The 141,285-nt window shown below is 35.7% G+C and overlaps 18 protein-coding genes, 1 long non-coding RNA gene and 1 other non-coding gene across 28 annotated transcripts in view; 9 read left to right on the plus strand and 11 right to left on the minus strand.

Moving 5' to 3' along the window:
- LOC122301454 (17.5 kDa class I heat shock protein-like) overlaps positions 1-81 on the minus strand; it is an 854-nt gene extending 773 nt beyond the window's left edge. The window contains exon 1 of the mRNA XM_043112824.1: positions 1-81. This exon is cut by the window's left edge and continues 773 nt beyond it. The gene's annotated coding sequence lies outside the window, so the exon portion shown is untranslated.
- A 967-nt stretch (positions 82-1,048) lies between these two features.
- On the minus strand, positions 1,049-4,126 carry LOC122301455. The gene is made up of 3 exons (XM_043112825.1): positions 3,590-4,126; positions 2,981-3,346; positions 1,049-1,989 (listed from the first exon to the last, which is right to left on the minus strand). Exons 1-3 carry the CDS (start codon positions 3,881-3,883, stop codon positions 1,363-1,365), a joined length of 1,287 nt encoding a protein of 428 aa, XP_042968759.1. The 5' UTR covers positions 3,884-4,126; the 3' UTR covers positions 1,049-1,362.
- Positions 4,127-9,086: 4,960 nt separating this feature from the next.
- Positions 9,087-12,100, minus strand: LOC122301456. Its single transcript, XM_043112826.1, has 2 exons — positions 11,372-12,100; positions 9,087-9,583 (listed from the first exon to the last, which is right to left on the minus strand). The coding sequence occupies exons 1-2, from the start codon at positions 11,770-11,772 to the stop codon at positions 9,358-9,360; spliced, it is 627 nt and encodes a 208-aa protein (XP_042968760.1). The 5' UTR covers positions 11,773-12,100; the 3' UTR covers positions 9,087-9,357.
- A 3,710-nt stretch (positions 12,101-15,810) lies between these two features.
- Positions 15,811-17,523, plus strand: LOC122295547. The gene is made up of 2 exons (XR_006238155.1): positions 15,811-16,258; positions 16,712-17,523. It is a non-coding gene; the product is annotated as an uncharacterized LOC122295547 (long non-coding RNA).
- A 10,740-nt stretch (positions 17,524-28,263) lies between these two features.
- Positions 28,264-29,328, plus strand: LOC122301928 (lectin-like protein LEC). The gene has a single exon (XM_043113277.1). It carries the CDS (start codon positions 28,264-28,266, stop codon positions 29,326-29,328), a length of 1,065 nt encoding a protein of 354 aa, XP_042969211.1.
- A 1,216-nt stretch (positions 29,329-30,544) lies between these two features.
- Positions 30,545-36,430, minus strand: LOC122301457 (immediate early response 3-interacting protein 1-like). Its single transcript, XM_043112827.1, has 2 exons — positions 36,224-36,430; positions 30,545-30,934 (listed from the first exon to the last, which is right to left on the minus strand). Exon 2 carries the CDS (start codon positions 30,928-30,930, stop codon positions 30,697-30,699), a length of 234 nt encoding a protein of 77 aa, XP_042968761.1. The 5' UTR covers positions 30,931-30,934; positions 36,224-36,430; the 3' UTR covers positions 30,545-30,696.
- Positions 36,431-36,972: 542 nt separating this feature from the next.
- LOC122301459 (60S ribosomal protein L35a-1-like) lies at positions 36,973-38,784 on the plus strand. Its single transcript, XM_043112830.1, has 5 exons — positions 36,973-37,173; positions 37,307-37,342; positions 37,833-38,061; positions 38,140-38,182; positions 38,506-38,784. Exons 1-4 carry the CDS (start codon positions 37,142-37,144, stop codon positions 38,179-38,181), a joined length of 339 nt encoding a protein of 112 aa, XP_042968764.1. The 5' UTR covers positions 36,973-37,141; the 3' UTR covers position 38,182; positions 38,506-38,784.
- Positions 38,785-43,450: 4,666 nt separating this feature from the next.
- Positions 43,451-48,937, plus strand: LOC122301458 (probable sugar phosphate/phosphate translocator At3g11320). Of its 2 annotated transcripts, XM_043112828.1 has the most exons (6): positions 43,451-43,649; positions 43,769-43,983; positions 46,062-46,529; positions 47,138-47,241; positions 47,353-47,581; positions 48,399-48,937. In XM_043112828.1, exons 1-6 carry the CDS (start codon positions 43,595-43,597, stop codon positions 48,543-48,545), a joined length of 1,218 nt encoding a protein of 405 aa, XP_042968762.1. In that variant the 5' UTR covers positions 43,451-43,594; the 3' UTR covers positions 48,546-48,937. The 2 variants fall into 2 exon arrangements, with proteins under 2 accessions (XP_042968762.1, XP_042968763.1); XM_043112829.1 differs by lacking the exons at positions 43,451-43,649; positions 43,769-43,983 and adding an exon at positions 45,473-45,773.
- A 1,617-nt stretch (positions 48,938-50,554) lies between these two features.
- On the minus strand, positions 50,555-54,051 carry LOC122301461 (LIM domain-containing protein WLIM2b-like). 5 transcript variants are annotated; one of them, XM_043112834.1, is made up of 6 exons: positions 53,886-54,051; positions 53,147-53,366; positions 52,752-52,851; positions 52,624-52,658; positions 52,406-52,495; positions 50,555-51,029 (listed from the first exon to the last, which is right to left on the minus strand). In XM_043112834.1, the coding sequence occupies exons 2-6, from the start codon at positions 53,279-53,281 to the stop codon at positions 50,820-50,822; spliced, it is 570 nt and encodes a 189-aa protein (XP_042968768.1). In that variant the 5' UTR covers positions 53,282-53,366; positions 53,886-54,051; the 3' UTR covers positions 50,555-50,819. The 5 variants fall into 5 exon arrangements, with proteins under 5 accessions (XP_042968768.1, XP_042968769.1, XP_042968767.1 ...); XM_043112835.1 differs by having other exon boundaries at positions 53,147-53,395; XM_043112833.1 differs by having other exon boundaries at positions 53,147-53,420.
- A 1,846-nt stretch (positions 54,052-55,897) lies between these two features.
- Positions 55,898-58,850, plus strand: LOC122301464 (L10-interacting MYB domain-containing protein). 2 transcript variants are annotated; one of them, XM_043112839.1, is made up of 4 exons: positions 55,898-56,111; positions 56,884-57,231; positions 57,334-57,930; positions 58,068-58,850. In XM_043112839.1, exons 2-4 carry the CDS (start codon positions 56,914-56,916, stop codon positions 58,536-58,538), a joined length of 1,386 nt encoding a protein of 461 aa, XP_042968773.1. In that variant the 5' UTR covers positions 55,898-56,111; positions 56,884-56,913; the 3' UTR covers positions 58,539-58,850. The 2 variants fall into 2 exon arrangements, with proteins under 2 accessions (XP_042968773.1, XP_042968772.1); XM_043112838.1 differs by having other exon boundaries at positions 56,892-57,231.
- Positions 58,851-59,972: 1,122 nt separating this feature from the next.
- LOC122301929 lies at positions 59,973-60,510 on the plus strand. Its single transcript, XM_043113278.1, has 2 exons — positions 59,973-59,981; positions 60,136-60,510. Exons 1-2 carry the CDS (start codon positions 59,973-59,975, stop codon positions 60,508-60,510), a joined length of 384 nt encoding a protein of 127 aa, XP_042969212.1.
- A 1,767-nt stretch (positions 60,511-62,277) lies between these two features.
- LOC122301463 (laccase-4-like) lies at positions 62,278-66,181 on the plus strand. The gene is made up of 6 exons (XM_043112837.1): positions 62,278-62,438; positions 62,997-63,148; positions 63,788-64,032; positions 64,173-64,301; positions 64,474-65,394; positions 65,854-66,181. Exons 1-6 carry the CDS (start codon positions 62,349-62,351, stop codon positions 65,982-65,984), a joined length of 1,668 nt encoding a protein of 555 aa, XP_042968771.1. The 5' UTR covers positions 62,278-62,348; the 3' UTR covers positions 65,985-66,181.
- A 77-nt stretch (positions 66,182-66,258) lies between these two features.
- On the minus strand, positions 66,259-66,331 carry TRNAR-CCU. The gene has a single exon. It is a non-coding gene; the product is annotated as a tRNA-Arg (tRNA).
- A 1-nt stretch (position 66,332) lies between these two features.
- Positions 66,333-69,114, plus strand: LOC122301466 (transcription factor DIVARICATA-like). Of its 2 annotated transcripts, XM_043112841.1 has the most exons (3): positions 66,333-67,367; positions 67,525-67,882; positions 68,431-69,114. In XM_043112841.1, the coding sequence occupies exons 2-3, from the start codon at positions 67,650-67,652 to the stop codon at positions 68,894-68,896; spliced, it is 699 nt and encodes a 232-aa protein (XP_042968775.1). In that variant the 5' UTR covers positions 66,333-67,367; positions 67,525-67,649; the 3' UTR covers positions 68,897-69,114. The 2 variants fall into 2 exon arrangements, with proteins under 2 accessions (XP_042968775.1, XP_042968774.1); XM_043112840.1 differs by having other exon boundaries at positions 66,333-67,882.
- Positions 69,115-72,632: 3,518 nt separating this feature from the next.
- On the minus strand, positions 72,633-81,507 carry LOC122301462 (coronatine-insensitive protein 1-like). The gene is made up of 3 exons (XM_043112836.1): positions 80,561-81,507; positions 74,115-74,586; positions 72,633-73,743 (listed from the first exon to the last, which is right to left on the minus strand). The coding sequence occupies exons 1-3, from the start codon at positions 81,040-81,042 to the stop codon at positions 72,928-72,930; spliced, it is 1,770 nt and encodes a 589-aa protein (XP_042968770.1). The 5' UTR covers positions 81,043-81,507; the 3' UTR covers positions 72,633-72,927.
- A 6,406-nt stretch (positions 81,508-87,913) lies between these two features.
- LOC122301467 lies at positions 87,914-92,939 on the minus strand. Its single transcript, XM_043112842.1, has 4 exons — positions 92,297-92,939; positions 91,837-91,952; positions 89,638-89,878; positions 87,914-89,466 (listed from the first exon to the last, which is right to left on the minus strand). The coding sequence occupies exons 1-4, from the start codon at positions 92,696-92,698 to the stop codon at positions 88,126-88,128; spliced, it is 2,100 nt and encodes a 699-aa protein (XP_042968776.1). The 5' UTR covers positions 92,699-92,939; the 3' UTR covers positions 87,914-88,125.
- Positions 92,940-95,706: 2,767 nt separating this feature from the next.
- Positions 95,707-99,972, minus strand: LOC122301469 (probable signal peptidase complex subunit 2). Its single transcript, XM_043112846.1, has 5 exons — positions 99,716-99,972; positions 99,455-99,606; positions 98,056-98,137; positions 96,173-96,315; positions 95,707-96,066 (listed from the first exon to the last, which is right to left on the minus strand). Exons 1-5 carry the CDS (start codon positions 99,815-99,817, stop codon positions 95,970-95,972), a joined length of 576 nt encoding a protein of 191 aa, XP_042968780.1. The 5' UTR covers positions 99,818-99,972; the 3' UTR covers positions 95,707-95,969.
- Positions 99,973-100,366: 394 nt separating this feature from the next.
- Positions 100,367-105,772, minus strand: LOC122301468 (peroxisomal nicotinamide adenine dinucleotide carrier). 2 transcript variants are annotated; one of them, XM_043112844.1, is made up of 11 exons: positions 105,489-105,772; positions 105,296-105,373; positions 105,075-105,149; positions 103,870-104,000; positions 103,574-103,628; positions 102,856-102,966; positions 102,024-102,092; positions 101,856-101,957; positions 101,645-101,713; positions 101,054-101,108; positions 100,367-100,755 (listed from the first exon to the last, which is right to left on the minus strand). In XM_043112844.1, the coding sequence occupies exons 1-11, from the start codon at positions 105,567-105,569 to the stop codon at positions 100,562-100,564; spliced, it is 1,020 nt and encodes a 339-aa protein (XP_042968778.1). In that variant the 5' UTR covers positions 105,570-105,772; the 3' UTR covers positions 100,367-100,561. The 2 variants fall into 2 exon arrangements, with proteins under 2 accessions (XP_042968778.1, XP_042968779.1); XM_043112845.1 differs by lacking the exons at positions 105,296-105,373; positions 105,489-105,772 and adding an exon at positions 104,780-104,964 and having other exon boundaries at positions 103,870-103,968; positions 105,075-105,146.
- Positions 105,773-108,530: 2,758 nt separating this feature from the next.
- On the plus strand, positions 108,531-109,286 carry LOC122301930 (extensin-2-like). The gene is made up of 3 exons (XM_043113279.1): positions 108,531-108,644; positions 108,756-108,906; positions 108,967-109,286. Exons 1-3 carry the CDS (start codon positions 108,531-108,533, stop codon positions 109,284-109,286), a joined length of 585 nt encoding a protein of 194 aa, XP_042969213.1.
- Positions 109,287-112,543: 3,257 nt separating this feature from the next.
- LOC122301931 lies at positions 112,544-115,492 on the minus strand. The gene is made up of 2 exons (XM_043113280.1): positions 115,147-115,492; positions 112,544-115,065 (listed from the first exon to the last, which is right to left on the minus strand). Exons 1-2 carry the CDS (start codon positions 115,490-115,492, stop codon positions 112,544-112,546), a joined length of 2,868 nt encoding a protein of 955 aa, XP_042969214.1.
- Positions 115,493-141,285: the final 25,793 nt, after the last annotated feature.

Raw genomic sequence — 141,285 nt, forward strand, 5'->3', positions numbered from 1 at the left:
TCCAGACCATTCTCTGGACTCATGGAGCACGTCCTAGAAGGTTCGAGAATCCAGTCCCAGGGATGCTCTCACCCAAAAGCTCGTACGGAAATATGCTGGTACAAGTATGATCATTACAAATGGATAATGATACACTTACTATTAATTTATCATTATTTTATTATTTATAATATATTTATTTTTTTATTATTTTATTTTAAATATTTTTAACATTTTTAATTATTAAGAAAAAATTTTAAAAATATATAATTTTATTGATAGTCATTTACTTAATTATTAATTAAAAAATTAAAAAATTAAAAAAAATAATAAAAAAATAATAAAAAAATAGTGAAGTTATCATTATTCATCACAAATATCAAAATATGAGGGTTGAGATTCGGTATTAAATTAGTTTACCACAAGAACCCAATTCAACAATGAAAAACACTTAATTGATAGTACATAGTAAGACTGGATTTCGTGGTTGATAATTCTACAAGAGTCATTATACCCAAGTCTAACAAAAGCCGCCACCAATGATAGATCAATTAGAGGACCTAAAGATATCACAACAATTAAAAGGACTTGGATTGCCTTTGCATATAAATGCCATCAATATTTAACTTAAATGTCCTAAAATGAAAGAGAAACCACTTCACCAAGGTTGGCCTCTTAGCTAAGTTGGTGATTCGAGAAAAAGGAAACGAGGCTTAAAAGGAATGTTGAGATTTCTAAGCCAATTAATGATGTTATAAATGATGATATCATACTTGATGAGAATGTCCTTGAATCTGGTTGTATTCCCACGTGATCTAATATTTTTTAATATATTGTTTCTATAATAAATTTCAGCAATGTCGATTTCACATAAATAATTGATGTTTCCGATTGACAATATTAAAGAATATTTGTAACTCAATTTGGGATTTATTCTCGTAATAGAAATTTTATTTTTATCATTTATAATTATTTAAACTACTCTTATCATATTTGTAGGCACTTTATATGAGAATACATTTTATTTGTCATAAAATCTATATGACTAAAAATAATAAGATTAAACATATGAAGAGGAAAAAAAACAAAAAAAAACCCTCTCAAGCGCAGCTATAATATTGTGCTAGAATTTTTGAGTGCACAAGACAAATGTATCACATAGGATTCTTTCTTCCATATAGCCCGCGACTTGGATTCGTACGTATCACATTTGATGGGTTTTTGTTCAATTCGTTTTTTCCCTTTCTTTTAAACAAGACTTAGATTAGATATTGTGCTAATCATGCACGTTAAATCCTTAACAACTTACCTATGTGTATAACAAACTAATAAATCATGCATGTCTAATGTAATCGTACGTATATGTACAAAATGGAAACAGATTCACGGTTCTTCATCACTCTCAGTGTTCTCGCAGTCTTCGACATCGATGGCAGCTACCTTACAGGAACTAATCCTAGATGAAGCCGATCTAATCCTGAATGGTAACTTCGTGTTGCTTTCTAGTACACCGGTACACCCAGATTCTTCCTCTTTCTTCAGGTCAGCAGGTGGCAGGAAGCAATCCATGGACAACCCTTTTATGTTAAAATCGACTTCTTCGATTGTCCAAAACTCTTCCATGCGAGTCCTAGAATGATTTTCCGAGTTCTCACCGAACCTGAACAGGGACACCGAGGTCTTGCCGGCATGTGCAATGTTTATGCCGTCTATGGTTCGGTAGTCTTGGATCAATGACTCCATGGTTGTCTCCCAAAAGATGCTTTCGTTTCCGGATGCTTTGATTCTGAGGAGGTGAGAGTCTTCAAGCTGCACTAGGAGGCCTGTTCTTTGGCTGAAGTAGCCCCACACTGTGTGCCTCATTATTTCTACGTTGTTGCTGCTTCTTGCTCTTAGCGTCGAGGATTCAGCTTCGAGTTTTAGTATGAAACAGTCTTCATCGTTGATTGCCTTCTCGCCAATACAGACAGAATTGGAGAACAAGTGTGCCGTGGACATTGGATCGAGACCCTGTTGAATGTCACACATATGAGTGGGTTGTATACTGTGAAATCATTTTGGTCTACTTCAATATCATATTTTTTTGGGTAACATTTCTCTTTTAACAATATCGCACATAAAAGGCATGCGGGACAAGAATGATGGAGCTTTGAAGTATGAACTCAACCCGGGCCGAATTGTTGGGACCTTGCAGGCCTGATATTGAAGCAGCCTGCCTAAGTGGGTCAAGCAGAACCTTTGGATTATTTAAATGCATAGCGAGCCAGCCAGCCCATATATATATATGATCCAGATGAGCTACCTAATTCATCAGTGGGAATGCAAACCCTTCAACACGACTTAACCGGAATGATAGACCAACCAAAGTGGACTTTTTTGGTTCTTGCTTTTCTTTTTTCCTCAGCCAAAGAAAAACTATTGTGTTGAGCCATTTACTTTTTGGCTAACAATTGATTAAGATTGTTGACTCTTCTGGATTCATATTAAAATTTAGAATTTCTGCTAAGAATACAATTGGAGGAAGGTTTAAGGAAAAGAGCACACGTAGATGGTGATGATTAACAACCTTAAAGTATTTGGTGGGCTAGGCCCCACATTTAAGTGGGCCATAGAGCTTTGAAAAGATAATCAGTTGTGGTGAACCATGAACATGGAACTCTGACCCAATAAGAAGAACTAAGAAGTGAAAAGTCGGGGGGGATAAAAAAGGCCACATGGAATTTCGGTCCCAGCTCCTATCTTGGGAAAGTGAAAAAAAAGTGATAAAAAAAAAAAAAAAAAAAAAAAAAAAAAAAAAAAAAAAGGTACCCTTAAAAGATAAACTCGATCAACTTTAAGCTAATGGAGATCCCCTAAAAGACCACGACTCCATGAGAAGCTAGTCCTGACTCCAAACAAATCACTCTCATGATCACATGACTTTAAACAAACGGTAAGAAATTAGGAACAGCGTAGCGCCAAGAGAGAGAGGGAGAGGGAGAGGGAGAGGTGGGTGGTTTACCTGCAAGAAACGTCTAAGGGGCCTAGGTGGGCCACGGGAAGCGTGAGAGTGGTGCCAAGGGGTCTGCCTCCAAGCCACCTTTCCATCGCTCCCGGCACTGATTTTGCACCCAGAGACAACGAGCTCCAAGCACCACAGCTCTGGCCTCTTCTGCCATAGAACAAATCCTCCCATCTCTCCACCCCTATGTCTCATGCTCTTCACCTTCACCACCTTGTTGTTCAAGCTCCCTTCTCCTGCGGAGAACTCCGACGCCGCCATTCTCACCTTGCCCATCGCATACATGCTGTCTATGGAACTCATAGCCTTCTCTCCCCCAACTGCTGCTATGTATTGTTGCACTATATATTTCGCCATCGAAGCCTCCTACATATCACAAGTTGACCCTGAATTAAACCCCATATTCGGTTTGCAAAGTGTTTAATGCATAAAAAATCGATGAGGGAACAAAAAAAGGATTATAAACTGCATATAGAAGAACGGCATAGCAACTAATTCTGAAGTGACGTATTTTCTCCGAAATATGAGCCAAAAGTAGCATGTTAATTGGGATATATCCATCTTTGGGCATGCTTGACGTTGTTAAAGAAGAAGATGGTAGCTACTTACGATAGGATGGTCTTTGATGTTGCGGTTAATGGGTTGCTGAACGCACTGGATAGGGAGAGGGATTAACGGGGCTCCAACGACGCCGAGCAAGAGCTGTATCTCCGCGTTACGGCTTCCAAAGACGGTTGTCATGGACTGCTGTGATTTCTCAGTTGTTGGTTTCATCCACGACTTCATGTTTTGCCACGACCTGTTGGCACCGTTCCTGTTGGAGAACATTTCTTCTGGGATTGGGACCTCGAGGACTGTATCGAGCCCATCTTCTCGATCATAGTTTGGACAGAGCTTCCTCATCAGAGAGTTTGAGATCGGGTCTTAGCAATATTGGCGGTGAGGGTTTGGAAGATGATGGGGGTTTTGCTTAGTTTGAGGTAGCAGTACTGGTGAATGCTAAAGAGGGTGAGAGTCTTAGATTGAAAGGGAGGGAGAGAGAGGCCAACAACCGACCATGGCCTCCATGTAAACGTGGTCCGCTTTGTCTATGTCGTGTTTGCACGCTCTCTCGTTCTCCCTCTCTCTCATTAGAAATTAGTTTGCTCGTCGTATATAATACAACAAATCGATAGTGACTGGCATTAGATTTTATTCCTAAGACTTCATACATATTTAATTTTCTATATATAATTCATCTATCGCTGAAGCATTTTTCTATCTATTATTAATATTGTTATAATACGACCAACAAATTAAGGAGAAATAGCTAGGCAAGTTGTTGGATTAAGCAATAAAGCAAAAAATAGCAGACTAGCAACAGAAAAATAGAGAAAATAGAAGAAATATAAGGTATTTTCTAAGAAACCTCAATCTTACTGTTCACAGATTGATTCTAAAGGTTCTGCCATTCATCTTCCATTAATCATATTTATAAAGACTTATATAGAGACTTATAAAATACATTAATATAGAAATACAACTTCTAAAACAGAACAATAAAAGGAAACCTATTAAAGCATAAATAGGAACATGAAAAGTCCCTTTGGAAATAACATCACACTTTAATTCTCATTCTTGATGTGATTTCCAATCACACCAAGCTGTGATCTAAGAAATTGAAACTTGTCTCTTGAAAGTGCATTTGTGAATATATCAGCTAGTTTTTCCTCTGACTTGCAAAACTTCAAAACAATTTCCCCACTTGATTCTACTTCATGCAAAAAATGATATTTAATTGTTATGTGCTTAGTTCTGCTATGCTGAATGGGATTCTTGGCAATTGCAATGACTGATTGGTTCTCACAGAAAATTTCAGTAGATTCCTCATGTTTCTCCCCCATATCTTCAAGTATTCTTCTCAACCAAAGAGCTTGATTTGCACAACCTTTAGCTGCCACATATTTGACTTCTGCAGTGGATTGTACCACATTGTTTTGCTTCCTCGAGCTCCATGAAAACATAGTTGAACCCAAACTAAAACAATAAGCTGAAGTACTCCTCATGTCATCAGTTGAGCCTACCCAATCACTATCAATGAATCCAACCAGCTTTGTTCTTGTAGCTTTCTCATACCAAATGCCAAAATTGATTGTTCCTTGCAAATACCTCAAAGTTCTCTTAGTAGTACAAAAATGAATTTGATTAGGACTTTGCATAAACCTTGAAAGCACTAGCATATAGTATGTTAGGTCTGGTGTTGCATAAGTATAGTAAACTTCCCACTAAACTTCTATATGTTGATACATCCACCTTCTTCCTATCATCATTTTTTCTCAATTGTTCATTTGGAATTAATGGTGTTGCTACTGATTTATAGCCAACCATATTAAATTTTTTCAACAAATCTTCAGTGTATTTCTTTTGAGAACAAAAAATCTCATCATTTCCTTGACTCACTTCCATGTCAAGAAAATAATTCATCTTTCCTAAATCACTCATTTCAAAGCTGGCCATCATGTCTTCTTTAAAATTTTTAAGCATTTCAGCATTACTTCCTGTAAAAATTAGATCATCCACATAAAGTGATACAATAATCAAATCATTGCTGTTTTGAGACTTTGTATACAATGTAGGTTCACTTTTACTCCTCCCGAAACCTTGTTCAATGAAGTATTGATCAATTTTTTCATACCAAACTCTTGGAGCCTGTTTTAATCCATACAAGGTATTTTTCAGTTTATAAACTTTACCTTCTTTTTCAAACCCCTCGGGTTGATCCACATTGACATCTTCTTCCAACACCCCATTTAGAAAAGCTGACTTCACATCTAATTACAACACTTTCTAGCCCTTTTGAGCAGTTAGTGAAACCAAAGCTCTAATGATATCCATCCGAGCAACAGGAGCAAAAGTTTCATTATAGTCTATTCCATATTGTTGCACATATCCTTTAACAACTAGCCTTACTTTGTGCTTCAATATGGAACCATCCGGATTTAATTTTGTCTTATAAATCCATTTTACTCCAATAATATCCTTATTTGCATGTTGAGGAACCAACTCCCATGTGTTATTCTTCTTGATCATCTTAATTTCTTCTTCCATAGCTTTTTGCCAAACTCTTTCTTTTGATGCAACAACAAAGCTCACGGGGTTCAAGAGTATCATAGTTGCATTGCTCATACACTTCACTCAGTAACCTTGTCATTCTTATGGGAGATTCAGGAGATGATTTTTCATCACTATCATCAGAAGACAATTGAGAATCCATATGGCTTCTATTTTCAGGTTGCTGAAAAACACTTTCTTCAACTCTTTCTTCTTCTCTTATCTCAGTTAAAGACTCGAACGGTACTTCAACATTCTTTTGAATTACTTAGGCTTCTCAATCCCAAGAGGCATGTTCATTGAATTTAACATCTTTACTGCTTGTTTCCAAGTTAAAAACTCGAAAACCCTTTGAAACTGTGCTATAACCCACAAAGACTCATCTTTCAGCCTTCTCTTTCAGCTTAGTTCTTTTTTTAAATGATACATGGACATAACACACACAACCAAGCACCCTTAAGAAATTTGTAGCGGGTTTTATTCCACTCTAGGCTTCATAAGGAGTCTGATACCAATTCTTGTATTCAGTGGTGAAGGATACTAGTATTGGAGCATTAAAATGAAGACCTACTTCATCTCTCAAGATTTGTGCGATGTAGTTGAGAAGGGGGTGTCTGAATCAATCTTTCCAAGATTGATGAGGGTTGAAACTTCAAAGGCAACATGGGATATTCTTCAGTTAGAGTTTCAAGGAAATACTAAGGTAAAAATCATCAAACTTCAAGGCTTTAGAAGGGAGTTTGAAAACTTGAAGATGAAGGAATCTAAAGTAGTAAAAGAGTATGGTTCCAGATTAATTGATCTAGTAAATCAGATGCGTGCTCTAGGTAAAGAAGTGACTGATCAAAAGATAATTCAAAAGATTTTAATTAGTCTACTCGAGAAGTATGATCATGTAGTAGCAGCCATTAAAGAGTCAAAAGACCTGCAAACACTTTTAGTTATTGAATTAATGGGATCTCTCCAAGCCAATGAACAAAGGTTGGCTAGAAGGAATGATGATATTTTAGAGCATGCATTTCAATCCAAAGTGAATATGAAGAACAAGAAAGTAAAAGATTATAAAAGAAAACTTAATAAAGCATAAATAGGAACATGAAAAGTCCCTTTGGAAATAACATCACACTTTAATACTCCTCCTTGATGTGATTTCCAATTACACCAAGCTCTGATACCAATTGTTGGATTAAGCAATAAAGCAAAAAACAGCAGACTAGTAGCAGAAAAACAGAGAAAACAAAGGAAATATAAGGTATTTTCTGAGAAACCTCAATCCTACTGTTCACGGATTGATTCTAAAGGTTATGTCATTCATCATGCTTATAAAGACTTACATAGAGCCTTACGAAATACATTAATGCAAAAATATAACTTCCAAAACAGAACAATAAAAGGAAACTTCATAAAGCATAAATAAGGCATAAATAGGAATATGAAAAGTCCCTTTGAAAATAACGTCACACTTTAATACAAGTATGTAATAATGAAAAGTGAAAAAGGGATCAGCTCCAGATACAGAGGGGCGTATGTTATAATGTTCCCCGGTATCTTTTTTCCTGAGCAAGTATATATCCCCTATATTGTTGGTACCGCTTTGATACCTTTGACAGTAGCATATCTAACGCAAAGTTTAACGCATTCAACGGATAAGTTGAACATAACACGACTTCGATTTGATTAACACTGAAAATGTCGGCGATACAAGGCCAATGCAGGAGCACGCGACCGACATTTTTGATTGAGATTGCGAGAGCATATATGGTGGGTAGGAAGACACTCTTTATCTGTTTATATCGCCATTGCTGTACCGCATTAGCTGGGTTCTCAATTAATTAATTTAATTTTGCATAGTTTAATTGAAAGGGTGGCGAATGAAGCCAACAGGAGGGATCACACACACAACGTCCTTGCTGCTTAAAACATCTGCATGTTTCCAATCATGCTAAGCACGTTCTGATGGGAGTAGCTAGCTTTTATCCATTAAATTCTTGGGCTAATGCTATCTTTGCCACTCTTGCAAATCTCTCTCTCTCTCTCTCTCTCTCTCTCTCTCTCTCTCTATATATATATATATATATATATATGTATATATTATTGTTGCAGACAGAGGTATAGGGTATCCCGAATAATACATTTCTCACCATAAATAATCACTAAAGCTCGCTTTTATGAATTATCATTATATATACCCAAAAATCTTTATGAATGTTTGTCGGGATTCATCACACCCTCTCTGTTTAGCTTATTACTCAAAAAATAGTTTCTACTTTATAGTCAAAATATACGAAAAAAACAAAATAGCGTACTAAGAATCCCATGAAAGGCCGAATGCCTACCACGAGCTGTGTCTCCCTCCGGAGTCTGGGAGATCAACATTGTGGCCGCGAATCACGGCATGTTCATCTAGGCGCACAACTCGCGCATCCATCTATCGAAGAAGACCACAACCATATTAATAACACCACCGAGTCTGACACTGATACTACAACGGTAGTGTTTGTCATTTATATCACCCAATCTCAACATCATGTGACTGCTGCTCGTATTAAGTATAATGTTTCTGTAATTTATGTCAGACTGGATCCAGTGATGGTAATTTTTTTTTTTTTTTCCCTCTCCTTTTCCGATCACCTCAGGCTTTTAAGTTCGAAGTTGTGCCCTTTCTCTTTCTCTCGGCCTGGCATTGGCAAGTAGCAATTTTTTCACAGCACCTAAGTGAAGCTGCATCGTTGATCCTAACATTCATTGCGCCAATTCCTATCAGAGATTCAGAGCAATACTACTTTTTCTTCTGATCTGAACTACAAGGGGCTTTCTCAAAATTCAATGAATAAATGACCTTGGTTTAGATGCACGTACTGATGATATTTGCTTCCGGGCCTCTTTTAACCCGAGCATATCTATCGATTACCAAGGATTCGGTAGTCGTAGATAGGTCCGATTTAGTTGAAAAAACTCAATTAATCCGACTATCTAACAACTCCATCCGATAGAGAGTCCAAATAAACCCAGAAAATGAAAGGTGAGAGAGTGAGAAGGCTACATTTTGATACAACTGTTACAAAGCAAATAAAGTTACAACTTACAACAGTGACATGATAACTATCTTGGTGAATACATTCCCGATTATACAATAACATCAATCAAATAGACAAATACTAAAAGCAAGAGTGGACATGCGCTTATCGAGCATGGTGCCTGTGCAGGTGCTAAAAGCCATCAACCCTAAGAGACATGCCATATATATATATATATATATATATATATATATATTTTGTCACGGTATTTTATGAAGTTACATTGAAGTGAAAGAGCCAAGAGATGACAAATGCAAAGACCATACAAGCAAGCAGAAAATTCAGAAACCGGTGACCCTGCCAGAAGCGCCGAGACTCTGTTTGGTGCATAGCTGCTGTTGCTGTAGCATCATTCGTCTCATCCCACTGCACCATCAACTCAGTATCATTCACACCAGCAACATTGTGTGCAATTGATCCACAGATCTCACAAGTCCTGCATTTATATATCAAAGAAGATCACACATTTTGTTTTGATACGATACGATACATAGAACAGTCAGAACCAATAGCAGGGTAATTATTTCAATCTTCAGTAACACAAGTAGTTCAACAAGCCTCTCTACCAGCTCTTCGTAACCCACACAATTTCCTGATAGCGCACCTTCGGTTCAGTGGAAAACTACTTTCTGGAATTGCTACATGATTTGGGTACAATGAGTCAAATGTGTCATAGCCATGGTTTTCATATGATGTCCAATGATGCATTGTGAATCACCCCCCACCCCTCCCTCCCATTTCCCACTCATAAACAAGCACCACACCCCTTTCTCCTTAAAGTGAAACAGTAAAAATAGATGTACATCCAATCTGGAAGAAAAAATTTTGCAACCTCAACAATAATTTAACCATATTAGGAAAAATGAGACAAGTTGAACTAGCCCATTAAAGGAGTTTTTTTGTAGTTGTTTTAATGGAGCTTTTAGTAGTTGTTTATCAGGCACCTTATGTTTGTGTTATACCAACTCAGTCAGATTGAACCAATAAAGAAAGACCATACACCCAAACAAAGATGTCAGAATAGCAATCAATAAGATCATTAAAAGGCAATAGACTGGATTTCACAGCTCACATGTATACATGAAGGGTTCATAAGATCATGCCAAGTACTTACTAATGGAAGAACCAAATTGCCTAACTCATGATCTTAACAAAAACTGGCAGGATAAATATAATAAAGTCAATAATATTATTTGGAATTAACATGCAGGTTTCTTTTGCCTTGAGAATAGAATATTATATAGGGACTCCATCATATTGGCTAAATACCCAGCACTTCCAAATTTCCAAGCCACAGCTAGCCCAGGTTATCAAACTAGAACTCTTCTTCTTCCAACTTTTGTGACTGACTGGACAACCCACTTTGTTTAGTTGGTCCTGCTTCATAGACTTAATAACGAAAAACATCAGTTGCCTGTCCACGTTAGGCGAAAAAAAGAAGAGGAGGAAAGACAGTAAAACCGGACTGCCTCCCAAATGGGTGCATCATGAAGAAACTCAATGCGGGGTACATGGTTCAAGTTTGGCAAACAGAAAACCAGGAATCAGAATGACCTAATTAATGCATCATATCAGGAAAATTAACAATTAAAAAATACTTCGACGTGGAAAAGGTCCAGACCAACTAGAGCAGAAAAACCCAACTTGCGCGGTGGCCAGCGCAAAATAAAGAGGAATCGGAAAAGGTGAAATATGTCTGCTATTCTAATTTAATGCTAAGAGGAAAAGAAAGAAGAATAATTCGCAGACTTGGATATAGTAGCTGGACACGCGTTTTTGCTTTACAATTTTGATTCCCATTATATATCATATTCCTTTTATTAGGCATAGTCCGTTGCCTGCATTATCACCAGAAGTTTGTCTGATTTTCATCAGAAGTTAATCAATCATCTATTCATCTCCATGTCAAAACAATCCAAATATAGCAACTTTATACAGACAAGTCTCTGCAACGTAAGCATGCGTCACACCATGAAAATAGCCAGGAAAGCAGAATTTAATTAGCATTTCACCATTAGCAAATTCACATATAATTTTCAAAGCATTTGTCGCAAATTGACAATACCCAGAATAGACCGATAACACAAAGATGCCAATCATATCCAAAAAAAGAATACAAATTGCAAGTTGCCAAGAACCAATAATGGATCATGTCTAAAAAATTTAGGACATCATTTACTTTATTCTAATTTACTCTTTCTCTTGTTCGATTCAAGAAACTTACTTGTTTCCCTTAATCTTGAACCAAGCTTCAGCACACTGCTTGTGGGCAGCAGCCAAATCGTCCTTACAAGAACATCCCAACTCAATGGGTACCCCAGATTCCAGATTGGCTGCATCCAAGCTCAGATGACAAATCCTGCAATCCCTCTCCACTTTTGCCAAATGTACCTTAACGTCGGGAACCTGGCCTTCCAGATCCACCTCCACAGAACAGTCTGACGCAGAGGATCCCCTCTGCTTCTCAGACACCCCCACAATTTCAGTCCCGGATTCTTTTGAACACCTCTGCTCCTTATCTGAACGTTCGCCAGATTGGAAGTAGACGTCGCAGACACCGACGCCCGAGCTCCGGAAATCACTTCCCTCCACATCGACAACTTGGGATTTCTCGACGGTCCCCATAGTTAAGAGCCAGAAAGTGAGTCTTCATGTAACGGGTCCGTGAGGCTGAGATCATGAATGTCCACAGAGGTTGAAGAAGAAGAAGCTTCCTTTGAATGTCTCTCAACCTCAAAAAAACCGATTTGATTATCAACAAAATTTTCAACGACCGGGTACCGGATTCTGGTTTGTCGAAGGTGATCTCTCCCTGTTCTGTGTCAGTCACTGAACCGCACTTGGAAAAAATAGAGAGAGAAAAAGATCAAGAAAGATCTCAAGACTCGAGTCAAGAGAAAGCAGTGCAGTGTTATGCATTGTATAGGAAAGATTGGACCCTTTTTCTTTCTTTCTTTTTCTTTTCTCGAGAATAAGTTACTAATGTGATTCTATTTTTGAAGCCTTTCTTTAATTCTTCTTTTTCATCAAAATATTAAGGCATGGTGAATTGCTGTTTCAATTCAATTCATTTTATCAAATTTTATCTATTCTTTTTAATATCATTTAAATAAAAATATTTTTTAATTTTTAATTTTTTATCTAATAATTAACTCATTATTATAATTTTTTTAAACTTTTAACTAAAATATAAAAACAATTAAACTTTTATAATTATTTTACTTTAATTTTTCAAATCTAATAAATCATGTTAATTCAAACTATTTAACTATTGTTCATACATTAAAAAAAAATATTATATAACTATCCAAATATATAGACATTTATCTTATTTTATTTCAATTTTAATAAAAATATAATTAGTATAGTTTGTATAGTAAGGTGAGATAATGTTGTTTTAAAAATTAAGTAAAATATTATTAAAATATTAATTTTTAATAATATTATTATTTTTATATTTAAAAAAATTAAATTATTTATTATAATTTATAAAAAAATTAAATGAGGTAATGATTTCATTATCTAAACGAATCGTTCTCAAAAGAAGAAAAGAGGGGATTTTAGGGAACCATTTGATTGAGATGACATTATAAGACTGTTCTCTTTTCTCAGGGCTCAGAAGACAGGTCGGCTATAAGTTAGGTGTGGAGCAGATTTTTCATTGTCGTGTTGTGTTTTTTTTGTTTATTTTTTTGCTTCCAACTACTATTCTGTTTGCTGCATACATTTACCCATTCGAAATGATGGTATGGCATGAAATATCAAAGGCAATCGTGATCGGTTAAATTCTACGTTAAGATGGCTTTTTAGAAACACTAGTGCTACCATAGTAAATTGTACGAAAAGGAAAACGTTAGTTCGTCTACAGGGTTTGATCCCCACTATATTACCTTTAATAAATTTATGTATTTTTTTTTTTACTTTTAAAAAAAATCAGATTTCACTAGTGGGTACACGCAACATTAAGAGCTGTGCGACATAATAAAAAGGGTATTTATGAAAATAAATTTATAAATTTATATAAAATCATGTAATATGTTAAATTTAATTTATATTAAAAATCATTTTATAACATTACGTATTAAATCAATTAATTTATAAGTTTATTTTTAATAATACTTTTTTCAATAACTTAACATTTCTCTTTTCTTTTCCTTTTCTAATACAAAAAGGAGTTTACACATTGCTCAACAAGAATTTAGGAATCTTAAGCTTCAAGTCTTGATTTTGATAATAAGATGAAATGAGATAATCTATTAATAATAGTTAAATAATTGAATTAATATGTTTAATAGGGTTTTGAAAAATGAGAAAAAAATTAAATAAAAATATTATAAAATAAAAAATATTATTAGAATATAATTTTTTTATATTATTTTTATCTTGAGATTTGATAGAGTTGAATTATGTTTTGCATTTTACTTGAAAGTTTAAAAAAATTGCAATGATTAGGTCATAATTATATAAAAAATATAAAAATTTCAAATTAAAAACTGTTTAGATATGAAAATGAGATGAGATTGTATGAGTTGGAAGGATTTTGATATTCAAAACACGCCTAATTATTCAGCGTCTTCCTTAAATTGAGTATAACTCGAACAGATTTGAAAGTTGTTAATATGAAAACAAAGGAAGGATAATACTATTTAGTTCCATGATTTTGCCTCTCCATTTTGATCGATATTGTATTTTATTTTTATTTTTTTAATAGTTAAAAAAATGATTATTAGTGAATTTGTATATTTTTTAAGCATTTACATATTTTAAAAATTGATATAAGAAAAAGAAAAAAAATGGTATAATTGTACTATAGGTAACTTTGATGGGGCAAATTCGCGAGTAGCAGTACCCATAAAAGGAATGTCTCTTTGTACTTGAAAAATTAGAGGTTCATTTAGAGCATTCACAATAAATTTTGTAAAGGGAAAATTATACTTAGCCCAATGGATTTGCCCCATCGAAAGTTATTGCTTGGGTATTTTAATTTTTTTTAATGGTTATGAAACAACGTTTCAACTAATCTAGGAGGCGCACAAGACAATCTCACATTTATTTATAATAGCTCCAACAAAAAATATATGATTCCCTTGAAAATATTCTCATAATATAATCCATTTATTTTTTTAAACAATTTATATTTTGGTTTAGCTTATAAATCTAGATTAATGTGAAATATGACATTGTATATTAGAAGATATTATAAATATAAAAAAATATGAGGATATCATTGGTAGTTAGAAAAAATATTTTAAATAAATAAAAAAATAAAAAATATAATATTTAAATGATATAGCGAAAAAATAAATAAGCTGATATATAATATATTATAAAAGTCAATATATTAAATAGAAAAAATAAGTTTTAGTGATGTATTTTAAAAGATAAGATAAAAAAACAATTATAAATACTCTAGTTTGATGATTGAATACAAAATAAGCAAGAATTGTCTATCTACATATTTCTTCTTTCTCTTCCTCTTCCTTCCTCAAGTGGGAGATTAAAGTGGTCGGATGTGTGTGAGGTTATATCAAAGGTGGGTATATTGCCGTCTTTGGTTGCACTTTTATATATGCATGAGAAGCATTGATATAGCAGACATACATTGTCTAGGCCAGTCCCTGTATAAGTAGTTGCCAAGTATTTCCTTCAACAATTTCACTACAGGCAGTCAATCTTACGGACTAAGGACCAACACATAATGTTTTTTAGCTAAAAAATCGCAGCTTTCCTATGGACCCAGAGTGATAAGACACCAAGCTTTCAAGTTGATCGGACAAAGGAGAGGATTTTGGATACAGGTTGACTGAGTAGGTTGAATTGGTACCCTACGGGAACTCTAGCAAAGGTTTGATAACTTTCTCAATTAAATTGTCTTTGTACGAAGCAGAGTATGGGTGCAGCAAACAGTCGGAAGAGAAAGCAGCATAAACTTTGATTTCCTTTTTCAAACCCCACATTGTCAGAGACTGATAAAGGTTCTTAAGAGATAGTAGGACCAAATCCAGCCTGTGTTATTTGCTTCTGTTGCAAAGCACAGTGTCACCCATAACAATGGTGGTGATTTTAGTTACTAGATAGCGAGCTAAAACATTGGCCACGTTTCAGTAATTAAAACACTGCTTGAGACCTAATAGAGGCTTTCGTCACCCACATAAACAGCTATTGGAAGAGTAGAGTGAGGGGATGCTTGAAAGACCTCTGGGATTGTGTTAGAAAGGTTTAAAAACACGACGGGTTCTTTACCTGCACCTGCAAGGAGAGAAAATAGAAATTAAGGTTTTCATTCAAAGAAAGCATAATATCCCCACTTGCCTAAATAGCTTCTCCTTTTCACAATTTCATCACTTTAGTTTTATTCCCGCAATGCAACGCTTCATCTTTAACCACCGCACATCAGCTTATTTTCATATATAAAAAATATACAAAAACGACTGTTTCGGACTTTTCCCTCCTCCAAGTCTAAAGCAAGTCATCAAACTCGACCCCAAACGCAGTTTTAGGGAGGTTTTGAGCCCAAACAAAAACTCAATGGCCTTGGCCCATAAAAGTGCTAAAAGGCACGTAAGGGTTTGTTCCCCCTTTTTCAACGTAACGTACCTCGATTGATTCCAGCGTAAGATTAAATAATTAATGGGTTCCCAATAGCACAATCATCCCTTAGGGCATTCACATTGGCCTATGCATCCACATATGCAAAGCCAGTTTTACATAATATTAGCATAAAATCGACCCACATTGGATTCTTCATTTCCAAAATTTTAGCTAACTATAAACAGTAGATTTACAACTTTCCATATCCACTATTTTATCTCCAAATTATATTTTAATAGTTATTTCTCTCTCCTCCCACACTCTCTCTCTCCGAAACCCTCCCCAAACGATATTATTTCTCTCTCTCTCCCCGAAACCCTCCCAAGGGATTATTTCTCTCGAAGCAGAGCTCTCCACACGGTTTCTCCCCTCCGAATCTCCATCCCTCTCTCGACCCAAACAACCCCACCGGAAGAAGAGAATCCGTGCACCTCTCTAAGGCGACGGTTGTCGACGGAGCTTGCAACTACTGAAGTGAATCATCCCGGTTGCTGGTTTGCTGAAATTTCTTCTATTTCAGGTATGATTTTTCTGTTTCTCTTCACGATTTCGGTTAGGGTTTTAGATTAGTGAAAGTGTTTTTGTGTTCTGCTGTTGCCATTTCTTCATTTCATGTTTTTCTTGGTTTTAGATTAGGGTTTGTACATTTCAGATCAGGAGCCATCGATAGGTTTCTGTTCTTGCCCACTATTATTTCTAGAAAGAGTTTAAACAGAAAATAGGCAATGAAACCGTGATGATTCCCTGTGTATGAGAGGTTTCTAATTTTAGGAGCCATCGATAGGTTGGTGTTTATGAAATTGTCTGTGTATCTAGGCAATGAAATAGAAAATTGTAAAAAAATAAAACTTTGAAGCATGTTCTGAACTCTGTTTTAGTGCTTTTCTCGATTGGAGATTGTTTAAATGGTAGACAGTGCCATAATCTGTAGATATTAGTGAGAATCATTGTTGTGCTTGTGCTCCCTGCCTAGTGCTTTTCCTGAAACCTTTTGCTCTTCTTTTGGGATTGTTGACATTAAATTGAGATTGAATATAATGAATCATTATAGAGAGAGACACAGAGCGAAAGGGAGAGGGATTAAAATCGATGATGCATTAATGGAAGTAATTCTCTTTGTATGGCATTGTCTTTTGGTTCTGCTTGAACACTTACTCATGATGTGGAGCTGCACTTCCTGAGCTTCTTCCATGTTGAATATCAAGATGTTTCAAAGATATAGATATATAGAGAGACAAAACTAAATGGCAATAATTGCTTAATCTGAATTTTGTAAACTATTGACCTTGCTTAATATGAATTTTGTAAACTGTTGACCTTGCTTAATATGAATTTTGGCCTTGTTTTTTGTAATATGTGCTGTTTTGTACCTCTCTTTATGGGGAGATTGTTTTGTTGGTGGTTGGTGGTGGGTGGGAACATTTTGTTGGATGAATTTTGTTTTGGGTGGGATATTGTTGTATTGCTTGCTGCTTGTTGGTGCTGGAGCCGTTGGAGGACCCAATGGCAAGGTTGTTTTTGTTGCTGCTGAAGGGTGCTGGAGGGTGCTGGAGCTGCTGAGGCTGCTGAAGGGTGCTGGAGCTGCTGAGGCTGCTGGAGGGTGCTGGGCGTGCAGTTATTTTCTGGTTGCTGGATTTCATATATGCTGAATTTGTTGGTTGCTGAATTTGTATAAAAATCAACTTTTTGTAACTTGTATTAAGTTGATTTTGATACATAGAATTAGTCACATGTAAATTCTGAAGTTGATATTAGTCAAATGTAATCTGAAGTTGATATTAGTCAGAAATTATTATATATAGAATGCTGGAAATTTGGATGCATGAAAGGGTGGTATGGATGCAGCACATAGTCTATATTATTTCATTGACAGGTTCGGTTTTAATGGATATTATCTATGTACTGGGTACTGATTGCATGTACAAACCAGTACATGGAAATTGCAAGGTAAAAAAATTAATATTAGGCAAAAAAAAAAATATTAAAATGATAATATTTTATTATTATTTTATTTTAAATATGCATAAGCCAATGTGAGAGTTTTGTTGAAATGACAAAGTGGATATATAAAAGAGTTAATTTTGCATATGCATATCTAGATACCAATGTGAATGCTCTTATACCATCAAATAAATCCATTACCCTCTCGAAAATAAGAAAATACAAAATATCCGGATAATAATTATTTATTTATTTTTTTACTCAAAGTCAAGTAGCTTACTGGTTTGTATCTTATTAAGATAAGACGATAAATATGTAAATAGTAATTAAATAATTTATAAATAATAAAAAAATAATTTGAATTAAGATATTTTATAAATTTTGAAAAGTAGATAAAAAATTAAATAAAAATATTTTAAAGTTAAAAAATTATTTTTTAATATTATTTTTATTTTAAAATTGGAAAAAATTAAACTATTTAACCTTTTATATTTTAGAAGAATTATAATAATTAAATAATAATTATATATATATGTAAAAATTAAAAAAATATTTATATTTAAATAATATTTAAACATTCAAACAAGATTAATGACATCATGAAACGATTTCAATATCGAGATTGCAATGATGCCTTTTGGACCCCCTGAAAATGACTGAACACCGCGAACTTCGACGTTTGTCAGCCTATATATGAGAATGAAGTAGAAACGGATGATCGATCGGTATGGGCAATTGCACCCACTTAAAAGCTAATTGGCGCCTACCCACTATATTTTATTTGCCCGGCCCCTCCCTATGTATACATGAGATTGGCTCTAAATACTTTTACAATTTTATTTTTCTTGGCACAACAGTATAACCAAAGTACCACCCAAGTCCGAACACTGCAATTACTTTATCGTCTCAGCCATATGTAACACTTTCGATTTCAACGACGTTAATGCCTGGGTTGGATGTCAAATATCGAATTATTTTATTTTATTTAATTATTATAATTTTTTTAAATTTTTACATAAAATATAATAAAAAATTTAATTTTTTTAAATTTTAAAATAAAATTAATATTAAAAAATTATATTATAACAATAATATTTTATTTAACTTTTAACAAAATATCTTATCTCATTTGAATTATGTAACCAAATCAAATTTTAATAATATATTTTAATTAATTATTGTCAGTAGGACAAGATTAAACAAGTTGGTAGTTCTATTAAAAATAATATTATATATAATCTTGTAATGTATAAGTATCACATAATTATTTCAAGAAAAAATGAGATATAGATAGATATATTTTCACCTACAAATTATGAAGTCGTAATTCGTGTTGCCATATATGCACTGAAAAGCGTCCTAAAAAAGGAAAAACAAAATCAACAGACGAAGAATTAAACCGGCCATGCAGTGAGGGTCCAAAAACCTTGATTCCATATCAGACACACAATGGATGTCCCACTTCTTACACGATCGATGAAAGCAGCGGAGACGACTTTTGATGTCAAACAAAATAGGGGTAGGTCGATGATGTGGGGTATCATGAGGAGGTGTCCTTAAGCACTAATTGAATCGTCCTTTAGTGTAGAGAGCCGAGTCATAACTAGCTAATTCACTCCACGTGACATTGCAAATCATGTACGTAAGTAGTTAGATCAAATCAATGCATGGGCGTACGTACTGTGCGTACCTTTTGAAACCCTAATTAAGCCCTAGTGGCCGGAATTAGTACCGTAACGAGAGAAGAAGGATTTTCGTGCTTTATAAATTCAAATCTCGTAGTCCGGTTAAAATCCTAGCTAGCTAGTTCTGACCATCCATTGTCAATATTATCTAAACTTCACATGCATGGTTGTATATATAGCGCTAGCTAGCTTTAACATCACCGGCTAAAGGTACGTACATGAATTGCAAACTGCTAGCTCTTTCTAATCAATAAGTTATTTTTTATGAATATAATATCTGCCCAAAAAAAATAATCAATAAATTATTTGAATCACCACTACCTGAAAAGAAAAATGACATGGTCAAAGCACCAGGAATGAGGAACGTACGTAAGGTCTAAGCCATGGTCAGGAGAAACAGTTTTAGCACTTCTAGACTACGTATAACGTACCGTGGAAATGACGATATATATATAGCACTGTTTTTATTCTTAATTTGTTTCTGCATGCAGCTTGCCAATGGATCATCAAGCTGCTAGTTAGCTTAATTGGTAGATATACATAATACACAACCACGTACTGGCCCCATGGCCGGCAGATTAATGCCGCCATCCAAGCTGTTGCGGTCCAATTATAAACCTCAAAACTCCAAACATTCAATAAAGGAGTAGAAGTAGGGGCCAGCCACTCTAGGACCACACATTGATCATCTTAAATGACTGATAAAAAAAAAGGCACAAAAAGGAGGAAATTAAAGGAAGAAAAGAAACAAAGAGATAAAGATAACTACTACTCATCGACATAAAATAAGAACTTTCAAGTTTCAAGTAAAAGCAGAAAATAGGAAAATATATATATAAATATACATATACTGTTGAAAGAATGCCTTTGACAGGAAAAAAAAAAAAAAAAAAAAAAAAGCCTGGGGATCCTGGCAATCATAGAACTTTTTCTTTAATTGGGTGCCATCACTGCCATGCCATTAACAATTATAACTCGGCAACATATGACCCAGGTCATGCCTGTGGTCACTTCATGACCCGGGTATCAGGTCATGAACAGAATGAACTAATGTATGAAAATAATTCACAATGACTATTCCATCCCAATCCTTCAATTGAATCTAAACAAGAACGAACTGTACTGGGTGGAAAGCTGGCACTTAAGGCGGAATTGAACGAATGAAAGATGAAAGCTAGATATGAAATATCACGAAGAGCAGCAAATTAATGCAGGTTCATTCAAGCTGGTCGACCATGTGCCCCACTAGGTGGGTTACAAGGCCTGGGAGGAAATAACAATCGTGTCTGGCCTACGAATCAGGAACATATATGTCGTCAAGAATGAACCAAACCCTACTTTCAAATTACATCAGACAGTAGCATGCATGATCAGCCAGCCACAAATTACCCCACTATGCATTATATGTGTGAGAGAGTGAATATATGGTGGTGGGGTGGTCTGTATAGCACCAGAAAAAAGAAATTCAGTACTGTGATTGTGGACCCTTGTGTTTCACATGGTTTGGACAAGATCAAACATCACCCATCACGATCTTATAATATGAACGAACCGCTGATATTGGCCTTACTTACTAATGGCTGAGATGAGTACTTAATTGCGAGGAAGCTAGCATTGGTAGTACTGTTGATAAGCAGTACTCTACTGAATTCTATCCTTCCGTAAGAGAATATTGTAACAAAGAGCTGATTAATTAATTGAGGTAATTCATGCAACTTAAGCGGACAATGTCTGTAACTGTATCTATGGAACTAAACTAGTTTCCTCTCACTCATGCTGGTTAGGAACAAACCAGGATTTAGAAGGCTAGCTAGCTGAAAGATCAGTTTGTAGAGAGAGATCACATGCACGAGTACTCTTCTTTTGCAAACTCTCATGTGATGAAGTTAATATTAATGTTGATCTAATTGGAGTGGAATTTGCACGTACAGTGGCATTTTGTCATGATTCGAAGCTTTCATCATGATATATACCAATATTTGTTATTGTTTTCCCAGCCAGAAACTTGCACCAACAGCGTTAACATGACAATGTTAAAAGCCTAGTATTTAGCGAAGTAAGAAGCCCGTTCTGCATAATACGTAGCTATCAGCTGCATTTAACTGTTTTCATTTTATTCTAAACGAACCGCTAGCAGCTAGCAAGCTATACCTTAACTCTTTTTTTTTTTTCTTTTTTTTTTATCGGGGGTTTGTTGTCTTGACGCTAGACCTTTAAGCTATCTAGACCTTTAAGCTATCTATACGACAAGAATGTTTTGGTTCGGATGAAAGGACAGCTATAAGATATTCTTGTTGGTAAGACTAATGCACCCTTTCGGCCTATTATTATCTGGTGCCTATCCATGTGCATCAGTTATAGCTAGGCCAGTACTGATCTTAACGGGAAGAGAAATGCATGGTCGTCGATCGCAATATTTATTTAAGTTAAAAAAAAAACAAAAGAACTGGCGTTTTACATGTGAAACCCTTGCGTTGAACTGGGAAATATTGTAAAAGTTAGTGACGTTATAAAATGAGTACTTATCCCCATTGTTCACTCTTCATATGATCATATTTCGGGATCGTAATTAATTGGGAATAAAATCCGGATTAATCACATTTTTTTATCACAAGAGAATTACACTATAAGTGCACCTTTCCCATCTCTCTCTCCCTCCCTCCTCCCACCCCCCCCCCCCCCCCCCCTCTCTCTCTCTCTCTCTATAAGCCTACTGGACAGCTCGCATGCTTCGGATCTTCAAACGTATGTATTTTCGAGTCAATCATATGATCATATCAGTACGTATCGACCATATGATCGATCAATATAAATGTATAAAATATTGCTTATAATAGAAAATTATGTTATATATATTTATGTTTTATTCTGCAATAGTATTCATTATGAAACAAGCATAAAAAGCCTGACGCGAGAGAGGAACATGGACTGAACCACGAGTCTTCATTAAAATAAAGGAAAATAACAAAGAAGAATATTGGTATACATCGGTATACCCAACTTGTTGGGAAATTCTAAGAAACTATAGCTGACCCACTACTGGTAACCTTTTCCATTCGTTTGGTCTTGTTAGAGCATGGGGTCTACAAGCATGGAAATATCTTTTGAAAATTTTGTGATGATTCGGTAAATCTTAAGAAATTTTATAAAATCTGGATTATATTTCTCAAAAATAAAAGAATAAAGATGAAATTTTAGGCATTCTCGAGTCTCTTTTATATCGAGGGCACCCGCAAACCACTTTCCTCTGAAGACATACACGCACACAGTAGAGGGAGAGAGAGGGGGGGGGGGGGGGGGGGAAGAGAGAGAGAGAGAGAGCGAGAGAGAGCGAGAGAGAGAGAGAGAGAGGAGGACGTTGAAGGAAGTTTATGGGTTTTCTACAGCAACTAGAGGAGGAATCCAAAGGGATCGCATTGATCCCATGCTCGCGCGCACTGATCACAACTTTGGATCATGCTATCCCTTTGGATTCCTCCTTTGGTAGCTTCTAATTAGTATTTAGCACTGCACTGTGCCACAGCCTCTTGTCATGCATGAGTAATACCCCTATTTATCAGGCTAGCTCCTCACTCACGCCAAACTCCGTGGAGGAAAGCTTGCCATGTATTGAACTTACCCCAATAATTCAAGTAAGTCGTCCGTAACTCAAACCCTTTTGCTCAAAATTAGCCTTTTGTCTAGCTTTCTTACTCTGAGAAACTCTTTTTTCTTTGTTTACTTAAGCCAAAGTATTCTTGAAAAATCGCCTACTTGCATGATCGCTTAGCTTGCTAAAGACTATCTTCTTTTCAACAAATAGAGTATCATTCATAATTGTTTATTTTCTTATATATGGATGAAATCATGGAAGTCATTATTCAAAACCCAAAATAATCTGGCTATGGATGTAATGGATCTGAGTTTAGAGGATTATGGCTCAACCCTAAAAAACGGAGATCCGCTCCGAGATACGTTCCGGAGTCCAAGATGTCAGCTAGCTCCAAGAGTTGTTGTTTAAAGTTGCCACAGACACTAATTTTACTTATTTAAATACAGATATGTATATATACGTAAATGTTGTCTCTCCGTCATTATCCTAAGTTAAAAATAAAACCAAATAATTATTTACGTGTTCCTTAATTTTAACTAAACAGCAGGCCAGCAAGAAAAACCGTAGTCTATAAATCATCTCCCCATCAATAAAAGTTTGGTGAAGAACAGCAAGTTATCTCTGCTGAAACTTAGAGATCTTTTACATTTGATTCTATAGATCTTTACACAGTTTATGATTTAGTGTTCCCTTTCTCCAAGTAATATGTCTGCAAGTACTGAAGAAATAACTTTGGTTAAAGTACCGTATATACTTAATCTTCAAGTCATGTGTAGACTATTGGGTACTTTTATCTTTTGGTAAATCTATATTATGTAACTACATATATAGATTCAAACTTATTAGTTGAATGGGAAAAGAAAATACTAATTAATGATCAAATTATTATATAATTTCACTTATTTTGGCTTTCACAACATGTAATATGCTTCTGTTCCCGATATGATGATGCCCTACCGGCAACAGAGTGGAAGCTAGCTATTAGCAACATTGCAAATTATAAAACAGTGGCTGGTAATAAAGACATCAATTGCTAGATACATACCTGTCAATCAACCTCATTGTTGGAAACTTCTTGATCATAATTACAAGCTTCCAACATTTTGATTTCACCTTTTAGAAAAGTAACTTTTTTCCAAGAAATGATGTAAACATATATAATAATTGATTGACTACCAAACGTTTGCTTTCTAGTTTCCACCAAGACCTAGGTAGCTTAGTTCTGCTGACATTATTTTCGGCTTGACCAAACAGTTGCTAAGAGTTAAGAGTGAGTTGGATGGAAGGTACGTAATAGAACAGATCATCCTAGTCATCACATGAGTGGTAGTACCTGTGGTGGCCCTCAGTCAAGAACCCCAGATCACATTCTTTTAGGGACTTTAATTAGAATCCAAGGTGGTGAAAGATCAAGTTAATTAAGGATCTCTTTTCTTGCCTAGTACTTTGGTCCTGGCATTGAGTACTGTCCCAAAGGCAAAGGAATCATGTACGTACATGTGATGAGACCCCAAAAAAAGGTCCTTTAATGCCTGCTTTGCTCTAGTTGTCTTAGCACATGAAACCCATTAACACTCTTAAATCCCTCACGCCATATATTGATATCTCTCTTTTCACATGGCACCAACCTTCTACAGTACTGTCCTTTCGCTTTCCTACTTATTTCCAAGGATTTGTACCTCTTCATGATCAAGATCGAATATCTATACGGATACCCTCACGTTATAAGAAACGATGCACACAAGCAATGGAATGGACCTCCATAATAAATTATCCTTCAATACGTAAGATCAAATCTTACAATTTGACGAACTCCTTTTACGTACCGAAGTTTTAGTGTACCAAATTAACTTGGTTAAATTCTGGCCAGAATGAACAACGAAACGTACGGTACTAGTATTACCCCCTTAGATATTCTGCTGTATGAGTATATTTTGGCTGTTTGAGTATGACCCAAAATCACCTTAGATGTAGTTATCCTCGTGGTTCAGTAGGGGCTAGGTACGCAGTTATATATGCCAGGTTTGGAGCATGAGAAATTATTAGCCTTCCGTCTTGATGATCTTAGGTCACGATTGGAGGCTAAGCCTGCGAATCATATATTATGTATGCAACGCTCAAAACTTTTTATGCATCGTTTTCGTCATTAATCCAATTGCTGTCCACATAAATTTTTGCATCTATTTAGTTTCCTTTGATGTGCGAAGTAGAGTTTAAACCGTAAATATATATTACACGTCAACCAATACAGGTCGTCTAATGACATCACTAAACGTCAATAACTATACAGAGATTACAGATAAACTATGATCATACAAACTTGTGTCGAATTTTTTATAAACCTAGAAAGCAAACAAAGAAACTTCATGACTTCAGAGTAATTAATGTACTCTCAATATTTTTTACTACTATTTATTACTTTATTATTATTTTTCATCTATTTTTACTATTATTCTTTATTTTTTACTTATATTTTATTACTATTTATTAATTTATTATTACTTTTTACCTATTTTTTATTACTATTCACAACTCTTTTCAACACCTCTCAACACCTAAATCCACCCTTAAATGCATGGGAATTATACGTAGTTGACATTCTGCTAGGTGATGGGATCCGAAGCTCGGATTGAAGAATTGTTGGACACCGCATGGAACGCACAAATTTCTTCGAATTTCGTCCAAATTTTTCTGTACAATTGGACTTGTACAGAGGTTCTTAAAAGGACACAAGCTGCCAAAAGAAACCTTAGGCATTATCTCTTCCGTGTTCGTCAAAAGATTGTATGGCCCTTGCCTGGGAAGTGGGAACACAAAACCACTGACCCCAATTCAACACCAACAACCGCCTCGTTCCTTTTCTCTTAGCTACCCATTTCTGTTCTTTGTCTAAAACTGCATTTTTGTCAAAACTCACTTTGTAACCATTTAAGGAAGATCTGGAGGACGTGATTTATTTTTTTTCCTTCACCCATTTTAAGAGGGCCCATTATCAAGTCTGGATGATTTGACTGATCACGTCCAAAAGCTGATCAAGATTTATGTTTCGAGGTTACATTTAAGTTCATTACACATAGATAGATCAGTTGAACTTTATAACCCAAAAAGAAAGAAGTTTTACCACCTAATTATATATATACACTGCCAACTTGACATTTCCGTAGTAGATTATTTCCATTAATTAAGGGCATTAATATGCAGGACTAACAATGCATGGGGATCATATCTGTTGAATCCCGATGTCAATTTTCAATTAGAAAAAGGCTGAGTCAGCCAAAGTGTTTGGAATTAGTTGGTATAGTACAATAATCCCCAATTTTATGGTGCGTGCTCCATTTGTCAAAAGGAAAGAAATGCACTGTCTACAAGTGTTTTTCCCAAGTTGGAACACAATCTACATAGGGCACTCAGCATGACCATAATTATAACGTAATTTGACCACCTTAGCTACCGTGTCTATATGTATACCTTCTTTTCAAGGGAAATGATGAGGATGTTGTGGAATCAACTGCACGCCATGGTCAGAGACTCAGCGCTAATGAAGCCCCCCCTCCCATGATGATGTCTGTAAGATCACCCCAAGATTCAGATCTTCATGGTTTTCTAGAAATTCAAAACTTTTTCCCACCCATGTTTTGGTTTCATCTACCATGTTTGTACGTAGTAGTGATGTTCGTGTCATATTCGGAGTGCGTTGGCTGGGTGGCGATTCTAGAGTTGAGGGCACTGTGCTATGGTCCTGGAGTAGTATACTAGTGCTGTGGCAGTGGCATCGGTTTTGAAATACTCCAATATGTATAATCATTACTTACGAGAATTAGCTCTACAAATTAAGTATTGTGACCACTATCCCCGAAGCTATAAGATATTGATGCACCTACAAAAGTAACAAAACTATTCAGGATCATCTAGATTCGATATATTTTATATACAAAGAAAGATATAGAGTGCATGGATATATGAGAACTTTTAAGCTAGCTAACTCTATGCATGGCAGCAAGCAGCAGCTGGTTCGCAGTGAATATTGCATTAAGGTGGCTAAAGGACAGCAGCTCGCAGGAGTAGCAGTACTAGTTGGGGTTAGACGACGTAGCTAGCGTGATAAAGATCTGTTGAGTGATAGGATCTACAATACTATTTTCCTGTTTGTTCAATATAGGCTGATAGGCATGAATGCATGCACTAACAAGTAAAATGCTTTCTTCACTGTCATAAAATTCCTTGAAACAACATCTTCTTTTCCCCGGAAAAGGGAAGCAAATAATCATTTGAAAAGCTTGTGCCATGTCTTTGACATCAGTAGTAATTACGTAAGTCAATTATTATCACAAGCAGATTTTTAACTTGCGTCACGAGATTTGTCTTCACTGCAATTCTCTTTTTCCCACTTTTTTCCTATAATTCTCATCTAGAAGAATATCATCTTTAGGTAAAAATTAAAGTTAAATATCATTAACGAAAATAAAAGCGCATAAATACTGGCAAATTCCACGACCAAATGCATAGACTGAGAGTGAGATCAGAGGACCAACAGGTAGGGACGTAGTGGAACTAGTTCGATTTTTGGGCTAACTAACATCTGGTATGAAAAGGTCATGAGGTGTTAAAGCATGGATGAAATATTGTCACTGCTGGAATCATGGATAACTTTTGCCATCCAAGGGCATTGAAAAATCATCACATAGTTCCAAATATATGTTGCTGGAAATGATTTTCAATTTGTAAAGGGGGGACCCAGATGCCTCGCTAGTATGCCACACCTTGCGTGCAGCAGATGCAAGGTCTTGTCTACTCGCCACTCGGCTTCCACTTTCTTAATTATCGAGTTTAATTCCTGTTTACGACATTATATAACATACTACACGCCCGCTTGCAACGGAAGCAATACACCTGTGTCTCTAACCAATTATCACCCTAAATTCTCAGCTTAATTTCGACTAAATTGACCGACCAGGGACCAAGTTGTAGTAATTCAGTTCAACAGAAACTGAACCTATTAGATGCGGACATGTGTCCCATAACAGGACATGAAGAATATATTACTATATATCCCCCAGCCATACTTTTTGGTCTTGTTACAATCAGGCATCTATTTGTTGTGGCAAACCATTTGGATGAGGTGCTTAATTTTGTTTGAATTGTCTTTTTACTTAAATACTTTCGGGCCATATGTCTTTACATTATTGGGCTGAAACTCGGCCCGCCCCACCCATTATCTGGTTATTCTTCTGCGATAGCTTCAAAACTCAAGACGGTCGGAAATCAGACCAGGCATCGCTGAACTGACAGAATCTTCTTCTGCAAATTATGGCTGGAGTTTTCATTTTCAGAAACATCTTCTCCTTTTCTCTCTCAGTTCTCTATGCTCTATTTCTAATTTCAAATCCCTCTTCTTCTCTCTCATTCACTCGAACCCTACCAAACAGCCCCAACTTCGATTCCGAAACTGCCCTCTTCGGCGACGCCGGGGTGATCATCATCGACGACGGCCAGCCTTGCGTGAAACTCACGCGGCCATCAACCTCGAGCACGGGGCTTCTCATGCGCACAGAACCCTTCAAGTTCCTGGATGCAAAACAGCCGACCTCTTTCTCTACGGAGTTCTCTTTCTCGATCTCCCCTGGTAACAGTAGCGATGAGGGTAATGGGGACGGCATTGTTCTCATTTTCGTAGCTGGAGAATCATGGTCAAAATGGTCGACGGTCGAAGGAGGCTCATTCGCGCTCTCCAAAGAAAACAGATTGACGGGCAATGTAGGTGACCAGCACGCCGATGACGTAGAAATCAGTTTGAACGACTTCGACTCCTCTTTGAACTTGGTGCTAAGTAATGGAGACAAGTTCAAGTCTTGGATCGATTACGATGCGAGTTCGAAGAGACTGGAGGTTAGGCTGAGTAAATCCGGGGACAGGAGACCGTACAGTCCCATAATTTGGCGTGCGGTTTATTTGGCTGGAATGCTGGGGGACGAGGACGTGCGCGTGGGCATAGCTTCGCGGAACGGGAACTCGTCGCAGAGCGCGAGCATATATTCGTGGAGATTTAGGGTGCGAAAGTATCCGTATTCGATGCACTCGTTTCCGGTGGATCCGCAAGGATATGTTGTAAAGGACGAGGAGGAGCGCGGCGAGCGGGTGAGGAAGGTGAAGAGGAGTGGTTGTGTGCTGACAATGATGAGGGGGTTGATTTTGGCAACGGTGTTTGGGGCGTTGGTGACTTTTGGAGCGCTGTTTTTGTGGGGAATGCTTGTAAGTAGGCGCGAGGCTGGCTGTCCCGTCTATGCTGCCGATTTCGGGTACAAGAAGGTCGATGTAGTTGTTGAGGAAAATAGTGATGGGTTGAAAAAGAAGGGGGATGAAACTAATGCATGAGGGACTACGGGTATTGCTGTGTGATTGTGTATTTTTGTTGTTATGGAATTGTAGCTTGTGTTACCCTCTCTGCATGCTAGGTTACTTGGATGCAGCGAAGATATATCGCTATTAGAAATCCTTTGTAACATTTATAGCTTTGATGATTAGATTCTCTAGCATATCCAATTCTAAATCCGCATCTTTGTTTATCTAAACTGCAGAATCCCTTAAGCCTTCACCCTTGATTCATTTCCATCACCCAATTACCAGCTATATGGAAAAGAAATGGGAGAAAAAAAAATTATTTCCTCTTCTTTGGGCTGCGGCATTTGCTCTGATGAGGAGCATAATCCTTCAATAAGCAGCCTTTGCTTTACCCGAAGTTTTTATATATAGATGTGAAAAATAAATAGAGAATATGAACTGAAAGTGAAATGTGTCGCAAAACAAAATATGCTTTAGACGGGACGATGCACGCAAACTCATATCCACTCAACAAACTCTTCAGTACCTAATTGCTCACATCGCAAGCTTCTTTCCCAAAACTGAACCGGGGGCCTTTTAGATAAGCAACAGGTGTTGGTGCTATTGCCAACTTGGTTTCATTTATTCAAAAGGATTCTTGGGGCACTTCCCTGCATTCAAACATTTTGGACACTCAAGAGAAATGCAGGATATGTCTGGGTTGTATTACTCTGTGTAATCACCAGTAGTCAATCTCAGTTCCCAATGAAAAACATACTGGGACTGGGAGGGTCATCTTTCCCTCAGCGTTTTCACGGGTCATATTTTTCTGGTACTGGAATCTATCTGACCCAATTAATTAACAACTCATACACGGCCATTTCTTTGATATGCAATTTTTACCACAGTGAGATCTCTCTCTCTCTCTCTCTCTCTCCAATTTTTTTAATAAAAAACCGTAGGATAACGCCATATTTCAGGTTGCCAATCCACATTTTAGGAAAAGAAGACTTGCTGGTTCTCATATTGCAGCTGGTTTACACAATAATTTTCCAACTGGTTACTGCTATTACACTGAAGGGATTCATTTCCAACAGCATAATCTTACTCGGGAAAATCAGAATGGTGCAGAAAAAATCCAAGCCCTACTGGTCACTAACGTTTTTTTGAAAGGAAAAAACATTATCGTGAACATATGTTACAGGCTAGTCTGCTTGTCTAAGAGATATCAGTTCTCAACTTCCAAAAAATAATTTCTAGCCTATTTGAATTAGACAATCAACAGAAACTCTGTTTTCATTAAAAAATGAATATCTTGGTCACTTCAATAGTAAGCTAATGGTGAAAATTTGCTCGTCATACTTAAAACATAACAAAACCAAACCATCATTAAAGAAATACAAAATCCTACCCAAAGTGGTATCATCCAGATACCAACTTTACCACGATGAAGATAAAGTTTAGCAATATGAGAGGAACTCTTAGGTACTGGGTTGCATAAATAAGACCTATAAGCTGCCCCTTCAATGATTTTGTCTTGCCCCCTGAGAATTCTGAGAAGCTCCATCCTCTAGGTGCCAGGAAGCGGTCCTCATTTAATATTGCCAAAGCATTAGCAAGTAGTAGGCAACCCTCCAGTAGTGTCCACAAACCCATTTTCCTGTATCATAAGAATTTTACATCTAAAACCTTAATGCACATCAATTTCAAGGTAGTCTTCACCCCACCCTCCCTACCTATTGTGTATATAAAACTGCTAAAGAAGACCATGTCAAAATATCATCTCCGCATCTCTGGGACAGAAATGGCAGAAGGGAACAAATGCTAACATGTCGACTTTGACGACGCAATCTTTATTTTTGATAGGTTAACGACACATATCTTTAGAAGATACGTGGATGATTTCCAAGTACCATAGTGCAACTTTAACCAAAAGCTATTGGGACATTTCAGTCTGGACTATGGAGTCTGGACACAGCAGCCAAATCTTCGGTTGAAGTGAGATAAAATTTTTTTTTTTTTTTGAAATAAGAATCTGATTCCATTGATATAATTTAAATCAGTTCAGAGGTTACAACATAACGAATACATGAAGGACATTCTTCAATTTCACACAAATCCTCCTCAACTAATAATGCAGACTTGGCAAGTATGTGGGCTGCTTGGTTTGCCTCGCGAAAGACATGTGAAGCTTCCCAATTGCATTGACTTGCAAGACAATATCTAACATCCTCAATGATAAGACCCCCCGTACTCCAGTCGGCAGTGTTCTGGCGAAGCTTGTTGACAACCCTCTGGGAACCTCCCTCGAACACCACACCAGTAACGCCTATCTCCCTGCAAAATAGCACCATTAAGAGCAAGCCCAAGGCTTCAGCATCAAAGACACCACCTGGTGATGGTCTACTAGCACGCAGGGTGCCCATAACACACCCCCTACAGTCACGCACGATAGCTCCCACCCCCACCTTTCCCCCCTCCGAGCTAACAGCAATATCCCAGTTTGCCTTGTAGGTGCCAATTGCTGGCTTCCTCCAAGGTTGACTCCTTGGTGATGTACGTTCCGAAACCAGAGGAGCTCTGTTGGCGTCTTGGTAGGAAGTCAGTGTATTCTCTGCTTTTCGCACCACCATGTTGGGGGAAACAAAATCCTGACCGTGCACATAGGCATTTCTTCTATCCCATATTTCGCGCAGGGTGTTGGCCACCACCTCTAGATCAGACATTACTAACCTCTTGGTGAGAGCTGTCCAAATATTGAGGAACAGATCTGAGGTTGTGGACATCTTCTGCACCTTGATGATGCTTGCAGCCCAAACATCTTTCGCTGCCCCACACGACCACAACACGTGCCCAGAGGTCTCCGGTTCCAAATGGCAGATAGGACATAGGCTGTCTACCACCACCTTTCGTCTCTTAAGGTTGGCCAGAGTGGGAAGAGCTTCATTACATGCTCTCCAGATAAAAGATCTCACAGCAGGAGCAGTTTTCATTTTCCACACCGACTTCCACACCTGGGGTTCTTCTCTTTTGCATGATGATTCCCCCTCCAAGTCATCCACTTGCTGTCTATGGAGATGATAACCACTTCTAACTGTATACTGGCCATTAGGAGTGAATAACCATACCCTCTTGTCGTCCCTTCCCCCTATGCTGATAGGGAGTCTTCTAATGGCTTGGCATTCTGCATCTGAGAACATCTCCACCAATAGACTATCAACCCATGTGCGCCTGACAGAATCAATTATATCACTGACCTTGGTACACCCACAATCGGCTGGCTTGGTAGATGCAATGCTGGAAAAAGGCATACCCGGCAGCCACCTATCATCCCATATGTCAATACTTTTCCCGTTCCCCACTCGCCACGCCAAGCCTGCTCGTAGAAGGGACACCCCCGAGAAGATACTTCTCCATGCATAGGACGGGCTACTGCCGAGTTTTGCACCAAAAATATCAGATTTCTGGAAATATTTCTGTTTTAAAACTCGAGAGACCAAGGCTGAGGGGTTCTGTATCAGCTTCCAACATTGTTTTGCTAGGATAGCTAAATTAAAGCTTCTAAAATCTCTGAATCCTAGCCCGCCCAAGTCTTTTGAGGAGCTAAGTTGGTCCCATGGCACCCATTGTATTTTCGAATGGTCTTCATTGTATCCCCACCAAAATTTTCTGAGTAGTTGGTTGAGTTTTTGCGATATCGAGAGAGGTAAGAGGAATATGCTCATAGAATATGTAGGGATTGCTTGGAGGACAGCTTTGAGGAGAATCTCCTTTCCTGCAGATGAGAGTTGCTTTGTGTTCCAGTTTACAACTCTTGTCCAAGTTCTGTCGATTAGAGCATGGAATGCAGCTACTTTACCTCTTCCCATCATGGCAGGCAGCCCGAGATACTTCTCCATTGTGCTAATGGCCCTAATATTCCCAAGTTGGAGGAGTTTTGATTGTGTCTCTCGGCTTGTATTCTTGCTGAAAAACAGGGATGACTTTTCTTTGTTAATGACCTGACCCGACGCGTTTTCATAGTGTTTTAGGATGTTCAGAACTTCTGAGAATTCATTTGGAGATGCTTGGCAAAAGAGAAGACTATCGTCGGCAAAGAACAAGTGGCTGACTTTTGTAGGGCCCCTGCCTATCGGCGCACTTGAGAGTATTCCACCAGCCTCTGCTTTATTCAGCAAAGCAGTCAAAGCCTCTGCACATATTATAAAGATGTAGGGAGACAACGGGTCCCCTTGTCTGATGCCCCTGGTTGGCTTAAACTGCTGTTGCGGTTCCCCATTAACAATTATGGAGTAAGTGACCGAGGTGATACACTTTTGTACTAGCGAAACCCACTTATGAGGGAAGCCCATCTTGGTCATGACAGCCTCCACAAAACTCCACTCTACCCTATCGTACGCTTTACTCATATCCATTTTTAGGGCCATGAAACCTCTTTTTCCCTTCATGCGTGTCGACATGGAGTGTAGTACCTCATACGCAACCAACATGCTATCCGAAATAAGGCGGCCAGGTACAAAAGCACTTTGATTGTCGGAGATGATATTCGGCAGTATCCCCTTCATTCTGTTTGCTAGAGTTTTGGTCACCAACTTATAACAAACATTGCACAAACTTATGGGCCGAAAATCTGTAACTCTCTTAGGATTCTGTACTTTCGGTATTAGAGAGATATATGTATCATTTACAGCGCTGATGGAACCACCTCTATTCAGAACATTTAGTACAAACGAAGTGATTTCAGCCCCCACAACCTCCCAGTTTTTCTGATAAAATTGCGCTGGAAAACCATCTGGTCCAGGGGAGCCCAACGGCTTCATCTGAAAGATTGCACTTCTTACTTCTTCAGCCGTGAAAGGCCTAGACAGATCCTCACTCATGGCCGGGGATATCTTTTGATCCATGTGTCTCAAACAGTCATTTATACCAAAAGGGAGAGATGTAGTAAACAAAGAAGAGAAGAAACCTGTAAAAGCTTCACCAATGTCGGTTTGGGAGACGACTGTATGGCCTTCGGGGTTAGTGACTGCTTTAATGGTATTGGTCCTCCTCCTTTGCGATGCTTGATTATGGAAATATTGGGTGTTCTTATCTCCCCTTTGCAACCAGTGTTGCTTTGCCCTCTGCTTCCACTTTAGGTCCTGTTCTGCCAGTCTTGATTCGACCCTCCTCTGTAGATGAGACAGTCGGGTGATGTGTCTTCCCTCGCCGCTGTTTTGAAGGGCCCCAATTTCTTTTAAATCCTGGTCGACACCTCCCTTCTCTTGAGCTTTAATCCGTTTGTCCCATACTGTATACCCTATTTGGCATGCCTCCAGTTTAGCTCTTATGTTACCATCCTGGGAGTCACTCAAGAATCCCATGTTCCACGAGTGCTTTAGGACATCTATACTATCTTTTCTTAGTTCCCAAAGAGCTTCATACCGGAATGGTTGTGGTCCCCGGTGTCTGCCGTGGTGAGAGCCAAGGGTGGCAACAAATAAAGGGGAATGATCTGACTGTACCATGGCTAGTACTTTACAGGAACCTGCTTGGAACCTATCGACCCACTCTCGATTGGCCATTGCCCGATCAAGCTTCTCCTTGGTGAAATTTCTTCCACACCTGTTGTTTGCCCAAGTAAATCTTGACCCATGGTATTTTAAATCCTGTAGGCCACATTCTTCAAGAGCCAACCGAAATTGTTCTATCTACCTATAGGGTCGTCTTCCACCCCCCCACTTCTCTCTCTGGTTGAGGATCTCATTGTAGTCTCCCACACTAAGCCACGGTGTAGGTGCTTGAGGTTTCAAAAGTTTTAGCAATTCCCAACTACCCTTCCTTTTTGACTGTTCCGGATGGCCATAGAAACCGGTGAATTGCCATGGCTGTTTATTTTCCTCGTTTATCATCACATTAATATGCCACCTTGAGAAGTTGATTACGGAAACCTCCCATTCCCCTTTCCAAAGGATTGTGGGTCAATTATCTAAGCTTCATGCAGTGACAAAGATGACATTTTTCTGGGGTTTCAAAATGACCGACAGAAATATCCATGTTTATTAAAAAAAATGTTCACTCACATACATGACTCCATTTGCCTGAACCATGCCTCTGGTAATTCAAGGGAACTCTTAACTCAAAACCGAACACGTGATGTCTTGAATCTACAGCTTATGGGCTGCACCCAGACGGGCGTTCTCCGTGACATTATCAGATAAATAGTCCATATGATTAAAGGTTAAAAGGCTTTAAAAAATGGAATTCTTTTTGATTAAGGCCCTATTTGGTTGCAAAACTCATCTAAAATCAACTCAATTCGGTCTAATTTTAATCTGAGTCTAATATCCAAACACACAACTCTCAAATTACTAAACTTATCTCAACTCAAAACCTCCTTACATGTGAAATTCACAACTTTTTTTAACTCAACACATCTTTATACATGAAACTCAGAATCTTTTTCAATTTCTTATAAATAATACTAAACTTATCTTAACATTCAAACATATTTAAACTCGTCTTTTAGAAAGGCTCTATATAACTCGCTTCAACTACTCAACTTATAACTATTTATAAAGAACTCAAATGAGTTGAGCTCAATATATAAATATAGCCTAAGAATAAGACCTACAGTATTGTGCCTCAAAAGCAGATCCTTGATGAAAATGGGTATCAACCTTCCTTATTCGTATTAAAATCACATCCGAATCGATCCCACACAGAAAAGAGAGCCGAAATAAATCAACGGAAAGTAAGAGCGTCCAATTCAACTAACTATATAATAGCAACAGTATTTGACGAATAACCCAATTGTGAGGTACGCAAATGTGAGCGAGAACTGCACAAGATACCCAAATCGAAAGCCCAAAGGACATTGTGGAAACGATGCAAGTGTCCGTAAATCTAAGAAATTTATGAATCTGGATTAATAGGTAAATCCGGGATTTGTAGGGTTAGCAAAAATTACCTTCTCCCCCTAACCTGACTGCGGAACCTGATCTTCGGAATGGATCGTAGGCGGAGTCTGGAGCCAGAGGCTTCCCCGAAACGAGAGAGTGGAAAAAACGTGCCTAGTCCCGTTATATGCGCAACGAAAATTTTGGAAGGCCGCGCTTGCTTACTGTGGTAAAACAAGATTGAAATGGTACTGCAAGTCTGTACCAACTAAAAAAGTGTTCAAACTTCAACATGTAAAAGAAATGAGTTATGCTACATTCATTTTTCACTCCTTTTTTTTAATAATTATTTTATATTAAAAAAATAATACAATCAATTATTAATAAAATACGTAAAAAATAAAAATAAATATACATCAAATTTTTGAAAAAAAAGAAAAATGCTACACATCATCCCACACTACACATTTTATATATTAAAATATTATTTTTTATTATTTTTATTTTTTATTTTATTTTATTCATATTAAACTAATTAAATTATTCTATTTATCATCCACACACTACATATTTATTATAGAAAAAATGAAAAATAAATTAAAATAAATGTAGTGTGTAAAGTGTGAAGATGATTGAAAAAAAATATCGGTCACCGGGCCCCGGTCAGAAGAATACCGACGGGCGATCGAGTTATAAAATAGAAAATTGGTCCTGGTTTCCAAATATAAGTTTCCCAAGAAAGATTTGGGCTTATGAGTTCGGCTCAATATCAATCTAGACTTGAGCTGATAGACCCAAAATGTTTCTCGTCCTCTATTTCAGGTCCAAAAAGTTAAAAACCCACCCCTTCCGACGGCCTAAATATGAGCACCTGAATGATCGCAACTTTCACCAAAATAGGGTTTTAGGCTGTTGGCAGTGGTCTCTACTCTCTACCTTGCCTCTACGGTTTGTACTATCTGAAGCGAGCGCCTCCTAATCACATAGAAATGGTGAAGGGACGTCAAGGAGAGCGAGTGAGGTCTGCAATCTTTTCCTTTCCCGTTGTCTCTCTTAAATCCCTAGTTCCGAACTTTTTTTTTTTTTTTTCTGTTAACTTTACGCAAATAGATTTTAGCTAGTTTTTATGTTTTTGATCTTGTATTTGTTCTCAGGCTCTACGTCAGAGGAACAGTCCTCGGCTACAAGAGGTAATCGGACTTCATTTTATCCTATATAATCCGCCGATCGAATCTTTTTTTTTGGGAATAATTTTTTTTTGGCTCTCCTAGGTTCTGTTTGGCTGCTGAGATAAAACAATAGGAAATGAGTATTACTAGGGTCTTAGCTCGGATGTTTGTTTCTTGTGTTCCCAAATCCTAAAACCTTTAGGATATCTTATTGTTGTGTGTAGCTGTGTTAGGTAGATCAGAGTTGCTTTCTTTTTGTGTATTAGTATTTGCATTTGGTTTCCCGCATCTGTTTGGATGCCGAGGATTATAGGAAAAAATAACATTGTTTTTTCTGGATTGAGGTGTTTTTTTTAATAGTTCCTGAGGCACTAATAGTGAAATTGGAGGACTTAAGATTGTTCCTATAGTTTTATTATTTTCACATACAGTTTATCGGCTAGAAAGTTTAAGGTCTGAGATTCCTTCTGTTGGTTTTGTGTATAAACTTTTGACGGGGATGATGGATCAGGTCCAAGTCGAACCAGTACCCGAACACTTCATTGATCCAGATTGAGGGGGTGAACACCAAGGAGGAGGTTTCATGGTATGCGGGCAAGCGTATGGCTTATATCTACAAGGCCAAGGTGAAGAAGAATGGAACTCACTATCGCTGCATATGGGGTAAGGTGGCTAGGCCTCATGGTAACAGCGGCATTGTTCGTGCTAAGTTCAAGTCGAATCTCCCACCAAAATCCATGGTATAGTATAGTTGTTATTTTAATGTTTGTAGAATGGTTGTCTGTGAAAGTCACATTTTGTTTTTTGTTCTTTTGCAGGGAGCTAGAGTTAGGGTTTTCATGTACCCCAGCAATATATAAGGTACTTATTAATACTTATGAACGCTTTTTCTTCATTTATCTGCCTTTTATTCTCTTTTTTGTTTTGTCCTTGGTGTTTCTTTTTCAATTTTGGTTTTATGTTTTCAGATAATAAGAGATCTTTTTTAGATAAGAAGAAATCTTGTTTTTGTTTATGTACATACTGCCCCGACTGACTTACAAATTATTATATGTGAACTTACTGTTGATCTTCTTGTGGGCATTTGTTGTAAATGCTGAATGTAAGCATAATTGACAATTAATTGGTTGTTAGCTGGAATATCTCACTCTGGACCTTAATTGCATCTCCTTTTTCCTCTGCAGCTCTTAGGTTGTGTAGATGCTGGATTGGGTTGGTTATTCAGTAGCTTCTTTTTATGAGCGAAGTATATGTCATATGTTTTGGAGCAGAATCATTAGAGTGGTGCGAGGAATATTTTGGGTCTCTACTTATCAAAACGTTGTTTGTTTCTACTAATTTCATTGAGAAGTTTCCACCTGTTTGTTTCTTGATTTAATTATATGGGTGATCGAGATCTTATAGAATGGATACTGAGCAATGTTAGTTAAAGGCATTTGTTGGCTCTTTTATTTCGGCAGAAATTTTTTCCACCATGCTTATGCGATTGTTCTTTTCCCATCATGGTACTTAATTAAATATAATTTCTTTGAAATTATAAGTAGCTTCATTATTCGAAAAGGAATGATGTGCAACCATATGCTTGTTCTGTTTCATGTGTCCTTTTGTAAATTAATAGGAACGGGGCATTCTTGCATATGGGTGGGGAAAATAATCTTAACATACAAACAACAAACAGAATAGAATCAATAGTGTGGTTGATTAGCTCGAGCAAGGATTGATTTCTTAAAGCAAGTCAAAGGGTCAATGTGAATATTTCTCCACTGGTTGAGATGGTGGAAGAAACTGGAGGCAACGAAGATGCTGATTACAGTGACTACGTTTGGTGTTTTTAAGCGTGCAAGGTGGGTAGATTTGTACATCTCAATTTTAGCGGTTTCGATTGTCAGCTTGTGGTAGGGATTGACAAAGAATGACAAGGCAAATCGATCGTGCGAAGAGTTGGTGTGTAGGAGATTAGATCAAGGTAGAGTTCTCTCAGAGAGTTGATGGATGTGACCAAGGTAGGATTGGCGATCATAGGGTTACCATCCTTCATACGGATTGTTGGGGACCATGCCGAAGGGTTGAGAAGTGTTAATGATCCTAGAAAGATTGTCGAGTGGCATAGCACGTGGAACAATTGGTATGGTAAAGGCCATGGAAGTGGATTTGAGAGTGGCGGGTGGTGAGATTAAAAAAAAACGATGCATGGTGTCATGAGTGTACCAAAAGGCATATTTGAGCACAAAAGGTCAAAATGGAAAGGTCGAAAAAGTTGGATGAAATGAAAAAGTGTCCTGAATGGAGAAGGCAAAAGTCGGTCGATGGCAGGCAACTGGTGTGAGGGTAGGGTGGGGGGTGTTGAGGCAGCGTGTGCCTTGTTGGTGGTAGGAGAGAAGCTAATCAAAAAGCTGAAAAAGTTGGATGAGGAAGCAAAAAGTTGGAATGGATGCCAACTTGAGCGATGGTTGTGTGGCGGTAGGAGAGAAGCTAATCAAAAAGTGAAGCTGAAAAAGTTGGAAGAGGAAGCAGGAAGGGCATGGGAAAAAGGGCAGAGGTTGGATTGGTGGATGAACGAAAAAAATTATTCTTTTATGAAGTGTGCTATTGTTGTTCGCTTTGGGCTGAAACGGATTCTGTTTTTTAATTCCGGTAACACTTGCCGTGGATGTTGACATGTTGTAGTCTTTAGTTTGAGTAATTATTAGGGCACGTTTGATAAATGAGAATTAATTTAAAATTCTCGTATTATTATTATAATTTTATTAAATTTTTATATAAAATATAATAAATAATTTAATTTTTTAAAATTTTAATTTATTTTTTTTAATTTTAAAATAATAATAATACTAAAAAATAATATTATAAATTTTTATTTCAAATTTAAAATTATCATCTCTACTTTCAAATATGTCCTAAGTTGTTTATAGACACGTAGTCAACCTATCATAAGATGACATATTATTAATGAAAAATTATATTCCCCGCATCAACGTCAATTTTTTTTTTTTAAATGATTTTATTTTATTTTTTTTAAATTAATTGAATTCTTTTATTTATCATCTATATATTATGTATTTGATAAGAAAAAAAAGTTAAAAAAAAATTATATATAGTGTATAGAAATGAAGAGTAATAAATCTATTATTAAGTGGTTAGAAGTACCAAGACATTTATAGTCTAAAATTCTTAGTAACTTTCCTTCTGGTTGTGTTCCAGTCTTACAAAGATAAAGCGATCCACATCTTCTATTATTTGCCGGGTGCTTGGATCGAATTACAAGGACTAACGTCTCGTTTGGATGTTGAGGTGAAATAAAAAGGAAAATTTATGAATATTAATTAAATAGTTTGTAAATAATAGTAAAATAATTTAAATTAAGATGTTTTATTATGAGATTTTAGAAAATAATAGAGAAAAAGTTTAATAAAAGGATAATTAAATTAAAATATTATTATAATATAATTTTTATTTTGAAATTTGAAAAAGAAAAATTATTTTTTATGTTTTGCACGGAAGTTTAGAAAAACTATAATGATTAGATAATGATTATATGAAAAAGTAAAAAATTTAAAAGTGAAAAGTATTTGTACTTGAGTGGTGTTTAGACGTTGATATGAGATGAATTGAAAACATCTCATTAACCATCTTAGCATCCAAACATGGCTTTAAAAAAATGCAATGTCAAATAAAGCATTTCTACCTGAATGTGCATCATGCGTTATTCAAAATAATAAACCATAAAAAAAAATAAAAAAAGAAAAAATTGTTTTGAGTTTTTTAGATTAATACTCTTTTATAAAATGATAAAAAAAAATTACCAGACTCGTATTCTTTTAGTTGAACGTGTTTTTTTAAGTCCTAAATTAAATGACCAACTTCATAGTTTCATAACGTAGAGGCAGACAAATTATGGTAAAAATCACTCCAAAATCAAATCAGTATCTCTTTTGATGCAGCTATCAGAAATGATTTTTTTGTAGTCTCAGCATTAAATAGGAACAAAAAAGGAGAGATTATTGAAATATGGACTGAGAACAATCCAATCACAATTCCGGTAATTGCAGAAGCTCTCGCAACAAATCTGACTTTCAAAATGGTGAAACATCTTGCTCATCCATCTATTAACTTAGAAGGGGACTCACAGTTAGTCATTTCTTCCATCAATAGAGAAGATGCAATTTGGCAAATCGCTCCGATCATAGAAGATATAGCCAACTCTTTAAGATCTCAACAGGATTAGATATTCAAAAAAATCGATAGATCACAAAATCGATTTGCGCACTTAGTGGCGCAATGGGCCGCTACAAACTTTAAGTTTGGTAGCATTTTTTTTTCTAGCATCTCAAATAGTATTTTGTATATTGATAGTGGCAAAGACCCTCTTTAGACTTATTGTAATTTCTTTTTAATATTTATATATATATGCAAGCTTGATTAGGAAAAAAAAAAAAAAGAAACTTCATAGTTTCGTGGTGTGATGTATTTTAGCCCAATTATTATTATTTTTTCATAGGTTCGAGGTGTGTTGTAATTCCCGTTCGTGTTTATTGATGAAAATAAATGTAAAAATAAGAAGAGTTTTATTATGTATAAATAAATTCGTGTATTAATTTATTTATTAATATTAATTTTTTTATATTTAAAATTTAAATTAATATTATTTTAATAAAATTTATTTTTTAATTAATTATAATAAATTAATACACATATTAATATTAATATGTAATTATGTTTGTAATTAAATTATTTTAAATAAAAATTCCTTCTTATTTGTCATTTTTGTACTTACGCATTTTACGATGAGAAAATATTGACATCAGCTTCTATAGTAAATTACACACTACACACCTTACATCTCAATCAATTTTATTTTCAAATTTTTACTCTTCATTGAAAGTGATAGCTTGACGTGAGAGAGAGTACTTGAAGAGAGAGAAGTGAGAGACATTGAAGAGAGTCTGAAATCTCGCTTGATGAGAGAGAATACATGAGGAGAGAGAGAGAGGATTTGATGAGGAGAGAGAGATCATCTTGAGGAGAAAGAGAGCTTGATGAGAGAGAAAACTTGAGGAGAGAGAGGTTAGAGAGATTTTGAAGAGAAAGAGGTCGAAGAGAGAGAGAAAGTTTGATGAGAGAGAGACGTAGATGAGAGAGGTCAAAGGGAGACCATCTTGAGGAAAGAGAAAGTTTGATGAGAGAGAGAGATTGAGGAGAGAGAGAGGACAGAGAGAAAGAGAGCTTGATGAGAGAGAGAGACATAGACGAGAGTAGATGAGAGAAAAGCATTTGACAATTAAAAAAAATAAAAAATAAAAAGTGTGTGCTGTGTGCGTTCAAACAGTTACGGATACATAGCAACTCCCTTCTCCAATACACGGTATCCAAGCGATGGAGTAGATTACTAAGAGCATTGACAATAGATTAGTCATTACTCAATATAAGTCTAAAATTTTGAAATTAAAACTTATTTTTCTTTACATTGAATTAGCCATATATAAGAAGTTTAAGATTTTATCTACAGTAAATTTAAGCTCCTCACCATACTTGAAGAGCTATGTGCAAAGTTCAAACTCATATTTTTTTATTTTAAATCCCACACTCACACTAACGCTTCCCTCCCCTCTTATACAAAGACCAAAATTACATAAAAAGTTTCACTCTCTCGTTAACAATCACATGTAGGATATTTCTATTATTTTTTTTTTCTAATATAGCAGGAGATATTTATTGTAAAAATGTTTACTATTGTTTCTAATTTTCTAATATAGTAGGGATATATTTAATATAAAAACTTAGATATTCTATGAAAAAATATTTCCAAAATAATAATTTTACTTTTTAATAAAGTTATTAATTAATATATAAAGTGTATTTATAAAATATTAAAAAAAATATCAAATATTATTAAAATATATAATATTATATTATTATTTAAAATTTAAAATAGCTAATTCTATATAAACTAATCTAATTAAAAGTTTATATTATAACTAAAAGATAATATTTAAAATTTTATTTTAGACTTGATAATCGCTATTCCATTGCCAATATTTAAGGTAGCAGGCAGCAATCGTATTATATCCAGACGCGTATCTCGTACAAATGTATGGAACCCAGACGGTGCCACATAGGCACTAGACCATTAAAATCCTCGATGTCAAAATACTTGACCGAGCTGGGACTTTGGCCTCCCACTGGCCACTGGCCCTCACCGTTGGCTGCTGTCAGCCAGGAACCCTCTCTCTTTCTCTCTCTGCGCTGCGATTCTCCAACCCCCACTCATCTTAAATGGCACGACAGATTGCAGTTCTAACTGCTCCGGGAAGCCTTGTATTTTTCAAAGGTATGCTCACTCGCTCACTGTCTGTCTGTTTGTCTCCCTGTCTCTTAGATGCCTAGTTAACCCTAATTGAAAAAAATAAAAATCAAAAACTTGTAGCTCTCTGATCGGCTGATTTTCAGGTGGAGCAAAACGTTCAGGTTGGGCTCAGCTCTTATCCGATGCTCCTCTGACTCTGAAAGTATCAGGGACGAAGCTGTCGTCGTCGGTAAGCTGTAGAAGGAAGGGGTTTGGATCTTTTGGTTCGGAGGGATCAAGGAGCTTCGAAGTTGTTGCCATGGTATCCAACGGTCAAGCTTACCGGTTATCTGATACCCTGCCAGATCATTATATTAAGGTTGGACTTTTCTCCTCATTTCCAATTAATTATTTTAAGTAAATTGTTTCAACGGGCTCGGATATAGGTATCACATGCAACAGATTCGCACATTCCGTCCCTCTCCCGCCCCACATGGGCCTATGGCTACTGATTGGCGGCATTTGGCCCTTTGCCTTGACCCTTCTCCTAAGGTTACTCCGCGTTTGGTTATATAATTCTTCTCAATTAATTTTATTTAATTATTATAATTATTTTAATTTTTAACATAAAATATAATAAATAATTTAATTTTTTTAAGTTTAAAATAATAATAATATTAAAAAATAATATTTTATTTAACTTTCATTTTAACTCAACTCATTATTACATAAATAACTAAAAAGATTATATAGATTTAAAAACTATCACGTTAAATTATTTCATCTTATTATTATAATTTTTTTTAAATTTTATATAAAATATAAGAAATAATTTAATATTTTTAAAATTTTAATTAAATTTTTAAAATTTTAAAAAATAATATTTTATTTTATTTTTAACTTTTATATAAAATTATTTTATTTCATCTATCTATCCATCAATACCTAAAGTTTTTTCTGACCACTGAAAGTAATAACTGTCAATTACGGCCCTAGTCGTAGAATACATATTTTCTACCTTCCGTTAAATCTTAAGTCAACGAGATCGTGTCCCGTCATGGGTATTTGGTTATGGACCACGACACAATGTTATTTGCTATTTTGTTCTCATTTTTTCCCCTTTAAAAATTCAGATTGGAGATATTATTTTTGTTGTTGGGTTTTTTTTTGGGGGGGGGGGGGAGTGATAATGGCTCCTTCATTTCTTTTATGTGACCCGAGTCCCGACAGAAACAAAAAAAAAAAAAAAAACCCTCCCGTATTGCATGCCGAAATGGGACAAAAATTGGAATAAAAATTGAGATGGACCTGTTGATACTTGATGCCCCCCATTTGCAATTCATTACATCCTATAAAACATTTGTTTTCTGATTTCCTAATAGAATTTATTTATTTATTTTTTGTGGGGGGAGTATTTTTCGAGAATTCAAAGACTTTGTACAAGGAATGTTAAAAGATGTCACTAACGTTAGAGAGAGAGAGAGAGACAGGGGGGTAAGTCTACTCAAACCACCATTTCCTTAACAAAATATGGATCCCCTAACGTTTCAACTCGTTCTAGAAAAATGAAAAATTGAAACTGGGTATTACACAAAAAAATACAGCTTTCTTGTACTCAGCAGCAGTGTACACCTCTCTATAACTATAATTTTATTAATTTTTTATTTTATAAAGAAAAGAAATGTAAAACAAGATGATAAAAAATACAAGTAGAAAGTGAAAAAAACAAAGGAAAATGCTATTCTATCGAGAAAATTCACCGAGAAAGGTTATTGATTGTAATATTTTTTTTTTACTTGATAGTTAAAAATGTATTTTTTAATAAATTTTTAATTTTTTTTAAATATTTATAGAGATTTAAAAAGTAGTTGTAAAAAATAAAAAATAAAAATTATACGTTCGGTAACTACTGTGTAAGTTTTATCAGTGAGTGTAGGATGGTCCAAAAACAAATACTGGCACAAAACTAAAACCACCCTAAATTCCGTGGCATTTATGAAAGAGTTTTGACATGCGCGTTTATGGTATGCATCCCCTGTCACTGCTTTAAAACTCTCTCTGTTAAATTGTCAATCGCATTCGTTCTCCCTTCCCCCTGTTTGCAGAGGCCGGCACATTCCTCGTCGATCGTCCTCAATACTCGACCCCCAATCCTTAAATTCCAGCCAGGTCCGCCTCTCTTTCTCTATCTCCCCCTCTCCTCTCTCGCTATGTCTGAGAAATGAAATGAAAATCTGTTCTCCTTCAGATCCATGGAAGTTTATCCAGTCCTCTGCAATATCTTCCCTGGTCTCTCTTCTTTATTGAGTTTACCAATGCCCAGATCTCCATACGCACAAACCCCAACAGATCTGTATCCATGTTCTCGTCTTAGTACAAACCAACTCACCTGAATATTTTCTATCCATCTGTCTCTTCCCTCTATTTGGTTGTTGAGAAAATCTCATCTCATCTCAGCCGTCACATCGAGATACGCCGCCGAAAATGAAGAGCTCAAGCCGATTGTTCACGATCGGGCTCGTGGCCTCCTGGTACTCCTCCAACATTGGGGTCCTTTTGCTCAACAAGTACTTGCTCAGTAACTACGGCTTCAAGTACCCGATCTTCCTCACCATGTGCCATATGACCGCTTGCTCTCTGCTCAGCTACGTCGCCATCGCCTGGATGAAGATTGTCCCCATGCAGACCATTCGGTCCCGAGTCCAGTTCTTCAAGATCTCCGCGCTCAGCCTCGTCTTTTGCGTGTCGGTCGTCTTCGGCAACGTCTCTCTCCGGTTCTTGCCTGTCTCCTTCAACCAGGCTATCGGGGCCACGACGCCGTTTTTCACCGCGGTTTTTGCCTACCTCATGACCTTGAAGAGGGAGGCTTGGCTTACCTATGTGACCCTCATTCCTGTTGTTACTGGGGTCATCATCGCAAGCGGGGTATGGACTATTTCTTTTTTGCTAATTTATTGGGAACTACTTTAAATTTTGGTTATGGGTTTTAGTTTTGCAATTGAATGTGCACTACTTTCTTTGCAATTGGGTCCGTATCACTTGGAATTACTGCACTGCAAAAATGTGGAGATGGGTCATGAGCGAATTGATCAATTTTATTGGGAATTACTTGAGTTGTGGTTATGGGATTTGCTTTGATATCTCCTAGGTCAGTTTTATTGGGATTTTCTGCGAATTGTGCAGATGGGTTTGGAGGATTGGTATAAAACAATTTTTTACGGCCGGAAGATCTAGGATAAGTTATCTTTGTAACCGTAAGATTTTTCACCTTTTTCCCATCTGAACCTAGTTTATATGCTGTAGTTGAGGTTTGTATTTACTTGTGCGGTACAATCGGGCTGACTGATGAACCTTAGAAATATTTTGTTTTTTCTTTTCGAGGTTTATATTTGGTTGTTTCAGTTATTGATAGTGTTTGGATTAGAGACAGGGATGCTGCTTCTAGTATTAAATAATCTTTAATTTTGCGATTTACTGTTGTCTCTATTCATGGTTATGTCTTCTAATTTTGCCATAATTTCATATGGGCACAGGGTGAACCAAGTTTCCATCTGTTTGGGTTCATATTTTGTGTTGCAGCTACAGCTGCAAGGGCACTCAAATCAGTTCTGCAAGGGATTTTGCTGTCTTCTGAAGGGTAAGGAACCGTGTTACTGTTGTTGAGAGTGATGTTGATGGCAGTTCTTGGTCCTGTATTTCGATTATTTTAAAACTATAGTGTACTAAGAGGCACGTGATATTATTCTAGGGAGAAGCTGAATTCTATGAACCTTCTTCTTTACATGGCTCCAATAGCTGTTGTCTTTCTGCTACCTGCAACACTTATTATGGAAGAAAATGTGGTTGGCATCACCCTGGCTCTCGCCAGAGATGATTTTAAGATCATCTGGTATCTACTATTCAACTCGGCACTGGCATATTTTGTGAACCTGACCAATTTCTTGGTCACCAAACACACCAGTGCTCTTACTCTCCAGGTATAGATTCATGATATATATTAATTTCTAATTGTAGTTCAACATGAATGATGGTTTCTGTTAGTTAATTGCCTGTTCTCGTCTTTGGGATCTAAGAAATCAGTTATATTTTTGCCTTTAGAAGAACAACTGCTCAGGAGGAGTGATCTTTACTTTTCCAATGACCAAAATTTAGCAGCTCCATTTCCAATAAGATTTATGTTTTATTTGGGTGCCTTGAATATTCCCAAAACCCATGCGTGATATCTTGGAAATTTGGTGAAAATTCTCCAGTGCAGTTATATTCTCTTGCTGCTAGTTATGGTGCTTATGGAAAGAGTGAATAGGTAAAGATAAACAGTTTTCTTTTCATGTTGGTGTGCCCCTGTTAACTTGATCATATCCATTTTGTTAGCATCATAATTGGACTTTCAAAAGATTATCGTAAAAGTAGGGATGATGAAACGGATGAGTGGGTTGAGAGCATGATGAGAGAATCATCTAAGATGGTTTTGATCATGGATGATGGAATACAATACATTAAAACTGTTTTAGGGGGAGCGGTTTGGTTTAAATTGAAGAAGGCACTCTAGGAAGGATGGCCAAAAGTATGTAGGTAGAAGGTGTGTGGCGCAAGTTCCATGTAGCAATTCCAGGTGTGAGGGGGACGATTGTTTAATTGACGTTGTAGGTCTCTCTTTGCATATCCTATGTTGCGTCCATCTACTGATATGTATATTTTTTTGGCTATTTTTAACTACTGAATCCTTTTCTTTTCTCCACCTAAATAATTTGGAAGTTCAAGCTTTGTAAAGGAAAGGGTTGTTGGTTCTTTCAGGTATTAGGAAATGCAAAAGGGGCAGTGGCTGTGGTGGTTTCAATTTTAATTTTTAGAAATCCTGTCTCGGTTACTGGAATGCTCGGTTATGCACTCACAGTCTTCGGAGTTATACTCTACAGTGAAGCCAAGAAACGAAGCAAATGACATCATTATGGGAGTGAATTAAGTGGATTTTTCTATAATTCAATTTTCTAAAGCAAGTACAGCATTGACGCAAATGGAGGGGAGTTTTGGCGATCATGGTTGGTGCCTTGGTTCTTCCCTCTAATATTTTTTCTACCTTTGCCCGGAAGCCTCAGAGATTGGCTTCCACTTGTATCAGCAAAAATTCAGGATTAGCCTTAAAAGTAGAAAAAGTTCAATAAGCGACTTATATGCCTCTATTATTCCCGTCTGAGGGTTTTGGAGGAATGTCTGGAAATGCTTTCTCATTCTTTCAGGAAGGGTTTGTAGAATTGGGTCTCAACACAGTCAGTCTGTTATTAACATTCCAAATATTGATTAATTAATGAAAAGCATACATAATCTTTCCATTCTGTGATCATATCTCCGCTTGCAAGGATTTACTTCCAACCACATACAAGGATATCGAAACTGCTGAAAAAATTGCATAGTCGGATGGGAACAACAGCCATCTTCTTTTTTCTCTCTGAATCTATGGAAAAGTGGTCACTGGCCGAGTACAAATGGAAATGCTTCCCGGTTCAACCTCTTGATCCGAGTGTTTAAACCAAAATGGAATTTTAGACGATTAGGTCCATCATGCCCATTTGCTGTGGGAAAAAAAGCTCATCATGCAAATAGGAGAGCAGAGAAACCCTGGCATATTTTCCTCTAATATGCAGGAACCGGAAGATAATGCCTCAAACTGGGACCAAAGCCTGATATTCTGTCTATAAATAACCCGAGCGTCAGACTGCCTGCCTGGTGAGTGGTGCCTACCTCTGGTCCATGGATTTGTCGGCAGTTCTAACTTCTACCGCACCCATATTTCAGCCCCCCAGGTCCAGGTTACCTATCTCGTATTTTAAGATCATCTATAATTTCAAAACAATCCCTATAAATTTAAATGTTGCCTAAACACATTTATGCCCATTTCTATAGAAAGTATATAGATAAGAAACTTCAAGAATATATGTTACTATGTACAATCAATCAGGCTGTAAATATTGTCTTTATTTATTTATAAATAATTCCTCCTTCCATAAAATGAACTCCTAAAATAAAAAGATAACAATCAGGATTCGGCTTGATTCGCCGACACAACAGACCATTATTATTAATTATTTATTATACTTGATCACGTGAAAGTCATTTTCACCAAAAGCGAACAAAAGAAGAAACAATGAAAGAAGGAACTCATGGGGGCATATTGGCGCAATGTTGTCCATCAAAAAGTCTACAAAAGATGGCAAGTTGCCAGACGGCGAACTTCAGTATGCATTCTTCCATCAAAGTGAAAGGATAATTAAATAAATGACAAATTATAATATTAAAGGAAAAAAAAAAAAAAAAGGGTACGAAATCAGAATGCATCCTATCATTGTTTCCACTTTAGTCACACACTCCTTTTCGGACTGGAGATCTCCGATTTAACAGTGAGTAGACAGAAATACGATACGACTAGTTGTAACTATATTTTTATTTGCATTTTCTTTCTTCTTCTTTTTTGTAATTTATGAGATACTGCTTATCATCTTTATACCACACACTATTTAGTGAGTTATCAATTTTTATACTTCTATTTAAAGATACACACCACTGAGTGTGGAAATCTTAAAAGAAGATGAGATCTTATCGGATCCATTAGAATAAATGGATTATGGGTCCATCCCCTTCCGAGAATCAGTTCTTCAGGGCTTAAATAGAACACACATGGGGCCATTACTGTAAGATTCTCATCAATCATTGGCCCTACAACTCCACTGGAGTGATCAACACCACTAAACAATTCAGTTGATCAACTTTCTAGTCTTTCAGGGCTTTTCTCTTCGTTTTTTTTCCCACTGCCTATTTTTGTTTCACGAGAAAATTGAAAAACTCTGTTCCTGTCCATTTGACTGATACAAGGAGAACATTTATTTTACCAAATCTTATCATGGAATCTATTTTCTTATAAGCACAAACAGCATCTTTCAGGGTCACAAATAACATTGCCAAATTTTCTCACTCCATTTTTTTTGTAACAAGCCAATACTGAAAGCACATAAAGCTCGTAAAGTTCTGCAAATCAGTCCATTTTACAAAGGTGGCATTAGCAAACACAACAGCATGCTCAACACTGACGAGCTAAAAACGGAACACAGAGCTGAACCAAGTTTTGCTAGTTCTCCACCATTGAGATGAGAATAAGAAGAAACACGCTCAAAAAACAAAAAGAAAGCCATGTAGTCAAACCATAATTCACGGATAGGGAGTCTAAGCCTCTGGAACGGAGGCTGCTGCACGTTTCATTGATGCAGACTTGATAAGATGGTTGTAACTCCCTTTCTCCTTGAAAAGCTGGGAGAAATGGTGTTTGCAATACAAAATGCCCTCGAGGGCTGCATAATTAGATGGGGTTATAGGACAGCCACCATGAGAGCACTTGAAACATGACTTGTGATAGGCCTGGCTCTCCACAGTCACCTGCAAATTTTTGGTCCAAACAAGCCCACGTTATCACAGCCGTAAAATGTGATTTGAGTCTAATCTCGATCAAAATGCATACAAGGGGGATCATATTATCCTGGTAATGATATTAAGCAACTGCATTACATTATATGCGTCTACCTGCATAACGTTATGCATGTACAGCCAAAATAAATTGGCTGGGCACTTAATTGGAGCAACACATCCCACCAATCACTATGGTAGAAGGATTGGCTGCGCACTTGCTTTGCATAGCTCACAAAACATTTGGGAAATCACACTTTATCCTCAATCTACCGCTACTTTTGAAACATGAGTACCAAACCAATAAAGTTGTCATTTAGCCCCCCGACAATATAAGTTGCAATTTACCTCATTGTGAAATTTTTTACCATTAAGATGGAAAACATTAGGTAGTATGACACGATTCTAATGGTTGAATGTTAAAAGAGTTGTAAATTGCAAAAGAAGCTGAATCTTAGGGGTTAAAGTAACAATTTTGATGGTTATAATGCAAAAGACCGGCAGTTTAAGGGGGTAAAATGCTATTTTTTATGAAAGATTTATTGGTAGAATACTTTATTTTTTATCAGTATAAAAGAGTTACTAATAAAATACTCCCAAGAGCATTTTCTCTTATCCGTATTTTGCAATTATTGGCTTTAAAAACTAGCAACCTAAACAAAGGCTCCACTTGTTGTCAAAGAGAACTTGACTAAGCAAAGAATTAATTTGACTCCTTATCAAATAGATGCCCATCTCCCTTAGTCTCAGACATAGCCAAACTTGGCTCCGGCATAGCTTTTATCTGTTGTGTCCCTTCTGTCACTTAATAATTGGCAACCTGATTCCCCAAGCAGCATTCCAACTATTTTCTCACTTCACCTAACAACATTGATATAGGCCTACAAACGCTCACCAAGTAATGTTAGACGCAACAAATTTTCACTCTTGCATCTGCAGTCGCACTTTGGAGAATCACTACCGAATGTAAACTCTGGCACATATAACAGTGCAAAAAACAAACAAGCACAATCATCCTCTATATCCATGAAATGTTACACATTCAAAGTAATTTGGAAGAATATGATTAGAAGTGAATGCCCACGGGGAACGCACTCACTCATCTACTAGAAACAAGCCCAAAGGGTCATCTTAGAACCCACACTGTCAGGTTTGGACAAGGAAAAAGGGGAAACTATGCCAGGTTTGGACAAGGAAAAAGGGGAAACTATGCCAGGTTTGGACAAGGAAAAAGGGGAAACTATGTAGTGGAAGAAAGTGCAAAGAGTCTGTAAGCGTACAAAACTTCAATACAACCCCTCAAGCAGAATATCACAACCAATTGACTTCTGAGGATTTCAGAATTTTACCTTCTCCAGCGGATAAGCCGTTTTACCACAGGTAGCACATTTTTCTTGTGTCCCAGAAAACATGCTGGCAGCTTTGCTGGGTGACTTAGTCTGAAACCAACTTAAGCTTTTGAGAATCAGTGACGATGCCCAAAAACAGATTAGACTCCTTTCAATAAAATTTTCCACTCAAAATCAAAATCAAATGATGAATACATGCAGTGCAGTAGGAAAATTACCAGCTCTGGAGTTAGCTTCTCAGCTGACTTTGCAGCTGTTGGATATGAAATTCATGGAAAATTAAGTAGGAAGAAAAGAAAATCTCCACAAAAATCATATATTGAACTTATGTGGAAAATGGACATACGTGACTGAAAATTCTTGTTGAAACTACCAGTCTCCTTGAAGAGCTGTTCCAAATGAGGCTTACAGTACAGAACCCCTTCCATTGAGGAATAGTTGCTGAGCTGAAAACATAAAAATCGTCCAAATCAATAGGCTACATAAAATCGATCCACAAATCGGAAGGCGGGTTAATGCAAATCATTCTTGCCATGTTACATCATTTATTGGTAAGTAAGCTAGGTTACATAATAATTCCATCTAATAGCAACATGAACAATACAAGTAACTCTCTAAATAAAAATACTTGCAGATGCTTTCACAGTGGACTCATACAAAGTGGACAAAACAAGATAAAATATAAACATATCAGCAAGAACTGCAATATCAGAAAAAAGGTGAAAAACTAGCCAGATATACCTTCAGCGTCCCCTTGCAGTGGGAGCACTTGAAGCAAGACTTGTGGTAAACAACCCCATCAGCAGATAGCTGCTCTACCGGATAAACTGTCTTCTCACAAACCTTGCATTTCAGTTGGGTGCCGGTGAAAGACATTGCTGTTGCCTCGGATCTGAACTCTTCTCGAAGAGCTAATATTTACGCCAAGTCCAAGGCGTTAGATCAGTTTCAAAATCACAGCCTGCTTGGATTTTCCTTTTCAGCGACACCCTAAGTTACTAATCTACTCCATTAACTAAAACCAAAAAGAGATCAAGAATGCGGCTAGACTATGTCAACCAAGGGAAAATAACTCATTCATTCTATTTGGATTGGATAAAACGAGGAAAAGAGCGAGAACAACCCCTCAATTTTGAAACTTTAAGGGATTTATCCAAATATGTTTTTTCTGAGGATGAAATCCAACTCAGTTAATCCATCTACAGATATTTGACTTGGATTAAGTACATTGTTCACCCTCATTAGTCATTATATGAAAATAGAAGAAAGAAAACAGAATCAAAATTCAAGTTTCCTTCAAAATGTCCTCAGCTTTCTCAGAAAGCGATCAGAGATTTAGAGAAACACTTAATGGTGGAATGTAAGAATCTCTAAGAGCAAACCCAAGGAAAATGGAACAGCTTCGATAAAAGAGATTGAATAGGATCTTGTACAATGGGCAATTAAACGTACCCAAATTCGCAGGGTCAAGCATGTTTACCTCGAGAAACAGAGGAATGGTGGATCTGGGAGCTTCACGGGATTTGCCTCGATCTAAAATATAATAAGAATTTGAGAAATGGGTGATTGAAGGCGGAGGGTCAGGGACGTTTTATGCTGCGAAGTGGAAAATATGGATAAATAAGAACACCCAGAGAGACGGAGAGATTATGATATTTAATAAACAAAAAAAAAGAAAAAAAGGGAAAATCCTCGCTGGACAAACTTTTGGCTCCACTTTGTCTGGTTCAACGACTCGATTACGCGGCTGCCCTCCTTGGGGAACTTTGTTGAGGGCATATTTATCATTTATTACACCCTCGCCTCTTTCTGTTCACTTTTTGTGGGGCAGACAGAATTTCTCACTTTTGTTTTGGAAGATCACGATCCAGTTTTTGTATAAACTGCGGCCATTGACCAACGAGAAGATTTTCAGGTATCTCGAATATAATTTAGGTGATATTTTTACATTATTATAATGTAAAATTATTTATATAAATATTAATTTTAATGGCAACAGTTCTACGTGCTTAACATAACGGTACAGGCATTGTATATGCAGCAATAACTGGCAACAGGGAGCGATTGATGGTGCATGCATGGAGGCATGCCATTGCTTGGGCACGCGCGTGGTCTCTATGATGAGGTGACGGCCTTCCTTTCTTATTACCTGAAAGCACGAAAAGTATGTCCGGTTGGTGTCTCAATGCAGAGTGCAAAAAGATAGCCATATTTCTTCGACAGAGAATTCAGAAGCCCGAGTAAAAGAGACTTAATCATGAGAAGCTAGCTGTTCAGAAATACTCCAGTAATCCACTTTCACTATGCATGTCAAATGAAAGTGTTGGGGACAACTCATTAGATCGAGATAACACAGGGTTGCTGATTGTGCATTAGCATAGAAGCAGGAAGGATGCTGGCATTTACATTGTGGGAATGATAAGTAACTTTTAATTTTAAAAAAATGAAAGATTTCTTTAACGAATTTTACTCATCACTGCAAGATGATGACCAGAATAATTTTTTTAGTTTAGCAAGAATAAACAAAAATAAAAAATAAAGTGTGGTATAGTGTAAAAATAATGAATAGAATGGCTTGTTTCTTTCAAATAACTTCAAATCACAGTGTAAATTAGAAAAATTCGATAATTTATGACACCAATTTGTTAGTTTTTATAATTTGGAGTGTAATTTGAATTTTTTTTTTTCTTTAATGATTCCTTGTATTGACTGCCTTCATCACTGGCCAGAGGAGGTGAAAAAAAAATGTTTCTTCTTTGTTGCCCTGTTTGTGTTATAAGCTTAAACCACGGTTTCAATTCTATGTTTCCAACAGGAAGGGAGCTTTGTTTGTAGTGCATATGTTTTTCATGGTGGTCTTCTCACCGAGTAGGGAATAGGGTTGCCTAATTAAGTACCTGTTTGGATTCTTCTAATCTCATTATTATGACTTTTATAAATTTTCATATAAAATATAATAAATAATTCAACTTTTTAAATTTTAATTTAATTTTTTTAATTTTTAAATAATAATAATATTAAAAAATAATATTTTAACATTTTATTTAATTTTTATCGCAGGTTGTTTTTTTTTTATCTAAAATACTTAAAAGAAAAATCCAAAGAGCCATGGTCAAATGAAACTTCCTCAAATTTAATGGACACAATTTAAATTAGAAAGATATTTAAAAATCAAAGATTAAATTTCAACGCCTTTATCATTACATGTTTGTTTTCAAGATTTTTAGAAAAGTTTAAAATGTTTATTTTATTCGATTTTGTGAATTGAGAGGAAAAAAATTGCATAAATTATTTTAAATATTTTTTATATTAAAATTTGTTAAAGTGAATAATAGAACTAAATATAATTTTTTTAAAACAGTTTTTATTTTAAATTTTATGTTTGGATAAAGATTATGTAATAATTTAAATTCAAAACAGGATATTTTTTTTTTGTTTGATTTAAAAGTTATTTAATATATATATATATATATATATAAACAATTGAAAAAATTGCCAAACTAAACAAGGTGGACTTTCCTCACTCGCTGAAGTAAAGAGAAGATTTCTCGTTTCTGTGCCGCTTTTCAAATGAGAGGAGTGGTCAGGAACCATCATCATCCATAGTCGCGAAGCTCAGTCCAGATTTAAGGCGGTCGTTTCGAATGCGACTACTTCACCTCTCTGCAAATATCCTCAAAAGGGTTTCCGAATACTGGTGCTTAAGGTACAATTTTTTGCAGCCTATAAAACTAATCTAGCTACATTGAGGCTATTTTTGTACCTCTCTCTGAAAAATGGGAGGGATTGGAGGATATTTTAATTCTGTTTTGGCGGTGAGCCCTAAGCCTCCACCTGGGTAATTGGCATACTCCAGTTTCCTACCACTTTGGTTCTAAAATGTTGTTGAACGAAATCCAGATTTTTATGGGCTATAGTCATTTCTTGTATTCATTTTGACGTCTCAATCCGTTGTAAATGTCATTAAAGGTACAAAATTTATCGAGGTTTACAGTCGACCTTCTATAAACCTCGCTTGGCAGAATATACCTATATTTAGTTTGCTTAGATACCGGATATCTATCTGGGTCTAAATGCTTCTAATTGCTTACATTTAGATTTATGCGTTCATGTCTATATTTTAATTTTTACCCCTCATGGCGCTGAATATACCTGGAAAACTTGGTTGATTTTATGTTTGACTTTTAACTGGACAAGATTTCCGACTTTTAATCACGTATTTCTATTGTAGATCAATGATAGTGTTTTGGGTTCTCGGATGTGGAATTGTTATTAGTTTCATAATTTTCCCATTTTTTATTTCTCACGAATGTTTAAATACTTTGCGGACATGGTCTTTTTTTTTTTAATTGTTGGGGAGGGGGTGTGGTGGGGAATATTGATCTAGACTGTAGATCATGGTGATAGTGAATCCGGTAGGCGTCTTTTAATTGTGATTATTATTATAACTGATTCTTTGTTCTATGATGCCCGTGGAGTCTGCCAGGTGAATTTCAATTGAAGAAAGAATGTCTCACATACCAACTGAAAAGGCCCATTGGACTCCTTCCTACCACAAAATATTTGTTGACCTATGTCTTGATGAAACTTTAAAGGGGAATAAGCCCGGGACGCATTTTACTAAGGAGGGTTGGAATAATATTGTCGAATCATTTTATGAAAAGACTGGTTCGAGGTATGATATCAAACAAATGAAGAATCACTGGTCGCTTACCAAGTTACAATGGAAAATCTGGGTTAAGCTGATTGGTGATAGCAGCATGAAATGGGATCCAGGAACCAAGAAATTGGGTGCTACTAAAGAGGATTGGGCCCATTATATAAAGGTATGATAGCTGGCTACTCAGCAGGTTATGCTAATTTAGTTAAAACTTTTCATGTTCTTCATGAATTCCAGATATATGTTAAGTTTGAGATTTTTTTTATAGGCCAACCCAGAAGCTGCACAATTTCAATTCATGGAACTGCAGAATGTTGACAAATTAGAAATTATCTTGAATGGAACAATAAATGGTGCATGGATACATCTTTCGACAAGGTATAAGAGGAACAATTGTTGTCTGATCTCCTCCCCTTTGTATGTGAAAGAGGAAGCAATAACAACACCTACTGTGAAGGAGGAGCATCTACCTGATGATGAATTGAGGAGTGCTGTTATGGCTCAGTCTACTCAGGGCATACCAGTTGCAAGTGAACAAAGCATATCTATCTCATTGCCTTCCAATGCAAAAGCCATTTGGACGCCTGTTATACACAAAATATTCATTGATCTATGTCTAGAACAGAAGTTAAAGGGGAATAAGCCTGGATCACGTTTTACTAAGGAAGGTTGGAGAACTATTTTTGAATCATTTCAGAAACAGACTGGCCTGAGTTATGAGACACTGCAGCTAAAGAATCATTGGAATGTTACCAAGGAACGCTGGAAGGTATGGTCTAACCTAATTGGCACTCCAAGTATGAAGTGGGATCCAAACACCAATAAATTTGGTGCGAGTGAAGAAAATTGGGAAGAATATTTGCAGGTTTGCTGAATGAATTGAACACTATCTGTTTCTATATAATTTATCAGGAGCTATTTCTATTTAATTGACAATTGGGGAAAAGCTAATTGGCACTGCTTGAGTTTTGGAATGGTAATAGTGAAAAGTTTTTGTTACAGGCAAACCCAGCAGCTTCACAATTCCGCTTCAAGGAACTTGAGCTTGCTGACAAACTGGAGACCATTTTTGATGGAAGCACCGTTACTGCAGAGACCGAACCAACTAGTCGGCGTAGGAAGTACAACAATAGGTCAACAATGCCTCACTTAAGCAACAGAGAACCAGTAATATCTAAGCCAGATGAGAAAACTGAACGTTTTTGTGATGCTGTTGAATCAAGAGGTGCCTTAATGATTCACGGAGAGGCTCAGTTTGTTCCATCTAGAGGAGGCAAACTCAGTTATAGTATTGGGGAATGCATTGACTGTCTTGATGGAATGGAAGAAGTAGAACCAGGAAGTGACCTCTACTTGTTTGCATTAGATATATTCCTGAAGAAGGAATACAGGGAAGTTTTTCTTCAACTGAAGAACCCTAGTGTACGGATGGCATGGTTGCAGCGCCTGCAATCACTTGGTCCATCTTTGTAACAGAATGCTTGCCATGTTTTGTTTTCTCCTGTCACTTCCTACAGGTACATGTAATAATTTCTGCATACGAGTAGCAATTACAAAGTGGTGGTTATTTTTCAGTCTGGTGGTCGGACGTCTTTGACATGCATGCTTACACCGTGAATAATTTAGTGGCCTTCTGTTATCAGCGTTTAGCGGTTAACTTCATGTTGTAAATTGGACGAGGTCTATGACCCTCCCTTAGTATGTTTTGTAGGTGCAAACAGTCTTTTGAATATTTATGATGACTTATTCAGCAAAAAAATAAAATAAAAAGAGTTTCGCGGTTTACTTTTTCCTTTGTAATATTTATTGATATGGTCGATCGATCGTATTATATATTTTCACTTCATAATTGCTAAACAGTAAGATTATTTCTTCGTTTCGGCTCAAGCTGAAAATGTACAAGGACTTGCCTACTTACCAAGGCTTGCAGTTGTAATTGTTGGTTATTGAAAACTATAACCACCGAGACGCTTGGCGTAAATAAGTAGTTTACATTTAGTTATATTAGTATTTACCAAGCGGTGAGATGTTGGGAAAAAAAGAAATAGATTGAAAATCCAATTCATCATTCGTGGGGTGTTGAATTGATACCATACTGTTCAAGAGGACCTTAGCCTCCAAGCCAATTTCTCAGCTATCTATGCAGCAGCTGCCTCGTGGCTGACCTCTGTTAACCTTGAACTAGTATCTCCACCATCCACCTCTCCGTCTTTCAGCTCCAGGGTATTCAAAAATGTAGTTTTAGTACGGCATAAGCATCCACAAGCCCAACTCAACCTTCCCATACTCACTTTATTTTGAATGAATTTGTTAAATGTTTCACATGACAAAGGGTGTGCTATAAGTGATCATGCACAAAAATCACCGCAGCTGGAGATCACGCAATTGAAGGTGTCAATCTTTCCAAATCTGATTTTTGTGCATGATCACTTATAGTGTGATATGCGGGACAGTGTTTGAGAGTCGAGCTCATTCTTGTGGATATGCGGGACAGGTATAAAATGTTGTAAAAAAGTATTGTGTGTTTATTATTTTCCTTCTAATTGTTACCTGTCCAAAATTGTATAAATATTATTGCAGAAAATATCAATTTGGAACAAATACAGTTGCTCACCGCACTTCCCAAGAGAAGATGATATTTTAATAGCTGAATAAGACTTGGGAAACAACCCAAGATTCAAATTTAAATATTGTAACTCAATTAGCCTTGAAGTTATCCCCGGTAAGCTCTTACCATTTGTCTTCTAAAGTAACACACCAAAACTTGCATAGCTTGATCCGCTTCCTTGGATTCCTTGAGAAATTACTGAGGTTCACTCCCTCAATCTTATAAGCAGCCATCTGGTGCATATTACAGTAGCAAAACTTTTTTCTAGACAGAGCTAAACCGAGAACGAGACATAGATCATGAGCATGGTATGTGTTCCAAAGCTTTGAAATTTATTTATCCTGGTAATCCGCTCTCTCTTTTCCATCTGTTAGAGTAACCTTAAATCATGAGCGCTAGCTTACATATTGGGCCAGGCGAGACCGACGAACTTTTAATTTTCTAGATCTATTTTTGCTGCAGGGATTGGAAGCTGGAAAATGGAAATGGCATGGATCAGTTGGAGGCATCGTGGGTGCACCCATAGACAAAGTCTGGACCGTGGTTTCTCAAAGCAAAAAGCTAACAGAATGGATGCCGATGGTCGAAGAATGCACAGACGTAGCAGGGGAAGAGGGCATGCCCGGCTATGTTCGGCTGGTCTCTGGTTTCATGTTCCCTCAGCAAGATGGAGAAAGGTCATGGATCAAGGAGAGGCTGGTTTCCATGGATTCATCATCTCGTTGTTATGCTCATAGAATGGAAGCAAGCAATGTGGGTTTAGATGGATCTGTAAATTCATTAAAACTTGTAGATTATGGGGATAATTCCACATTAGCTAGTGGACTGGTCATTTGAGTTAAACCCTTTAGAAGGCGCATGTGAGGACAGCCTTATTGATTATCTAGGATATCTCTATAAATCTTGCATTAATGGAATTGAGGGTGTTATTGAAGCAACTGCATCCAAACCAGATTGAGAAGCATATGCATGCATGATGCACTTTTGGAGTTTTTCATGTGATCTGGAAATCTTGTTCCGAAATATAACAATGTGAATGATTGTTGGATATTATATTGTCGGATCTAAACCTATAACATTCCAAGTTAATATGTATCGAGGCCTAGCTAGGCTAGAGATTTTCCTAATGGAATCACAAGCATTCTATATCAAGCAACAAAGAACTGCATGGGAATCCGGTGAGCATGAAGGCCATGATGCGCATAGAAGGTTTTTTATCCACTAAATTTCGATTTTGCTATTATTAAGAGAGAATCCACTCCGTACATTTTCTTTAGCTACCGCTTTGAATTTTGGCTTTTTGCAAGACGTTCTTCTTCCTCTTAACTTTTTGACCTTTCTCGTTAATTCATGCTGCTGACGACTAGTAAATTCTTGCGAGTAACGTCTATTTATAGTGAATGAGAGAGAAGAATAACGAGAAAAATGTGGAAGTCGAAAGGGAGCGGTGAAAAAGACGTGGGATTTGGAACTTATAGCCTTGTAGGTGGGTTTTGTTCTTGGTACATACCACACATATGAAGAAAGATATGATGAAAACAAGTATATAGCTGAGGTTTGACAAAATCAATATAAATAAATATATATATAATGAAAAAGATCATGTGGGATTTGAAACTTGCAGGAGAGTTTTTAGGCTTTGATGGACAGCAAATCAGATCATTACATACCGATGACCTGAAAACTATGGCTCAACTATAAAAATCTCGTGTTGACAAACTATGGCTCAACCATTACATACGTACCGATGACCTGAAAACTAGGACAACTACTCAACACCTTTACCACCATATGCCCCGGCCCGTCTCCTACTCTAGTTATGCCCTTCTCGAAGAGTATATATATATATATATATATATATATATATATATATTATGTACGTAGCACCCGAATACATGCATCTATATATATATATATAACTAATACGACAGGATGGATTGAGGGGTCGGAGTTAATTTAAGTGCCTCACAAATGTTCTGAACAGCTAGAAGGATTAAGATAGATATAAATATATTAATGAGGGCTGATTCGAATCATGAAACGACCATTTGAATCTTTTGTGCACGGCTGGACATGGTTGCAAGAGTTCTTCCGTTTTGTTATCATCATCATGAATGAGCACTATCTTGAGTTTAAATCGTATTCATTACTTAATGCTAGCTTAAAATCCAAACAAATGCATGTATCATAATTAAACTAAAAACTAGGAAAAATAGGATTTTTATAGCTTTTTTTTCACACGGAGAGAGAGAGAGAGAGAGAGAGAGAGAGAGAGAGAGAGAGAGAGAGAGAGAGAGAGAGAGAGAGAGAGAGAGAGAGATGAGAGAGAGAGAGAGAGAGATGAGAGAGAGAGAGAGAGAGAGATTCTGTTAGTTGAGCTGTAAGTTTCAGAACTCGTGGGTTTCGGTAATTTGAAAATAGCAACGAGGGCTTATAGCTTACATACACAAACGGCCAGAGTACTTTGTGTAGCATGGAAGAAAACTAGCTAAAATGTATGGCCGGCCCTCTTCATTCACCTACCGATGAAAAAGGACATGACATCAAAGATTTATTCCTTTTTATAGTCGAGGTGATCAGTCGTTGCAGAGTAAGTCAGACACTAAGCTTGGAGAGAGAGAGAGAGAGAGAGAGAGAGAGAGAGAGAGAGAGAGAGAGAGAGAGAGAGAGAGAGAATGGATCGTCGGTTTCGGACATTAATGTTACTTGGAGTCTTCTTATTTCCATCATTGGCTGAGTCCTTGGTTCGTCGGTACAATTTCAATGTAAGCAAACTTTTTCAAAATACTTCGTTCATTTTGTTCGAGTGAGTACATCATAATTCAGCCTTGGGAATGCCATGCAATACATAGCCTAATTAAGAAAGCTGGCAAGTACGGCGTCATCAATGTTGCCTGTGATGGGCGGAAAGGCCATGCATTCTCGCAATTCTCTGTACATGAAATCGAAGACGACACAATTAGAACCTACGTTTATGTTTCTGGCCAATATATATAGAGCTTACATTATCAAGATCGGTTCTATTGCTAATCTTTTAACCGCGTAAAAGTGTTTTCATGCAAGCATACATGTAGAGGATCACCTGGCAAAGGGTACGTGTACTACTGGGTACTGCAGCACAAGAACTCATGCATGATCATTGATCAGTGGAGTTGAAATTATACACAACACTAAGAATTATCTCGTGTATCTAGTCATGATAAATCAACAAAAACAGAAAATGGTCTGAGATCTCCACAAACTTCTTAAGAGACCGTACGTCGTCCCTTCATTATAATTCATCATATTGTTTTCTTAAAACTCTCTGGCTGCTGTATGTGTAGGTGGTCCTGAAGAACACAACAAAGCTTTGTGCAACAAAAGCCATTGCCACTGTCAATGGGCAATTTCCGGGGCCAACTCTCTATGCAAGGGAAGATGATACCGTGATCGTAAGGGTTACCAACCACATTACACACAATGTGACAATCCACTGGTGAGAATAATTCTGCCTTTACTTTGAACACAGACTTTCAAAAAATAGTACTGGCCGGGTTTAGAATTGGATAAAGCCAAATTTCTATTTTAACTCCGATTTGATTAGAATCCTTCGATTCATCCCTATAATATTGGAGTAGCCATCGTTAGAATGATTTTTTAGTTTGTTACATTTGCTTTCCAATTATGTAACTGGAAACTGTAGCTAACTAGCTACGTACTGTAGTAGTAAAAGCAAAATCATTTTTGGGGGGGTTTATGTTTAAATTGAGGAAAGAGCTTCAGAAAGTGTGATCATGTATGGTTTTTCTGAAACAGATGTAAAGAAAAGAAAGAATTAATAGAGAATAATAAATCTAAATTAATTATGGGGCGGAGAAAAACTTAAAGGGTGAGATATGGTGTGTGTGTGTGTGTGTATTGTACTGTATTTAAAAATGGGTTGTTAATTAATTAGATAAATATGAAAATTTCAGCTAAAATTAACTCAACTTTGGCTAGTCCAATGCTAATACTCCATTAGCAGTCTACCATAAGCACTGTTATACGCATTAATATACACTAATTACAGTTAATTAGCGTTTTTTTTCTTTTGATTATATTGTTAGCCAATTACTGTTACTTGTATTAATGGTAGGCATGGGGTGAGACAACTTCGAACCGGATGGTCGGATGGACCGGTATATATCACACAATGCCCTATACAACCTGGGCAGAACTTCATCCACTCCTTCAACCTCACCGGCCAAAGAGGCACGCTTCTTTGGCATGCACATATCTCCTGGTTGAGGGCAACTTTACATGGCGCTATTGTTATCTTGCCAAAGCGAGGCATTCCTTACCCATTTCCGAAACCTCAGAAGGAAAAAATCATCATTTTAGGTGAGCTAGCTAGCTCTAAATTCATTCAATTTGTCTTTGTAATAAATTCGGTTAATTTTCAAGTAGGTATATTTTTGGGGAAACAAATAAAGTATATTTTCGCAGAAATTATTACTTTTTATTCTTAACTGTGTACGTAGCCGAATGGTGGAAAGCAGACGTTGAAGCTGTTGTCAATCAAGCTACGCAATCTGGTTTGCCGCCTAATATTTCGGATACGCATACCATAAATGGTCACCCAGGACCTGTTACTGGTTGCTCTTCTCAGGGTACGGACAATCTGATGTGGTTCATACATAATCTTGTTCTTATCTCGTATATATATCTTTGCACTATAATTATGAAACCATATAATTATCAATCCTCTCTTTTTTCTGGGTAAAGTTTAGAGGGACTTAAGGATCGATTTGAAATGTTTGGTGTTTGTAACTGCAAGTGCAGGGGCTTACACTTTACATGTTGAGAGTGGCAAGACCTATTTACTACGCATCATCAATGCAGCGGTGAACGATGAGCTTTTCTTCAAAATTGCGGGGCACAGTCTAACAATTGTTGAAGTGGATGCCTCCTACACCAAGCCCTTCCAAACTGACACTATATTCATCAGCCCTGGCCAAACTACAAACGCCCTCCTAACTGCAAATCAGGCCGTTGGCAAGTACTTGATAGCAGTCACGCCTTTCATGGATGCTCCGATTGGCTTTGACAACTTGACTAACTATGCCACATTGCGCTACAAAGGCACCCCTGCACATCCCCCAACCATCTTAACCACCGTTCCTCCTCAAAATGCAACTCCATTAATCCATGCTTTCATGGACTCACTTCGAAGCCTTAACTCCAAACAATACCCAACAAAAGTCCCATTAACCCTGGACCATTCTCTTTTTTTCTTCTTAGGCGTTGGGGTTAATCCATGTGCTACTTGTGTTAATGGGAGCAAGCTTGTGGCAGATATTAATAATGTTAGCTTTGTGATGCCAACTGTAGCTCTCCTTGAAGCCCATTACTACAACATCCAAGGAGTTTTTACAGATGATTTTCCTGGAAACCCACCTATTCCTTTTAATTATACTGGCAACTCACCATCTAATATCCACACCATGAATGGCACCAGGCTGTATAGACTGGCTTATAATTCTACAGTCCAGATTGTGTTACAAGGCACAGCTGTAATAGCACCAGAGAACCATCCAACCCATCTGCATGGGTTTAATTTCTTTGTGGTTGGGAAGGGGTTAGGGAACTTCGATCCCTACAAGGATCCGCTGAAATTTAACCTCGTTGATCCTGTCGAGAGGAACACAATTGCAGTACCTACCGCTGGATGGACTGCAATCAGATTCAGGGCGGATAACCCAGGTAAAGTTCAGCCTTGTTTTATAATAATATTTTGATGTTTTGCCGTGTTATCATTCTAGAAAACGTGACAATAATGCTAAAATGAATTCTAAAATCGGAAAAAGTCTTTTCTTGATAATGAGATTGCACCTAGAGTGTCTTGGCATGGAAGAAACAATAAAAAAATAAAAAATAAAAAAAATTAAGTTAAGGTGCTTTCAATTTTGAATTGAATCGCCATTGATGCGACTCCTGAAAGAAGTGGGCTTTGTTTTTAGTAGTTGTACAATAGGGCCATTGAAAGACGTGGCACTACAAAGCAAGCCCCAAAATCAAAATCAAAAGAAAAAAGACAGATAGACTAGACTAGAGAAGAATCTTCTGGCTTGTGTGACAATTAGGCCATAAATTCACTAGTTCTTAACAAAAGTATGTATGTGTCCTCAAAACTGTTGAAATATTCGACTTTGGGGAATGCAGGTGTTTGGTTCTTGCATTGCCATTTGGAAGTACACACGACGTGGGGACTTAAGATGGCATTCCTGGTAGACAATGGTAAAGGCCCGAACGAGTCTCTGCCGCCACCTCCTAGCGACCTTCCCAAGTGCTAGAATTTAGTAGTTGATTCGTTTCTTTTCTTTTTTTGTTCCTTGGCGGGTGAATAAGAAAAGTGGGCAACTTAAGTCAGTGACGTTGTACATATATATATTTTTTTCCCTTTTGTTTGTGGGTTGAAATTATACTTTTTAGTGCAATTTAGAAAAGATATTATGGCTTAGGCTCATAAATAAATAAGTTTACTTCACAAGCTAGCTGTTTGAAAATAAGCACACTTTGACTCTGCAGTCTGGACTGCAAAAAAGATGAAAGAGAATGTCTAAAGAGCGCGCCAGGTAGGGGTCGAACCTACGACTTTCTGCTTAGGAAACAGACGCTCTATCCACTGAGCTACAGGCGCTTTAGTGCTCTTTTTGGGGAGAATTTTTTAGAAATATATGGTTAAAAACTGGAAATGATTTTTAATCTGTTGTTGCTGGAACATCAAATTTTACAATATGAATCATGATGTACTAAATCAAACCGTATCAATTTTTACATTAATTATATATGATTTCTTTTCAAACCAAGCATTTTCCAAAATGTGAGGGGGAAAAAAAAAGTATTTATGGGAGACTTATCGCTTGCCTCACATGGACTATAAAATCATGAAGTTACTTCTGCTATTTGGTGGGGTTTTTGGATAAATGAGATTTGAGAGGGGTAAAGGGGTGTGGCCTCAATCTCCATTCATGATTCACCTTTAGGAGCAACAAATAAATAAAATTGTTTATGGGAGCTTATCAATTTCCTCGAACATCCTATATTAATAAGAGACTATTGTCACTAGGACAGTAGGCCTTAAGGCTGCTATTGAGGTTTCAACTTGACACATTTCAAGCACCGATTCTTCTCTCCTCCGAACTCATTCAGAACCAACCGCAAAATCTCAACTGGTTGTGATTCATATCTAGGATTCACTTTGTGTATGTAGATTTACTTTCTCTTTCTTCTTCCCAATAAAAAACTGTTTCCCGCCTTTTCTTTTCCGGATTCTTCAGAATCCATCCCTTTTCTCAACTGGGTCATGCTTTCCTGTACCTTGTTCGATCATCTTGCTACTGGGTTCTTCATGTTTTCTGTATTTTTCTCGAGCTTCCTCACTTTGTGGGCTAAGAGTTGCAATCTGGGTTGCATGAAAAATTTTACTTTTTGAACTTCATTTTTGCAAAAGGTCTCGACTTCTCTTCTTCAAATTCACAAATTCCATCTGGGTTTTGGTTTTCTCTCTGGAGGCGTTTAACGAATGCAACAAAATCAGATTGCTCATAATTTTCCAAGATTCCTTCGATTCTGAAAAGTTGGGTCTTTTTAAGATTCTTCAATTGATGCTATTAAGAAAAGGAGATTCTTGATTCCCAGTAGAAGATTCTGATTTCAATGCCTTCTAAATCATGGTAAAGATTAAATTCTCTCTGCCTTCTGTCTCTGTTTCTAAGACTCCTCTCACTTTAAAAGCCTAGTTTCAGTGCTGCTTATGTGAATTATCCAGCTATTGTGGTATATTAGCACTGGGAATTATGGAAACTCTATATCCAGCTTCGTTTATGTCAGATTCCAATTGGTTTCTCCAAGCAAGCCAGAGCACAGAATGGACTAGGGAGGAGAACAAGAAGTTTGAGAGAGCGCTTGCTATATACGATGAGACCACTCCTGATCGATGGATAAAAGTGGCGGAAATGATCCCCGGGAAGACGGTGTGGGATGTGATTAAGCAGTACAAGGATTTGGAAGACGATGTTAGTGATATAGAATCAGGGCGGGTTCCGATTCCCGGTTACCTTGCCTCTTCTTTCAAATTGGAGTTGGTTGATAATCGCAACTTTGATGCCTATAGAAGAAAATCCTCAACAGCTCGGGGTCCTGATCAGGAAAGGAAGAAAGGGGTGCCATGGACAGAAGAAGAGCACAGGTGAATTTCCTTCCAAATTTTGTTCCTATATTTAAATTTCTGTTTCCAGTGTGAGGTTTTCAACAACTCTTTTAATCAATTACCGAAAAATCCATGAAACAAGAAGGTGTTTTGGCTCTTTAAATTATGTTGCTAGTTGTGCAAATAAATTGAATTTCCAACGCCCTTTATTCAGTTACTGTGGAAACTGGAAACTAAAGAAAAGAAACCATCAAATTGGTAGACTTGCTTTGTGCATGGTTTACTTGAGTTCCTTTTTTCTGGGTCATCCATTAAATCAATGGGAAACTAACCAAGCTCAGTTCTTTTTCAACTGGCTGGTCGTGAACTTTGAAAACCCAAATACACGCATAAAAACTTCAAAGCAATTGTGAATATCTTTGGATAGGTCAGCTGATGTTGTTTATCATAGAGATGAACTGCTCTAAAGTCTCAAGCTTGTTAGCATTCATGTCTCATTCACTCCTAAATGATCTAATCTGCAGTTTGAACTCTTTTGACCGTTATGTTTTTGTTCTTGACACGGGTTGTTTGGTAATGAATTACAGGCAATTTCTGATGGGGCTTCTAAAGTACGGTAAAGGAGACTGGAGAAATATCTCCCGGAATTACGTAATTTCTAAGAGTCCAACTCAAGTGGCAAGTCATGCTCAGAAGTACTTTATAAGGCAGCTATCAGGAGGAAAAGACAAGAGAAGGCCAAGCATCCACGACATCACAATTGTCAATCTCACAGAAACCTCATCGGGAAATAATAAGCCTCCCTCACATGATCAGTCTTTTGCTCTTGCACCACAGCAAAAGCCCACCAGCGCACCAAGAATGTCACCTGACTGGAGTCAACCTCGTGATGAAGCAGTCATGATTTTCGACTCGGACTGTGGAAACCTTTCAATGTCACCTCCGTATGAATTTAAAGGGCAAGGGCACAATCTGTATGGCAGTGCTCATTACGGATTTCACACCAAACCGTATATTCAAACCCAATCCTCAATACATCAAATACGTAAATGATCAGGCGTTTTTGCTGCACTCGTGGATTCAAGTGCCAAGTCAGACCATGTTCAGCCCGATTCACTGTCTGTGCTTTTGCCATAGTTTTCTGTGTGACTACATAAATGAGGGCTTGAATTACTTTGTTTTTGAACGTTACAGAAAGATAAAATCTTGTAGTGGTTCAATCTCAATCTTTGAAGTGTGAAAATCTAATGAAAGTCGATTCAGTTTCTGTATGTTTCCCTTCCCTTCAAGTAATATTCCTTCATATTCATTCTTAAGGATGATTTTGACTGAGTCAGCATTACGTATGAAAATGGATAGTAGGCAGTTTGTGGATGAATAAAGTATAACCGCATCAATGTGGTTGCTTCTCTGAGTATAAGTTGAATATACTGATTGACTTGCATATTTAGTTTACAGGCGATCATGCATCCTCAAGTTTGAGACATCATTTAACAAAGATCAAAGCCTCAAAATGATGATTTCCCAGTTATGCAAATACATGGTCTCATTGATATGAGGCTAGAAATTCAGATCTCCTGGATTTCCAGGTTTGTCTCCGATCAATAATGATTACTTCGTTTTGTTGGTTTAAAAAGTTGTATTCAAGGTGTAAGTCGTGTACATTACGCTTTCACCTGTGGAATAGTTTTGTGATTGTTCCACACAAGCAGCCATGTCTTTGGGTGATGTGGGCAAGCTGTCTGACTCAGCTGTTACTCCTACTGATATTCTACAGTATCTGATTGCTTACTTTGTCTCTCAATACATTTCCGCTAGTCTCACCTTAATGGTATAATATGGCCAAGTTGACCATGCCTCATCACCATCACTTTTTATTTTTTATTTTTTGGTTTATTTTATGGATTCATCGCCATCCCTTAGTCGAGGCTGAGTTTGCATTCCACTTAGTAAGCATCTCCTGCTTTAATTCGCTGTAGAATATTGGAAGATCCACGTATGAATGCCAATGTGGTTTACGTGCTTTATAATTAATTATCTTTACTTGGACCTATCCAATTTTGCCTTGTATTTGATATTTCTGTTTCCGCCAACCCAATCGTCGATGGTGGCAAAACTGTTGCATCAGCATATTTGCTCCTTTTACCAGTCTCTGCAAGCATCATGCTTTGCAGTGATTCTTTATTTTACTTGCAAATCCAAAAAGCGATTCTAGAGTTGTTCAGATTTTGTGCTCGTCGTAACCCCAATCATCGAAATATAGAATCTAGCTTTTAAATTGCAGGAGGAGGTCTTGACTGTTCTCTGAACAAGACTATAATTGAGGTTTATACTTGGAATGACTAGGGAGAGATCTCAATTTTTTTAATTTACTCTCTATTTTTTTTATGTTTAGTATAATAGAATATTTCTTTAGTTTCACATTTGGTGCTACAGAAGAGAAGGATTGGAGCCTTATGGTCTTTCCATGCAAAAGAGGTAAATGCTCTGCAATACTGGTTTTGAGTTTATAATATTCAAGAAAACCTTAGTATTGAAAAATTCTAATTTCACTTTTTCATGAAATGAGAAAAATAAAATGGAAATTTCATTGGGCCCTCATGAAATGGGTGATGGTGGATCACTATCTCAAAGGAAAGCATTCCACAAATGTCAAATGAAACAAAGAAATAATGTTTCCAGATATGCTCTTACTGTGTTTGTTTTTCGTTTAGTTGCCACTGTGGGTTCTACTACCACCAATATTGTTGCTACAACTGTTCTGAAAAAGCTTAAGTGCCTACCCAAGTCACTTTGCATATACCAATCTCCAAACCACATATTGAGCATTAGAATTTCCAAAGCAGCATGAGCAACATGGCTATTCATGTTGATTTTTATTTGTTTGATAGATGACATATCTATCAACTTATTATTATATTTTAAGAAAAGCACTCTTTCTGCAAGTTGCATAAGAAACCACTCTGCCCACTTTATTCTAATTTTGATCACCTTTGAGAATGGAAAACCGTACACTTGTCATCTCTATCTTTCCTTATTTAAAGTTTCAATTAAAGAAGAAATCTTTTAAAAATTACTTTGTGAGCCATGCAAATGTCATATTCCATATTCAAACACAAACTTCCACTATACATATAGAATACAAAATACTAAAGTTTTTACTATTAAAAAAATCTTGAGAGGGGAAAGGAAGTCTGGAGGTGAAGGAACAGGGCAGCAATACAAAAGGTTGCAGTATCACCTCCCGCAGACTGTGAAACTAATTACTACAACGTCCCTACCATTGGAAATGCTCATTAGTGCAGCATACTGTAGTATGGCAAGATTTGGTTGGTCTCCAAGATAAAAAGGACCTCACAAATTAGAAATATCATACTATGCAGACGACAATTGTTATAAATAATTTAAAAAAAAACAAAAACAAAAAACAAAGTATGCATCACTATATTGGCCTTTTACACTCATAATTGGAGATCACAGAATGGTGAAAGGGAAGTATCTGTGAAGAATCAGTGTGAGTAAGTTATCTTATGGAAGAAGTACTAGTTCCCTCCCCCCCCCCCCCCAATTCACGGTTGGAATTGACTTCATCGATGGAGTCTCCTCCCATCTAGTCTTTATGGCAATTGCACTTCTGCGTTGAAAAGAGAAAAAGTCCCATGCTGCTTTATTTTTTCTTTGTTTAATGATCAAGTATTGAAACTTAATGTATGTTAGTGTCCCATAAATTCAAGATTCTGATACAAGCGATAACTTTTTTGCTTTAACAGATTTGCTTCTCAAACACCAAAATCACTTTTGTCCCTCCTCTTCCTTCCTTTACAGCTTCGCATTTTCTTTTGATTGACGATTTGAAACTCTACTTGTATTTATCTACAAATGCATGCTATTTTCCCCTTTCGTTTCGATTGCACCGCTCAGTCAACAGTTGCATTTGATTTCTTTCCTTCAGTCATGTTAGTTTAGTGGCATTCGAGGGACTCTCAAAGTGACTACTTTGTTTGAGGTTTGAGCTGAAATATACGATACAAGAAAGTAAAAGAAAGGTCTGGTTAAGAGCGACATGAACAACTGAAGATATCATCATGGCTGCAAAAACAGTAAATTATGCCTTTCTTAGAGTTTCCCCATCAGCACCAATCCTGCTCTTAAACAAGGAAACATGGCGCATGCAAAAGTGTAATCTACCTTTAACTCCGCCAACAATGCACATGGGAAGTGTTTTTCGTTGAGAGCGTTTATAGAATGATTTGTCAGCTCTACTCAATTTTGCCGACGGTCAAAATCGTCGACAATTTTCTCATTCTTTGTCAAATCACAGGGTTCCACAAAGCGATTCCTTAAAATGTCTCATTGTCAGAAGGGTCCAAGCAATTTCAATGCTAATTTTTTAAATTCTAGTAATATATCATAACTCCCACCTTTAATGCAACAAAACCTAGAATAGCTTCCATCGACACAAAATCAAAGCCCCCCCACCCCCCCTACCCATCATTATGTCTAAAGTTTTACAACCATCTATAACACTGCCGAATCGACTTGTTGACAGGTATTTGAAACTAAATCATCATTTGATTACAAGTGAACCCAACAATTTTGTCAATGAGAAGTTTGCAGGGCAATGCCTCCAGCCCCCTAGCTCGTATCCTATTGAGTCCTCGACCACAAGGCTTTTTATTACACAATTGGTCTGTCTGATGCCATCCCAGTATATATATTTGCCATGGCTGGGAGCTTCCATCCATTCACTAGTCCACAAAATGACATGGCAGCAGTTACGAAATCATGGTAAATAAAAGCACTCGTTATTTTTTATTCACAAACTAGAAATATCCCACCATTAATACTAGCGTTGAAGTTTAAGCCAGCCAACTGGGAAGTAAGACTATAGCACCATAGATGCAAGTGCTTCCAAATTACAGAAGAAAAACCCGAACTTATTACAGGACTAATGTCAAGCAAGTACTAGGGTAGAAAAATCGAAATCTCGTACAAAAGGGGAAAAAGGGCATGAATTTATGAACAGGACGGTGACAGGAAAAACCTCCATCGAAGAAGAGTAGTTAATAGTAATACAGCCTGGCCTACCTAACAAAGGCTTCTGGATCCAAAGGGATAACAGTGTCAGGAAAATCTGTTCTTGGTCCAGCAAGGGAATAATATGCAAGTATATGGGCTGGATGCTCAACTAGAACATTCTCCCCAAGCTGATCTGTAGAAACAACTCGACTAGAAGGAATTAATTCAATATTCCAGAATGGGCGAGCCATTGCTAGAAGGTCGCGACTTGTTGCAGAGGCTCTATATCCTTGCACCCATAAGTACCTCAGAGAAGTCAGCTGCAATACAGCAGCAGCCAGTCCACGCTCACTGAAGCAGCAGCCCCTCATTTCTAGTTTTTGCAAGCTAGGACAGCCTCTAGAGAACTCCAAAAGCCCCGCATCAGACTCTCCAACATAACCCAGAAGCATCCATCTTACATTTTGGCTGTACTGCCCAACATAACCGAGACCCACATCAGTCAAGCCTCCAGGTCGGAGATACAATGCAAACCGTCTAAGCTTTTCACAGCCCCTCAACAAAGCTCGAACTCCATTGTCAAGAGGCAAATCAGTTATCCTCTCTTCTCGGTCAAGCAAGACTAGGCGGAAATCGCAGAGGTTTTTAGAGTAAGTGCCAATATATTCCAAAGAAGCATTTGTGATATCGGACACATAAACAGCCATGTATTCCAGTTCTAGGCAGCCCTGAGCCAAAGCAATCAAACCTCTTTGTGAAACTACACCTTCTTCATCCTCCATTTCCTGCTCATCGGCACCTCGCTCAATTCTAAGCCTCTTTAGTTTCTTACAACTCTGAGCAAGAACTTCTAATCCTCTGTCTCCGATAACATTCCTTGTCTGTCCAGAAGAAAAACAGATGAAGAAATATATAGAAATTTCAGATACAGTTCCTAGTCCAAAAGAACACATGACACCCACTTCCTTAGGTAGTAAAAACTCTCAAAACCCAAAAACCAAGGTCAAAATAATCATTATAGGTAACTAACAACTGGAGACTCTTGTTGAAGAACAAAGTTCGATGATTAGTCAAATAACAAACTGAAAAGAATTTGGACAAAAAAGCAAAAACTAAAGCCTGTTTTGGAATATGTACATATACGGTCTTAAGAATCAGATAAAGGCATAGGTCTAAACAAGTGTAGAAAAAAAGGATATAATGATAAATTGCTAATAAAGGAGAGAAAAAAGAAATGGTTTTGTGATTCTACCTCAAGTATTTCTAAGTTGGGGCTCCTTTGTATTAACATACAATGGTCCTCTGTGTCAAGCAGTGCATAGAGGAGATCCAGTTTTTTGAGTTGGGGTGCATAAGGAAATACAATTGGCATTTCATTCTTCCCCATATATGTTAGTCCCAAACGGCATAATTTTGGGGGAAATGATACACTTGAGTACTTATCTGGATGCTCATTGAAGGAACCCCCACAGAATTCCTCTAAAGCATTTGCAGTATGGAAGAAACGTAGGAGGTCCAAGATTTCACAATCACTCACTTTAATAGAAAGTAAGGAGCGACAATTTCGGGCTATGAGTTCAAGGTCCTCAAAGCTGATTTTGACAAGATCAGTCATATAAAAATTCAAAGCTTCAAGAACCGTGTTGTTCAAAGCAAGCTCGTGTAGCCATTTACCATCATTCTCAACAATTGAGCTCTCTTCCAAAAACAGACTTTTTAAACTCCTGAGAAGCAATATAACAATTAGCACCAATCAATATTGAACGCAGATCATATTATGAATCCAGAACCAATAGCTCAATTCATTCAGACAAAGTTTTATGACACATCCTCTTTTCCTTTTCATCTCTATGCTCATTTGTTCTTGTGGACGTGTGATGAATATGTGTAATCTCATGGACAGAACTGAGAAGCATACTATTTACAGCTCAAACTATAATTTTTCTTCCAATATCTCAATTTTTTTTAATGCTTTAAATGGCTGGCTCGCCATCACCATGTCATACACAGGGAACACACAGATTTTCACACAATTAAAATACTTAATACAAATTTGAAGCAAAAATAAACATTGAGAGAACTTTCCATGGCTTGAAATTTTCTGATTACTACACAATTCTCCAACTTTCCTTGTGTTCTACTCCAATCCCAATCAAGATTCTATTCAGACAAATTCAATTTATAACATTCCACAAGGATGAGCATATTCATGCATTATGTAAAGACACAGAATCGAGGTTGTTGACTTTGAATGAAAAAGCAAATATGTACCAATTTCCATACAAGAAAGAATATATAGTGCAGTTAATTAAAAGGAAACGCTTGGTATAATTGCATGAGTGGCCTTTCAATCTCACCTAATTCTTCATGACAGTATGGTTCCCAAACATTTACAGGTCAAAAGTATTATTTTTTCAGTTCTTAGTCAGATCTACATCTGAGATCAAACACAATTATTCATCCTGCATTAACATTTCTGGAAATTAATTTTGAGACTCGTGATCAGTCATCACTATTGAAATTGTGACGACACTATTTTCAGTTCTGCTCCATCCTTTTACATGTATTCAGGATGAATGCCATACGTATTCCTATACATTTTCCGTATTATCTAAGTGTAACAAATGACTCAGCCTTTTATGATGTTTATTATTTCTCAAACTATTTCCATTGACCTTTTCCATTCTCTACATTGTATTCAGTGCTGAACCTACCTTGAATCCCAACCCGACAAGCTTGAGTCTTTTCACTACCGATGACCATAACACACCCCTTAGTTTTAAAAAAAATCTTCTGAAAGTGTAAGTTATATGTATTTCAGGATAAGTAATTCCAACCTAAGGCATGACTGAGCAATCCCAGGTACCTGAGAAGTCCTTAATGTTATCTAATATGAAATGACAACGCAATGAATCCAACTAATGTTGAATATATATATAGATCAAGAAATACCCAAGTCCTATATAAATTATATAGATACATAAAAATATAACTCAAGTAAATTTTCACTTCCATTTGTACACGGCCATCTATCAGTGGCAAATTCAAACTTACTACCAATATGCTTTCATTTATAAAACTCAAATGAACATACCTCCACAAAAGTTCACAAACCACTGACGAACTGTATCAGAATTAAGTGAGATTGAAAGCCTCTTACGCAATTATACCAAGCTTTAAAGAAATTGTATCATGAACCTCCTAAATGAGCATGCTATTAATTCACAATTATAAATTTCTTTCAAACTAGAACTTCCTCAAAAAAAAAAAAAAAAAAAAGCTCAAACATTATCTATAACAATCTAAGGAAAGCTCAAATCACATTTGAGCTTATGCTCCAAAAGGACTAATCAAAATTACAATCGGAGTTTGTTGGAGTCATTACAAACCACAACTTCTCCCTACCATGCAACATGGGATCCTTTTTTTTATATAAGTAAACAGTTAAATTATATTAATAAGAATAGGCATAGCCCAAGTACACGGGGGTATACAAGAGATAACACCTATTTAGGAGGCAATGTGGGATCCTAATAATCATTTTTCTATAGAGCTTGGATATTACAATCTCCCCCATGCAAATCCTTGACATCCTCTTCGAACCATTATGTCCATTACTTGTGGCACGGCTTAAGTCCCCAATTTCAGGTCAGGATTGGCTTCAACTACCATTTATAACAAGCTAAGAAAATTTCAGCCACGTCTAAACTTATACTCTAAAATGATTAACCAAAGTTACATTTTGAGTTCCTTGGAATCATTATAATAACTAGATCTCTGTGACATCTCATTTACCCATCTTCTATAGACCTAGGGTATTACAAAACCCTAAAATTCCCCCAACTCCTAGGGGCTTCCTACAGCTCATTCTCCTGTAGGGGAATAAAAATCTCACCTCTTGCCACCTAGAGATCAAATATACCTCTCTATTTGACCTCCTGCCCTTATAACTCTTAACTCCAAGAGCATATAATCACTCCAAGTCTTCGCTAGCGGCTAGCCAAGAGAAGGTGTTCAGATCCCAGTGACACATTGTTGATTTGACAGAATACACACTAACACTAAGAAACAATTATTATTATTATTTTGATAGCTACACTAAGTAACAATTATGAGGCCCTATCACTTTCTTAGCCCACAAACCAGACTAATCTAGAGGCCTTAGAGTGACCATGAAGTCCTAGAATAGGCTGCCATTGAATGTATTGTATCATAGAAACCAAAGACCCCACAAACCTCAAGTGAGTTTATGCTGAGAATTTATGACTAAGGACATGTTTGGTAAGTGAATATTTCTCTGACCTTTAGAATTCTTGAAAAAGAATTGAAATGTATTGTGCTTTGTGAAAGTTGATAGGTAGAATGAAGATTTGTTTGGATAACAAATTTGTGAAATTTGTTTTTAAGGTTTTTATAAGTAATAAATCTTTATGAAAAAGCACAAAAGGTGCAATCCAAACATGTAGGAAGTATAAAATAGAGACACCTATCTAAAGGGAGAAAATCTTGCAAGAAAATTGTTTTGGTTTACGTTTTCTTGAACGTTGTCTTGATTCTTTTCTCTCTCTCTCTCTTTTTTTTTTTTTGTTTTGGTCATTCAAGAAAACTTGGGCAAATGATTAAATGAAAGTCTTTTTCAATAGATGAAAATCTGTTCCACTGTTTAAAATTTGTCTAATTTGAAATTGGAAAAGAAAAATCTTACAGCTTTTTTAAAACTTTCAACCAAAAATACCCAAAGAGTTGTTACCGTTTCTAGTTCCTAGATAGCCTATCTCTATATCAATAAAATATCTTCTTATAAAAAAAAATACCCGAAGAGTCCTTTCCATTCAGTTCAAGAACTGAATTGAAGGGAAGAGGTCCGCTTTGCAAAAGTCTGTCCGTTGTCAAGTCATCAACAGCATCCAATAGAAGTCCTCCATGTAAGCAAGCCCACACAAAAGCCATAAGAATCAATACACTATAATTTATCTCTCTTACTCTTCTCCGAATCCATTGAAACCCTGGCCTCTCTCTCTTCCTTTTTCAATTCCCAAAGCTCCTTTCTTGCTTGCTAGCTAGCTACCTACCTCAGGTTCTCGCTCACTCTTCTTCATTCTTTTTCTTTATCTCCCTCATTGCTCTTCTCTACACCCCTGCTTCCACAGCAAACCATGAAGCCTCCATTCTTCTCTTGGCTCCACAGCTCCACCTCCCCACCGATCGACACAGCCCCATTTATAAGCGTACACCTGGTTCTCTCTCTTTCTTTAGTGAAAGTTGCAGTTTTTTATGCTGTCTTCCAATCCTCAAACAAAATGGATTTGGCTTTGCATGCATTGTCTTGACTGTAATAGCATTGTGATTATCATCCGTCTGCTCAAGAGTGTTTTGATTATCCCAGATGATGGTTTTTTAGTAACGGCTGGGGTAATTTCAGTTTTGGTGTAAAATAATCTTGTTTGGTTCTTCTTCAGATTTTGGAGAAAGGAAGCAGAGAAAAGCAAAACGAAATAATGGCTCGGGTTATCGTTCTCGCTGTCCCGCTGGAAATGCTGAGGACCTCCGAGTCTCACTTCATGACCTATGAGAGTTCCTCTACTGCCTCTCCCCATTACTTGATCGATACCTTCAGCTACTCCATAGCTATGGGTCCACGCACCATTCATTCTTGGGGTGGGTGGAGAGGGGGGTGGGTTTCATGCAAGAGGATGGGAGACAGGAGAGAAGGGGGAGAGGGGTGGGTTCCGTGGGGTTTAATGTAGTCTACAAGCACATTGGAATTAAAATGGGAGTCTAATTGTCAACAGACCATTGGAGGGCTGTTATTTGGGGTTTATTAGACGGGCCGGTCTGAAGATTCTCTCTGAAGGGAATGGTACAACAAGCAAGGCTAAGAGCATATCTTGAAAAGCTTATTGTAGGTCTTAACCATGGAAAGAATAGAAATCGGATAAGGTCCGGATTGGCACATCACACAGTAAAAAGAAAAAAGGTATTGTATTGCATAGTATACATCATTAAATATGTGTGATTATTTTATCATCCATGAAATGCATTTCTTTTCCAAAGAAAATGTTATGACCTCTTCTAGAGAAGGGTTTATAAATGGCAGGAAATGGGGGAGGGTTGCATTCAAGTGTTAAGGCCTCTAATGGAGTGGGGTATGAGAGGCGATAACAATGGGCATTGCAGACAAGATGGGAAGCTGTTCTGTGGAAGTGGCAAAGTGAAGGTTGGAGATGACTTGAGGAGCTCTTAATGCAGCGTAGAGAGGAACTAATGAGCTGGAGCGCACCGTTTCACTAATGTTGGCCAGGAACGCAGCGTTTTGGGGGATCTCCTTATTATTATCAAGCCTGCTGTTTTATCTAGAGTCTGTCATATTCTATTTTTGTTTGTCGTTGAGTCATTCTATTGTTTCCTTTTAATAAGCAGTCTGTTATTTTTACTCTGCACATGTTGCAAGTTTATTAGATCAGTTAGTTATCCCTGTGTGGGTATGAAGGGAAGGAAAACACTGAGAACACGATTGATGAATATTCGGGAAGATTTTACTTAGAGAATTCTGTAATGGAGGTTGGGTCCCTCAAAGAACCCGTAGCAATATTCCAGTAGCTCTATTGAGCTTTTTTTAATCAAAAATCCTTTGTGCATTCTCATTCATTCATTCACCCAGTAGTCCTTTCCATTTACTGCATTCCTCGTTATAAGCATTTCATGCAACCATTTCTGTGTTCTTCATCTACTCCTCTAGTGGGACCATAACAGAAAACACAAGTGCTAACAAAGGATCCAGATTTGTACTAGGTTCAAACCTTAATTGAATAGGTGTATATCACACAAGCTATAAGGATTTTCGTTCAGGCTTATTATGTGACATTGTGTTTTTTCCTAGTTTGGATATGTCGCAATTTATTAATTTATGACATTATTAAATTGCGTAGTCATATTTGGGATTCTTTTTTTTTTTTTTATAAGTAAGAGAAAAATATTATTGATCTGAAAGAAATATGCATAGCCCGCATACACAGGAAGTATACATAGCAGACCTAAATACATTCTAAGAGCTCTTTAATGTCTATAGAGCTCTTAATACATGATGCTACGGAAAATAATGATGTAGCATTACTGACCTTATCGGGAAGTGGGAGTCATTGTTGCTATTATACAAGCAATTATCTAGATGAGCACATGATGAAGTCAAATGACCTAGGTTCTGGCTAAAACTTGAAGATACCAAAAAATAGTGGGTAGGACTTCAACGAAAAATGGAAAATCAGCATGTCAACCATTAGAGAAGCAACCCCCTGAACAATTAGAAGCCCCGCACCTTATCGGTAACAAATTATTGATAAAGGAAGTAGAAACTAACCAAAGATCAAAGGAAAATCATAAATTCGCTCACAAAGAAAATTAGGGTTTGCAGACCATATAAAGTAAGCCAATTCATTAGCAAGGAAATCACAATTAGAGTAAAATTAGCGAATAAAGTATCTATAAAAAAGAAAGAGAGAGCTTGGTAAGCGACCCAATCGAAGGAAAATTTTAAACTAATTACACGTATTGCACAATTGTTTTATAAAATAAACCTCGGCCACATTATAAAGCGAAAGACAAAGATACCAAGCAGATTCGTACAAATAAATAAACCTCAGCCACAAGATAAAGTGGAAGATATCTTGAATGAAAACAAAAAAAGGTGGGGGAAATTACCTGCAGGACCGACCGATATGTAGAAGACCATCCGTGGAAAAGCCAGAACACTTATCGATCTTGAGCGCGTGGAGCTCGCGCCCGCGAGACCGAGAAAGAAGCTCAAGATCGGAGTCCCTCACAATCATTCGCCGGAAGTGAAGCGACTTCAAGCAATTGAAAGACTCGGCGATCTCGTTCACCCACGGAGTGACGTATCCACCCCAGTCCTCGGGTATTAGATTGAACATCGCGGCCCTGGGCTTCCCCTTTAGTTTCAGAGACTCCAGGTGCCGAAATCTTCGGCGCAGCCGATCGGGGCTTGTCGTGTAGCAGAGCGCGATCGTCAAGTGTTTCCGCGTCAGTGCGTCAAGCTCGTACCACCGGCGGCACACCAGAGACGCAGCGTCCCGGTCCTTTGGGTCGTGAATATACGGCATCACGCAGTCGAGAACCTCGTTAGACATTCCGGTACACACTCTGGTCCCATTCTGATCCTCCATTGCTAACAAAACCCCAAGAAATAGTACTCCGGGAAAAACTTATCCTCTTTTCTAATAAACAGAAATTATTTTCACACTCAAATCTCAGCTCAGAAGCTTACAGAGCCTTAAATCTCGAAGCCGAAATCAGTTAAACGAATCAGTAAGTAAAAAAGAAAAAAAAACCAAATCAGAAACCGTATAAAGTAAAAGACCCACTCATCGGGCTTCATCTGCGAAACAAGAAAAAAGAACGCCAACTAGCAAAGTGAAACTCGGTAAGTACGCAACAACGCGGTTCGGACAAGATCCACATGGTGAGAGAGAGATCGAAGGGTGAAGCTCACCGGAATTGGAAACCGACGGAGACGGTTGGAAAACAGTTAAAGTGGGAAGGGGGGGATTGAACCAGTTCCTAGTGAGGGGTCTATCATGAACTTTGAGAGAAAGAGGGTCAAGTTTTAGGGGGTGTGAAAAGAAAGGAGTAGAGGCCTTAGAACTTAGAAGGAAAATTAATTAAAAATTAAAATTAAAAATAAAAGAGTATACGACAAAACTATATTGAGTGCATCCAATCAGATGTCATTATTGCTCCGCTCTGCTTTTCGGACACCACTCTCTTCCACCATGTTATACCTTTGTCTTGTAAAAATAAATCTAGATATATTCTTGCATTACATGCTAGATTTATTTATAATAAAAATATTTTTATAATTTAATTTAATTTATAAATTTATTTATATATAATCACTTTAAATATATAATCATTTATAATAATTTTCTCTAAAACATTTCTGTAAAACACAGAAGCGGATGCAACCACACCGTTTAAAGTGAAACTCATTAACTTCAAAAAAATAAAGCACCAGCTTTTCACAAAATCATCTATTAAATGTAAAATGTGAGATATATTTTTAATTATTGTAATATTTTTAAGAGTAGTTACATTAATAAGTAAAATGATTAAATCATTATATATTTTCAACTATATAATTACTATTCATTTCAAGTAAAATAGAGATGATTTATATCCGAATAACTCATGCACTCCCGATATCATATTATTAAAGGTATTTTTTTTTTCCATTATATAAGTTTCATAGAGGAGAGGATTATGTACTTTAAAAATATTTAATAATTTTGTAAATAAAATAAGAAGTTTCAAAGCCATTTATTGATAATTGTGGTGGGTGGTGGGGAGGAGGCGATTTTTGATTGGTGGGTTATGTATGACCACACCAGACAGCGAGGGTGGTTTTATTTTGGAAGTTTTTAACGTCGGAAATATGAGGGAAAAGTTGAGAAGACTTACTAATGTTGTTTTCCCTGGTCTGGTCCGGACATGATTGAACCTAGAATTATGATCCGCATCCCAAAATATTCTCGTTTATTTAAAGGTGTTGAAAGCGACGTCGTTTTTATCAAAATTTATGAAAGACCCTGCTACACCCACGTAGAAAAGCCACCCTTCGGTCAACAGGCTAATATTTTTTTTTTATACTTTTTTTAATATAATTTTTTTAAAAAAATTTATAATATTTTTAAAAATACTCCTTTAATTACTAAATACAAAAATATCGATAACTTCATGGCTTTTCTACTTGGGATAAACATTATCCTCTGTGAAAGTATTTTGTCATGTCGGGCGTCGGCTAAAGGATAAGTGCTATAATGAAATTTAGAATATATTTATAAATGTATTTTTACTTTTAAAAGATTGGTGACTTTCAAATTCTACGCACTCATAAATTAATGTATTTATATATTTTATTTAAATATGCTTGCACATGAAAAATATATATATTTATAAATCAGTTTATTAATATAATAAATACATGATTAATATAGAAATTTATAATGTCGATGGCGTACTTGACAAGGAAAAAACGATGGGGGGTAAAATGGGAATCAAGCAGAGGTAGGCCTTTAATGACGACTATAGTGTCCTGTGGCTGTGGGTTGCAAAAAAGGGGAACCGGAAGTGTACGTGGACGTGATAGGAATTGTTACGGCAATGATGACAAGGGATGAGATCATGTATGACAGCTAAATAGTTCATAAATCATCTACCATATATTCCTTAACAAAATCACTCCATATTTTCTGACTTTTGTGAAAATGCCAAAAATCACCTGAAAACAAATCTTGTAACGGGCCGTAGAATCGTTTGTTTTTATCATTATTTTTATCTAATCATATCTCCTTATTATAATTTTTTAAAATTTTTTATATAAAATAACATAAATAATTTAATATTTTTAATTTTTAAAATAAAAAAATATTTTAATAATATTTTATATAACTTTTAACTTTTTATCCAATCTCATTTATATAAATAAAGATAAAATGTTCTAAATTTCTCTTTTTTTAAGTACTAACTTTCTTACTTTTACCGTCTTTAAAGAAAAAAAATAGTGCAATTTATGGTGGTTGTGAGGTGACATATCTGATCACGATGGTTATTGTCAAGTAAGTTATTAGAGGTCCTTGTTTCAATTAGAAAAAGCAATTTCCCATTCATATATATATATAATAGAAGTTTATTTTTATTTGATTTAGGTGTCCACCAAAGTCTGAGTATTTCCGGCTGTGACCACAAGAGAGAGAAAAAGATCATAGGATTAAAATCTAGATATAATTAAAGATTATGCTAGTTACACGTAAAATAATAATAATAATAATAATAAAGAGATAGAGAGTCAATTATTAAAAAATAATTTTCTTATGTAGAATTTAATTAATTTAATCAATTTTTTTTAAAAAAATAAGTAAGACTTGTATATTTTAGAACTATAAATATATATTATTTTATATAATTAATTAACATGGATCCCAACTTTATTTTAAGCGGCCTAACCAATTGGCAATTAGCTAGTTGCCATTTTTTAAGTAAAGTGGGAGAATATATTTAAGTAGAGAACAAAAGCAGATCAACATACTTGGTGCTTTAGCTGTTTTTATATGCCTAGACCACATTTAGCTAACAACTAATGTACGTGACTATATAGTTATAAGTGGTGAAAGGCCGGATATGAATGAAATCCGGTCGACATTTTTTTAAGAAGAAGAGAGATGTGAATTAACTAAAACTAAGCTACACTTATAATAGACTCCTAGCTATATACATATATATATATATATAACTTTCGTTTCAAGAAAAATAAAACATTAATTGAGCATATTTCTCTTGATGCTGATCTATGAGAAACGGATTAATAAACATGCATCAGCTCCCACATGATACAACGTGTCATTAACCCATTTCCATATAAAAAAATCTATATGCACTTATTTTTACGTATTTTTTTTATATAATTAATTATGTATTCAAAAAATTGATATAATCAATTATATCAATAGAGTGCACATACAATATGTAAAATTAATTATATATAGTATTACTTTTTTTATATATACAACAGTAGCATTAATAATAAGCATGTGAGTACATTTTCATCATGATGATGGCTATTAACTCTTGTAGCATACCTCAAGAAAATACTTTGGTGTGTTTGTTTAACTATATATTCATTATAAGAAAAATGAATATTTGTGATGATAATGATTATTTATGATAAAAATAAACTTATTTTCACAAAAAATAATTATTTTTTAAAAAAATAGTTGGCCACATATAAACAAATTTTTTACAATCATCAAATGATCAGTTGCTTAATTTATAAATTAATTATTGCATGCATGCTGAATTGGATTGGAATTATGAGTTAGGTATACCCAAAAAGACCTAGCTAGATATCTCCCACTAAGATCATAATTTGTGTAATGGTACTGCAAAATACGTGATCATTAATCGATCTACCGAGTACCAACCAATTAGTTGTTGAATTTTGACATTTATAATTATATATTTTTATATTGATCATCTAATTAGGCGGATTCAATTCAGATTCTAATTATTACAAGTAATTTGAAAAGAAAAAAGACAAAAAATACCACGTCGATCAAAGACTTTATACTTTGAAAACCATATATATGCATGCATTTTGCATTAAAAAAACCCGATACCTTTGGCACTCAAGTACGTAGTTTCAGTGCCCATATATATGTTGGTTTCTATTTGGGAAAAAACAAAAAAGCCTTCCAGGTTGGTTTGAGAATGTATCACAAGTTTGTTTAAGAATTCTAATTGGTTCTTACGAAAAAGGCAATTGAAATTGGAGGAGGAAAGGCATCCATATATATATATATATAGGATAACGTAATGAAGCGAAATATTGCATGCATATTATATATAAATGGTGCTTTAATTTGTTTTTTTGGTGGTCCACGTACATGCAAGGCCCAGACTGACTCGACGGTGGTCCACAATGATCGGCTGTCTACGAAGCAGCTTGCTTTCCATCTTATAAGCCTTATCAGGTACCTAACCAGGAAAAAAAAAGCAACTTGGATCGATTGATTCGATCCTGCGTCATGTTATTTAATTTTCTCCTAACATCCTCGAAAGGCGCTAATTTTGTTGTCCAGTTTTTATTCGAATCTGTCATTGCTAGCCAAGGTGAATTATGTCTGTTCAGTTCGTTCATGTTGTTTACTCTAGGCTCGTTGCAGAATTGACATTGAGCATTTGAGCACGTGCAGATTTTTACGGACACGTGCAAAATCTTCCGTTTCCAAAGCATTTCTTTTTTTTTTTTTCTTTCCAGTATCGTTTTCTAGCTATATCAAGAAATGACGCGGAAACATGTTTGGCATTAATTAAAAAAAAGAAAAAAGTATTTGTGCATGATGAGCAGTAGAAAAGACTCAAGAGAATCGTTGCTAACTTTTTTTAGAAAAAAAGAAAAACCGCCGAAAGCTCCAATAAAGAATCAAATTGAGCAGTGAGAATTAGTTCCTTTATTTTTTCATTGGCTTCTTTAAAACACAATGAGTGGAATTGGGTTTGGAAGAGAATTAACAATAATGGAGACACGTACTTGTTTTTCCTTGTGGACCTCACCTCACCTCACCTGTATTATAATTCACAGAGGCACCACCTTATATATATTTAATTAGAATCCCAAAAACTGAGATCAAAATTATCAATAACAAAGAAAACCAGTCCCCGTTTGGAGTGGCAATGCTTCTTTTTTTTTTTTGAGTATTTACCCTCTGGAAAATGTTAGTCTTATCGATGATTTCTATCTCTAGAAGTTATTAATGTGATTTTATTTTTTTATTAAAAATATTTTGAATTTTTTATTTTTTAAAAAATATTTAAATGTATTAAAAATATATATACATATATATAAATATAAAAATTAAAAAAAAAATATTTAGTCTGTTCTGTAAAGCTATTCGAATTGCAGCTTTTTTTAATTTTTTTTTTATGGGGCTACGCTTCTGCATCTGGTTTCATAGAAACTTGGACGGAAGAAAAAAAACTTCAGAACTTGTGTAGCAGTCCCAACTGTTCCTATGATGACCAAAAGCAGAATTCCAAGGTCATGTCTGGGCATATTCCTAAGTTTTATAAAGGTGGTGAAATAGTTTGTCAATATGTTTTTATAACAGTGACAGATTAGTTTAGATAAAAATTAAAAATTGAAATATAATATTTTAAGAATAATATTTTTTAATATTATTATTATTTTAAAATTTAAAAAATAAATTATTTATTATATTTTATGTAAAAATTTGAAAAAATTATAATAATAAGATGAGTTGAAATTATTTTTATGTCTAAACGGGATAAATTTTAAAAAATAAGAGATAAAAAGTTAAATAAAATGTTATATATTTAAATAAAACATCATTTTAAAAATTTGTTTGAATTTGAAAATGAGGTGAGGTAGTTTTAAATGAAAGTTAAAAATTAAATAAAATATTATTTATTATTATTTTAAAAATTTTTAAAAATTAAATTATTTATTATATGTTGTATAAAAATTAAAAAAAATTATAATAATAAAATAAAATAAAATAAATTACTTTCTCAGTCTAAAATAACTTTTAATGAATTCTAATTGTTTCGGAAACTGGCCCCCTGCATCAAATAAGACAGCTTGCAGAAGCAGGGGGGCCCAGTTCAAGACCTCCAGCCGAGGTTGTTTAATGAACTTTGTTGTTCTCTCCCGTTTGTATTTTTGTAGCCTTTAGTATATTTGGCCAGGACCTGATATATTTTTCTTCGGAAAATAAGGGAAAAAAAAAAACAAAAAAAAAACTGTGGGAAGAGATCATGTCATACCTGTCTCATTTAAATCCACTTCTCGCCAACTGGTTTAGACTATTTTGTGCTCACAGAGTCACAAAGAGAGAGAGAGATACCGTGCTGATCGAGAAGGCTAATTAGAGAAACCTCTTTCTATGCACATCCTTTCTCGATCAATCAAGAAAGTTTTTTTTCTGTGCAACTGCACCCCTTGTAAAGTAATCAATCAATAATTAAGAGAAAAGTGGTTACAAGTTTGAATGGTATTGTCGCCATTTCACCCCAAATTAATGGTATCTATCTAAAGCAAAACATGACTTCTTTTGACCATTTTACCCTTGCGTTGTATTTTCACTTGTGTCCATAGATGATAGATTGCATTCATTGGTTTTTTTGGGCTGAAATTAATTAAAAATCCCACATTGAATTAGGCAAACACTCAACTATTTACTTGGGAATATAGTCAGATGTAGCCCAACCAACGGAGCATCCTTAGTCCTGATTATACACAAGATTCAGACTTCCAGCTACGATTTTCTTGCACAAAAGGGGAAGAGGAAAGGGTAAAGAAGTCCATATACAGTTGTTAATTTGCCGAATACCATTACTCATTGTTACGATAACTCCCATTTCTCAGCTGAAAAATTGACTGTAGCACGATCAGTATCAAGTTATTAACGACAGAATTTAGAAACAGGAATGGAGGTGACCAAGAATAAAAAAACGAGAACGATGTTTACGACCGAAAATAAGTCCAAATTTTATTCACATTCTACTCGAGAACTTGCACAATTGGGGCTCAAGAGAGAACAACAAATTACAAACAGAAAATTTCGCGCGCTGCAGCTCAAAAGGGCAAGCAAACCTACAGCAACATATCTACATTTGGGGGACGAAAAATCAGATCTACAGAGGAATAAAAAATGAGCCCATGAAAGATCATTCTATCAATCACTTTCTTCCATCCAGTCTGAACAAGAAGTGGATCCCTTATCAACCGAACAAGATCCAACTGAACCACAAGATGTTCCAGCATGTATATCTGTATTATCGTAGCTGTCTCCGTCAGATCTCTCAGACAGTGAAGCCAAACCCATGGCAGCAATGCTATTAGCAATAACACCAGCATCTGTGGTTCCGCTGCATAGACCCTGGCTCCCAGCAACAAGTATGATTTGATTCTGATCTGCTTTTGTTAGAACAGCAGGAAATACATCCATCAATGGCAGGTTAGTCCGGGATGATCCGCTGATGAGTAGACGCAATGTCTCTCTGGCACCCTTTTCTAATATGCTGTCGGTTTCAGGCATCAAAGGGTTCACAAGTTTTGGATGCAATGGATGAATGGCAGTTGAAATAGCAGGGCCAGCACTAACCAAGTAGCCTTGGCCAGAAGAGCAAACATCAATAAGTGGAATGTGAACAATTGGGTCACACATTAAAGGTGTGAAAGTTGGCAATATCTGATGAGAAGTTTGAGTTGGCAACTGGAACAAAGGGTCTGTCTGAAAAGCCGGGAAGTTCACCGTGGAAGCTTCACCTAGACTTGGAGGCTGTGTAGAAGTCAACAAACTGGATGGCATTCTAACAGGAACTAGAGAAGAAAGATGGGGAAGTGACTGTGATTCATCTGATAATGCAGGAAGTTGCTGAGGTGCTGCTGAGAATTGTGGGGTTGAAATACCAGGGGTGCAATGACAATAGTGAGGGGAGAAAAGGGGTAACCCTACACAGGAGACTTGAGTCGTGAGGCATAAAGCAGGTGCAACAGCCAATTTCCCTAGTGACTCTAGCAAACTCGATGGAGAGAATGGCAGATTCCTGGTGATATCATTTTCTGAATTATTTGATGAGGATGCATCAACTGCAGTTGACAAAGTAATGGTCAAATTCTCAACTGATGAAAGATGGCCATCCCCTCGCCGTATCAATTTTTCCCTAGCAGCACTCCTGAGAGAAGACAAGTTTCTGGTTGGGCCCTCTTTAAAGGAACCGGTTCTTGGACTGAGGCTGCCGGGATGAAATGAATTTGCCTCCACGGATTGACTTCCAATGTGCCAAGAACGCAGAGATTTAAATGATATCAGTGAGTGTCCACTCTGAGATGTATCAGACAGTTCAGTGGTGGTATCCATGAGAGGAATAGGTGAGCCTGGAGAACTTGCTTGTGTACTACCAACTGTTGCTGCAAGATAGGCATGAAGATGAGTTGCAAAGCAGCTGAAACGTGACTCACAGATTCCAGTTAATTCAGCAACAGAAGGTTTCCTCTTGAGTAAATCCTTCATCTGTTAGAAGGGAAAAAGAAAAAAGACTCTTTTGGTGAAACCAGTATCTTCTTCTCAAATCAAAACTAGAAAATCATAGGGTCAAACAACCTGAAGCCTCAGGGCCCACTCAAATTATCATGATACAGTAGGTGTGTGTGCATGCATGTTCTTTCATGTAGTCATACACACCTTTACAAGCAATTCACCTCCCAAATGCTTTGACTTCTCTGAACACCAAAAGTATACAACCTGGCCACCTGGGATCTTTATAAGAAAGGATCGGCCAGAATTATCTGCTGGGATCTCCTCCACTGTTACTAAAGACTGGGACTTACTACTCAAGGTAAATAATCTCTCCTTCTCACCATTGTCTCCAATGAATGAGAGGCGCAGATCAGATGTCGGCAAAACTGTAAGATTCAGATTTCCCCTGCAACAATGGAGAGGAGAGAATGACTTGGGAACATTGAACAGAGAAATAACTGGCAATACTACACCTGACAAAGTAAATAGCAGACCATACAATGTATTGTCTGAATTGTTATCAAGAGCAAATGAAAACACAGTACATAATTACATTTATGTCTAATCCAAAATAACTTCACCTATTACTTATCAAAAAAAAAAAAAAAAAACCCCTTCACCTATTATTCAGTTTTAATATAAACCATACCGCATGACAATAATAAAGTTTAAACACACAACTTGACACTAGCTTTGACTGACAAAGAAACCCCAAAGCATGTCATCTCGTATCTATTTTCACTTTTGAAAAATAAACACAACTAGTAATAAATCCTAGTGGAGACAATGGCTGCAGTGGCACTAGATGAGGTCAAATAAACTGAGAAAGAGATCATGCTCATATTATCCAGAAAAGAAAATTTTCATTTTGTTTCTTGGATTTTCAAACTCAAAATTATTGAAATTGAAAAAACCAAAGCTCCCAATGGTTTAATGTAAATTTCTCCAAACTTGGTTGAATGTAAATGGAGCCAAGCCAAAGTTTTAAGTATAGATCCTAATTGACCATTTTTTTTCTTTGGGTTCAAATACTGACCAGTTTGAACCATTACTTATGAAACAATCTTAATTATATTCAAACTTCTGCAGTGAGAGACGCAGATACTAAAGAGAACATTGACAGAAAGAACACTAAATAAGACAGAAAAGGGAAATATCCAATAATTACTCATATCCTTAAACCAGTTGAAAGATTCATAACAGAGACACATAGAAGGAAACATCTTTTCCAGTCATTTGAACTTAGAATCGTGAGCATATAGGATGAGGCCTTTCACACTGAAATTGACTTCCAATTAAAACCAAGGACCCTATATATCCAAAAAGCAGCAGCAAGCTATATAATACAGGAGCATGAAACTACCTTTACTTCGTCTTAATTCAGAGATCATAATAGAATACGCCCACTTTACCTACAAGTCAAAAGATATATTTATTTGGAATAATGAACAATTTCACCATCAGCTAGAATTTCTAATCATCAACAAGGATACACTTTCCAGAAATATTATATTTGGATTAAACTTGACAGTAGAAGAGTTCAGAAACTCAAAACTAAACTCCATGATCTACACTTAGCGGTACATTAACATGAGCATTATGCTGAAAAACACCAGAATATAATTGACATGATATATATTTCACACCAACTGTCTGCATAGAATATCAAAGGCATAATTGTGCAATCAAATACACTAAATAACTTCAAAAGGCCCTTGTATATGTCCCATGTACTTGTCTTCACCTATTTTCAATATAATTCTTATTTACTGATTAAAAAAAAAAAAAAACTTCAAAAGGCCCAACACTTTTTTTATAAGTAAAAGGCCCAAGACATCGTCCATAAATGTATTTTCAACAGGAGATACAAAAAAACATAAACTTCAATTGAACCTTGATAAAATTCACAAGAAAAATGAGATTGGCTGTTAAAAATTTCTAATTTAAAACACAACTTGAAATTGATATGTACGTAAAATGAACTTGTCCCTGCTGTAAGTGGATCACCAGTACGGCATTTAACTTGAATCATGCTCGAAAAAGTTATAATTGACAGAGTAATATTACTTTAAACATTAAAGTGACCTATGCTGCAACAAGTGATGAATCATACAGATACTTAAGATGATTGTTGCCTTAGAACGCTAAATCAAATTAAAGTTACCATAAGGAGGAAAAAAAAAAGAAATAGGAAAAAGGGAAAGACGCAATAGAGATGAAAAGAAGCATCACTTTCAACGACTTGAAACACAATAAAATTGTAAAAGCTACAAAAATTCATATGCAAAGGTATCAAGCACCCCATTCCTCACCACGTGCATATCAAACATATAGTCGCACCAATATCTATGTTAGTAAGATTACCTTGTAGCAGTTGGGAACAATAGAGTTCCTTGCTTGCAGATCTTTCCCACTCGAAGAGAAACTAGAGGTATACAGAAGCATCTCGCTAGCATACCAACCTCTGCCGGCTCAAAATGCTGCTCGTCAAATGCAAAAATAAACTCGTCAGTTTGAGTTGATGACAGAAATGCCGAAACAAGAAATAAATAAAAAATGAAAGTAAACTGTGAATCTGTGACTGCCAAAACTACTAATATGGAATCATCAATTCAATACTACGCAAAATTAATCTTATGCATGTTTTGACTCTCGGCAAATTCGTGAACCCGTGCAATTGTCATCGGTCACCAAACCAATTCCTACATAGAATCGCCAATCAAACTTCCACCACGGTAGCGGTGAACTTTTTCATGAAAAAGTATGTAAAAGTAAACGAAATTGAATCCCGAGTAATCAAATTATCTTCTAATCAGGTACATACCCGACTTAAATGAGCCAGCAGGCAATCCTCGGCGACTCCATTCGAAGCATTCATCTTCAACAACGGTTTCAGCCTCTCATCGGCGCGACAAGCCCCGATCACTTGCATATCCAGGGCCCGAATCCACTGCAGAACGCTGTCCTCGCGATCGCTCTGCTGAAGTAACAGATCTCCATCCCCTCCGTAAACAATAACATCCGTCAACCGGTCCATAAGCCCAGTCTCGGTCCTCGACCCGCCGTTCTCTCGCGAACCAGAAGAACTCGCACCCAATCCGACGCCACACGAAGATAGCGCATCCATCGACGAGTCGTCAGAGTCCTCGTCTCCGTATTGGTTCGCGCGTTCAAGACCCTGGATCTTGTCTTCATCAGTTAAATCTTGGTTTCTAGAATTCGCCATATCCAATATCAGAAAACACCCCCAGCAAAAGTCGAAGAACCGACGCACAGATTGAAAACCCTAGCTTCAAAATTCTTGAAATCGGAATCAGAAACCTTAGAAACAGTCTGGAATCCTTGAGAAATCGACCGCCGGGAGACGCGTGAAATAGAAGAGGGGAGAGGAGGGAGTTCTAGATAGAGCAACGAGAACCAAATTTGTACCTGCAACTAACAGTATATGGCGGACTGCAAAGCGGTCTATGAAATGAGATTTTTTGTATCGGTTTATCGGTTTTTAAGTCCGCACATGCACAGGTAATGAGTGTGCCCCCGTCACCTTACGTCTCGTCATACTATATAAAAATTAAATAAAATATTATTAAAATATAATTTTTAATATTTTTATTTTAAAATTAAAAAATAAATTATTTATTCTATTTTATAAAAAAATTTAAAAAAATTATGATAATAAAATAAGATAAATTAACCAAACTAAACTAGTTTATTAAATTTTCGGCGGTATCAAACAAATATAACAGGTGAAAGTGATTTGAATATATAATTATTAAATATTAAATAAATTTTTATTTAAATTATAAATTATATAAAAATATCATTTGTGGGTCCAATTTACTGAACTTTAACGTAATTGTAACTTTGAAAACGAAAGTGACAATTTATTGCTCTCTCCAGTGTAAATCCGACCCTCACAAGTCAAACGAGGTGGCCTCACGATAATTATTTCAAGAGAAAACGAGCTACTCTACTCAGGCTACGGAATAGCTTTTATGGTGTGGTTACATCAACAATCAAAATCGTCGGTCTATTTGAAGAAGATAAATGCAATTCGGGGCACAAATGGTAATGGCATCCCGAACTCTTTTTTTTTTTTTTTTTTTTTTACTTAATAATTAAAAAAAATATTCTTTAATAATATTGTCAAGAGCTGTAAATGAATCAGTCTATTCAATAATTCACTCGGTACTCGTTCGGTTAAACTCAAATTGAATTCGACTCGTGAAAAAAAACAAAAACTCATTCGTTAAAGCAGATACTCGCTCGATTTGTAAATAATACATATTCGACAAAACTCGACTAAGGCTCGTTTAAGCTCGAGTCGACTCGTTAGCTTGACCCGATTAAAACTCATTCATATATTAATAAAATATATACATACACCTATGCATGTATATATGTATTAGCTAATAATATAAGCATACCACTTTTATAATTAAATATATAATATGTATTCTAATTACTTATGTCTATATAGTAAATATAATTCATAGGTATATTTTATAATTTGTATAATAATTAGTTGATAAAATTTAATAATTTTATATACTAGTATGTGGAAATCATATATGAAATAGATATATTCTATCATATTAAGTGTATGTATTAATAATATATGTAGGCATATAATATATTGTTATTTTAGATAAATATCAACTAGTTAGATATTAATTATTTATAAATTTTTTAAAATTTTATAATTTAATAAAGGTTCTACTTGTTAATTGTATAAATTTAATATTAGTTCTTTTTTATTTATTTAATTTATTAATTATTAAATTTTATTAAAAAAAATAATTCAAGCTTAAACTCGACTCGACTCAAACTTGTTTGCGGGACGAGCTCGAGTTGAGATTTTAGCTTATCGAGTCGAGTTCGAACAAAGAATTAAAAAAAATCTCGAGCTCGAGCTCGAGTATGAGTATTTTGAGTCGAGCCGAGCTCGACAAACCAAAACTCTGCTTGACTCGGCTCGATTACAACCTATTGTTGTGAATTATTTTTAAAAAATCTTTATAAAAAAAAAAAAAAAAAAATTGTCATTCTTTGGTGGGTATTCAAGCAACATCTTTTAGAGATGTAGCAGTATCCTTTAAATAAAAATGATAAATACACATGATTTTTTATAATATTTTAAGATAAAGTGTATTTTTATAAGATAGATTATAAAATTTATGTAAAATATATTATAAAATATATTGTGTAATTATCGTGACTATTGCATTGTGAGATTTGTGAAGTTTGATTTATTTTTGTGATGAACCAATTTGATAACACGATCCTGCAAGAATTTATTATGATTTTTTTATAAATTTAATGAGGTTTGGGTTATGGAACGAAATGTTATATTGGAGATTTAAAAATGTCAAAAGAGTTTACTTGAATTTCACTCAAGCGAATAATTCAATAATTATAAAATTAAAATTTCCATCGTATAATACCATATAAATATGTAATTATGAACAATATGACCAGTTTTAAAAATTGTAGTCCACCATCAGTGCATTTGTCATTTTTCAAGATAATTGAATCCTTTGCAACTCCGTAGAGACACATTACAGAACCAGATTTTTTACAATACGCTATCTTCATTTCACAGAACCAGGTTTTAATGATAGAAACAAATTATAAATTATGTTTACGAGGGTATGTAATAACTTTAATAATATGACGAATTGACGATCATATTGTAAAAACAATTTTGAGTTTTAGGAGTAAGTGTGATTTTCCCTTATTTTATTTATGGAATCAATTGTGCCTATTTTCTTTTTTTAATAAATTAGCAATTAGTTACAATTATTATGAACAATTTTGTAATGAAAAATATACTTCCTTTTAATTGCTAAAAAGCACGAGACGTTGAATTCATTTGTACAACTAAAAAATGGTGTGATCGAGAAAATAAAAGAAATATATGATGAGAATAAAAGGAGAAATCCTCAACAACCATTTTCAGCATTAAAAGAAAAGGGAAATTCGCATACTGCTTGACTTTATCCTATGTGGTATATTGGATTGATGAAGGACAGTATCAACCCAACACAGAAAGCCAACAACTGCTAAGTTTCTGGCAGCCAAGAAGATCCAAATGGAAAGAAAGCATAAGTTGGCAAAGCTGTGAAAAATATAAAAATAAAAACTATCAAGCCGTACATTAAATAATGCATGATCCTTGATCCACACCCATCTCACCATTGGTATTTGGGCTGGAAGTAAATTGCTCGATGAAAATGAACTTAATAATGAAAACCATCTAATTCATGAATCCGAATATCATAGATTCTACTAGATTAAACACATTTGACCATGATGAAGTAAATGTTTTGTAAAGCTGGGAGGATGTTGGTTCCATTTGTTTGGCTCTGTCCATCAATGCAAAAAGATTTAAAAAAAAACAAAAAAAACGATGTTAATGTGCAACAACTACAGTCACGTCAAAATATAACTAGAGTTCTGAACCGGTGCCCCATCAGACAAGCTGTTTAACTTCCAAATCACTTGCTCTTCTTTGGTTCTCTTGCATATTCCTCTACTAATGCTTCAACATCTTTCCAGAATAGGCCCTCCGCCAAAACTCCATCCTTAGTAAACCTGAAACGTGGCAAGATACCAGAATTATAAACAGACACTATGCGCAGTTTAAGGTGTGTGCACGAGAGAGAGAGAGAGAGAGAGAGAGAGAGAGAGAGAGAGAGACCATTGGGTAACACTTTTGGTAAATTGCACTGGTTGATTGGCAGAAATTGATTTAGGATCTGCACTTGCAATGCTAAGCGTGTACATATCAGAAAATCTTGGCAATTTGGAAGACACCACCAAGCCAGTGCTGGTGAAGGATCCCTGTCCAGAAAAAAATGCAACTGAGATAGTGAAAAAATAACTTTATCACATGCAGTATGTTTGAAGTTGAGCATGACAAATTCGGCCGATGTAGAATTGTAGATGTATAATTCAACTGTTGGCAATGTAAACAAATGGAGTCCTATAATATCTTAAATAAGCTGATTCTTTTTTAATGAAATAACCCATTGATTTACTCTTGAAGCAAATATTTGGTGAGCTCGCCTTGTGTTTGCTTCTCTTGGGATTAAGCACAAGATATTAGCCTCATGTAAAACTTCTGAGCTTACAGGGTTAGAAGACCATGGGGGTTAGACATCTAGAAACAAACGATAAACAAAGTTTAAATTGTAGGAACAATGAAGGAATAGAGAGAGGCCTAGAGCTAGCAAATTGTTTAAACAAAAATCTATTCCAAGCACCAGTAGGATTCTATACAATGCACATGTAAGAGACAACATAAAAACACTTATGAAATTCATTGCAACCCTTCTAAAATCCTACATCTTAAAGCTGACTCTAAAACAAAGAAAAGTTGCTCCTTTTCCTCCCACCCAAACCTTTTTTGTCGTAGGTTTTCATTTTTTTAATGCCCTTTTCTTTTATAGTAAGTTGAACTTGATTAAGAAATAGAATGAACGCATGTGTCCTCTGCTTAGGAGGTATCCAAACACCTTTAAAGACTTAGGCTCCGTTTGGATGATGAGATGAAATTTCTCAACATCCAAACACCACTTAAACACAAGCACTTTTTAATTTCAAATCTTCAATTTTTTCATCTAATCATTACAACTTTCTCAAACTTTCAAACGAAACACAAAAAACAATTCAAATTGTTGAAATTACAAAACAAAAATAATATTAAAAAACAATATTTTAAGTTTATAATATTTTTATTCAACTTTTTCCCTCCTTCCCAAAACCCCATAAAACCCTCAAACCATTTCATTAGTATTCCCAGATTTCTCATCTCAACATCCAAATGAGGCCTTAGCCTAGATAAAACAAGATCCCCAAACCTACAAAAAGGAAGTCTTCTTCGTAAATAAGCATGGCGATCTCAAAATTAACATTGATTAAAGAAAGACACATCACATATTTTTGAGCTTCAGCAAGACCAGTCCCTCATTTTAGAGATTTTTCTATTATTTTTCTTTTAACTGCACCAATTTGTTTGAACTCTTACTTCCAATTGAACAGACCACAGTAATATTCAATAATGGCCTCTATTCATGCCTAAAGAGAGAGCACATGCTGTTGGCACAGACGGACATTAGCAGAATATATGGTAAATATTTGGGCCTTTTATCGTTAAGACCCTATTGGGTAAGATCTAAGATACAATTAGCTATAAATTGTATAACTGATAGGTTAAAGTATAGTAGTATTATGCATACAGTACATCATCTAAAAAAAATAAACTCAGTTGATACACCACCTATAGTTGAATATCTCATTCAAGAAGTGCTAGTATTATCAAAATGAATTTTGGAAGAATTTAGAATCAAGTCACCTATAAAAAAAAAAAAATCAGGTTGAACTTTATAAATGTCTATTTAAAGCAAAAATACTAGATAGCAACCATAGATAACATGTGATAGAAAAACAATTTATTTATTATCACATAATCACAATGGGCACGATTCCTTTTTTTTTTCCATAAACAAATGGATTGTATGCCTAAATACTAACACCGTGTCTAGAATTATTGCCAAGTTTCCATATAGAAAGATATCTTACCGCAGGAGGATAGGTAAAAAGAATTGCATTCTTCTCTTTTGTGTATATGATCAGCTGCAGTAACCCATTGAAGACTATATACTTGCCAGAGTCAAAGATCGAACAAACTTGAAAACTCAGAAAAATGGCATAATATACCATGACCTTATATGACTGTCACAAAATTAGAAAAGGAAAGAAACGAAGTTCAAGTGTGAAATCATAGTCAAATATTCTTTGTCCCTGTGCCAACTTGAAATCGGTTCAATCACATGCTCGAGGTCCCAAACAGATAACTCTATCAATGAGGAATTTCTACCACACATAGTAATGGGCATGCATAGCAGTAAAAGTCGATAATTTTTTTTGTCATTTCCATTTTTTCCAATTAAGCAAGATCGCACAACAAAGCTGAAACCTACTATTTACAAACTAAAGGTTAAGCCTGAAATCCTTTTCCGTTCTCACATTTCCTCAGCAATTAAACAAGTTTTCTCATCAACAAAAAAGAAACTGACAGTGACACAGCAAAGCCAACACATTCTTGAGACAAGCCAAAGACTTCGAAAACCTAAACCAAAAAGCCCTATATTCCATGTTCGTCCACACATTTCCTAAGAGACGTAACATATTTCTCATCAATCAAACGGAGGCTTTTGTAGGATCATGCTGGAAATTTCAGGTTTTGAGTCAGTTCTTTTTATAGGGTGCTTAATTGTCATCCTGGCTGTGTTTTCACCTAGAAAAGCATCTGGAGGGTGAAAGTACCTACTAAAGTGGCGTTCTTTGGTTGGGTGGTTGCTCTTGGGAGAGCATTGACCACGGATAACCTTAGAAAACGTGGTTGGTGTTTAGCTGATTGGTGTGTCATGTGTCAAAAGGATGGTGAATCTGTTAATCATCTTTTTTAACATTGTGAGGTGGAAAAATCTTTGTGAGCTGAGGTTCTTGGTCAGACAGGGTTATATTGGGTGATGCCCAAGGAAGTTGTGGATCTCCTTGCATGATGGTGTGGTTTTGAGGCAAGGAAAAGTGTTGCTTCCAGATGGAGAATGATTCCCTTATGTCTAATGTGGTGTATATGGCTGGAAAGGAATGGAAGATGCTTTGAAGATAAAGAGTGTTCTTTTGAAGATCTTCGCTATTTTTTCTTTTCTTCTTCGAGTTTGTGGGCTAGGATCTTTGTAAGGATTGACGATAATGTCCTAAATCTATTTCTATCGTAATTTCCCGCTTTCTAGTGTGTAGTAGGTATTTCTTTGTATACTTTCTGTGTATTTGGGCTGTGCCTATGCTTGGTAATAAAATTCTTATTAAATATCAAAAAATAAAAAAAATAACAAAGAGATTAAAGGTAACAGTAAGAGAATTGACACCCCAAAAAATAAAAAAGCAAAAATCAGGTAAGGAAAAAGGATATAATACGATACAGCCGATGAGAAAATTCCTGTTCTCGGGGAACTTCTTCTTGTAAAACTGCGCCAACAGAGCAATGATGATTATGATCGTTCCCATCACTAATCTTATATTACTCATCCTTACGTCTTCCACATATCCACGACTCGTCACTATCTACTCAATAAAAATGAAAAAGAAAAATTACAAAGACATATAAGAAAACGAAGAAGACGATGACGGATCTATAAGAATAAAGCCGTGAGTTAGGGTTTGTAAGATTTACCTCGGATACGGACTCGTCGAGGATGTGCTTGATGGAGTGGTGGTCTAAGAGATTGGCCTTCTTAGGGTTTTTCGTGGCCGTCTCCGGTTTCTTTTCTTGCATTTTTTTTGTTTTTTGGGGGATTGACCGAGACTGAAAGGGGTTTCTGGGAGCTACAAATGATGGAGATCTAAGGATAGGCAGAGCCGCGCGGTGAAAGACAGAACAAGTCAAGAAGAATTATCAGGCGAGCCCAATTTCCAACGCCGAAAATTTATTAGCTATTTGTCAAGTATTTTCCGAAAATAAAAAAACACACGCACACAAAAACATTCTTTACGTAAATCCATTACATGTTCAGTTCCAGCGTTAGGGTGTAAAAATTTTGTATATATAAATCTGAAATTATTATGAAAAAAATTAAATTTTTAATAATAGCGATGTGATAAAATTCTCAGATTAAAATAATTATTGGGATTCAAAGAAAAAAGATACGTGAAAAAATTTATTGAAAAAGTTTAGAGAATAATTATTCAATCGAAACGAGTTTCGAACTTTAAAATCTGTTAAAAAAAAATATAACAAGCCTGAAGGATTATACATGGATACATTTCTACTTTAACCAAATGTTGTTCCACTACGAGGGAAGCATTTCTCATGCAAGGGAGATGATTAGAGTCCAAAACAGATGTACTAGATTCTGTTACGAAATATCCAATGTGAATAGGGTCATAAATATAATATTTCCAATTACATCGTCTTGCATTGCTTTTATTTTGGCATACAAGCCTGTCGATGCTCCAAATAAACATTTATCCAAGTGAAGTCCCACTGAGACTGAAAATGAGAACAAAAATCGTGGAGGAATCATGGAGGCCTTGATTTCACTGTGTCGATGCCATCTTTAGTAAGCAAGATCCGAGCACCCTTCACAAGTTCTTCCTTAACCATAAAGAGAACAGCAGCAGCAAGTACACTTTGCGCAATTTTTGTACTCATCCCTTTGTAAAAGCCATAGAAGCCTTCATAACGGATCATCTTTAGAATTGCATCCGATGTTCCTGAGTCGAAGGAATGAAAGATGTGAAACATCACAATCTGGGCAAATTCTACTGGACAAAACACTGACCCAAATGAGAAATTGATATCTTGAGCATAAAATATGGTTCTGTGTGGTAATCTCTTATAAGGCCTATTATTTCCCAAAAAAAAAAAAAAAGCTGACCAATTTTTGACTACATAACCTTTGGTCTATCATACACAGGATTATGCATCAGCGGCCAGATACAACATAAAACAACAGGACTTGATATTTTCAGAATACACAGTTCAAGTAAATATCAATAGAGCAGTCCAAACCTTTATAGTTATGCCTTTTATCTCCGGTAGAAACCTGTTTCGCTTGAAGCCTTGACTGCAATGGCAAGAGTATCATATATGGAACCAAAATTAGTTACTCTGACAAATCAGCAAAAAGTTTTTGAATGGATAACCTAATATTTTCAAAGATTCTTTCCATAAACATACACCTACATGGTTACTTTGTTAGTACATATATGCTAAAGCAAGAAACAAAATCATGGTTGGTATTTTGGCAAGCCAAATACACCAGCGCAATAATTCTCTTTCCAGTTTGACCTTTGATAACAGAACTCTCTTTCAGGATATCTGCCGAAAAACCTATGGTACTGGCAAGATTTTCCCCATTCTTGTTACCAGCATGAGCATTTTTTCCTGTTATTAACTGATAAAACTTTTGTCTCAGCAAGCCAGAACCAACGCCATGCTAAAATTTGAAAACAGGGCAAGAGATGAGGTTTGACCCAGAACCAACACCATTTAGCTTTTATAAAACAAGATTTGTTGAGTTCAATTGAAATCTGTTCAATTTGTGACTTAAACCTGCACTCAAGTCATGAGCATTCATTTATAGAAGCTGAATTCATATACCTTAACAACTAAAAGAGGATATGTCACAACAGTAGCCCCAAGTTTCGCCAAAGCACCAAGAAGAAATATCTACCAAAACCAGCAAATTTATCAGCTCGAAAAGTAACATATGAAGCTGACTGAAACAATGCTGGAAGTACTGAAGATAAAATTTATAACAGAAACCAATAAAATGGCACTGAAACGTGGAGCATTCAAAATGAATCAAAACCTCTATGGCTGTCACGCCACTGTTCCTACTTAAAGCACGTCTTTTCTTCAGCTTCTTCAGCATAGTTTCGTACAGCATGAATTGTATGGAAGGATTGCTCACCTGCAATTGAAAGCAGGAAGAATCAGTGATGTCTCTTAGCACATATTAGAGTAACTTCAGACGTACCATGATCAATGTCGGGAATACACCTTTCCAAAAACCCCAAAATCCAGCTTCATCATAGACTTCTTGAATCTGAAAATATATACCTCAATTAGATTATTTTTTTAGAAGTACATGCTACTCAATTTGATTATAGACAGAAAGAAGCATTCGAGCCCATGCCATATGAATTACAAAAGTTGATAAAGAATTTGATAGCAAAAGCCAATATGCCTTCCATCCAAAAAATTTATGCATTCATAAACTGAGACATATTGCAAGCTGTCTACAAACGTCAGAAACCCAGCAACGGGAATGAAAGAAAAGATATTTGCAGCAGTCCAAAATATTCAAACTTTTTTTTGATAAGTAACGAACGGTCCAAAAGATTCAAACTAATTATTTGCTGTTCCATTCCCCATTTTCTTCACTCCCTAACGCTACTTTTCATCAGCAGTGGCACATGAAACTACATGGTTGTCAATTGCCCAGTGTTCTCTTTTGTTTCTAGCAGTTCTCTTCTACAATTCAAACAGGTCATCGCTTGATGGCGGCTGGCAAGTCTGCGTCAGATTTCTCAGATCACAGCAAGAATGATTAAAACCCAGTCTACCAATCCACCAAAAATGTAAAATATACCCTGATTACTGCTGTGTCCTCATAGAAAATCCTTCCCAGGATCATAATTATGATCCGTTTACATGAAATACGATGCAATCATTCCTTCGTACATCTTGCATATTTGTATAAAACCAATAGGAAGGGTTGTCTTGTGATCTCTAATTTCATCTATCTATATTGAAAATGAGGAAAACTCCCCCCCTCCCCACCAAAAAAAAAAAATAATTTTACCTACCGCATGGTTTGTTCCAAAGGGAGGAAGTTCACTTGCAGCAAAAACTGTCTCATCTGGAGATACTGACAACGTCTGACCAGGCTGGGACTTCTTCGGGATTTTTGTATGTGTCTGCTTGGAAAATTCGTTAAAGATAGATTAGAGAGAGAGAGAGAGAGAGAAGGCGATCTTTCAGCCTCGCTCAGTATCTTTTTGGGGGGTGGGGCCATGCTCCAAAATTTAAAAGGAGAGCATGCATTGCGACAATAGTAATCTAAAAATGAGTACTTCTTAGGGTATTGAATTAAAGAGATATTCAGGACTGAATCATGCATTTAATCAAAGTTCATTTTAGCTATCGCACATAAAATAATTATCTAAACTTCAGAGTAGCTGCCAAATGCAAGAGACCTTCCCCTGTCCGAGTTTTCAACCATTCGTACACAAGCTGTACAAGAAACCGATCATGCTACAACCAGGACTAATAGATGGGCTTCTAACTCAGCTTCATAACATTTATCCAAAAATAAACAAGAGTGGCTTTCAACTTCTGCTAGCACAAAAGTATCAAGACTATTAATCAGGGCTACTTCCAATATCATTTTCAAATTTAACTTTTTACTGAAAAGTAACTCAGAAAACTATTACAAGAAAAAACCTGTAAATATCGAAATTTTGCATTACTTACACATTTACAGCATGAAAAAAACTTGAGGCTTAGGTAAATTAGCTTTTTTACCTGCATGCGTGTCACAACTACCCATATAGGGTTTGTCATAAGAACATTCACACACCTACAGAAGGAAAATTTCAAGCAACGTTTGAGCAGAAATTCACATGAATTCAAACTAATCATCAGAAGAAATAATGCAGTGCAGCACCTATTGTGCACAATTTTGAGGCAATTAAAGCTTTACAGCTTGTGCGAATAATTAAAAAAGATGACTGCTGTTCAGCCATAAATTGCATAACCAGCCAATCATAAGTAACAAAGAATTTAAAACATTTGGGTGTCTGTAAGAAAAAATAGATCACCCTGATAAAGCAGCCACCACAAGCGATGAAAACATCCCAACTGATCCATCACCAATCCCTTTCTTCATACGTTCAAGTGAAGCAGCTTCAGCCTTATTCCTGAATATTTGATAGAAATAATAGTAAACACCCTGTACAATAACAATTGCAAGTCTATAAGAAACACGAAATCTATATAAACTATAGGATGCAGATTCAAGAAATGCAGGATAATAGACCACCTCTTTTTGAGCCAGAACGATCTAACTTTCTCTGTATAATGTGGTTCTGAAGGAGTTCAGAATGCAATGGAAGAAATAAAATAGTAATAATAATAGTAATGGATATTATTAAAGTATTTTCCATCTTTAACATGCTTTAACCCAATTAAACTCCAGACCTGTGTAATGCGTCTCCATCACACAAATCAGATAGATTGACACAACTTTTTACCGATGGGATGTAATTCCTAGAAATTGTTTTTATCCAAGAGTTCGAACCTTAGACCTGAAGGGAGCGTACTGCCAAAACCAAGACTCTTACCATATGCACCAACCCATAGACTTAAATATTTCTCATCTTGAAAACAATAGTTTTACAATTGAACCTTTAAAGGATATATACTTGGGTGACATGTTTAACTCTGTTGTCAAAGAACAGCTGAATTTGTAAGAGATGATGAACTAAACCGAGATTTCTCCATCTTAGAGGTTCAATAATTCTCATCATCTATAAGAAAAAATCTATTCATCATCATATTTTTCATCATTCCATGATCTGGCATTAAATGATAGGTTCACAAGTAAAATATAATAAATAATCTTCAATCATCTAATGTCATATCATTAGGATGATGAGAATTAAGATGATGAGTAGCATTTTATAAATGTAAAGGACAGTGGTCTTTTAAGGCGGCAGGACAATCTAATACCTGAGACCCGCGCAGATAACGTCACAGAAAACAAACGAATGCCACAAGACGGCACGTTTTACGCAGCCACTGGACCACATACCATATGTTTTGGAAATCACGATACACATCATGTAAGCACCGTTTTGTTCAGGTAAAGTTAAGTTCATCTGTGCACGGTGTTACCGAGATATAACATAACCAACCTAGTTTTTCAAGGATGCAAATAATTACTTTGCACGATAATAAAATTTTCAATAATATTCCTATGAATTAGAGCATTTTAATTTAGAATGAAGGCTAAAAATGCGCTCACCTGAGATGCAGCCGTGCCCACTAGGGATGGCGTTAAGCCTCCGTACAACCGTTCCCATCCCTCTTGTTTTATAACCTGCATATTTTTCAGACAACAAACAAATAAGAATCAAACGAAACAAAAAATTAAAATAAATTCAAAAAAATTAAGGATTCGTTTGGTTGCCAAGAAAAAAGTAGGAAATTATAAATTGAAGGTTTCTTGTGAATAAACACAGAGACCTGACGCATTATCTCAATTGTTCCAAACTTCCTCTTCTCCTTCTTCAGATCACGCTGTGTTTGTTGACGAGTATTCACCTACAGATCCATCTCAAAACAAAATTACAAAACTAACCCCCGGGAAAAAAAGAAAAGAAAAGGAGGAATAGACAGAAGCATGGCGGAAAAATAGATAAAACAGGAAATATCATACAGTTTGAAGAGGATATGTGATGAGCTGAGCTATGATCCCTCCGCCGGCTCCGGCCAACCCGTTGATCAAAGCGTCCGACATGTTTTCTCTGGAAAATCTGTTGAGAAGCCTTATTTTATCGCGAAAATGCGTCGATGCATCGGGGGGAGGGAGCAAATGGCGATCTAAATACGTGAGAGAGAGAGACTATCTCAGACTTTGGCTGTAGCGAACGAATTTTACAGATGCTGATGGCGCTCGCTTTCAGATGCTCTCGGTTGGTTGCAAGTTCCGTTCACGAAAGTAAATGACGTTACCTGCTTATATTACTATTTTACCCCTAAATATGTAATACCAGTTGACTCGTACTTGCAGTGCTATTTATATAATAAATGATAATTACGGTAATCTAATAATCAATATTACTTCTATTCGTCTCCATAAAAATATATATATATTGAGAAATGCTGGGAGCCTAACAACTCCTCAATTCCTCATCCTCCTCCTTTTTAACTTTTTAATTTATTGATTAAGTAAATATTTTTAATAATATTATAATTTTAAAAAAATGTATTTAAAAATATTAAAATAAATATATATATATATATAAATTATTAAAAAAATACACACAAAATCACCATCTGTGGCTATAGAGCCACTTATATATATGACTTCAGTTTTACGAAGATAAGCGTCACCCTTCATCACCCTTTCTTAATTTTTAAATATAACATTAAATTATTAAAAATTAAATATATTCTTCTACCTATTATCAATAATATATCGAGAGATGATACAATAATAACTAAATAAATATTATTTTTCTTCCGTAAAACATAGATATGCTATAGATGGGCAAATAGTTTATCATTGAAAATAACTTGTGATCAATGTTTAAATAGGTAAAACTTTATTACTAATATGATTATAACTAGTGAAATATACAAATGAACATTTTGTCTTCTAACATGACACATATGGAATAATACAAAATCATGAGAAATACTTTAAACTCAAAGAAATTTCACTTAATAAATCTACAAACTAATATAACTTAATATAGTCTGTTAGATTATAAAATTATATTTGTTTTAAAGTAAATATACGTATCATATGAAACTATATCAATTTATAAATTTATTTTTATAAAATATATTTATAGTTATAACATTTCTCTAAAATTTATATAATATTTATGAAATAAAAATAACGACTAGAAATAATAAATGTTACCACTATAAATTTTAATCAAGGTAAAATATTTTGATAATTGGGAGTCTTAATTTATTTTGATATAAAAGATATTTAGATTTAGAGTAGAAATCTTTTTGGGAAAGTTTTGGTTTGTGAGAAGGATAAGTGTTCAAGTTATGTGAGGGTATCTCTTTTTTTCCCGAGAAATGCTACACATCATTCCACACCACACACTTTATATATTAAAATATTATTTTTAATTATTTTTATTTTTTATTTTATTTTATTCTTATTAAACTAATTAAATTATTCTATTTATCATCCACACACTACATATTTATTATAGAAAAAATGAAAAAAAAAATTAAAATAAGTATGGTGTGTGAAGTGTGAGGATGACAAGAAGAATTTTCCTTTTTTTCCATTGAGTGATGAGATTAGGGGTGTAAGGAGTTTGACCGAAAAATTCAATAGGATCAAACCGAACTTCAATATATATATTTTAAAAATATTTTTAATAATTTTGTATATTATTTATATAAATAATTATATAAGTTAATAATATAGTTTTCATCTAATTTATTATTATTGATCATATAAAATATTTTTTTAATGAGTTAGTTATATACTTCATATTAATAATTTACTTAATTTTAATTTAATAATTTAAATAAATTACTTTTATTAATTTATTTGTAAAAAGAAAAAAATAATTAAGCCGAATCAAATCAGAACCGGTCCGGTCCAATTCCTATAAATATTCGGTCTAGTTTAGTCTAAAAAAAATAAAGGACCGAATATTTTAGCCTGTCACCTTCCAGATTAACCGATTTACACCCATAAATGAGATTTTTAATTAAAAGAAGATCATATTTGACTCTAGACCATGAGAAACTGCAATGATCCATAATTGACTTGAGATTTTTAACCCATTCCTACCTAGTTGGGGGTTCATTAATTAGGTACTAATTGACACTGAAAGTTTGACACTGATCAAACCCCTACCTTTATTTAAAAAGTATTTAAAAAACGTTTGACATTTTCTTAAAAAAAATTAACGTAACCTTTTTTCATCTTTACAATATAAATAAAAATCTTGGAAAACCCCTCTTGTATCCTTCAAAGATTATACAAAATTTACTTTCTCAAATCATTCATGAATTTTAGACATGAAGACATCTTTTATCTTCACAGATTCTAGTAACAACACTCTTTTTTAAAAATAATTACATTTTAAGATTTCTATATCACACTTTCATATTTTATTTTTTTTATTTTTTTAACAATAATATTATATATAATCGTAAATTATACAAATATTATATAATTACTTTAAAAAGTGAAAATTTTTATTAATTTTTTTTTTTAAAAATTACACGACGTTAACTTTATTAGTATAAATATTATTTCTAATCTTTTAATTTATTCAGATGAGCTTTGGTCGCGATATCAGACCAAAGAACACACCGACCCATCAAGTGGAAGAGTACTGTCACGTGCAACCAAACCACTTGGCTTGTTATCTCCCAAACAACACTTGTCTTATTTCCGAGTAATGCTACACAACATCCTACACCACACATTTTATATATTAAAATATTATTTTTTATTTTTTATTTATTTTTTATTTCATTTTATTCTTATTAAACTAATTAAATTATTTTATTTATCATCCACACACTACATATTTATTATAGAAAAAATGAAAAATAAAATAAAATAAATATAGTGTGTGAAGTGTGAAAATGATAAGAAGAATTTTCCCTTATTTCCATCTCTATAATATTAGAACCATTCTTTATATCATCCTAAGCATCCTTTTAACCTTTCCCCAGCCCTTCGTGCGTTAGCAACTTAGCACATAGTGTCATGGCCACCTCTCGCCCTCCACCACAGAAGCGTCTGGACTTGGAGCTCACCATCGTCTCTGCCAAGCATCTCAAGAATGTGAACTGGAAAAACAAAGACCTCAAGCCATACGCGGTATTTTGAGTTGATCCAGATCACCGGCTCGCCACCAAATCAGACGACGTTAGCTCGACCCGCCCTGTATGGAACGAGAGTTTCACCTTCCCACTCACCAACCCTGTCCAGGACTTCGTCCTCACCCTTGAGATCTTCCATTCCAAACCCTCTGAGACCCCCATGCCCTTGGTCGGCACCCTCCGTGTCCCGCTCAAGGATCTTGCTAACAACCCCGACGACCCGATCCGTATCAAAACGTTCCAACTCACCCGTCCATCAGGTAATCCCTAGGGGAAGATCTGCGTAAAGCTAGTCGTCCGCGAACGTCCTTTGTCACTAGATTATCATGTTGCCCCTCAGCCTAGCTACTATTACTCCGGTGCCACTACCCTTCCTCCACACGACTACAAGGGATACTCGCCGTACACGTTACCACTCTTCGCATTGTCCCCATTGCAGCCATCGCCGGTTTCGTACCTTTACAGCTCGGATCCTAATGCGTATTCAGGATACTATATAGGGTACTATTCTAGTGCGCCACCACCACCTATACCTCCTAGGCCGTTTTTCGATCAACCCATGAACTACGGTGGGCCTGGAGGGCCCAATGGGCCCTCGGCTGTGGATTACTCGTTCTACGATCAGAAGCCGAAGAACTAGAAAAGGGGTCTAGGAACGGGATTGGCTATGGGGGCAGTCGTTGGAGCGTTAGGTGGGCTTGCATTGGAAGAGGGATTGAAGTATGAACAGGAGAATATAATGGATAGGGTCGAGAATGACGTGGCTGCACGCGACGATTATAGCGATTACTGAGGCGACTATCACCCCAATTATTGATATAATCGGGAACAACATTGGTGAGGTTAAAGTTAAACGTGTAATTGGCAAATGTTAATTATGCAATGTTCGAGTATGTGTATATATATACTAGTAGAATTAAAACGTTCAAGGGACGTTTGCCTAGTGGAGGCAGATTATAAATGTAAAACTTTTCCATAAAAGCAAATAATAGTATAAAAGAAAAATACAGCAATTGTATTAAAACAACTATATGTCTGAGAAATTGGAACATAACAAGTTATTTTCTACAACAATAATAGATTGTGGCACCCAAAGACATGGACCATAGTTGAAAGTCTGATGTACAACCTTCATTGTTAAATCAACACAAAATGATAAAAAAATATATATATGAGTACTTTGATGTTTTTACTCTGATCCATCATTTTGTGTCATCCTGTACAGCATCAATAGAGACGATATTGAAATTCTTGAACTGCTTTTAGTTGAGTCGATCGAGGTCTGCAAGAAGTTCAATCTTCCACTCTTTCTGTGAAACTTGTGCCACAAGATTTTCTATATATGACAAATGTTCCTGCAAAGGGAATTTTTAATTATAATTGCATAATTAATAAAAATTTAAATAACTTATATGCTGAAAATTTATGTCTTCTAAATTAACACAAATTTTTGAATGCAATGTTTTTAATTAAATTACTATGCATGTTATAAATAAAAATAAAATTGACATAATAGACAAGTATATAAAAATCAATTTCAACGATTTTTGTTATAATTTACTTTTAAAAGTTTTTTTAATATAAACCTCAATGTATTTATAGATAATGTATTAAATATGTTAAAAATTTTGAGATAGATTTTTTTACTCGCAACAATAAAGCGAATGGAAAATAAGAAGATGTACATCTCCAGTATGATTCAGAAGCTCAACTGCTGAACAACCGAATGCTTCTTCTACAACTTCACCAAACATAACAGCAGATAGTCTTCCTGTATTATCGTTGAGTTCAACATATGCTCAGCAGCTATAAATTTGTTGGAAATATCATTTTAAGTTAGAATCAATAAAAACTATACATTAAATCTATTACATAAATTATCAAACAAAAGATTTGAAAGATACATACCGTGGTTGGGAAATGCTTTCGTGTTTGCAATGGTAACAAATGAATGTATCATTGTAATCATATCCAGTTCCTTTATTACAGCCAATACATGACATGTAAAAAAAATCTGGCGCAAATCAACCACAATTATTTTCGCCTTTATCCAAAATTTTGTTTTCTGCATCACATTAGTTAGAGACAATTTTTTAGAAGAATTGATTGTATAAATATTTGAATCTGTTACTAAGAATACGATTTTACCGCCATGGGTTGCAAACTTTTGATGAATTCAGCAACATCACAATTCTTGATTATTTCCCGAATGCCAACAGAAGATAGAGATGCAGATGGGTGTGTCAAGTTTTTTACAATAATACTCTTGAGTAATAAATCATTAATCGCTGCCCTTAAAATTTATAAAAACAAATACAAAATAAGAAATAAAAATATGAAAATTTCAATATTCAAATTGTATGAAACAAATAATGACTTATTTGTAATGATTACCACTCTTGCAATGAAGTTGCCTCAGGAATAACATGATTGATCATAAATTTACTTTTCAGACGTGATGATAGAGATAATCCTTCATTAGAAATAGGCATCATAATTAATGCAAGCATATATAATGTAAAAGAAAATATAAGATTGTTAATTATTAAAAATACCATTATAAGAACCAACTCTTATTTTGGTTCCAAGTATAATTGGCTTTGGCTTTGCATTCATCTTGCACGAATCGACCCCACATAGTTAAACATATGGGGTTTGAGCTACAAAATTGGAATAAAAAAAAAGAATTAGCAAAATATGCAATAAATAAAAATTGGAACATAATTCAAAAAGAGTGAACTATTAAAAAAATATTTTTACCCTTGATCGATAACATATATCTCTTGAATAGTTGTTGGTCCATGTGCTAAAGTTATCTCTCTACATGGCTTGATTTGGATTGCAACAGCTAAAATGTCTGACAAATAAGATTTAAATTTTTAGTATATTGATAATTAAATATTCTAAAGTAAAGAGTGAATTATCTATTTCTGCAATTGAATTTTTGTAGGCATCTAATTCATTGAATGGAATGAGTTGGTACTTTGGTGGCTCCAATTGTCCTTCATCCTTTGGAACTTTCTCAATTATCGTTTTAGTATTCAAGATCCATTGATATTCATATGTTTCAATTCTATACTTCGGATCCAATGGCTTCACATATGCATTACTGATGTAATATGACTGGAAAATGTGCAAAGTATCTTGTCGCGAGTCAATATCTTTATCAAATATTGTAGCTTGCAGCTGATTTTCCTGTATAATATAAAAAATTGTAACAAATAATTTACAAAAAATAAATTGTAATAAATAATTGACTATAATGATTTTCTTTGATTTTAAATTGTTTTGAGTTGTGTAAAATTTTTGTTTTTAAATGTGTTACAGGAAGATAACTAAATTAATAGAACATTGTCGACATTTATATAAGGAAGTCAAAGATTTAAAAAGTCAAACATCAAAAGACCCAACAAATTAGCAGTAAAAAAATAAAAAATAAAAACAAAACTCAATAGATAGAATGCAAAAATAATAAAATCATTTACCAGTTTTTAATCCACTAAAAAAAATATAGAACAATAGATAGAAATAAATATTATACCTCTGGATCAATCAATGTTAGGCTTTGGTACTTCACTGGTGAGCGTTGGCCTGTTCGTTTGGGTGACTTTTCTGCCACAATCATTTTGATTTTCCAGTCTCTTGTACTTGGAGTGATATCTTTTATCGATGTATAAACCGTCCGCATCTTTAAAGTTGTTCACACACACAAAAATATTAAATGTGTAAGTATAGTCAACACAATATTAAATAAAAAAAATTACAAAGAGAATTTAAGAGTATAATAAATTAAAAAATACAATACTAAATATACAGAAAAGAAAATTCTATTAAGTGCACAATGTTGTTGAAGTAATTAAACTGAAATTTTACAATCAAATCATTACCCATTTAACATTAATCTGAAGATGCTAATCTTAATAATTCCGTATAGACAATATTTTTTGTGCAGTTCTTTTCTGATCGCTCAGTTGACACTGACCGTATTAAAATCTTTACTGTAGATGCAGTCTTTGCCCTTGATAAAGCCACATATAATTGACCATGTGAGAAAACAGGTTGAGGTAAATATATTCCAACAAAATCTAATATTTGCCCTTGTAACTTATTTATAGTCATTGCAAAACTTAATCTGATAGGGAACTGAGTTCGTTTGAATGGGAAGCCACTATTTTCATCAACATTTGGTAAGAATGGGATCCTTGGAATAAAGACCCTTTTTCCGCTGTGATGCCCAACTGCGATTTTTGCATCAATGACATTTTGATCAAAAGCCTGACAAATTAGACGTGTTCCGTTGCATAGTCCTTCTGAAGGATTAATGTTTCTAAGCAGCATGATAGGACAGTTTATCTTCAGTAACAATTCATGAGGAGGAAGTCCATTTGGGGTTAGAGTATTTAAAAAATCTTCCATAATTGACTGTTCAGATGTATCTATTGCTTCATCAAAGCTATAATATCGCTTAATCTCACCAGAAAATCTATGAATTAGCAATGCATTTATTTCATCAACATAACTGTTCTTTGGTGTTAATATGGCCCGATTCATCATAGCTGAAATATTTATTGAATATTCATGAATATCATGGAAAATAGCATCTATTAAATGATCCAAAGAAGTACAGTCATCTTCGTAAGGAACAAGCATGCTATCAAGAATTTTTATAGTTTCATCAACTGTGATTGGTGGCATTCTGTTGCCCAATTCTAACACATATTCTGAAAAGACTGGATCCAATCTTGCTCGCATATTTTCAGTCAAATGAAACTTGATCAATGTAGGCCACAAGTAAGAAGAAACCAAACTGGCGTCAACATGTTCTTGTCTTGTTCCTTTACGAACCACAGGTAAAACCTGGCGAAAATCTCCACAAAAAACGACAACTTTTCCACCGAATGTTAACTCTGAATCATTAATGTCTCGTAGCATTTTATCTAATGCTTGAATATGTTGTTTTCTTGACATAGGGGCCTCATCCCATATAATTAACCTTGCCACACGTAGTAACTTTGCGATGGCACTTTGTTTACTGACACAACATATGCTATGTTCATCAGTATCTAGTGGAATCTTAAAGCGCGAGTGTGCTGTTCGACCTCCAGGAAGGATGGATGCAGCAACACCAGATGAAGCAGTTGCAAGTGCGACTAATTTTCTTGATCTTATTGCGGCAAAAAGTGCCTTGTACAAGAATGTCTTCCCCGTCCCAGTAGGGCCGTCGACAAAGAATGTAGCAGCTTCATTAGAAAAAACCTTTCCCAAAACTAAATTATAAACATGTCGGTGTTTACTATTAAGGGCTTCTGATGCAACAATATCTTCTTCTGGAATTTCAACAGCCAATTCATCATCGATTTCCCTAAATTCGAGTTGGTCTTCACCAAAACAAATGTTGTCATCAAGAAGATGGAACGAATTAATGTCTTTCCCCATTGATTCAAGTGTAAAAGAGATTGAGCGCAAAACTTGCATTCTTACATCCGACATAGAATTTTCAGTCGACCTAAAATCAACTGACATATCTTGCTCAAAACGTTCCCAAAGCTCTCTCGGATTGGTTGGATTACAATAAATCAAAATAGTTGCAAATAGTCGTCTCAAACTGGATGGCATTTGATATAGAGATGCTTCATGTAAACAATCTTGTAAGCTACTGTCTCTTTGTAGCAAATCATGCATAGTTGCTGCCTCACGAAATGTTGGAGCCAGGACACCATCAACTGTCCTAAGATCTTCAAACGACAAAGGTCCTCTTACATGATTTAGCAATATCCGCAGATAATACCTCTCACCTTCAAATGGATTTGCTGTAATAATTCGACCTATAACAGTTTTTTTTTTTTCCCGACGAGTCCACTCTTTGTATTGTTGGCTCCAAACATAAAATTCTGGAAAGTCTTTGTATAACAATGTCCTGGCATTTTCATCTACTTGGTTTAATGCAAAGAATTCTGTTAACATTGATTTTGCAAATCGATCAGAGTTGAGAACATTGATTAAGTCTTCATTTGCTCGAAAAGTTACTTGGTGTTTATCCTCAAGATGTAAATGTAAGCTATATACTGATGGGTACATTTCATTAACAATGAAGCCGTATATTCTCCACATAGCTTCAGGTGGAGCAATCCATCGAGCCGATTGGAATTGTTGGATTTCGTCAATTTGTTGATTGGTTTGTTCGGAAACCAAATTGAAAGCAACACGATCATGCTCTTTGTAAACGTACTTATAAAGATATTTGACTGCTTTTATCATAGAACAAATCTCCACATTAATGTGACAGTCAAATGTTGCAAGCAAATATGGATTATATGGAACGACCCAACGGTTATCCAAATTATGGCCTCTCAGTTTGACAGTTATTCCATTGTCAGAACGCTTATATATTGGGAAGCAATCATTTCCAACAGTCGTACCTGATGCATAACTTTTTGGATATTAGCTTTTGCAACAACCATTTTTTTTCATGCAAACATTTGTTGGATTCAACACTCCACATGGTCCATGCATCATATGCTTAATAACAGCATTATGCAAGTGCAAATTTGTGTTTTTATCAGGTATTTCTGCCGATACGATCTCATCAAAAGATTCAGGCGCATAGAGTTTCCAATTCCTCTGTAATACAATTAAAAAATGCGCATGTGGAAGCCCTCTTTTTTGGTGCTCAATAACATAAACATATGCCGAGACTTTTCCAAATATCTGCTGCTTGAATAATCGATTCTTTAATTCTTCTAATTTTGCACGAAAGACCCGAGCAACCAAATCAGGCCGATTTTGACTCTCCTCATGCAAGCGTAATTCATTTGAAATTTCTTGCCAGTTTGGATTGCACGTCATTGTTAAAAAAATGTCTGGTTTACCATAACGCTAAACTAAAGCCATTATTTCCATATATCTTTTTCGCATATCTCTTGGACCCCCAATAAATGACGAAGTCAGAATAATCCGTTTTCCAACATTAGAAGCATCAGTTTCCCCAAGTGTAATGGTATCAACAATACCTTGATATAACTCAGATCGAATATGTTGTTGTTTGCTACGGAAATAATCTAATCTTGACGTCTCGATCTTAACATACATATCGACAACAAATTGTTGCAATAGACGACCAGACAGTAACAAAATTGATCTGACATTTTCTCTGATTTGTAACTTGTAGCAATAATATTCACGACACGAAACAATTGGATCATTCCTTTTTCTGTTCAATGCTGCAAAAGTTGTAGGGGAATGAAATATTATAAAATTGGATGTCTATAAACTAAGTACAAAATGAGAAGATTAAGATTACACTATAACCTCGATGTTCTCTTCTAAGTAATTCTTCTGCTGATATTGATCGGTGAGGATCTATTGATCGGGTTGTTTCGTTACTTGTTAATGTGCTTCCTCTATTGACCCTTTGAATGTCTTGGTGCCAACCAGTATCGCCAAGAGGAAATAACAACGGATACTGAAGTGGATCATAGCAGCCAAAATAATATTGAACTATATGACTTCCACCAGAATGACTAAAGACATAAATGTCTCGTCCTCTTAGTTGATCTGCATCTTCATTTTCAACCCATATTGCTGCAACTTGTGAAGATGTCGGGACATTGAATACACGTTGATCTAGACCAACATTTGATCTTATATGGATTACTTGATTTTTCAAATTTGACAAATCATCAAGAGATCGAAAGAACAGAGAATATGGATTGATGTGAAGAATATCGATGAGTTGAGCTATAATTGATGGATTCATTCTGTCTGAATCAGAAATGCGATTTTCTAATTCATGCTCCGTATCATAGAAATACAATTGAAGATAAGAAGGACGACCATTTAAAGGGATTAAATCATTGATATAGTGATAGATCTGTCCCTGAGTTCGAAATGTATAAATTCCTCTATTCCGTCTGCAAAGATCTTCATCGAATTTAACTCCAAATGATGTAAACGCGAACTTGTTATTATAAGTCCGAACATAGGTCTTAAAATGCGCAAATTCATCTGTGTTAGAGGTGAAAAGATCATAAAGTTGATCAGGGACGACATTTGTGGCCAAAGAAATTGTCTCATCAGCACAACAAAATCCGTTTGTTTCATAATAGAATTGCTTTGCTTTACAATGTCTGCAACAAGGCACATACGACAAAGAATATGCTTCAGATGGCACGACTTGTAATAATTGCCTAAGTCCAGCAGAGCGGCAATGCTCCTCACCTATTGAGTTCAAAAGTGAATATAAGACAATAGGTGTAAACTCATCGATTGTTTTTTGAATGATTTGACCAAGGACACTACTGGAAGAGTGACAAGAGTTGACAATGGAATCAAAAGAATGAATAATATAATTATACTGGTTTCTTACCCCTACAAGGTGGCGATATACTTGTTTCAAAACTTGACTGTTCCTGAACAACACATGGAGCCTATTTGAATAGAATGTTCCCAAATTTCAATGAAAAAGAACAGAAGGATGTTTGAATACGAAAGATGACAAAATAATTTCAGGAAAACCTGTTGAATCAGAAACTGATTAGAGACGGTTGTTTCATCTATGTATATATTTCTTGATTTACGTGTCAGAAAATCCATAGAATGACTCGGACAATTTAAACGATCTGTCACATTGTTTAATGATGAAGTTGCCTCTGAATCAACCACACAGAGATTTACACCAGGAGGAACACATACTTCATGAGATGAAATCAGTTCACCGATGTCAATATCAGAATGGAAAATCCGTTGTCTCTTTGACACATTTTGTAGAACAGTAAAGTCTTAAATGATGTTTATATGTTGGACATCATCATTTGAACGTTCATCAATTGATATAGTCAGTTGATCACCATCAAACGAAGTTGAATCTTTTAATTGGAGGGAATCGCTGCTAGATGCCTTTTTTTTAGCATATATTTCTCTCCGTTTTCTACGGAGTTCTTCCTTTTTCTCTTCTGGTAAATCTTTATACGGGATATTCTCCGCCCGTTGTTTTCTTTGATCTTCAAAAAATAGTCTCCAAACTTAACTTTTACAAAACTAATATTACTATTTCAAAACAAATGCTACATAACTTATTAACACAAGCTTACCACTACTCATTATGTTAACGAAGAAAATGATTCTTCCAAAAGTTGGATACTGTTCCACACAACCAAAATTAAATGAATAAATAATAATTGCTTAATGCGAAATCCATACCTCCATGATGCATTTTAAATACTGTAAACAATTTCGTTGATTCATATGTTGAAAAATACATACAACCAAATTATTTATACTTTAAATCAACAAGGAAATGAAGATAAGAAAATAACACATAAAATGGAAAAATACTATGAAAATGGAACTTATAAAAAGCATAGATCGATATCACATATCAAAATTCTTAAATAAAATATTTCTCAAAATTAATTTGCCATTCAAAGCAATGATCCACAAAAAAATTATAAGTAGGGACCAGGCCCGTTGTTTTCTTTGATCTTCAAAAAATAGTCTCCAAACTTAACTTTTAAAAAACTAATATTACTATTTCAAAACAAATGCTACATAACTTATTAACACAAGCTTACCACTACTCATTATGTTAACGAAGCAAATGATTTTTTCAAAAGTTGGATACTGTTCCACACAACCAAAAGAATGATTTTCAATGAAGACCTTGTACAAAGATCTTTGTTTGGAACTTTTGAAACATAGAAGATGATTTAGTGAGAAAATGTTATAAGGTCAAAATCCCAAACACAACTCAGCACCATTAAAAAACTAATCAACATGCTGTGTTGTGGGACCGGCTTATTAGAGGCTGATTTTCTTAATCAAGGGTCAATCTTCCTGCAATACTCGCAGAGAAAGATATTATTTAACGTACACGAAATTAAGAGCTTGTCGGCGCCGTTGGTGAATTATATATTGAGAAGTGTCGCGTCTAAAAGTTTCATAAAAATAAATTTCTAAATTAATATAATTTTTTAAATCTATTTTATAATAAAATTAATTTTACAATCTCATATATCATATCAAATTATATCAGCTTGTAAGTTTACTTTTGTATAATTTATTTATATCTAAAATATTTTTCTTATATATATATACATATAATATGTGTGGTGCATGATTAATTGGTCCAAAACAAAGAGCTAACAACTAAAGAAAAATAAATCTTAGGTCCAATCCAATTGACTTTTAGCACCAAAATGTGATGATGATCATGGAAGCAGCTAGCTAATTGCAAACCACCACGTACGTACAATGAGGGTTTTAATAATTAAGGCAAACATATATTATTAAATAAAATCACTCAAAGCTTTGAGTGATTAATGATACATTATCAATTTAAATAATGATGAAGAAATATTATTTTATAAACTTTAGTTTATAAAATAATATTCTATCTTAATTCCTCTCAGTGTTTTATGCACTTTGATTAATTAATGATACCTTATCATTTTATATAATGATGAAGAAAATATTATTTTATAAACCTTAGTTTATAAAATAATATTCTATCTTAATTTCTCTTAGTGTTTTATTAAAGTGTTTATTTTAAATAAAATACTTATGCGTTTTCAAATCAGTGTTTAAACTCATCGTTAGATCTTTTTGAAGATCCCGAAACGTAGGACTGATATTAAATACCCAGGCCCCTACCCTTTCCCTTCAGTCTTTTTCTCTTGTTGTTTTCTTTCTTTCTCCCTTTTCTCTCTCCCTCGTGAAGCTTCCAGCCGATCACTGTGCATGAACTTCCTCCACCGTTCGGTCTAAGCTCCAGACGGCGCCACCTCCAGCCGCCGTGCCTCACCGGCGTGTTCCTCCCTCACCGGTGGTGTGCTTTACCAGCCACCCGATCTCTCTAGGGATGTAAAAAAAAACTGATAAACCAGTAAACCAGACCGGACCGAACCAAACCGGTGGCATCGGTCCGGTTCCGAGGTTGGTTTGGTCCGGTACCGGTTTTAGTTTTTTTAAAACCGGTCAAAATCGGTCCGGTTCTAATTTTTCTTTTTCTAAAACCGGACCGGACCAATTTATATATATTTTAATTTTTTATATTATATATAATATTTATATATAATATATAACTATATATAAAATAGTTTTGTACTATATGATAAATTATTAATTAATATAATATTAAATTTTAAAATCTTATATCATTTTGCTTATTGTATTAATAGTTATACTAATATTATATAGTGCATATTAATAGTTATACTTATACTATATCACTATATATTATAATATACTACAATATATTATCATTATAGTATTATATATTATAATATACTATATTATATATATTATATAATATATAATATAGTATATTAAAATCGGTAAAACTGGATCGAACCGGATCGGAAACCGGTAAAACTGGAGTACCGGTTTATAAGGGTAACCAGTGCGTAATCGGTTTTGAAAAATACAAAACCGGTACATACCGGTTCGGTCCTAAATTTTGTTCAAAACCGGACCAAACCGGACCGGTTATACCCCTAGATCTCTCTCTTTTCTCTTCCAAACAAATGGGTCTTCAACCCTTTTTCACCTCTTTGGACCACCATACACGGCCGAAACGGCTACCAAGCACCACCAACGGAACCACCATGTCAAGAGCTTCCTCCCCATGTCCTTCTTTCTCCCTAACTCTCACTCTTTCTCTGATGGGTCTCCACACACACACGTTCGGTTGCACCACCGTGCACCACCGTACACGGCCACCCATGGTGTTTCACCACCACCACCTTGTTCCTCTCATCACCACGAACTTCCCCAAGAAATTCCATAGCCAACGGAGCTATGTAGAGCTCTCACTCTCCCTCACTCTCCAAGGTCGAGAATAGCTTCAAACGGCCGATCCGCCGCCGTGAGCCACCGTATGGCCACCACCTCACCACCACAGCTCCACCACATGTTCCTCTACCTTTCCCTAGCTTTCCATGAAGTTCTATGACATATATTATTAAATAAAATCAAAGCTTATGATCCATAATGGAAAATAAGTAATGAAATTACGTACCCTGCCCATAACAAAAGCAAGTAAAAGATCTTTTAGCGTTCAAGCTTTGAATTTATGTGATATTGGAGACATATTTCAATAGCTAGCTTTCAAAGATTGGGGGGCCTCCCTTGTCTCCTTGGTGGGAAGCATATGTCTCATCATATTCTATTATTATTAATTATTAATAATAATACTTAATCAACGTGCATTGCATTTCGATTATATACTGAGGAGTCAATAGAATGGTAATCCAAATATTGTATTCAAATATATTTGAATGAAAGTCTGATGTATACTTTAAATCAACAAGGAAATGAAGATAAGAAAATAACACATGAAATAGAAAAATACCATGAAAATGGAACTTATAAAAAGCGTAGATCGATATCACATATCAAAATTCTTGAATAAAATATTTCTCAAAATTAATTTGCCATTCAAAGCAAGGATCCACAAAAAAATTATAAGTAGGGACCAGCAAAAAGAGATATATAATATATATATATATATATATATATATAAAGGCACTTACAGGTCTTGAAATGAACAATAGAGAGTCTTTTATATATTTAGATCTCTTGATGAGGACAATTCCTATTTAGACACAAAAGGCATTGTAAGTTTTAATTGTATTATATATATACATATATATACACAGGCAGATTATGTGTAGGCAGATTTTCTTTACCATAAAAAAAGAAATAAAACTAAGAAAATACGTACCTTCTGAAACAAAAACCGAATAAGCTATGCGAGACCAAGTTAGAAGTGAACACAAATGAGCCATAAAGACCGTTTTAAGGTGCCTGTTATTCTTAATCATCCAGACGTCCTATCACCCTGTCAAACCACTGCTGCAACCAAATCTCTTTACGGATTCATGATGACTTATAATCTATTACTGTAGTCATATTTGTATGACATTTGCCTGATGAATTTTTGTCGCTTTTCATGTTTGTTTCCTATAAGGTAGGCCAGTACGTACGCAGTGCAATAATTCAACATCGATCATGATAATGATTCCATATTTTTATAACTATTATTATATCTATATGTAACATATTTTTTGCATGAGAATAATGCTTTTACATATCATGGATTATTTTGAAACTTATCATGGATTATTTTAAAAAGTCTTTATAGTGAAAATATCAAAAGCAAAGGAACATTCATATCTTGTGTGTACAAGTAGGATAGATATTGTCGGGGTAAAACGAGATTGATATGAGTCATAATTGGTTTGAGAAATTACGTGCAGCTCCCGACCATGGGGCTATATATACATAGGATTTATATACCACGTACCCCCCATTTACCAAGCTTAGGATTTATTATATATATTAATAAAAAATTCAAAAAATAAATATATATATTTTTATTTAAGTAGAGAGTCTTTTATATATTTAGATCTCTTGATGAAGTTTGGAAATTGATATATTAAAACTTAGTTCAATAATTTATTTCAAGAAGTCGATGTCTAATGTCAACAACTAAGTTAATTTATATTATATAGATGTATATATATTAGCTATACATGATGATGATAAGATCAAAACGAAACGATCGATATATATTAGCTCTTTGTCTTGTCACGTGGCAAGGCCAGCAGTTACATTGTAGAATCAACCGCCCGTTTTCGAGATCAAATAATATTATATTAAATTAAAAGAAAGATCTACGAAGACCAGTTGTTTTGGTGAGCAATTAAATGCGAGAGCTGAAACCTGTCATGCGGTGGTGATGGAAAAGGGGTCACGTGTAGTGCAGGTGTTGTTATTTAATTGGCTCCTCACTTATCAGTCACACTTCAAATCGATCAGATCTTGAAATCTAATCAAATTTTAAAATATTAGAACAACAATATTTTGGCTCACATTTATCATTTTTTTTTAAAATATGCACGAAACTTTTAGGCTTTATAATTATAAATATTATTTTTTTAATAAAATATATAAATGTTGTCCTAAGATTATAATTTAAAAAGAAAATTAAAAATTTCATAAGTGCACATTAAATAATTTAATATAAAATTTCTTCAATCCGAATGACCTCTAGAAATTATGATATGCATTTAATATAATTCAAGCCTCATACCTAGAGAAAGCATAGCACCAAAATCAAGACTTTTATCACTTGAACAAATATGTTAGATTTGGTTTAATTATACAGTTCAAATTATTTCATCTCATATAAATATTTTATTTTTTTCAAATTGTAACATAAAATATAAAAAATAATTCAACTTTTTCGCATCATGAGCTATCTATTTGATTCTTGATCTCCACCATCGTGAACATATAAGAATTTTCACTTAGAATTTTGTAAGAAAATTCTCATAAAAAATATATTTTTCATGCATGCATGCATGCATTTTAACTTTTTCTTTTCTTGGAAAAGTCTTTCGAAGAAGGCAAGGGATAAGGTTTTAAATACGATCACTTTCAAATGTCCAATATGAGCAAGATTACTTGATTCTTTTCTGAGATGGTAAGTGGTAGCCTTTTAGGATATGGACAATTTCAAATTTCCAACACTTGGAAATTTTTCACATTTTATATGATTTGCTTTGCTTTCAAGAATCATATCGCACTTTTTGAGATTTGTCTAAATTAATTAAAGCTAATCATGAATAGGTTGCCAGTAGTATTATAAGCACTTGATCGGTTGCTTACATCATGGGTTAATGGCATGTCCTATGTTTCAAAACTTCTCAAATTTGTACTTTTATCTAATCATTATAATTTTTTCAAAACTGTAAAAATCAATTTTTTGCTTTCATATTTGTTGGGAATCCGATTGACTCGTGATGAAAAAGGTATCACTTTGATTTTTACAGTTACCGGAACCTCCAATTAGGACGTAAAGACAAGAGAAGCATCACATGCGCTTGCAATTATTTTTTGGAAAAAAAAAGCCCACTTTATCAAAAGGCACCAAGGTCACAAATATACGATTCTGGATATGACTACGATTTCTTGAATCTTCGCAGCCCCACGCGATGCAGAGCAGTCGAGCCCACAACTGCCTAACGCTCCACGATGGCCTTTTGACCAATTATATTAGATTAATATACATATTATTGCTGCTATCTTTATAACGATTCTCTGTTAGATTTACCAACTATTAAAAATAAAGAGCAAGTCAAGCAAGAAGAAAAAAATATGAAGACAAACTAATAAATTTAAAAAATATATTTAGATAAAAATAAGATCCGAAAATTATTCAAACCACCATCCAGCTTTAGCTTTTAAGTTTAGATTTTTGACTTTTCTCCTGCCAAAGATGAGAGAGAGGAAAAAAAGGATATCTTTGGGTCTATCGGAAGTGAAGAGCTTTTTTATGGTAATATTGTCAATGATGGGCCCACAAGCGGGGTCATCCTCCATGCCAAGATTCCTAAAAACCAAACTTACATCTTCCTCATCCGCTTCGAATGCGTAGGCGTCTGTGAACCATTATAAAGTAAGCAATATTATTTCTTTCAGTGACAGATGGAAAATAAAAAAATGAGTAGTGAGGGCAATTATTGAATTATTTCAATCTCCAACCAGTACGTTTCCTAATCGGGTGGGGTCCACTCAATTATTCAAGGTTACTGTTATCCTCAATCATCTAGATGTCTTATCACCCTTCAAAACCACTGCTGCAACCAAATCCTTCTGCGGATTCATGATGACTTATAATCTATTACTGTATATCTTTAGTCATATTTGAATAACATACATGCATAGAGATAATGACAAGCGCGATGTTAATTAATAAAAGATGAAACTCATCATACATATATTTATTATTTACTTTGTTTTTAAGAATAAGAATTTCTCATTTTTAAACAATGTAAAATCTCACACACTAATTATTTTCAATTTTATCGATCAAAAATAGATCAATATAATAGGAATTAAATTAACATGAATTCCTAACGAAGATGATCGAATCAATTTATGATCAATTCGATACTTTTTACCATGTCCAAAAGAATGAAGAAATGCCTACAAATCAACTTGCATATATATTTTTCTTTATTGGCCGGTTATGCTTTCGAGAATCATCACTGGCCATTTCTTTAAGCTGAAACAGCATGCATGCCTACTCTTACCAAAATTTTCAGTCTTATTTGAGAGAATAAAATATAATTTACATCATCTAAAAAATGACAAAAAAAAAAAAATAGGGGAACCTAACTAACTATATATAAATATGTATATATATGCAATTGACAACTGATGTTACATCGACCATTGGAGCATTAAAGACATGATGATAAATGAGAAATCATACAAAATTATATTATATTATTATAATTAAATATATTTGATGCGAGTTGGAGAATGATAATCCAATTATAACATATATTAATGTGCAATACTGTACGCATCTAATCTTTCCCAGCTATCCAATTAGAATTTCTGATTCCGTATGGCGTAGGCAAACTTAAAGAAATTGAATTCATACCTCACAAGCAATCTAGAGAGAGAGAGAGAGTAGGTGAGTGGTTGCTTTCATTGGAGAAGCATTATTGTCAAACTTTGGGCAAATTGCTTTTATATTTTTTACTTTGAAACAGGAAAGAAATGTAAGATAAGGAAAAGGATCCCACAACCCTTGCAACCGACCCTACCCACTTCCTATATTATACTTCATAATATATTATCACGGGATAAATAGAAAGCACAATAGATTGAGAGTGTCTTTACACTACAATGATAGATTCGTATATCAGTAGGAAATAGTATTTTTTAGCGATAAGAACGCATGACTTATTCCTAAAAATTAGTTTATCCCACATGTCTGCAAAAATCTAGAAAAATAATAAACGACAAAGCAAATTATCCAACGAAAGGTGTCTTAAAAGTCAAAAGTAGAAAGAAGAAAATCATCAATATTCGATGATCATCATCGGTGCCAAAAAAAATAAATTATAAATATTTTTTCCCGAGCCACTCCAAGGGACGTTTGCTTAGTGGAGGCAAAATATAAATGTAAAACATTCCCATGAAAGTAAATAATAGTAATCAACAACACGTTCAGCAATCAGCAACACCGTTATGCACCGCTCAACAGCAGATAAGAGGGGTGAAATGCCCTAAAATAAAGAACATAAGAAATAAGTACATCTCATTCAGTATACTGAAGCAACTGAGGTTATTCATGTGAATCAACCTGTTTAGAAGGAGAGCAGCAGCGCTGTCACGATTGTTGATATCTTGATCCCGTGGAATTTTTCCAAATAACAAGCAAAGATTTGTAAAATGAGAAGCTTCAGTTGGGATTTAGAGAACATTCATGGAGGAGATGAATGAAATTATTAAATCTAAAATACCATCTCTTAAATACAATTAGTATTTCAGATTCATATTACGGTTTTGTAAGAAATTGTGCATTATTAAAGGAGAAATAAAATAGAACACATAGAAGATCTAACAGAAGATAGAAACACAAATATGAATATTTGTGAAGTCTTATTTTATTATCACAAAGCAAAATTACAGAAATTTGAGGCTCTTTGCCTCAATCTTTAAACGCTCTTGCTCTTCAAAAATCTGCATGCATTTCCTATCTAAAGGAGTAACCACTCGAAAAGAAGAGTTAAGCAAAGATTTTAAATCTCTATTCTCTCGCTTTAGTGCTTCTATCTTCATGTTGGAATCCATAAGAAGCCGCTGAAGGATAGAAATATTCTCGTGGAGTTTGTCAACCCCACCAGTCCTAGATTGTAGTCGCTGAGAATATGCGACAAGGGTTGATGAGTATCGGGTACCGAGACTCACAAGCTCGTAGATAATTTCATTATCTGACTTATTAGTCAGATCATTATTGGATTGCATTATAACACCTACGGAAGAAGCAGAAACAACTGGTGAACGAGGTGCAGAATACCTCATATATTGGTAAGGAGAAGATTGCTGAGCCATTGCAAAGTGAGAAAGCAGAAAGAGATTGCAGAGTAAGAATGCAGACTAATTTCAGAAAAGTGAAGAAGATGAGATGCGAAAGAAAATGAACTGAATAATTCTTTTATAGAGAAAATTATGATAAATCATCTCTCGTGAAGTATTTCTCTACAAGAGACAAGAGTGATGTAGTATCATAGCTGCGGTGCCTGACAGCTACAGAAAAGCAATGTAGTGTCATAGCTATGCGGCGCCTGACAGCTATAGAAGACCTGTAAAAATCCTACGGATCAGAGTTGTCTGGTCTAAAACAGAGGACCACCGCTCTTGTTAAGAGAGAGAGAGAGAGAGAGAGAGAGAGAGAGAGAGAGAGAGAGAGAGAGAGAGAGAGAGAGAGAGAGAGAGAGAGAGAGAGAGAGAGAGAGAGAGAAGTTAATTGATTAATTTTGATGAATTCTTTACTAAGTATATTATTTAGAAGAACACTTAAAGTATATCATTTATATTTTTCTAATGCAATCGAGAGTTTACCACTGAAACCGAAGATGTTAGACATGGGTACAGCTGAAAAAATCCCGGGAGGTCGAATCCGCACCGTTTTCCGTCAGAAAACCCTCCAAACAGAGCAAAAAAGAGAAAACCAAAGAAGACAACGGCCAAAATCTCTTCGTACAGAGCTTTATCAACAAAAACGGAAACCCACATGCAAATTCTATGAGATAGGGCAAAAAAAAAGTAGAGAAAATAAGTGAGAGGAAAGAGAAGGTGAGGAGCGAAATGATAGGAGTCGGGGTGGGTCAATGGAAAACAGTTTTATTTCGTGAGAGGAATGTGGGAGGTTTGTGTATGTGATAATACACACAAGGGAAACCCACATGCAATGTATTTGTGCTAAAAAGTGGATTTCCTCCCACCAAATGAAAACCAGGTGTCCTTAAAGCAGTTTTCGGTTTTGCTTTTTGGTGAATCACGACTTGTTTGAATGCTCGACTAAGTATGTCTTCGACCCGTTAAATTCCTAGATTAACTACTCTACTCGCAACACCATCAACATGATATAACATCATATTTAATACATTACGCTACCCGTTCATTATTAATCAATCATTCAATTACAGTATTGGTATTTAATCTTAACAAAAAATATATATAAAAACATTAATTATGATTGATTAAAGATTGCAAAAAATAATAAAATAAAAAATTGTGCTTAAACTTTTAAGTTAAAGAAAGAAAATAAGAGAGAAGTCGACAGAAAAATAACTGAACGGTTTTTATTAATTTTTTGCAATCTTCAATTCAACACGTCAATAAATTTTGGGTTCTTTACGGACACATGAATAGTTACTGATACTTTTTATAAGATGGGTTCGAATAATTGAGTGGACCCCATTCGATTAGGAAACGTGCTGGTTGGAGATTGAAATAAACTGATCATGATCAACTCAATTCATTATTAATTATTATTCATGTTATGCAAGAAAAATATATACTTTTATATTAATTATCTCTAAAAATCATTAATATTTTTATATATAAAATTGTATTCAATCTTTTTTTATACAACTTTTTGCTCAATAATTGCGCACCGTAAACATTAATCTATGTATCAAGCTATCTATATAGCAGCCAGGAGAGAGAAATTTAATGCTCCAATGAAGACCTTGTACAAAGATCTTTGTTTGGAACTTTTGAAACATAGAAGATGATTTAGTGAGAAAATGTTATAGGGTCAAAATCCCAAACACAACTCAGCACCATTAAAAAACTAATCAACATGCTGTGTTGTGGGACCGGCTTAATAGAGGCTGATTTTCTTAATCAAGGGTTAATCTTCCTGCAATAATCGCAGAGAAAGATATTATTTAATGTACACGAAATTAAGAGCTTGTCGGCGCCGTTGGTGAATTATATATTGAGAAGTGTCGCGTCTAAAAGTTTCATAAAAATAAATTTCTAAATTAATATAATTTTTTAAATCTATTTTATAATAAAATTAATTTTACAATCTCATATATCATATCAAATTATATCAGCTTGTAAGTTTACTTTTGTATAATTTATTTATATCTAAAATATTTTTCTTATATATATATATATATAATATGTGTGGTGCATGATTAATTGGTCCAAAACAAAGAGCTAACAACTAAAGAAAAATAAATCTTAGGTCCAATCCAATTGACTTTTAGCACCAAAATGTGATGATGATCATGGAAGCAGCTAGCTAATTGCAAACCACCACGTACGTACATGGTCGATGGAGGATCGGATGGGTTTAATTTCTTAGTGAGGGAAAGACCATATATATGAAAAAGCTTATGGGAGTTGGGAGGGTTTTAATAATTAAGGCAAACATATATTATTAAATAAAATCAATAGCTAGCTTTCAAAGATTGGGGGCCTCCCTTGTCTCCTGGGAAGCATATGTCTCATCATATTCTATTATTATTAATTATTAATAATAATACTTAATCAACGTGCATTGCATTTCGATTATATACTGAGGAGTCAATAGAATGGACATCGTTTTGTGACATTTACCTAACCAAAATGGCGTGGTATCATTTCTTTCCAATCTTTTCAATGGATCCAAAGATACGTACGTGCCTCGCTGTACCCAACTTTCTATATGCTCTTCTTCCTTCATCCGTTCCACCACCAAGTTTCTTTATTTATTCATATATTCCTTTTCATATTATAAAACTATTTCCCATAGCACAGCAGCACCTCAATTATTGTGTCGGCAGCTTGGATTTTTAACTTTGTTACCCAACTTTCTATATGCTCTTCTTCCTTCATCCGTTCCACCACCAAGTTTCTTTATTTATTCATATATTCCTTTTCATATTATAAAACTATTTCCCATAGTACAGCAGCACCTCAATTATTGTGTCGGCAGCTTGGATTTTTAGCTTTGTTGAATGCATCAATTCAGGTAGGGAAAAAATGATCTATTCTAGAGGGAGACATTGTAACAGCCCAAATATATACATATATATATATATATATTAATTTAAGCACTATTGCTTTAATATTCTCTCATGGATTGTCTAACAGTACAAAAGGCTCATTTTCTTTTGATTAGGTAGTTGATTTAATTAGTAGTTTGGTTTAAGCTCTCACAACCACTGTTTACTCCTAATCATCTCGATAATCTTTTGTCAAAATCACCAACAACTTCACCACTACATCTAAATCTTAATCCTTCTTGGGATCTTATTAAAAAAAAAAATGATACACATAATTTTTTTCAAAATGTTTTTTTATGTAATTCTATTTTAAATAAGATATGATTTTATAAAATAACCAATAAAAATAGCATCGCTTTTTATAAAAATACTTTCAATTTAAAATAATATATAAAGAATTATAAAAAAATTTATACTTGCATCATTGCTCATAAAAATAATCCCTAACTGTACTTGTTTAGCCTAAAAAATCATGTCAGTCTTCTACCTCAAATATCTTAAAATAAAGATCAGCCTTATTTGAGAGAATAAAATATAATTTACATCTTTTAGAAAATGAGAAAAAAAAATTAGGAGAACCTAACTAACTATATATAAATATACAAGGAGGAGAAATTGCATATAAAGTTCTAATACTGTTCAATACTAACCCCGGTAGTGGGTCTTCAAATCATTATTGTATTTCTATAGATCATCACAATAATATATAAGGATGAAGGTGAAAAACGTTCAAGGCTTTAATGCACATGATACGGGTTAAACACACACACACACACACACACAGCTCTCCTTTCCATTTCATCGTCGCCCCTTTAACCGCCTGGTGCGCCGCCGTCCGGAGGCTGTGTTATACACCACCCCCACCATTCTCTTCCCCTCCTACCAGAGATCATCCCCACCAATTTTCAGAGCCATCGGACCAGCCGTTAGCCGCCACGAGCCCCTGGAAGTCACGGCACCTGCCTGTTTTTTCTCCCCTGTCGCCGGTTGCTTTCGCAGCCCAGAACCGCCGCCGTCCGGAGGCTGTGTTATACACCACCCCCACCATTCTCTTCCCCTCCTACCAGAGATCATTCCCACCAATTTTCAGAGCCATCGGACCAGCCGTTAGCCGCCACGAGCCCTTGGAAGTCACGGCACCTGCCTGTTTTTTCTCCCCTGTCGCCGGTTGCTTTCGCAGCCCACGAGCTCCTCCGAGCCATACGGTTTTTCACCGATTCTGGCGCTGTCGCACCACCTCCGGCCACCATCTCTTCACAGCTTCTTCCCCTACCTCTTGCCGACCAAAACCACCCATTTCCGGCCTCGATCCGTTGCCGGAGCAGCTCCCATGAGCTCAACTCCGTTCAGCCCCTTTTTGGCCTTCGACCGCCATTTCTACCACCACCCACGGCCAAAACTCGTTTCCCTTAGCTTCAAAAACATCCTTAGACCATTCCCTATCAATCCCAAGCTTTGATTTGTCCCCGTTCAAAAGTGGTTATTTTACAACCCACGGCCACAGTGAAAAGCAAAACGGTCACCGTAAGAACCACCAAAAAGTTTAATTTTGGGAGAATGAAAAAAGCGGTGAGTGAGAAAACGTGAGAAATGAATACCGGGTATCGTAGATCCTGATCGATCGTCGTGGCTTTTGCAGGTGAGTAATCTTCTGGTTAGTAAAAAGTTCAGACTTTTTGGTGGGGTGGAGTGGATCTTGAAGCTTTGGCAGAGAGCTGGGTTCGTGAGCTTCAGAGAGAGAGAGAGAGAGAGAGATATGAGAGAAGAGAGAGACAAAGAGAAGAAGAATCGAGAAAAATAGAAAAGTAGAAAGAAAAATATAAAGCAGCCAACCTTCTGACACAGTTACTAAAGACCAAAAAATCCTTATATAAACGGACACAAAGAAGAAAACAAAAGGTTAAAAAAGTAACTATGCAATAAAAATGGAAAAAAAAAAACGGAACGCAACAATTCACTGCTTATTCCTGTAGAAGCGCGATAGGTGCTTATTATTATAGATAGATATGCTTGTATATCTTGTGTTTGGGCTATGCTTTGGATGATTGCTTTTGTCTAATTAAACTTATTTGTTGTTGATTAGGAATCTTCTTCCAGTAAATAAATGGTTCGTTCTTCTAATTCATATGTTTCTATGGGTGCATTTGGATGTATTTGAGCACTGTGAGTGAACGAAGTGTGTGGCTGAAGATTTCCTACCTTTGTTTTAACACCTTACTTTTGGGGAATAATTTTAGAGTTTAATTTGATTTTTTTGATAGGTATATTAGTAGAAGTCGTTGGATCGAACTCTCGTATACTTTAATTTGATATGCTTGATATAGCATTGTTTTGGATCGAACTCCTCATAGACTTTAATTTTATATATTAGTAGAAGTCATTGCATTTCAATCCAATGGCATTGGAAGTTGGATTTCAATCCAATTTGTTTGCTTACCATGGTATCCCTTTTCGAAAACTGAAAATAGAAGTTGCATCATTAGACAAGTGCTTTTTCTTTAGATTAATGAGGACGAAGAGTGAATGATTTGTCATGGTTAAAATCTTATCTAGTTCTTTGGTCCTGTACCCGGACCTGTTTTTTTCATTTCAAGACTGAAATTGCAGAATGAAATTTACTTGCACTGCCTGTTATGGCTGGGAAGGAACCCTAGTCTTTATGGGATATGTCTTTAAGCACGTGGGATGGGTCATTGTTAAGGCCCTGTGGGCTGGGTTATTGCAAATCCCGTTTTTTATTTTATTTGCTTGTAATCAGTTATGCTTTGAGTCTGGTATGTGAGATGAATCACGTTGGCTTAGTGGGTCATTTTGAAAATAGAGTCCATGTCTATTTAGTGGTCAGTTATTAGTAATGGGTCAGTTACGTTGAGTCCGTTGGTCATTATTTGACCAAGTCTATTTGTAATGTCTATAAGTATTCTCTCAGTACTTCAGTAATGCAATCATTCAATTTCTACTATATTGAGTATTACAGATTGGAGGACCAGGCCCCTCAAAGAGCCTATATAATTTACATAGAGATTTACAGCACCTACAATAGTGGTATTATAGCTGCGTTCCTGCACTGCTCAATTGGTAGAAGTAGTGGCCATGTTGAAGGTGGAATCAGTACACCTGCAGGAAGAACAAGACAAGCAAAACACATGCTGGAAGCAGTATTACAGTAGCTCAACAACTTGGCCTCCAGCTATGAACGACTAGTAGTACAAGCAAGTAATCAACAAATGGGAGAAGGATCTTCCAATCAAAAAGGTCAGTTTAATAATAATCTTTGTTGGAGGGGAATGAGAGAATTCATGCTAGAACCCTTAGATTGGACTTTTTCAAATTTGATGGGTCAAAACCCATGGAATGGATTTTGAAGGCTCAACAGTTTTTTGCCTACTTTAATACACTCGAGGAGCAAAAGTTACAAATTACCTTCTTCCACATGGAAGGTAAGGCATTATCTTGGCATTTTTGGTTAATGGAATGAATTTGTTTCAACACTTAAGGTGCGTTTTTGGACCTTTTACTTATGAAGATTCTGTAGGGACATTTACGAAATTAAGGCAAATCCCTTAAAGACTAGGGTTCCTTTCCAGCCGTAACAATCCCCATAATGATATTGAGTAAGAGTATTGATTCAGAGTCTGTTCTATTGGGAAAGGAATACGTGCATTCCTTGTGCCACCATCAATACCAAAGGTCGTGTTGACAAATATTGAGGTATGTTGTCAAAAAGCATGAAACCAGATCAACAATTATGGTCATGGAAGTCGAACTATGATTTTATGTTGAAATTGATCGGCTTTGCTCCATCCTGTGATTTCAGATCGACGAGGACTGAAGACGTACAGTTAGGCCCTGCATGTGAATGCCGATTATTGAGCACTATAATTAAATCGCCGGAATTAGATTCAGGTTCATGACTCGTGGTTGCTTTTATTGATGGAAGTAGTATTCCAAAATTTAATATTTTTTTAAGCTTTCAAATAAGAGGGTCGATGCATAACTCAAGAGCTCGGGCCTCCGTGGATTTTGTTTTCATACGTACCCCATCTTTACTTAAATCGGCCCAAAGAAGGGCCCGAAGACTCCTATAATACGATTGCACGAGTCTACAATAGAGTTTTTTTTTTTTTTCTTTTCTTTCTTTTTATATATATATTTTAACAATAATTATTCCACCCGCTTGGTTGTGGTCGAAGTTGTGCAAATATTATAGCTTATCTCTCTTTACAAGTTACATGTCAGGGCCACAATGAAGCGGCCTTAAAATAATATTTTTCATGATCATATCAAGGCCAGATTTCAAAATTTTCAATCGAGTTCTTCTACTTGGCAGCTCTATAATACACACTTACTAATGTTGGTTTTTTAGTTTATTTTATTTTTTTTCAACAGATATGTAATGTATGGATGCTAAGTAGAAATTTTCTTTTCAATATCATATATTAATTTTATTTGCATTGATAAGACAAACAAAGTCCATCATCACAAACATGTAATCTAATCAATATCTGCAGGCTCTCTACCACTAACTTGCCGGTGGAATTGCCAGAATATTAATGCCCCCGGCCTACGTGTTTCTGTGGAAAAAACAAGAACATCTGGTCTAATTAGTCCTTTACATTGACAACATAATTTTATTCAGAATGGGTGGAGTTAGCACAGTTTCTTATTTTCATACAGGGAAGTTCCAAAATCCAACTTAATTATATATATATATATATATTTATGTTGTTTGTGCTCAACAACCAGCTAGCACATATGTAGTGTCCAATTTACGTCTCGCAGGAAAAGGAAACATTGTTTTTGTTCGGGAAAAGGCCTCACCTCACAGTGGCACGATTCATCCACCTCGATCTCCTGGGACCGGCCATTTCAATTAGCTGGGCCACGTTTGACATTGGAATTGGATAGGCATTATTGGAAAGGAAAAGTATAGTTGCAAGCATAATTATGCACTAATCTGTGTACCAATGTGATGTGATTGGTCAAAAAGTAAATTTTATTGATAACAGTGTTAATTTAAATTTTAAGTATGAATAAATCAGTGTTGATATACAGATTAGTGCGTGACTGCGCTTGTATATAGCAAAACTCTATTGGAAATAAAGTCCGGCTATCCACTAACGGCAATGGGATCGATAAGGAAACTTTTTTGGCCTTTTCAAGTATGTAATTTGGATCCGTGTAGCACGAGAAATTTCATGGCGAATGTCATTTGATTTTTGATTTTTGATTTTTGATTTTTTTTTATTCTTAAAATATTTACAACATCATTAAAAAATATTTATTTAATTACTAAATAAAAAAAAAAAGAAAAAAACTGTCGAGATCCAGGACCCCAGGCATTTTCCATGTACTTTACACATGCTACATACTCAAGTCATATATTGCTTTTGTTGGACCTTCTGACTGCACTGTATGCATGCATACATATCCTTAAGGAGTCGAGACACTATTTTATTTTCTTTTAAATATGATTAGAAAGTCCAAAACCATACAAAGGAGAAAAAAATATGTAAACTTGCACATTATGCTCAGTTCGATGCCCCTACTTCAGTCATAATTTATTAAATCACCATATCATCAACTTAATTCAAGATATTCATGTTGAAAAATTCTACTCATTATCCTTATACTATATAGGGCTGAGCAACCGGGTACCGGATCGGGTATCCGGGTATACCCGGCCCGGAACCCGGATTCCAAATCCGGGCCGAACTCCGGCCCGGATATACCCTGGTTATGACCCGAGCTGGAACCCGGATTGATCCGGGTTTTTACAACTCGGAAATCCGGGATTCCGGCCTCTACCCGAGGTTTTTTTTTCTTTCTAATTAAATTGGAAGAAGGGATGCCTTGTTTTCTCTCAACAAACTTCAGAGACTTATCGTGTTATTTGACAAATAAAAAATGCTTGTCATTTCGATCCGAAATCCTCGTACTAAAAGAGAAACCCGAGTTAATGATTGCTTTAACAAGGAACAACACTAATCGATCGGATATAATAAACAATAACAAAAGAAAAACTATGAAACATTTTTGTCTCATCCTCTCACAATTCAGATCTGAAATGCTAAATAATGCAAAACATTCTGTCTACATTTCTCGTGGTTCAGCAGAGGCTCGAAGATTGTAATCCAAAATGTTATGTACCCTATTTGGCATATCACAAACATTATAGAAATAAAAGAAAAAATGAGTCAAAAAAGTGCAAACTTTTCGGTCGGCACCAGAAAAATGAGTGCTACAAATTACAAGAAATTCAAGTGCATGACCTATTAATTAATTAAATACAGCCTCAACAATCTCATTTAATTATTAACCCAAGAACAACAAAACTACCCAAAAAAAAGAGAGAGAACAGACTGTCCCCAAAAATTACATAATTGGATTCAAACCCAATTAGAATACAAGCCTAGTGGTATAAACATTTTTCTGATTATATTAATGAGGAGAAAAAAAAAATAGTTATGTTGGAAAATTTTGATTCCACCAAAAGTCATTCAATGCAAAATAGTTTACCACTTTGGAATGTGAAAATTTGCAGGCGTTTTCGTGGTTTTTCTTCCTTCCAAAGCACGGCGGCACAGAGCTAAAGCCTTAAAAGTCTAAAAAATTGTTGAATAAGTCCATTGAAGAAGGAGATGGAGAAATCAAAGGAGCTGAAAACAACCCCGAAGGACTCGCCGTGAACCCATTATGCCAAAACGGACTCAGACCGTGGAACGGAGGAAAGCTGTGCGGTTCATTTCCTGGAGAGAAGAAACCATCGGGAATTGGAGCCAAAGTAGCTGGCGCAGGAGATAATATCCCCGGATGAGCTTGACCCAGTTCTACTACTCCCTCTCCTTCCACCATACCCATAACCACGGCAGCGTTGCCGGCCCTGTCTCTCTCTCTATCCGACGGGCTGGTTTTCTCGATGGAGGCGATCCTCGCAGCGGGAGAGAGGTCTTCGGCGCCGGACGGAGATATAGATGAAGAAGACGGGCCGGTGAGGCGTTGGACGATGGACATGAAGTTTGAGACGGTGGCGTGGATGACGGTGATGGGATGATTTGTAGGGTTTCGGGAAGATTCTTTGAGAGAGAGAGAGAGAGAGAGAGAGAGAGAGAGAGAGAGAGAGAGAGAGAGAGAGAGAGAGAGAGAGAGATCGTGATGCCGAAGAGAAGGGATATAACCCAGTGTTTGGATTTTAAAAAAACCTGGGTATACCCGGGTTTTAGAAACCGGGCACCGGCCCTGGTGTTTTCTGGGCCGGTGCCCGTAATCGGAACCCGGTTATCCGGGTTCCGCACCGGGTCGGAAAAAAATATCCAGCCCGGTTGCCCAGCCCTAATACTATATAGTACCACACATTTTTTTTTTCTTTTATCAAATATATGGTGAATAAATGATAAGTAAAAGAATTTAATTAGTTTAAAAAAAATAAAAAAAATTTAAAAAAAAAATATGGTATGTGGTGTATAAGGATGATGAGCAGCTTATACAAGTGTTCACAACCAGATTGATTTCAAATGCATTTAGATGACATGACTAATATAACCAGACACGACTAACACGAGTAGTAATTTCCATGGAAAGACAATCATGTGCAGTTGAAAACCAATGGCAGCTCGATTGGCACGACGACTAGCTAGATATTTCTGGATAACCAATTATTATCGCATGCATACTCCTGATCTCTCCTAGCGCATATACAATATATATGAGTGGTAAGTACCGAATGAAAATGGCGTTCTGATCATGATACTCGTGTTTTTTCACTTTCTTATTGGAAGTTCTGGTGACTAGCCGGGTTTAAATTGCATTTCGCGTTGAAAAGAGGTTCATCGCTTAGAGACACTCATACAGAGCATATGGGCATGGAAATGCTTGCTTGGTTTCCAGTAATTGATTGGGGCCCCCACCAAATATATTTTATATATGTACACTTTACGCGGCAATTTCTACTCAAAATCAAATTATTTCATTGTTTTTTTTTTCTCATTTAAATGTATAAAACCGTGCATTTATAATCTCACCGAGTCTTGCATAACCACAATCATGCATTCATGCTGTCGTACTACCGTGTGTACATTTTGTTCAACGAAGGATACAATAAAAGATAATGGTGTTGGAAAACACTCCAAGTGTGAAATGGAATTTGCATGTACAGCTACCTACCCAGCCAGCCACCCACTTCACCGTAATTCTGCAGCAAATATTGACCAAGAGAGCTCTTGATCAAGTTGCACTGAAAGAAGACTTGAAAATTGCATGTGTCTTGTCCCCCATGGTTTTTCTATAAAAGGAGATGAATTCTAAAGATGAAAATCATTTTCACTACGGTGAGAGATCAAGGCAGAGGGCTGGGCGAAATTTGGGTTCTGGGGAAATTCAGAACAGAGGCCATTTGAGAGAGATAGAGAGTTGTTTATGAGTGTTTGTAAAATTGTACAAACATATTAAAAATATTGATTTTCCGCTTCAGTGGACGTAGGCAAGTTGCCGAACCACTTAAATATTGTCTCTCTATCATCTTGTGTGATTTTTAGACAGACCGGAGGCACAACAATTGGTATCAGAGCTTTGGTTTTGTACTGTCCAGAAAAATCCAGTTGATCGAAATCAACTTTTGACCACACAGTGATGTTCCTCGCATCAAGACGAATTTGTTGCCGCAAACGGCATCAAAAACGGATGCCAAAGGTGCTCGTACGCGCCCCTGGAAGTTGGAGAGTGCACTGACACGCCTAAATCGCGTCAGAGGAAGAAGACGAGTGGGAAACACGCGCCCACACGCCTCCACTCGCGTCTGGAGGAAGAAGACGCGTGGAATACACTCTCCCACGCGCCCCCACGCTCAGGCACGCGCTACTGTAGCGGAAGGCTGATCTGAACTGTCCAAAAGTTGCAGATCGATTTTGGGCTAGATCTAAGCCATTCGAAGTCCTATTTCAAAGATCAAATAGTGGTTTCTAACTATTTAGATCATTCTGGACTCATCCGTACGGTGAGAATGTTGAGATTCGCCATCGGTATATTTGATATGAACCGTCTACGTGTTGCAGATCATTTTGGACTAGATCTACTCTAGTTGGAGTTCCATTGCGATGATCAAATAGTGCTGACAAACTATTTGGATCATTTCAGACTCATCGGTACGGTGGGAATGTTGAGATTCGCCATCGGTACTTTTGATCTGAACCGTTCATAGTTGCAGATAAGTTGTGGGCTTGATCGTAGCCAGTCGGAGTCGTGACAGACTCATTTGTTTTGGGCTTGATCGTAGCCAGTTGGAGTCGTGATAGACTCATTTGTTTTAGGCTTGATCGTAGCCAGTTGGAGTTGTGACGCCCCCAAATTCCGTTTGGGATCGGACGAACATTTGAAGCGTCGAGACATGCAACACAAGGTTACCTACCCCCGTTCATGACATATAAGATGCAATGTTCCTAACATGCATCTAACATTATGCAATATTCGCAGCGGATAATTTTTTTTTTCTTTAACAATACTATGGACCAAATTGAAAATACCCCAAATGCTTAAAACATACTTCATACATAAAGACTCATTGAATAGATCACAACACTAGTCCAAAATGGGTATGATCCAAAAAGTACTAAAAATGCAACTCCATTGTACAAGTAGTAATTTACGTTAACTACTATATTAACATTGACGTCGCACCGTCGCTTAGTCAAATGTGTCTAGTTGATCAGCTCCTGATTCTCCTTCAGGTCCTGTAACAAGATCTACCATTCAGGGGGAATGGTAGTTGGGACTACCACAGTGAGATTTGATTACAAATCTCAGCAAGTTAACGAAAAACTTCCACACAGGCTAATGATGCATGGATGACAGTAAAAGCATAAATGCATAATCAAATTCATAAGTAATTAAAGCATAACTTGGCATACAATATAGCATAATTGACATAACTTAAATTGAAACATGAACTGAACTTGACTTGACATGAATTTGATCTGAAACTTGACTTATCATGAACTTGTTCTGAAACTTGACTTAACATGAAAAATACATACTCCACAGTTGTTGTGGCCCCATGTATTTTACACAAACTTGACTTAACATGAAAAATACATACTCCACAATTGTTGTGGCCCCATGTATTCTACGTGTAAATACATACTCCACAATTGTTGTGGCCCCATGTATTCTACACAAACTTGACTTAACATGAAAAATACATACTCCACAGTTGTTGTGGCCCCATGTATTATACGGAAACTAATTCTTTAACTGCTTAAATACATACTCTACAGTTGTTGTGGCCTCATGTATTCTACGTGTCACAATTGCTGTGACCCTATACATAAGTAATCAAGATGAAACGTGACTGGAATACGAAAGGATTGAAGCCCTGACGTAACATAACGTGACTTGAACATAACTTGAAATACATGACCAACTTGAGATAGAAACATTTCGTAACATGACATAACATATAATAGACAACATATTTAACATGACATACTTGTAACAGTGAATATTACATGACTTGACGTACATGTAATAGATGGCATACTTAGCATGACGTACTTGTAATGTACAGTAATACATAACAGAATATATTATGTAACAGATAAAAATTGATAACAGAATAAATTCTGTATAATAGACAATTATGTGATAACTTAGCATGGCATGACATATATGATAACACACATACATACATTGTAGTTCTTTTACTTAGCATACATACACAGTAGACTGCTAGTAAGTTAAAAGCTAACTTACCTCGATCTCCGCGTTTCTTATAAAACTTCAAGTGCGATCACGAGGAACTGTAATTAGTGATTTTAAAAGTTAGAACTAAATCACTAATAATTTGAAATATGAAAAATACTAACTTAAAGAGTAAATTTTCATTTTATTCTCTACATGTGGAAAAATGACCGTTTTACCCATAACTTAAGGATTTTGCATACTAACTCCAAAAGTTTTCAAAATTTACATTCTTCATGTAAATTTTGTCCTAAACTTAAATATCAACTCAGAAAAATTTAAAACAAAACACAACTATGAAGAACACACTATGGCCGAAACATCCATAGGCCATTTCTCTTGATTTTTGTTGCAATTCCTTCTAACTTCAAAACTCATACTTAAACCAAAATTTTGCAACAAACATCTTCCAATCCTAAGTTCAAAACCATACTTAAAACATCCATTTAGAAAAGGCTAATAATCAACACCAAACTTTTTTTGTAAAAAGATCCAAGCACTTGAATCACAAGTTTTGACCTTTAATCAAAACATCTCCAAGAATTTCAAAAATCAAATCTTACTTCTAACATATTCATAATATCATCCTAACATCAACCATGCTTTAAATCATCAAACTAAAGTTACCAAAATCACAAAATAACATTTGAAGTTTTTGGTTTTACACTTAGTCCAAAAACAGAAACTTTTTCCTCAACTAGTTTTGATAAATGTCTTGATCTATGACTTATAAATATATGATCTTCAAACCAAACCATCACATGGTTTAAAAATATGTCCTAAAACATATATAAGCTTCTAATTCAAGATCACATGGTTAGAAAATTAACCAAAATATAAATTTAGCCAAGAGTATCCAAACTTTGACTTATCTGAATATCTCTTTACATAAAATTTCATATATTTGAAACTAACATCAAATATCTTCAAAATAATAATATAACATGTATATAAGATGCTTAGGATCCTCCAATAAAATTATCAAAGTCATTTGAATAGGTTTAGACCACCAAAGAGTTAAACTTTCTCAAAACAGAAACTGTTTTT

The sequence above is a fragment of the Carya illinoinensis genome, chromosome 2, assembly GCF_018687715.1.
Source record: "Carya illinoinensis cultivar Pawnee chromosome 2, C.illinoinensisPawnee_v1, whole genome shotgun sequence".
Classification (NCBI taxonomy): Eukaryota; Viridiplantae; Streptophyta; class Magnoliopsida; order Fagales; family Juglandaceae; genus Carya; species Carya illinoinensis.

Excerpts from the sequence above, each read along its gene's own strand:
- LOC122301455 (XM_043112825.1), bottom strand. The coding sequence starts at position 3,883 with ATGAGGAAGCTCTGTCCAAACTATGATCGAGAAGATGGGCTCGATACA. Across the intron at positions 3,347-3,589 it reads ACATCAAAGACCATCCTATC|GAGGCTTCGATGGCGAAATA; the intron begins GTAAGTAGCTAC and ends TGTGATATGTAG. Across the intron at positions 1,990-2,980 it reads CCCTTAGACGTTTCTTGCAG|GGTCTCGATCCAATGTCCAC; the intron begins GTAAACCACCCA and ends GACATTCAACAG.
- LOC122301456 (XM_043112826.1), bottom strand. The coding sequence starts at position 11,772 with ATGGGGACCGTCGAGAAATCCCAAGTTGTCGATGTGGAGGGAAGTGAT. Across the intron at positions 9,584-11,371 it reads TTCAAGATTAAGGGAAACAA|GACTTGTGAGATCTGTGGAT; the intron begins GTAAGTTTCTTG and ends ATATAAATGCAG.
- LOC122301928 (XM_043113277.1), top strand. The coding sequence starts at position 28,264 with ATGGCTGGAGTTTTCATTTTCAGAAACATCTTCTCCTTTTCTCTCTCA.
- LOC122301457 (XM_043112827.1), bottom strand. The coding sequence starts at position 30,930 with ATGGGTTTGTGGACACTACTGGAGGGTTGCCTACTACTTGCTAATGCT.
- LOC122301459 (XM_043112830.1), top strand. The coding sequence starts at position 37,142 with ATGGTGAAGGGACGTCAAGGAGAGCGAGTGAG. Across the intron at positions 37,174-37,306 it reads CGTCAAGGAGAGCGAGTGAG|GCTCTACGTCAGAGGAACAG; the intron begins GTCTGCAATCTT and ends ATTTGTTCTCAG. Across the intron at positions 37,343-37,832 it reads ACAGTCCTCGGCTACAAGAG|GTCCAAGTCGAACCAGTACC; the intron begins GTAATCGGACTT and ends ATGATGGATCAG.
- LOC122301458 (XM_043112828.1), top strand. The coding sequence starts at position 43,595 with ATGGCACGACAGATTGCAGTTCTAACTGCTCCGGGAAGCCTTGTATTT. Across the intron at positions 43,650-43,768 it reads AAGCCTTGTATTTTTCAAAG|GTGGAGCAAAACGTTCAGGT; the intron begins GTATGCTCACTC and ends GCTGATTTTCAG. Across the intron at positions 43,984-46,061 it reads TGCCAGATCATTATATTAAG|CCGTCACATCGAGATACGCC; the intron begins GTTGGACTTTTC and ends ATCTCATCTCAG.
- LOC122301461 (XM_043112834.1), bottom strand. The coding sequence starts at position 53,281 with ATGTCTTTCACCGGCACCCAACTGAAATGCAAGGTTTGTGAGAAGACA. Across the intron at positions 52,659-52,751 it reads CAACAAGAATTTTCAGTCAC|CTGCAAAGTCAGCTGAGAAG; the intron begins GTATGTCCATTT and ends CATATCCAACAG. Across the intron at positions 52,496-52,623 it reads AGAAGCTAACTCCAGAGCTG|ACTAAGTCACCCAGCAAAGC; the intron begins GTAATTTTCCTA and ends AGTTGGTTTCAG.
- LOC122301464 (XM_043112839.1), top strand. The coding sequence starts at position 56,914 with ATGTCTCACATACCAACTGAAAAGGCCCATTGGACTCCTTCCTACCAC. Across the intron at positions 57,232-57,333 it reads ATTGGGCCCATTATATAAAG|GCCAACCCAGAAGCTGCACA; the intron begins GTATGATAGCTG and ends TTTTTTTTATAG. Across the intron at positions 57,931-58,067 it reads ATTGGGAAGAATATTTGCAG|GCAAACCCAGCAGCTTCACA; the intron begins GTTTGCTGAATG and ends TTTTTGTTACAG.
- LOC122301463 (XM_043112837.1), top strand. The coding sequence starts at position 62,349 with ATGGATCGTCGGTTTCGGACATTAATGTTACTTGGAGTCTTCTTATTT. Across the intron at positions 64,033-64,172 it reads GGAAAAAATCATCATTTTAG|CCGAATGGTGGAAAGCAGAC; the intron begins GTGAGCTAGCTA and ends CTGTGTACGTAG. Across the intron at positions 64,302-64,473 it reads TACTGGTTGCTCTTCTCAGG|GGGCTTACACTTTACATGTT; the intron begins GTACGGACAATC and ends CTGCAAGTGCAG.
- LOC122301466 (XM_043112840.1), top strand. The coding sequence starts at position 67,491 with ATGGAAACTCTATATCCAGCTTCGTTTATGTCAGATTCCAATTGGTTT. Across the intron at positions 67,883-68,430 it reads TGGACAGAAGAAGAGCACAG|GCAATTTCTGATGGGGCTTC; the intron begins GTGAATTTCCTT and ends AATGAATTACAG.
- LOC122301462 (XM_043112836.1), bottom strand. The coding sequence starts at position 81,042 with ATGGAGGATCAGAATGGGACCAGAGTGTGTACCGGAATGTCTAACGAG. Across the intron at positions 74,587-80,560 it reads CATATCGGTCGGTCCTGCAG|GAGTTTAAAAAGTCTGTTTT; the intron begins GTAATTTCCCCC and ends ATTGCTTCTCAG. Across the intron at positions 73,744-74,114 it reads CCAACTTAGAAATACTTGAG|ACAAGGAATGTTATCGGAGA; the intron begins GTAGAATCACAA and ends TCTTCTGGACAG.
- LOC122301467 (XM_043112842.1), bottom strand. The coding sequence starts at position 92,698 with ATGGCGAATTCTAGAAACCAAGATTTAACTGATGAAGACAAGATCCAG. Across the intron at positions 91,953-92,296 it reads TGCTGGCTCATTTAAGTCGG|CATTTTGAGCCGGCAGAGGT; the intron begins GTATGTACCTGA and ends TTTGACGAGCAG. Across the intron at positions 89,879-91,836 it reads TTGTTCCCAACTGCTACAAG|GGGAAATCTGAATCTTACAG; the intron begins GTAATCTTACTA and ends CCATTGTTGCAG.
- LOC122301469 (XM_043112846.1), bottom strand. The coding sequence starts at position 99,817 with ATGCAAGAAAAGAAACCGGAGACGGCCACGAAAAACCCTAAGAAGGCC. Across the intron at positions 98,138-99,454 it reads CTCATCGGCTGTATCGTATT|GTATATAGTCTTCAATGGGT; the intron begins ATATCCTTTTTC and ends TGACTCTGGCAA. Across the intron at positions 96,067-96,172 it reads ACCAAAAGTGTTACCCAATG|GTTTACTAAGGATGGAGTTT; the intron begins GTCTCTCTCTCT and ends GCCACGTTTCAG.
- LOC122301468 (XM_043112844.1), bottom strand. The coding sequence starts at position 105,569 with ATGTCGGACGCTTTGATCAACGGGTTGGCCGGAGCCGGCGGAGGGATC. Across the intron at positions 102,967-103,573 it reads TAGTTGTGACACGCATGCAG|ACACATACAAAAATCCCGAA; the intron begins GTAAAAAAGCTA and ends TTTTCCAAGCAG. Across the intron at positions 102,093-102,855 it reads CCTTTGGAACAAACCATGCG|ATTCAAGAAGTCTATGATGA; the intron begins GTAGGTAAAATT and ends ATATATTTTCAG.
- LOC122301930 (XM_043113279.1), top strand. The coding sequence starts at position 108,531 with ATGGCCACCTCTCGCCCTCCACCACAGAAGCGTCTGGACTTGGAGCTC. Across the intron at positions 108,645-108,755 it reads AAGACCTCAAGCCATACGCG|GACTTCGTCCTCACCCTTGA; the intron begins GTATTTTGAGTT and ends AACCCTGTCCAG. Across the intron at positions 108,907-108,966 it reads CCAACTCACCCGTCCATCAG|ATTATCATGTTGCCCCTCAG; the intron begins GTAATCCCTAGG and ends CTTTGTCACTAG.
- LOC122301931 (XM_043113280.1), bottom strand. The coding sequence starts at position 115,492 with ATGACGTGCAATCCAAACTGGCAAGAAATTTCAAATGAATTACGCTTG. Across the intron at positions 115,066-115,146 it reads GCATATGATGCATGGACCAT|GTACGACTGTTGGAAATGAT; the intron begins GTGGAGTGTTGA and ends GTTATGCATCAG.